The sequence below is a fragment of the Clarias gariepinus genome, chromosome 6 (genome assembly GCF_024256425.1).
Source record: "Clarias gariepinus isolate MV-2021 ecotype Netherlands chromosome 6, CGAR_prim_01v2, whole genome shotgun sequence".
Lineage (NCBI taxonomy): Eukaryota > Metazoa > Chordata > Actinopteri > Siluriformes > Clariidae > Clarias > Clarias gariepinus.
The window spans coordinates 33,856,903-33,994,408 of NC_071105.1; the positions used below are offsets into that span (position 1 = coordinate 33,856,903).

The 137,506-nt window shown below is 38.6% G+C and overlaps 8 protein-coding genes across 14 annotated transcripts in view; 2 read left to right on the forward strand and 6 right to left on the reverse strand.

Annotated features, from left to right (window-relative positions):
• Nucleotides 1-6,635, reverse strand: part of LOC128527055 (endoplasmic reticulum resident protein 27) — a 12,770-nt gene extending 6,135 nt beyond the window's left edge. For both annotated transcript variants that reach the window (XM_053499338.1, XM_053499337.1), the window contains exons 1-5: nt 6,487-6,635; nt 4,695-4,780; nt 2,490-2,627; nt 1,682-1,798; nt 1,455-1,580 (exon numbers count right to left, since the gene is read on the reverse strand). In XM_053499338.1, the coding sequence (XP_053355313.1) occupies nt 1,455-1,580; nt 1,682-1,798; nt 2,490-2,627; nt 4,695-4,780; nt 6,487-6,535 (516 nt within the window). In that variant the 5' untranslated portion in view covers nt 6,536-6,635. The remainder of the gene's footprint in view (nt 1-1,454; nt 1,581-1,681; nt 1,799-2,489; nt 2,628-4,694; nt 4,781-6,486) is intronic.
• A 5,934-nt stretch (nt 6,636-12,569) lies between these two features.
• Nucleotides 12,570-15,916, forward strand: LOC128526932 (retinal cone rhodopsin-sensitive cGMP 3',5'-cyclic phosphodiesterase subunit gamma-like). Its single transcript, XM_053499154.1, has 3 exons — nt 12,570-12,654; nt 14,457-14,621; nt 15,492-15,916. Exons 2-3 carry the CDS (start codon nt 14,471-14,473, stop codon nt 15,566-15,568), a joined length of 228 nt encoding a protein of 75 aa, XP_053355129.1. The 5' UTR covers nt 12,570-12,654; nt 14,457-14,470; the 3' UTR covers nt 15,569-15,916.
• A 417-nt stretch (nt 15,917-16,333) lies between these two features.
• Nucleotides 16,334-80,463, reverse strand: LOC128526272 (RNA binding protein fox-1 homolog 2-like). Of its 6 annotated transcripts, none has more exons than XM_053497958.1 (13): nt 79,363-80,463; nt 62,423-62,473; nt 44,916-45,122; nt 43,242-43,406; nt 41,820-41,873; nt 37,651-37,743; nt 28,515-28,602; nt 27,035-27,091; nt 26,024-26,174; nt 23,990-24,032; nt 20,126-20,220; nt 19,907-19,988; nt 16,334-19,039 (listed from the first exon to the last, which is right to left on the reverse strand). In XM_053497958.1, exons 1-13 carry the CDS (start codon nt 79,621-79,623, stop codon nt 18,995-18,997), a joined length of 1,392 nt encoding a protein of 463 aa, XP_053353933.1. In that variant the 5' UTR covers nt 79,624-80,463; the 3' UTR covers nt 16,334-18,994. The 6 variants fall into 6 exon arrangements, with proteins under 6 accessions (XP_053353933.1, XP_053353932.1, XP_053353931.1 ...); XM_053497957.1 differs by lacking the exon at nt 23,990-24,032 and adding an exon at nt 23,533-23,575 and having other exon boundaries at nt 27,035-27,094; XM_053497956.1 differs by having other exon boundaries at nt 27,035-27,094.
• A 4,733-nt stretch (nt 80,464-85,196) lies between these two features.
• LOC128526717 (hydroxycarboxylic acid receptor 2-like) lies at nt 85,197-86,102 on the forward strand. Its single transcript, XM_053498850.1, has one exon. It carries the CDS (start codon nt 85,212-85,214, stop codon nt 86,100-86,102), a length of 891 nt encoding a protein of 296 aa, XP_053354825.1. The 5' UTR covers nt 85,197-85,211.
• Nucleotides 86,103-91,999: 5,897 nt separating this feature from the next.
• On the reverse strand, nt 92,000-93,325 carry LOC128526275 (uncharacterized). Its single transcript, XM_053497964.1, has 2 exons — nt 93,211-93,325; nt 92,000-93,010 (listed from the first exon to the last, which is right to left on the reverse strand). The coding sequence occupies exons 1-2, from the start codon at nt 93,285-93,287 to the stop codon at nt 92,068-92,070; spliced, it is 1,020 nt and encodes a 339-aa protein (XP_053353939.1). The 5' UTR covers nt 93,288-93,325; the 3' UTR covers nt 92,000-92,067.
• Nucleotides 93,326-96,389: 3,064 nt separating this feature from the next.
• atf4a (activating transcription factor 4a) lies at nt 96,390-99,326 on the reverse strand. The gene is made up of 3 exons (XM_053497963.1): nt 99,143-99,326; nt 97,798-98,202; nt 96,390-97,681 (listed from the first exon to the last, which is right to left on the reverse strand). The coding sequence occupies exons 2-3, from the start codon at nt 98,090-98,092 to the stop codon at nt 96,792-96,794; spliced, it is 1,185 nt and encodes a 394-aa protein (XP_053353938.1). The 5' UTR covers nt 98,093-98,202; nt 99,143-99,326; the 3' UTR covers nt 96,390-96,791.
• A 2,489-nt stretch (nt 99,327-101,815) lies between these two features.
• Nucleotides 101,816-102,577, reverse strand: LOC128526718 (apolipoprotein L3-like). Its single transcript, XM_053498851.1, has one exon. The coding sequence runs from the start codon at nt 102,575-102,577 to the stop codon at nt 101,816-101,818; it is 762 nt and encodes a 253-aa protein (XP_053354826.1).
• A 16,238-nt stretch (nt 102,578-118,815) lies between these two features.
• LOC128526719 (hydroxycarboxylic acid receptor 2-like) lies at nt 118,816-119,862 on the reverse strand. The gene is made up of 2 exons (XM_053498852.1): nt 119,841-119,862; nt 118,816-119,723 (listed from the first exon to the last, which is right to left on the reverse strand). Exon 2 carries the CDS (start codon nt 119,704-119,706, stop codon nt 118,816-118,818), a length of 891 nt encoding a protein of 296 aa, XP_053354827.1. The 5' UTR covers nt 119,707-119,723; nt 119,841-119,862.
• Between the last annotated feature and the right edge of the window lie 17,644 nt (nt 119,863-137,506).

Here is a 137,506-nt window from a genome sequence, read left to right on the forward strand (position 1 = left end):
GCAGCCTGTCATAGTAAAAAAAAAATTACTTTCTTAACTTTAACATGCATAATTAAATATGGGTGGTTCGAGATGTTTGCACAGTACTGTACATCAGATAAACATTTAACATAGTAAGATGACCAAACATTTATATTAAGAATGGGTTAATATTCAGTAACCTCTGTATACTGTTCAGGGCACAAAACCCACACAGTTCCATTAAATAACATCTTGTACTACAATGTAAAACATAAGTAAATCCACTAAATGTACATTTAACCAAAGTAACAATTGCAAACACATGTATTATGTCTTTTAAAGTTTCACCTGCATTGACTAAAGTTTATTTATCCACATAGATTACAGCATGTTATAGCATTACAACCATTACAACATGTTCCTTATTGTTGATAATCTGGTCTTAGGTTGTAAATTTTACAACTTGGTTCACCTTCACTTCAGTTCCTTTTTTGCCAGTAAAAAGCGGCAACCCTGATTAATTTGCTTTATTATTCTTTTAAAAATCACTTATGTTATACTGCAGTTGTTAATGTTACTCATGTTGTACTGCATTAATGATGAGGTTCATATTTTGTCGAAGTGTTAAAGAATGTCAGGTAGTGCAAATGTAATGTCAGGTAACTGAAAATGAAAGCGTAAAGCAATAACAAATTAAGGAATTTCAACTGTATATGTAATGAAGATCGGTAAAATATTTAATTCAAAATCTATAGTGAAGTACAAGACAACTTTTTGTGATATACTGTATGTAATAAGCCTGATTTACACTTTTGCATCAAGTTGACGTGAAACCTACTGTAAATTTGTAGATTTTGTTGACCTTGGAGCTAATAGATGTTGAACAACAGTAACTTTTACTAAACTTACTGCTAAAGAGTAATGAGAAAATGTCAGAGGAAAATGGAAATGCGTTGCTACCAGGTGGACCAATTACAGTTGGTACAGTCTGTACAGAAAAGTAAGATCTGCCCGTAGTGTGTGAATGGGTGTGTGTGCCCTGCGATGGATTGGCACCCTGTCCAGGGTATACCCCGCCTCATGCCCTAAGCTTCCTGGGATAGGCTCCAGGTCCCGCGACCCTGAATACAGGATAAAGCGGTATAGAAGATGAGTGAGTGAGTGAGTTTTTGTTGGTTTAGGAATTAAAGGCTCAAAAAATGATTTAACAAATTTTTATAAAATCAATTAAATAAATGCATACTGATGGGGTCAGTGAGAAGAAATTTACACTTCAAAAAGTCTGGGATCTACTGGTATAATATTATATGTGTTTAATTACTATATTTATATACGTGATTTAAGGCTAAAGCAAAGGGATGCCAGGTCTCAGTAAAGATATTGTATATTTATCTTTTAGAGATGTCTAAAATGTTCGTGATACCATTCTTTTGTAGTTTTATGAACTGACTTAAGTTATTTCTGTGTTTATAATGACTGTACTAGTGTACAACCTTTCCAGTGTAGCGAGGAGCCAAAGCCCCAAGCCGCTCCTTCAGCTCGTTGTAATTATCACTCCCCCTGTTGACAAAGAGCACGACATGCACCTTCACTTTGGACTGAAACAGACCCACAGCAGACTGAGAAAGAGAGAGGAAAAAGTCAGTGTAAATCCTGAGGTTGACATAATAAATTGTCACATATTTACAAGTACATTGTGTGTGTGTTTATATCGCCGTACCACTTGATTGTACTCTGTGATATAGCGGATGTTGCTGATGGTGAAGAAACTAAAGATTTTGTCTTTGTCTAACGTTTCCACTTTTGCTGGGTTTAGGTTCTCCTGGTGCAAATCTGCCTGTGGGAACACACACACACACACACACAAAGTTAATACAATGGAAAAACATCGAAATCAGTTAGTTCCTGGTCTCATGTTACAGTATAACAGCTATAAATGATGATCATATTTTAATCTTCAATAGAAGTAAATTTTTAATTAGTTCTTTTTCAGCCTTAGGTTGTGGAAAGCATTACATTTTTAAATAGATGACAAAGGTACACAGAGTGCTTCATAATGTAGCAGTGTTGCGAATGCTAATTTAATTATTTAATTAATCATGATGCTATAAGAAGATGACAGAGTTTCATAGAAGACGTCTGGATGCAAAATGAGTTTTTAAAACAATTACAGACCAATAATGGTAATTGTTTTTTTTTTTTTTTTTCATTTTAATTTAATGACAATGTGCAATACATTTAAAAATCCTTTGGTGGTGATTTATGATAACCATGTGTTACTGGATTTTTTATTTTTCGTTATGCACTGAATTTTACTTCTAAATATACAGAAAAAGTATTTTACTGTCATTACTAATGGAGCATGCCTACTGTACCTACACAAAAAATAAACACACATTACAACTAGACCATTTTAAATATAACATATACTGTACATCACCTGTAGTACAAAATGACCAAATAAGCCATAATTCAAGGCCACATTACAGAACGTAAAAAGGAGTGCAAAAATAAAACCACACATCTACCTTTCTGAAGACGGAGATGGTGTCTGAGTCGATGTTGTATTTAGCCCACACCTCCTTCTCACTGCACAGGGCAGCTGGTAGGGACTTCATCTCTTCAACAGCAGCTAGGAACTCCTTATAGCCATGCCCTTCATCAGCCTGATACATGCATGAATATGTAAAATTATGTCAAATATTTCTGTAAGCTTCACATTTCCTAAAACTCATACATTTTAGTATATTGTACATTAAAGTTCTCTAACATGATTTATTTACTGTTGCAGTGTAAATTAAATAACAAGTTATACAAAAGTTAGTCCTGACCGAGTAATGTGATTGGATGAGATGAATAATATCATAGCACTGGAACGTTTATATATATATCACTCTACATTATAAATGATTTAACATTTATTAATTACACTAACTGGTGGTCACCAGCATGGGTGAAAGTAGGTGGGTACAGTAGTTGCATGCAAATTTTCAGTACAAAAGCACGACCTGAAGTGTAATATTGCTTTTGTACAACAAGTTCCAAAAACATAATTTATGATCAACAGGTTATGATTTGTTTCTTTATTTAACCAGTTATTTTTTTGTGCCAACACATGGTGGAACTAACTAACCGCGACTGGTGGAGCTGGCGACCGACAGTTACTGGAATTAACAGAGGTGGAAGTAGTTTTAAATTCTTACTGGTACTATGTATCCAAAAGGATGAAAATAAACATGGAGAAGGTGGACACTCCTGTATATCTTTTTTTGCTTTCCACTCTTTAGAACATTAGCTCCATTAATTTCCGGGTTTTGGGGTTAAATCCCAAATAGCATTAAATGGAAAGCCAGTGAGCTAGGGTGTAGAATCACTTGTTCAAAACACAAAGTAGCTCCCTTGATTTGGTTCAGGCTTATGTTAGAAGCTGGTTAGCTTTATAGTTTTCCTTAGGCGCAAATTAAACAAAATGGTGGCAATTTGGAATGACTTAGAAGCAATTACTAAAGAGGCAAAGTGTTGGTAATGAAGACGGAGATAACCTTATCAGATCTGTTTATTTGCTGAAAGTGCCTCCATGACTTGTTCTGAATGTGGTTTTTGGCATGTGGTTGTTCTCTCCTCAGTATGGGCGATCGTGCCGACCTACTTTTACCCATGCTGCAACTGATAGTTAGTGTAATAAAAAATGCCGTTCCCGTGCATTATCCCCTCTCAAGATAGAATTCTTGTCCAATCAGATTTCTTAATTGAGACCAACTGTTGTGTAATGCTCAATTACCCTGAATATTAATAAGCATAATGTTAACAATCTAACAATAAAAGCTGGCATCTGTATCATTTGCCTTTTTAATGTTCACTTGCATTGACAAAAATGTTTTCAATCACATAAATAAATAATAAAAAAGACTTTTTAGCATATTTGTTTTCAAATTTGCTTTTTAGCAAATTTGTTTTGTTTTAATTTTTTTATTTTATTTTTCCACACACAACAACCTGTTACTTGTAGTGTTTTACTACTGCACCATTGACTTTTTATTCTGTGCAAAAATTATTGTGTATATGGAAAGGACAATGCATAAACAATCTGCGTCATGCACAATATGCATATCATTTCATTATTCTCGAAATATGTTGATATAATTATTTCCTTCATTAATACCATATTTAATATTATTGCCATGTGCCTGACCTTTGGTCTTATTGAGATGGTACTTTGGGGTTATTCTGGTCAAGAAAAATATGGTAATGGGGTAAACATGTCTGCAAGAGAACAGCCAAACCCTCTACAGAGTTTTACATTATGTCCTCAACCAAAGTTTTAAATTTTACTTAAATTTGAGGCCTGTGTCCTCGGTCCCAGACAATGTTTAAGTTGATGTTAGGTTGTTGCCGTGTTTGTTTATAGAGACCAACGGCAGCCAATGCCACAATGTCTCAGATACACCCTTATTTCCGTCTTGATTTCCTCCTCTGCCTAGCGAGTTGGGCCAAAAAGCTCAGCATTCTGGGATCGCTACACACAGGCATTTCCTGCGGGCCAAGATCCCTTCCAGGAGCATACATCGAGGTTATGGCATCGAGAACAAAGTTTTCCCACAGGGAAATTTTCTTTTCGTAAGTCTGCATGCCAATGTGTCTATTCTGGTCACGTTTGCCTTTCTTTACCTCCTCATGCACTATACGTAATGCAAGCACTCCAGACATGCACACCCATACACACAGTCTCTGACCTCAAAGAACCCAATGATGACAACTTCAGCTGAGTCGATAAAGGTTTCTGCTGCAGAGATGTCAGTCAGTCTGGGGAGGCCAGTCTCTGCAGGGGGGCAAATGAGCTGTCAGTCAATTTTGCTAGATTTCTTTTATGTGTACTGGCACAAAGAATAACCAGCAAAACAGCAAAATTCTTTACTTTTTTATTACAATTACAAAATAAATTATATAAAAAAATTCAACACATAGTATCTGTATTATATTGACTTAAATGTAGTTATAAAGCATGAACAATGTTTGTTTGAGGAAACAAACAAAGATACAAAATAAAAGAAATCCTTTTTTCCTATCAGAAAAGAAGGGACTAGAAAACCACTGTTCCTTAACTATGAGGGTGTTCAAGTCACACTAGGATTTGTGATAAAAAAATTTTCATGAATGAAGGTTTAATACCGATTAACATTTTCAAAAGGTGCCAAGCACATCGATGATGAGACTCTTAGCCATAGTAAAACATTTGAATGGTGCAAATATTTTATAGAAGGACGTACGTCCTTGATCTGGAGCAAGGTGGCTAACATTTAGTAAGTGGAACACTCTCAAAAAAAGCCTAGGTGGATCACCAAAGGTATTCAGTTTTTTTGCAGGACAACGCACAACATCATAATGCCCACCGCAAAGTTTTTGCAAAGTTGTGCAAATCCTGGTTTGACTTAAATGCCCCTTGTATAAAAAAGAAACATTGAATCAAAGAGACATAAGTGAAGAAACACATGGCAGGGAAGATATCGTTGTGGAAAACTATTTAAAAAGGCCAAGATTTGGCACAACGTGAAGTTACTTTTACTCGGTTGAAGCAGAACCCCATACCAACACATTTTTATTATTTTTTGATTTATTTTCATTCATATCACAACAATTTACAAACAATTTAACTAACAGGCAATGTACAGTAGTTCCTGTTATCCTTTATGTTCAACAATGCTGTCTCTTGAAACAAAAAATTGCAACTTGTCAAGGTATGGAAAAACCCAAACACTCAAATACTGGTTTACCTCTGACATAATTAAATTACGTTTAATAGTGCTGACATTGGAGACTCTTTCCAAAAATATTCCAATGAGTTGAAAAAAATAAACATTTTAATTATTTATGATGTCATAATTTTATAAATAACCAAAATTGATTGTTCCGGTGGTGTAATGGTATGTATAAAATTGTTCCAGTGGTGTAATGGTATGTATAATAGGGACAAGAATCAAAGTCTTGTTCCGTGATAAACATTTCAGAACCACATAATGAACAAATTATTCAATGCAAGTTATTCAACACTGATCCAACACTGAGCGTTATGAAGTGACCCAGTAAGCACTGATGTTGCCACTAAAGTAAAAACTCCAGTAACTTACTTAAAAGTCTGTCATTGTAAGACTGCCCCATTTTAGAACATGCGCCTAAATCTTAATTGTTCCATAATAATGAATTCCCTCATTCTAGAACATTCTATATTCTAGACTAAACAGGCTATAACTATAGATTCCTCCTCTTTAGAATACCTGAGTGAATAGGATTCATTCTATAGGTCACCTGATTAAGCATTCTTTTCCAATGGATTCCCTCATTCAAGACACCAGAAGTACTGAACATTCTACTGAACATTATTGACTACATGTAGAATTGTCCATGCTGGAAATTCTAGGTAGTCAATCCAAATGAATATATATAAAGATTTACCCACATGATATGCTAATAATGCCCCGTTAAACATCTTAGTCATCACCTGAAAGACAGAAGAACAAGATAGCTGACCTGCTATGCTGCTGGTGACCAGTAAAGAAACCACAAGAAGGAGTAACATCTTGGCAGATCAATGACAGAGGACCAACACACAGCAAAGAAAGATTATAATGTCTTGTTTCTGTTCTTAGACCCCAGTAATGTGAATCATGTGGCCTGGTTGAACAGGAGTGATTGGGCTGATCTGTGAGAACAGGGCAGGTGTCTTTGATAATGTTAAGGTCAGAATGTGTTGGATTACGTGTCACAGCACGACTGAGGGTAACCAAAAAAAAAAAAAAACGTGTACAGAGACTATACGTGATATATGATATACCCCTTGTAGGACATAACATGTATTAAATAAATTTATGAAAAAAAAGTTAGTCACTTCATATCAGATGCTAAAACACTTCACATGAAGATATTTATATATGCTTCAATCAAATGATGAAATATTACATTTAGAATTTACCTGACTAGCAAGGCATTAGCATAAAAACATTTTTTTGAGGATTTCTAAGTTAATAACACTTAATGGAAACCCTTATATCTGTCTTTGTATTTGTTTTTATTGTTGTTGAGCAAAGTCCATTACCAATTTAAAATTTGTCACTGTATTCTCTGCTAATGCTAGCTGGCTCGCCTACCTGAGCTAACCTAAACACGTTTCTGACAGGAAATTACTTCAGTATCTGTACTGTAAATGTTCTTAATTAAGGCTATCCAGCTAGCTAATATGATTTAACCACACAGGATTTTCTGAAAACAGCATTTTACATCACATTAGTTTATGTTTAAAAATGTGCTAACAAATTTGGCAGCAGGATTTTAGCCACTTATTAAAATCCTAATAAAATTAGATGAAATACTCAGATATCTGAAAGTGTTTCAATAAATATATGTGTATATCATTAAGTGATTTGAGATTTTAATTAGCAAGATTTACCAATACAGAAAAAAACCCAAAGGAATTGTTTTATATTTTATATGGCTCATATGAGCAAACTTGACTATTCCTGAGAGTAGTTTTTCCATATCAATAAATGTTTGACACTAATGTTAACCAGCTAGCTAACATTGATATATTATTTAACCAAGCACAATGTCTGCAATTATTATCTAAGTGTACATTTTATATGTTTAGATATATTACTTATAACTCTAGCTAGTAACTTAAGAGACTGCTCAGACCTATGTTTGACTGCATTATCCTCATTTTTCACTTATACTGTACAGTATATGTTGTGATGTTTTGTGAGAAGGTTCTTTTTTGTTTATACATATTGTTGGGTTCCGTTCCATAGTTTTCAAGTGCTAGGAAAAAAGAATGAGTAAATGAAATTTCTAATGCACATATACTGTAGATACAGTCTGAAGAGAATTTGAGCACTCACAGGATTGCAGTGTTTATCTGCATGGTCCCCTCTAGTGGTGCTCCGAAGTTACTGCAGGATTAATGGTCCTTATGTTTGTGTGTGGTTTTGTGTACTTGAGAATGAGCTGTCAACTTTGTCTATGATGTGAAAACAGTGTTCTAGTTTGTTCCAGGTTCAGGCATTCGGTGCGATTACATACTGTAGCAGATGAGCAAGATATAAGATGACGTACTATTACTGAATTAAATTACAAGAATCTAACATAATAACAAGAACCATGTGGTTTGTCAACTTCATATACTCATTCAATAATTGTCTATATCACCTATTGTGTGTACAGGGTCGCAGGGAGCCTGAAGCCTATCCCAAGAGACTTAGGCAAGGTCTCCTGGGACAATCACAGGGCATACACATACAAACACACTATGGGCAATTTGGGAAAGCTAATTAGCATAGTCTGCATGTCTTCAGACTGCACACAGACTCGTGGTGAGAATCAAACCCTTGACCCTGGAGGTATAAGGTGACAGTGCTAACCACTACACCACCACTTCATATACTTATGTTATTTTTAATATATGTTATAATAAACAAATCTGACACTGGTCTTTTAATGGTAATGTTATCGTGAAAGTATATTATTTTTTCTTCTAGGAGATTAGTATAATTTCACTGATTGTGCACTTCGCTGATATATAATTTCGCTGATTGTTCCTAATTCTACAACTCAAAATACCAGCTTCTAGTAAAATTTATTCAGAAAATTAAAAGAAAATAAAGAAGCTAGTTAAAACCTTTTTGGCATCTAAAGTTTTATAATAATTGCATGTTTGGTAGCCCCACCCATCCTCTGAACTCCCATAATGGCTTAAAGTTTTAAACTGTGTCTGTTCGTATAGGGATTCTTTGAAGAATATAATGTTCCTCTGCATTTTGGACTCCTATCCAGAGATTTTTACCACCTGGTTTAAAACGGTTTATTTTTTCTGTGGCCATGTTGTTGTTGTTTTTTTCCAGCAATTAGCTTTTTCCACAATTCAATACACAGTTAAGTTATTTATAATCATTTTGCATAACAGCTTAAAAGCATAAAAGCTGTCGTGCGTATATCAGTGTTTTCAAATCATTTTTGCTTTTCATATAGTGGGAGGAGAAACTGCAATTTATGTCTTCTTTGAATGGTGGAAAACAATTTTCTTGAATTTTATCACTATGATATTTGCTCAAAATCTTAAACTGTATTCAAATGAAGAAAGAAGAAGTGATGAACAGACAATACAGTGAAAATTACATTAAAGTATAAGAAATATAAAGGCGGCACAGTTGAATAGCAGGTAACACTGTGGCCTCCCACCTCCAGGGTTAAAGGTTCGATTCCAGCTTCGGATCTGTTTATGCGCCCTGCAGTGAATTGGCAACCTGTCCAAAGTGTACCCTGCTTTGTGCCCTAAGGCTTCTGGGATAGGCTCCACCCCCCTTCCAACTGTCACCCTGGGCAGGATAAGCAGTATCAAACATGATGAATGAATGAATGAATGAATCAGAAATACAGTACACTGTTTAATATGTCATCTATAGTGATGTGTTATGGGATTAGTTCCCAACATGACTTGGCATAAAGTACATGCTCAGACAGATAGAAAATGGGCTTTGTTGAAATGCCTCTCTCAAGGTATCTTTTTTTTTTCATTCCTTATCTCCATAGGGCATCTAATTCTGAGAGGCTCTTCATTGTTTAGAAACATGCTTGCTATTATCTATTTTATATAAATAACCTTTACTTGATTTAACTTGCCGAATAGTTCAAGTGTGCTACCCTTAATATACAGCAATTACCCCATATTATCCCATCAACAAACAAACTCCTTCAATGCTGAGAGTGTGTTTTCATTCTAAGCACGTCTAGGATTTCAGGTTAATTAAGGTGCAGCGCACTTATGCAATCATGAGGTATAAATATAGACCAAAAAGCACAACACAAGCCCGAGTTAGCTGGCTAATCTTTCCACCGAAGATTATGAGAATTATATAAGGACATGACTGATCATGAACCACAACAGCGCAAAAGGCTGATGGGAACTCCAGGTGAAAACCTGATTTAAACTTAAAGACATTTACTTATGCGTTTAAATCGACCATGCTGCAAGTGCTGAAGCGAACCTAATACCAGGTGAAATCTAGCACCAGAGTAAATTATGACCCATACAGGCCACTGCTACACTGAATCTCTTATCACCAAAATAACTGAGGCTGGAGTTACACTACAAATCATAATAAATAAATAAATTAAATTTCTGAATAATTATTTTATCCTATTTTCAAATAGTGTACTAGTAATTCTTTGGAAGTCTGCCTAACTAGTGCAAGTCGATGGTACAACCCCTGACAGTTCCACAATTACTCTCTATCTAGTTACGGGTTTAAAATATACACTGATCGGTCATAACATTCACCCCACAAAATCTCAACATTGATTTATCAATAGTATACCAGTTAACTGGTTTCAGGATCATGGGCACCCAAGGCTCATTTAGCCTGTGGGGAGCAAAAGCTAGAGTGTTTGGTCAGATCCCTAAAGGCTGTTTGGCCAGTGCAGCACAACTTCCCAAAGAAGTCCATGCTGGCCATGACAGAAAAGCACCAGAACAACTCTGCCCCACTGCAAAGTTCACTGACCAGCTTCAAAACTGATTAAATACCCATAGGATACGCCAGACAAATGTCCGATTCATGGAGTCCCCCATCCCACAACCCATAGCACCCACAGGTTCCGCTGTCAATGGCCTAGAGCCAGACTCCACAGCACACCTACAGTACAGAGGTCCTGTAAGTGAGTCATGCCCTGAAGGGCCAGAGCAATGTTTTGCAGGTTTGTAATATTATTGCTGATCAGTGTACGTTCAATATTTATGCCTTACTATCCCATAGTGAGATTTTTTTTTTCATTACTAAGTGGATTCCATTGGAACCATTTGTAATGTTTTACATGAAACTTGAAGAGCTTGGGTGCTATTTGGAACATTTTTCACTGGTAGTGCCATCACACCATATGCCTATTTGAAAGATAACTTGCTGGTTCTGGTTCTGATTTTGGTGTGAAACCCAGTGCTGTAAAGAAAAGATGTGATTAAGATGCTTGATTAATGCTATTTTAACATCATTACGACAGCTGCAGGTCAATGATTTGTCATGAACGTGATTGAAAAAGATTTGTCCTTGTGGGAAGGATTTAGAATAATACCAAAATTGTTCTAATTGGTTTAAGGTATTTGGAACATTTCTATTTTCTAAAAGGAAAATCTTCTGCTGTTTTTACAATTCTAAATGAAACCTTTATCAAAAATTTTAGTCAAAAATTATCCGCACTTCAGTTATATAAAAAGATTCTATTGGTCTTATTAATGCTTTTTGTTCAAGGCTACTGTCTCCAGTCACTGCTGTGCAGGTGTGAGCGTATTACATCAGTACTTTTTATAACAAAAATGGATGTCCCACTTGTGAAATTATGCAGAAGTTAACTAAAATAAAATCTTAATTGAGCCACAGTATGGATAATTTTTGACTTACCATTGTAGTAAAAATTGGTAATTTAGTCCATATTTCTAAAACAAATTACTTGAAACAAATTGGCCATGTTACTTATTACATAGGGAAATGAAAGAAAATCTTTACATTTGAATATAGGCACCAATGGGGTCAACTAGTTTCCTCAAACGGCCGAGGATGGAATTGCACAATTTTTTTGATTGTCTCCAAATGTAGCATTGCTCCAATTCTCTGTCCCACACTATCTCTGCTCAAGGACAATGGAATTCTACACTTCATAGCATTTATATCATGACTCCAGTGATATCACAAGTTCTATAGCCATTAAATATTGCCTAGTTCATTTTCACCCACCCTGTAAAATAGTAAAACTAAAAGCTGAGCATTTCAGAATAAATACTCTCAAAGGTTTCTTGAAACTAACAGTTCTAGTTTACAAATGGGATTCCGGTGGTACATCTTTTTGACATGTAAACCTCATACTTTGGCAAGATGAATAGCTTGGATTAGGGTTCCAGTCTTGAAAGTGTGTCTCTTCTGATCACTAAGCTATGTATTAGCATTGACCTGAAAAGCTATCTGATTATGCAATGACTTGAAGCCAACTGATGGAAAGTGGATGAAAACCTCATCCGTTTTTTTAAGAAAGACATGATGGATCCACGTCTCAGCAATAGCTGTCTGGGGAAACAAGGTTCCAAAAAAAATGATCATTTAAAAAACAAAGAAACATATATGAGTGCATACATTGTGCATCCAAAATCAAGTCTATAGATGTATTTCAGAGATGTCTGAAAGAGTGTATTGTAAGGTTACCACTAGAGCATCATTAGATCATTGGCTTCCATTAAATCATGAGTCATGACAAGCTCTTGGCTGCTGAACCGTTGCTGATGCACTTAGCTCACATCAGACAAGTTGTGTACTCAGTCCCATGGAACCTCAGACAGCCTTTCGCTCCTGTAAGCTCTTCTAACAATACACCGCAATCTTTTCATCCCTCTGTCCAGGCTCTCTGAAGGATGAGACCTATGTGTGTGTGTGTGTGTGTATGTGGCAGGTAATGAAAGAGATCAGAAAACTTCTGGAAGAGTTTGGAGAAGTGGGTGGGTAGCTGCAGGGGATTAGAGAGATGAGTATAAAAGCGGATGGTGGGAGATGGAAAAAAGTAGAAAAGAGCCTGCAGAAATAAAAGGGTTGCGAATTTAAACTTACCTTTGTTTTGCATCCCTGCAAGAAATCAAATCTTCTGGAAGGCGCACTGCTGGGGAACGAGGTGAGCATCCAGGCTTTCTTTCAGAACTAAGTCCATGTCTTGTGATTTTTGTAAAAGAGGGAGGATTTTTTTCTTTATGAGATGATATTTTATCTGGCTGATGAAGACAGCTGAGAGGATGGAGACAGAAATAGAGTGAGAGAAAGAGTGACACACTGCAGGAAAACTGCATAAAGATTTTGAATGCAGTCTAATTTATCTAGTATTCTTTATTATGAGGTTACAACAAAAAAAGTATAAGTATACTATAAGTCTACCAAGTGAGGTTTAATAAAACCTGAGAAATTTTATGTCTCGGCAAAGAAAGAAGTTTAATTGAATAGGTTATTTTTTATTTAATCCAGTAAGTTGCATTACTGCCAACTGTAGGTCTCACTCTACCTCATCTTCTCAGCCTTTTAAAGCTGATTTTCCAGTCCAGCCTTACTTAAAAAAAAAAAAGAAAAAAAAGAAAAAAGATTAAACGCGTCCTTCCCTGATCTTGTCTTGTCTTGCTCTGTGTCTCAAACTGTTTGAGCTTGCAAATGCATACAAACTTACTATGTTATTGCTGGTGCAAAACCCTGAATGAGGAAGGAAGAGGGTTGGGCATCAGGCCAGCAACCTCGTCATGTAAAAACCACCATTGCTATAGAATTGACAGAACCTATTGCCCAATGTGCTTAATAGCATGGGAAGAAAAAAATTGAATCAAATCAAATCAAATCAAAAACAATACCAAAAACCCCACCAACACATATTACAAAAGAAAAATGGATTCATTCATCTTCTATACCGCTTATCCAGTACAGGGTCACGGGGCCTGGAACCTATCTCCGGAGACTTTGGGCATGAAGCGAGGTACACTATATTTCAGCATTTGCCACACACCATTATTCAGAGCGTCTTATATTTTTTATTTCATTATACAACTAAGCAGTCAAGGATTAAGGGCCTTGCTCAAATATCCAACAGGGGCAACTTAGTGGTGGTGGGGTTTGAACCTGGAACCCTCTAGGTCATAGTTAATCTGGGCTGAAGATGAACAAATTTAGTTTCTGTATTGTTTATTATTAATATCTTTGCGTACTTCACTTTTCAATACGTGTGGTTATAAAGGAGCATTACATGTCCTGTTGATTTACAGCAAAAGCCACCATTGCTTTGTCCTGAGATTGTGTAAACTTTTGCACTTCCCCAAATTACATTAACATTTCAGTTATTTCATGGCGTTAATACTCCTTCCAATCATGAAAGCATGCATTCACTTAATTGAAGCTTAGGGGTCAGATAGGAGACCATGACTCTCCTGAGAACTGAGAACTGAAGCTTATAACCTTAACTGCTAAGCTACCATTACCAGATCGCTTTCTAATAAGCGACCTACATTAGCTTATTGAGGTCAGGGGTTATGTAAACATGCTATAAATAGACCAGACTTTAAAAATAGCCAGGCTCATTTAAAATGGCAGTAACAGAGTCAGTTAAATGATTGCACTGTCTAATTTATCAGGAGTAGTAGCTGACCTGATAAAATGGTGTGATGGGAATTAGGAATCAGTGATATGGAAAAAAAAAGAACCAGACGAATATAAGTGGCATCAACGTTAATACATAACAGCTGAAATCACATGTTACCTTTTATTCTGCTAGACTCAGCCAAGATAATCACAAATGAAACAGAATCAAATCAATATCCATGCACACACAGCTGAGGACCAAATGTGGCATCCTGGCTTCCATAGCGCCGTACGCCAACCATTGGACTTACAATATTTATTTTCGTAGCTGACAGGGTAGTAATTTCTTGCGTTATTTTGTAGCATTCTTCGGAGCAATGAACACAATGGATGCTCCAGCATCCACAGACAAGAAGGCACCACCCAGGTTCAAGCAGAGGACAATCCGAACTTTCAAGAGCAAAGCACCAAAACCTGGACAGAAGGGTTTCGGAGATGACATCCCCGGGATGGGGGGTCTCGGCACTGGTAAGCCAGGACACCCTAAATATCGAACATCCCTCCCTTGTGCTACAAAAGCACCACTTTCTGTTTATTTTATCTCTAAAAGATATAGTTTATCATGCAAAGTTTAAAGATCAAATCTATATATTTATGAAGTGCAGTAGTAATGGTAAAAACCAGGCTAAAATTAAGTATATTGTACCTGAGCATTACATTTCATATTTACAGTGCAGTCTTTTTTGGCATATTCATCACACTTGAATGATTTAGATTATTAAAAAAATATATATATATTACACAAAAATACCTCAAATAAATATAAAATGAGATTTCATTTATTAAGGCGAAAAAAAAAAATCTGTCCAAACCTGTGAAAAAAGCAATTGCCCAAGCAAATTACAGTTTGTGATAACTGTCAACCGTCTTTCACTTTGCTGTGGAGGAATTTTGTCTCACTCTCCTTTGCATAATTTTTTCAATTCAGCCACATTGGAAGGTTTTCAAGCATTACAATTCAACTTTAAAATTAAAATTGGCCTAATCTCAATTATTTCAGTGTGACAAATATGCAAAAAAGAAGAAAACAACAACAACCACCACCAAAAGGGGCAAATACTTTTTTTTTTTTTTTTGAGCACTATAGTCCCTCGTTGTGATAAATAGCTAGTGGGTTCAAAGAAGGCTTCCGCTGCTTTAGTCTCAAGAGCACTAATGAAGTCAGGCACTCATGTTGGACGAGATGCTCAGCCTTTGTCACAATTCGTCGCAATCATAATCCCAAGGCAAAGTTTGCTCTATGTACATTGGCAGAGCTGGGTTTTTAATTCCAGTAAAGAGAAACTGTAGTCTTAGTACTATATGCATTTAATTTTTTATCATTTCTTTCTTCCACAGATTTTACCGTGATTTGTCCGTGGGAGGCTTACGGCAACATGGAACTAACCGATCTGGCTAAATATGGAATTTTGTAGTTTTCTGTTTCTCTCTCTCTCTCTCCTTTGACCTGCTGTAACATCACTGAATTGATCTTAAAGCATTTCTTGATTTTCTCAAGGCAATTTTAAGACATGATGTGTCTTAAAACATTGCATTGTTCAACTGATTTCCAGATCATGCTCTGAAGGATGTAAGGTGAGAGGAATTGGAGATGCTCGTCATGCTGCAACAGTGCAAATTTGCATACTGAATCACGATTGGTTCTTATATTTTATGATGCAATTACACAACATAAGACTGTGGTGATCCAATAAGCATCAGTTCTGAATTTCTTTACAGGAACTTTTATAAAAAAAATGTAACAACTTATTCTGTTGTAATAATAATAAAAAAATAAAAATAGTAAAGTTTTTCTTTCCTGTTTCATCTTGCAATCTCTTTTTCTAAAGATATTAAAAAAGATAGAATCAGCACAATGATGTGCTACAGTGATGTGGTCATGTGATTTTATTCTCCACTGTTATTTAAGGTGAACTAAAGTGAATTCACTTCAATGTAATTTAAATTAAGTATGCATATTAATGTTTTTTTGTTTTTTTTACTTAACGACCTGTTATAGATGGAGTTATAGTTAAGTGAAAGCCTGGATCCTAAAAATATGCTTTTCTTCTTTTTCTAGTATTTTAATAATATTTTTAAAAACTATTTTAAATGTTTTTCAGACTTTAATTCTTCTAATTTAAATGAAAACTTACTACAAATACTCATCAACTTTGCTCGTTAAAAGACAAAAACCCAAACTCATTTGTGCATATATTTAAAAAAAACAGTTTATATGGACATTCAGATACAAATTACATCACAAATGGCATCCGAGTATGCAGATAGGAAGAGTTCAAACCAAAAACACACTCACATTGTAAACTAAAGGATAATATGCACAACATGTATTATATAATAATGTGCAAAGAAGGAAAGGAGATATAGGACAGGACTGGGACGCTGCCCAGGGCGGCAGCTCGTTTCATTCCCATCCTGACTGTACAGCTGGACGTTATTGGAAACCTGTGCTCTATAAGACGATCTGACAAATCTAGACTCGCACACCCTTCGCCCGGTTTTTCGGAGGATCCCGACCCAAAATTTCAACAGATCCACAAATTATGATGCTACCTCAGTTTGAATAGCAGGATGGATTTTGTTAATAAATATCACTGGACTGAGATGAGTCTAGTCCTGTCTGGCTTTAAAGTACTGTTTTAACAGTAGTACTTAAGCCACTATACACAACAAGGCTACAGAAAAAAAAAAAAAAAAAAAAGGACAAATCCATCCTTATTTTATCTAACACAGATCTTGGAAGAGTCTAAAAAGGCGAAGGGAGAAGGGTGACCATAGCTAATCTTAATCTGCCTTAATTTTCTTGATAACACTGAGAAACGTAGTGCATAGGCTGCAAAGTACCTAATGGACAGTTAAAAAAAAAAAAAAAAAAAAAAAAATTAACACCATCTCAACGAGCTTTTAGAAAGAGGTCGGAAAAATTCCCTAAATCTTAATACACGTTCCACTTCCAGGCCTCAAAGCAGTGGAATATAATTCGACCCTTATATCAAAAAAACAAAACAAAAAAAACCTAAAAAAGCTTAATATGAAATGTTTTCTATCATTTACCTATAGTATGAGTGTTGAGTGTTGGCTGAAATCATGTGTTAACAATACGGCTGAAATCATTTTTAAACGAGTGAATCCGTACACACTTAATACCCGGTAGCTCAGGTTTCATGCTTTTCCAGCATTCCAGCACGGAAGTACTGATACACGACATCGGAACGAAGCACGTACACTGATAAATCCTGACCACAGAATAACCTGCTTATATTCCACTGATAGGTTTGTTAATAAATTATGGTGGAAACCGGATGTCGATGGCACAGCAGACACCGCAAAATCCATTTCATTTTAAACCATGTTTTTTTTTTGAAGTCACTTCAAAAGCAAAAAAACAGTAAAACCTATTGATACAAAAAATAAAACGAGGCAAACAACAAAAATTACCATAGGCTCATACATACAACCAAAAAAACAAAAACAAAAACAATGTGCTTCACGAAATCTTTGGAACCAAAATTCATAAGACATAATATCAATATTCAGAAGATAAGAGTAAATACATGTAGAGAAGCAAGAAAAAATACTATGTAGTTTAACGTTTTTTTTTGTTGTTGTAAAATATGCACACCCTGTTGTGAAATGACGCAAGTTGCATATTTGACAGCACGATTTTTGTTTTAACAAAAAAAAAAAGAAAAAAAAAAGCTTGAAGTCCCAATAAACCAATGAGGGTCTGGATAGGGTGAACGAAATTCTTAGTGTGCGTTGTTTTTTCCTCTAAACATGATTGATTGTGTTATATAGTGTTACATTTCATGACAGATAGTTTCATGATTTAACCTCCACGTTCAAATTGGAGTCACTAGGTCACAGGGACGGCATAAAGAAATTGGCTGCTGCTAATAATAATAATAATAATAATAATAATAATGAAGTTTGGAAACGTTTTTTGATCTAATCTAATTTAGTTGCATATTGTTACTATTCAATTTTAAAGGTACGCCTTTTTAAAAAAAGACCTCTAAAGCAGGAGGTAATGTTTAAGCGTGAAAAAAAACAACAACAAACGAACAAAAACAAAAAAAGATCTAAGCAAGGTTTTTCCGTAAGTTATTTTATGACACATCGGTCCCATATTCGTGCGGGAAATCCCGCCGATCTGTAACAGCTGTCAGTTTCTCGTTTTTTACATCCCAGTCCTTTCTTTCCTTATGATTAAAAAAAAATAAATCATCATCAAAAGAAGAAAACACCACTTTAAACAGTCGTCTTCTTTCACATCGCATTTTCTTGGTTCTTCTACTAAAGGACATGCGGGGTCTGTTTCATGGTGGCTCGGGTCTTTCGTGTCCTCTCAGTCAGTGTGGTGTGGTGGTATGATGGGCAGGCTTCTTGGACAGGGCTGGGTGTAATGTAGTGTGATGCGCTGAAGAACCATGTACAAACTATGTCCGTTGTACTCCAGACACTTTGTTGCACATGGAGTTTGTCGGCCGCTAGAACCGTTCTTCTAGAGCCGTTACTGCATGCATATGTGCAGAGAAACGTGCCAAAAAATAAACCAACCAAAAACAAACAAACAAAAAAAAAAAAGGTAAGATTTTCTTTTCTTAGCCGTGCAATTTCTCAGTCAGCTTCTTGCTCGTCTTGTAAAGTTACTTTTAGGTACGTAATTTATGATTTTTTTTTAAAAACCCACTTGTAGTGATGTACTTTCCTTTCTCAAGTATTTATTCTTAAGCGGTGTGTTTTCGTTTTTGTCCAGAAAAAAAGGACTTGTGTGCTCCTAAGAGACTGGCTGTTGGTAAAAGTTTGGGAGAGACGGTGGAGCTGAGAGGTTCTGTGTTTTAGTAGGGAGAAAACCTGCTGTATCCGCCCCTATAGAGGGTGGCCTGTGAAGCGAGAACAACAAAAACAACAGGTTAGCATAATGTCACAATTAGAGAAGGTCAAATTTTATATTCTTTTAGATGAGGTGAACAGACAACGTGTAAACTAGCAGGAAGTGGTATGAACAGAAATGCATGCCAGAACATAAATCCAATCACTTTACACATTTAATCGTAGAAGAATAATATATTTTTGGACGGGCATTCTGAAAATGTCAAATCGATTTTATGCCTTCATTTCTTTCCTCACACAGTGCCTGCAGTATGAACACACACGCGGGTCCATAAGTATTCAGACAAGGACGTGGCATTGATGAAAATAATCTTGCCTCTCTACACCTCCACGAACGATTTAAAATGAAGCAATCAAGACATGGTTCAGCTTTAATGACCGCTTACACTTTAATCACATCTTGATTGCTTCATCTTAAATCCATTGTGATGGTGTACAGTGGCAAAAAAAGCGTGGCAAGTGTCCTTGATCAGACCTTACTGTAGTACCCTAATAAAAATTAATTTTTGACTTACTTTAACTTTCATCTCTTTAATTAAAATAATCTATAGTGTTAGAAGGGAGGAAGATGTGACTTCCAAAATGTCGACTGGGAGAGATTTTTAATGTGGACTCATAGTAGTGCACTCCAACGTTACAGTAGTATACTAGTATAAAAACTACCAACAAAGGAAAAAAGCAGAACTTTTCCTAAGTACTGTATAATGAGCAAGGCTGATTGTCAAAATCAATGCTAAAGCAAATCCAGATGTTCAACAATGCACTGCTAATACGTCTGACATACTTGTCCAAATAAAAAAAATAAAAATATTAGTTATATCAATTCATCATTAAAGTCATGGAAGAGCTAGCCGTACCATTGCACCCACTCCGTATGCGGCAGCCGTGGGGGCTGCTAGCGCTGTAGCGTAAGGATCTGCCGCATATACGCGACCGTAACTGAAACACACAAAATAAAACATTGTTTTTTAAAACTCAAATCTCAGTATAATGGAAACAATTGTTTTTTTTTTATGCAGGCAAAGAGTCTAGGGCCAATTTGAGCTAATGCTCATAACAAATGTACAGATGCTAACCTGTCGCTATAGGCTGCTGCGGCAGCGGCTGCCGCCGCTGCTGTTGGACCTGCTACGGCGGTGGGCTGGGCATAGCGATACGCCGCATAACCACCCTAAGTGCAAAAAAGAAAAAAAGCCAGAGAGAGAGGGAGAGAAAGCGAGACAAAGAGAAAGTAGAATAAAGATCAGATAAATTCCAGGTAGCATTCAAAGTTTAATACTGAACTGGTGTAGTTTTTAGAAAGAACACACATTAGGCGTTAGGAATGATACAATATCAAATAACAAGCAAACTGGCATTAATGATCAGATGCAAACCACATTCTAAGAACAGAGCTGAATTTTGATGTTTGAGCGGTGAGTGTGTCTCTTCCTCACTGGCAAATCACGGCCATAGGATTACCTTAAAACTCGATTACGTCATGCCAAAAATAAAGAAATGAAATAAAGAAATAAAAGGAAACACCAAGTGGACTTTTTGTCGATGAGGAAGACACAAACTGAAAATCAGTCAGAATTACGTGTGCAGCCTTACGAGTGCCATGTCTCACCCTCCCCCAAACCCTCAATGCACGCTCCACATAACGAAGGGTGAGCAAGTCATTTTACTGGTGCCGGGACACGCAGACAGTCAGAAACAGTGAGATTAAGGGAAACGTTCATTCACACTCGTGGCACCACAACCACACGGACAGACAGACAGGTAGACAGACGGACAGACAGACACGCATACAGACAGCATGCACCCCAAACTGAACACAAAAACAAACAAAAACTATATATATATAAAAAAACAAGCGATTTCTGCCAATCACACCACTGCATTCTACCCTAGAGCCAATCAAGTAATACTCCCACATTCCACCACACACCTGCAGGGACGGTGGGGAGAGCAGGGGTACAGGGAGAAAGGGAGAGGAGAAAGAAAAATGTAAGGAGAGGGAATAAAAGGAAGAGGAACAAAGGAATGAAGCGAAGAGCAAGTTACACTGAAAAGAAGGAGAACGAAAAATTGAAATAAATCTATAAAATGGGATTGTGGGAAGAGAAAAGGATACAGAAAACAGAGTGAATAAAAAAATAGAAAGAAAAAGGAAAACAGAAATTAAAGGAAGAAATGTGCATATATAAAAGGAAGAAAGGGAAGAAAAAAGAAAATGAGAGAATTTGAAGCAGGCAGAGAAAGAAAAACAGACTGAAACAGATTTTTTTTAACAAATTAAAGAAGATAGAATAAGAGGATAAGAGAACATAAAAGGGGAAAGAAGCAATGAAAAAGTAAACTGAGTGAAAGGTATAAATAGAGAAAAGGGGAAGAAAAGCAAGAGCAGTAACTGGGAGAAAACGAGTGGTACAAATGAGAGAGAAAGCAAAAGACAGGTAAAAATAAAGCTAGGTAAAGGGGGGGGGGGGGGGGATTGGGGTAGGTGAGAGCAGGTATCTAAGGGCGGTAAGTGTGCCTGCATGCCAACACTGCTCCAGTCAGCATGCCACAGCGAGACAGAGATACGGGGAGATTCTGGGAAGGGGTCAGAATCACAAAATCGTTTCTCTACAGCTAATGAGCTAACAAGCGCCGTAGACCCAGATCTGATTTCTGCTGGAAGACTCCACACATCTGGAAAGATGTCGGTTTTGGAAATGGAGCTAGAATGGGATCCAGAGTGAAACATGGAATTAGGCATGTGCTGATAATCGCTCGTACGGCAGTGCCGCTCTGCTTCTTAGAGAAAACGCTGACATCTGAGACAAGCTGATTTCATGTCCGGTACATTTATTTATTTAAAATATAGTTGTTTAATGGATGTGTTTACAAAATGACAAAAAAAAAAAAAAAAAAACGTTATTGACCTTCACAAAAAAATTTTTTTTTTGTTTGCATTTTGCAACCATGATAAAATAAGGACCTACAAGAGGCATTCGAGTCAAACCGGGACTTTTAATTGTGCAGAATAACAGAACACCGGTGAAAGAGTATATAATCCTCTGCTACACTCATGCATTTAGCCCAGCGTTTCACTAGTGCTTTGATACCATCAAGGTAGAAGGTTTTCCCAGAACACCCAAGCCATGATCAGACCGCCTGCTTCATATCGGAAATGCTGGCCTCCCAGGAACTCCTTTAAAGGTCCAAACATGAGTAAATGGCTTGAAGCGAGGTCAGGACTGTATAGCAATAACTCCCAGTTGAAGTGCTATAATAGTTAAGTTGGCAGTATAAGATCATGTGTTGTCCTGCAATAACAAAACGTCTTTGGTGATTAAATCAGGCCAATTTTCCTATGAGGGTTCCAATACCAAATGTTCACATGAAGGTCTGCAGTAGGCTCAAAGCTGAGAGTCTCATCGCCGTACTGTTAGGGGTCTTCTGTAAATGTCAATAGATCTTTTACGCATTCATGCACAAAAACAAAAGTATTTATTTTCAAGTCCTGGTTTAACTTAAATGCTCCTCTAACACTCCACAAATTGAGTCAGAATGAAAAGTGAATAAAATTTGTGTCATTATTTAATAAAAGCCTTTTTTGCTAAACTTTTTGGTATAAGAGGAATACAGTTATTTGTAAATGCATGTGGTAACTAACACTAGCTCTGATTGGCATTTCAATTGTTGATTTATTTCCTATTAAAACAGAGTTATTGTTTATAGATTTCCAGAAGCTTGTTCACATGGCCAACTAGTGAATATTTAATGTGACCTGACAGGCAGCATGTGTAAGTTAGCATAACAAAGTAGTTGTGTTCATTTAAACATCATGCACTTAAAGGTAAAATAAGTTAGTAAATGATTATGAGTTAAAAATCTGTGAATGGTAAGCGTGATGTTTTGGCATATGTAAGGGTCATGAATAAGATTTAAATCAGTATATTTTCACGCTGCATACTAGGTTTTTTAAAAAAAAAAAAAATTTCATATATAATTAAGTTCAGCAGGACTGAAGTGGGAATCTCATTTGTTCGATGTGATTCAACCCAGTACGGTTCACTAAAACTCATATTATGGCCAATGTTTTTTTATGTATATAATAAATTAATAAGGTTAGCATTAAAAAAACATATATAATATCGGCACATGCCTACCTATAAAAGACTTGTCCTATAAAATAAGGTTTGACTTTTTTTTTTTTTTTTTTTTTTTTTTTAATAACACCACATTTGCTTTTTTTTAACCTTTAAACAGAACCATAATCTTTTTTTTTTAAATTCTTTTTCCTTCGCACGAGTGGAAAGGCAGGCTGAAATCAGTTCTTTTGTCGGATAATTTTCTCCCCCTTCCCTTCACCCATGTCAGATTTGCAGTGAGTTAGTAGGGAAACAGAAACGCATTAACAATCTCAAACAATCAATATGTCAAACAAATTTATTAATTGATAAATCAGTCAGTCAGAACGAGAGATGCACACTATCCGTCAGAGAAACCCTACCTGTGGCAATCTGCTACTAACCACAGAGTCCTGAAACACTATTCTACGGGGAGAACAGAAAGAGCTATCGTCAACCTGGACACACGCACTCATACACACACACACACACACAAACACACAGGCAGGCGCTCGCTCACGCACTCCCACAAATAAACATAGACGCTCAAGTTCATGCCACTCTCACACTCATGCACGGAGCCGTCTATTCGTCCACCTGCAGTCTGACCTCGCTTTGTGTGAGGATCGGATTTCTGTATTTAATAGTGGACATGGAGGAGATTACTAGTGTGGAATTCTTTGAGAGGAAAAACTGCTGATGTGGGGTGTAAATCCGAATTAGACGACTCCGTGCCGCTTGCCGTCACACATCCTGCAAACCACTCTGACTCGGAGTGAAGGAGAAAGAGAGGAGGATGAGGAGAAAGAGAGAAGGAGAGAGAGAGGGAACAATACTTACATAAAGGTCTGCGGGCCCATAGAAACCATCCTGGTACACCACACTGGGAGAAAAAGAGAGAGAGAGAGAGAGAGAGAGAGAGAGAGAAAAGACAAGAAAAAGAGACAGAGAGACAGATAGAAAGAGGAAGTGTAACAGTAAGAAGGGAGAAGGAAAGAAAGAGGGATGGAGGACATGAAGAAAAGAGAACAAGGAAAGGCAAGAAGATAAAAGGATGGAGAGCGGAAATAAAAGCGAATGCGAGAAAAGAGTGCCACCGAGTGGTAAGCAGAGGCAGGAGATGAGTGAATAATGGACAGAGGAAAAGAGGGGAAAAAAACAGTGTGGGAGAGAGAGAGAGAAAAAGACGTGAGGAAATTAGTCCACACACATGCAGTGCACAGTGAAAATGCCACTTTCATCAGTCTGGTTTATATTCGTTTAATCGATAATATCGCTGATAAACACTCAGCACTGAGCTGCGACTCAGGATAGCGAGAATGTCGATGAAACTGGCATTTTTGGTGTCATTTCAGTGATCAGCATTTGGTTTGAATTTGAAAAGCACAGCACCCCAAAAATAACACATGCAACATGCACAAATCATCAGAGTGCAAGTACGTGGAAAACTAAAACTTAAAAACCTGTTTTAATCTGTATTGCTAACAGATGAGGCAATACGTAGTCTGGTTTAAAATCCCTTTCATACAGTTTTCCACTTACCTCAAATGTGTGTGCGCTATGTTTATACTTCGGGTTTGGGCTAGAGCTCCAAGACTAATGTGCTCATAAAGGTTTTAAATGTAAATGCAAAATAGTAGTGATAGTCCGTTTTTAAGCTCAAAGTATGAAAGCAAAATTATTTCCTGAGGACTAGGAATGGATTAATCACTAACTGATTAACTGCTAGTAAGAATTTACCTGAATAAACATTTATTAACTAATAATGTTTGTTTTGCAGGATATTTCTCTGTACCATTAGTAGCCACATGAATAGAAAGAAACAAGAGCAGTGTTTTCAACAGCCCTATTGTTTTGTTTTTATTCTGTTAAAAAACTACCTATTTGGGCTTTGTTAATTTTTCGCACAAAAATCATTTGTTGGGATTTGGTCATTAAGCTGTTTAAATAAAACTTAAATGTCACAATGTTAAAGTCTAATGTCACCATGGATTATTGACTGGTTAAGGAAAATTAGCAAAATTTCAAACACTAAAAGAGAACATTATATTATTTCACTTTTGAATGTGCTTTAAAAAGATTATTATTATTTTTTTTAATACTAAGAGACCTGCCCTACTTTGCTTATAGCTACTTACTACTTGTAGCTACTACTGTTGCGGGAGTGTGGAATATTCAGCAAAGTACCGTAGCTATTTAATTATAACTAAAACTAAAGCTTAATCCTTTCACAAATTAAATAATGCAATAACTATTAGCAAACCAATCTAGCTGCACTAGCACCAAAGGCACCAAAAACGTCTTCCAGGATTTGTTTTTCTATGTAATATTGCTAAATAAATTTAATGACAGGGTAGTGTGAAAGAACAGGTTTATGAACATGAATTTCATGCGACTCGTCTCGAATCACCACTGCTAATCATTTGGATGCTACATGGCTAATTTTCAAACCACATAAAAAAAAAATCTTAAATCAGATATATAATATCCATCTAATAATAAATCATCTGTTTAATGGTTTTTACTACATTCATCTCAGAGCTCCAGCATAAAACCAAAGAAACTACTTACAGACTCAGCTACATCGGAGGTAAATGGGAAATTGCATATATTGGACTTTTTTTTTAAACCACTTTCTTTAATTATCTTTCATAAGTTTAAACGATTTAAAAAGTAGCACTCTGTGACTACTAGCGAGCTTGTGAATCAGGTTCGTGACCTGTCCAATGTAATTTGCTAGACTTTTCTGTACAGCACAATCTACATAACACAACCTCATCTAGGTATTTAAGGGCCTAGTGTTAAATCATTTAGAACTGTAAAAAAATTAAAGCTAATAATCCTACAGGGAACATGTGCGTCAGTCTGTCTTACCCTGGGTATGCTGGAATAGCGGGTTGCGGTATAGCTGCACGCACGGCGCCATAAACGGGCCGGCCGCGCCCCCGCAGGTGAGCACCCCTGAAGGTGGCGGCTGTAGTGGCCGCCGCCGCCGCTGCGGCTGTGGGGTAAGGAAAACCTGGAACTAAGAAACAGGAAGTTGATTTATTCGTATAAAAAAAATACATATATATAATACAATAAATAATAATAGACAACAGAACAATGTTTATGGATAAATCAGAGTCTGTTATTTTAATATTCATTTCAAAACTGTTGAACTGTCAGATAAAAGATCTATGATTAAAAATTCATCGAGCTCATCAAAAATTTTATTTCCACAATTCTCCCGTTGATTCTGCCAGATGATTTTTTTTTTTTCTGTTTGCAGGTGAATTTTATTTAAAACACTTAATTTGATAACACTTTAAGACATTTTTACAAAGCAGCTTTTGAGAAACACAGATATGGATTTAAATTCTTAAAGCAAGGCATAACCCATAGTGGTGCCAAGAAAAAAACTCCATGAGAAGACATGATGAAGAAGAAGACTTGAGAGAAGCCAGACTCAAAAGTCAACCTTTTCTGGTCTAAGATAGCTAGTAGATTAGAAATAATTTCTTTCTTCATTGTGTACTAGAATAGTAATCAATCCTAAATGCGACTAATGTGTCTTAGAATAAGGTGCAGAACATTCGGTATTATCACAGCAGCAGTTCCTAGGTACAAAAAATCCAATAAAGCAAACAGATTTTTGGTGTTATTCAACCCTATAATGTCTCTACGTGGGAACAGAAGATTGCTGCACTCTCTGCTAGCTTTATTAGACTAATAGCTCTAAGGCAAACATGGGATGCCAACCACATATTGGATGATGTAATACACTGGGGTAAAGGAGAACTGTAAATGCAAATGCGACTTTATTGCTTAAATAAGCACACAGTAAAACGCAGTAATGTCTGCACAGATTTGATGCAGTTAGACAACACATACTCGACACCTCACCTGCGTAGAGTTCCGGCCCATACATTGCACCCACCATTGGGCTCAGCTTCCAGCCAGCTACTAGGGACAAGGGAAAGACAAAAAAAAAAAGGGGGGGAGACAAAAAATTGCTTTAAATGTGTTTGAAAGTGTGTGAAAAATCTTTCACCCTAATGTCATATCAAGTGACCATGGGTATTCGTCTCCAGCAATCCCAGAACCATCCAGGGCAATCAATCAGAAGATCTAATGGGCTATGCTTTATTTGTGGAGGAGAGACATACAGTACATTCTCCCCCCTCAATAAGAGCAACAAAAACAATCACCGTTCCAAGCTGGTAGCTGTTGTGGGTGGCAAACAATCATAACTGGGTGAAAACAGGCATAATTCCCTAAAAGTAATTTTAAAAAAGCCAATGTGGGGCCCATATAATGTCCCTAGTCCTTTTTCTCCATCTGCAGAGGTCCTCCTTAATAAAAGCCTCTGCAGGGTGTAGAGTGCTAGCAGAATCTTCAGATTTAATAATCTTCAATATTATCAAAAGCAATAGGCTAGATGCTGACTAAATTACTTCTTTAAAAAGGTCCCATATTTTACTATTTCAAGTTAATACAGGGTTCAGAGCTCCTTTAAAGTGTGTGTTAATGCTCCTAAAATATCCCTAAAATAATGCATTTTAATACCTCAAACTCTCTCAAGTACACAAATACTGTATTTAAGTAAAAGTAGAGATTCGCTAGGAAAAATATTGCTCAGGTAAAAGTACAAGTCCTCCATTTACTTGTGCACCTGAGTAGAAGTATGTATCAAAAGTACAGGGCTTGTATTAGCTTACAGTAACCTTTTTTTTTTTCGTAGTGAACCATTCTCTCTTTTAGCAGGTGGCGAAACTCCCAAATTCAAATACTACACATCACAGCTGACATTTAAAACAATATCATGTAGAAATTAAGTTAATGTACCCAGTTACCTTCCACATTTGATGTAATCCTACCACTCCAGGTGCATATATGGGGACATGATTTACATGAAATCTGTTCAACTGACAAAGTAAGGTTAAAAGGATTCGGATTAAGCAATGCTCTCTAAACCAGGCTCAATTTCTCAAACCAAAAATAACTTTTACTAAATTGTAAATGGACTGGTGTACTGGAAGTGCAATCATCGTTCATGTACTACATAACGACAATGGTCCAGAAATCACACACTGTTTAATTTGAAGGCTTTAAGTACTGCAGCTACTAGGTGATTAGAGACACCAGCGTCACTATGATGAAAATCAGAACTGAACTACAAAACTTATGAAATGTCAGAGAAAGAGATTTCGTCAGGACAACAAGAAAACGGCAAGGCAAAAAGTTCCACCCAGTTGGTTTCTACTGACAAGCAGATGTGTTTTTTCTTTTTTTCGGCATGCCCTAAATATAATGTATGCTTTATTGGTGAAGTTTTTATTAATTTTTTTTTCTTGCATATTGTATGTGTATGTGTGTACTTTACCATAAGGCAGAGCGCTGAGTCCTTCTCCATTAGCATATGGACTAACCAGCTTCTTATTGGTCATCACTCGAGCTGTAGCGTTGTTCACCTGACCGCCGAGAGACAAACAGATGAACGGCTCAGTGTAACAGCTTCGGAGCCATCATCATAAGATTTAACAAACTGATCCTGCATACTTGCGTTACTGTTATGTACAACAATTATGCATTAATATTAATTTACTCATTTTACTTTCAGGTTATGGAGCTGATGGGAATTTTTTAGTACTTCGTTAAACAAACTATGAACTAAGCTCTGCACATGATGCATCAAAAATCAACTTTTTTGTCATTATCCTGTGACATTCATTTGGTTTAAGAAGGATATTTGGAGAAATTGTGAGCTCGATGATATTCCCTTATATTGCTTAAAGATTTTTTTTTCCCATCATGCATGGCATTCCCACTGATCAACCAACACAGAGTCAATGAACAAAACACACCCAAAAAAAACAAAAATAAATCGGCATTAAAGCAAAGGAACAAACAGTGCATTCCATTTTTAAAATATGGAGAAAGAAATAGAGGGAGAGCGTTAGAGAGAGAGAGGGACGAAGATTCAAACATGATGAGATTCAGAAAACGCACACCATTCAGCGCAATCACATTCAGCCAATTACGGTTCAGTAGACGACCGAGAATGAGCAAACGCCAGCCAATCAGCAAGCATCGGATGCAGCATATGGACCAATCAAAACACTTCGCAGCCCAGACCTCACCCCCCTTTTCATAACGCTTCAATACAGAGATAGAGAGAAAGAAAGAAAAGGAGAGAGAGAGAGGGAGAGAGAGAGAGAGAGGAGGGGGAGAAAGAGATGCAAGAACAGAAAAGAAAGACGCAGTGCACATTCAGAAAGAAGGGCGTACATGAAGTAAAAAAAAACTTAAGAATGCCATAGAAAAAAAAAAGAGCAACAGATTATTTAGAAATAAAGTTGAATGCCAAAGTGTGTCAGAAGGAAGCATGTGATTGGTTCCTGAGAGCTAGCGACAAAGGGGAAAAAAGGTGAGGAACAACCAAAAAAAAGAGAGTGTGAAAGGGAAAGACAAAGAAAGAGACAGAGAGAGAGAGATGCATATGCCACATGACACAACAAATCAAATCATGAAGGCCAAACACTGGCAGGCATTGACACTGATCCGTCACACACCAAAGACCAATATGCAAACACCGTCATCATACACCACACGCGCGCACACATCCACACATCCACACGAAAGATCAAAACACAAGCCAAAAATAAAAAATAAAAACAGAAATCACCCCTCTGTGAATATAAGGGGAGCAATATCGCCTGAGAGACAATTTCACTATGTGTGTGTTTGTGTGTGTGTATGAGAAAGAGAGAGAGAGAGAGAGAGAGAATCAGAGTGCGTTTGTGTGTATGTGTGCGCGCGTGTGTGTGTGTGTAGAGGGGGGTAGGGAGTACGCAACTCTCATCCTACACAATAATCAATATCTTCACCGGCTCCTCGGTTGGCAGAGTTGGGCAGATGGATGATGGGTAAAAACATCCCCAATGTCTCTTTGGGGAGAAATCGACTCGCTGATGTGTAGAGCTCATTAGAACATACAGGATGGACAGACGGACTGAGAGACGGAGGGAAGAAATGGACGGGGCGGGCGGGGGATGAAAGAATTTATTGGAAGAATCTCATCAGCCGTGTCAGTGCGGGGGTGGAGTGATTATGTGTTAATGTTGATGAGAGTGAGACAGAGAGAGAGAGAGAGAAAGAGAGAGAGAGATGGAAAGGGAGAGGGGGAAGGGGGGGAAGGAAAGGGAAATGGAGGAGGAGGTGGAGAGCACATCATTTCTGTCAGTAGCCTGTGGTCCTTGGCGGGTGGTCGAGACGTGAGGCTTGGCTGTAATTTAATAAAAGATTTCTCTTTTTGTTCGAGATCTAGCACTGTGTTGAATAAAACATCGCAGCAGGACTCGACTCAGAGAGGCGGCTAACGTGCGAATGTGGAAGACACGATGGCACGACGCCCACCGGGTTCATCGCAAATAGCTGCTGCAGCGGTTTCTAAAAACCGAACTGCGCTTTTGAAAAGCGACCCACGTTAAAGCTGGGCAGCTGAACAGTTACGTAACCGGATTTAAGACACATTAACAGGGTTCTTTATGGTTGTTTTTATGAATGAATTAATTCCTATTAGTAAAATACAATTAGTTCTTATTAATAAAATACAAAATTTGTCTATAAGATTATAAACAGTGCTTCAATGCAAAAAACAGAGTGATGCTAAATTCTTAGTTCTTAGTCAGAAGTTGAGGATTAACTTTTTATTACAGCTGCAAGATTTATATTATTGCGCTCCTTAACAATATAGTATTATTTTTATACTAACAATTAACAGAGACTAGTATAGTAAGCGTGCTACATAACCCATGTTTAATAATTAACTGTCAAAAAAAACCTTCTTTAAAGAAATATTTGACCTTTATAAAAGGAGTCTCCAGGCTTAGCCATAATCTGGAATTTATTTCGTACATTTAATATCTAGAATTTCCTTCAATAAAGTATCTATCTATCTAGTCATCAAAAGAAAGTGAGGGAGTGACTGTTTTATATAACTAGTATAGTGATTAGAACTAATTCACAGATATTACACACCATTAAATGTACCTAAAAAAATTACAATGTTTATTTCTTCAATAAATAAAATCACATTTACTATGGGCAAATCACTGTGGTATAAGAAGAATCAAACATTTCAACATGTTATGAAATTCTTCTTGGTGGTAATACCATCTGGGCACATCAATTTCCAATAATATTTATTCCTATTTTAAAATTTTATATACATCTGATATGTAGACATAATATGATGGGCGTCCGAGTCAAACTGGGACTTGTGATGACCTTTTCGGTAAACAAAGGCGTAAAAAAACAATTGAAATTGACAGAAGACATCGAGCACGGTATAGTGATGAGACTCTAAGTGGCAGTAAAAGATTTGAATGTTGCAAACATTTTTAAGAAGGCTGTACGTCTGTGAATGACGATCTCTGCCAAGGTGACACTGCACTTGTTCCCGTAAAAATTCAGTGAGATGAAAGCTTGATCCTTCAAAATCCACAGATAATTTGTCTGATCTGTCAGTAAGAAATTTACACACATTCATTCACTACTACCACTTGTATATTGCAGATTCCTCCTTATAGTCCTGACACCGCTACAAGACATTTCCACAAGTCTGGGTCATTAAAGGAGATCCTTGGAGGCTGGCATTTCAAACATGATCATGGCTTAGGTGTACTGAAAAAAACGTAAAAGCACTAGTGAAACACTGGGATAAGTGTATTAGCGTAGCAGGGGATTATAAAGAAAAATAAAGCTAATTTTGACGCTCATAACTGTTTTTTATTCTTCACAGTCAAAAGTTCCGGTTTGACTCGAACTCTCCTCATACATGTAAAAAATGTAAAACAGAAGGTTGCTTTGCTTTTGGGTAAATAATTGTGATTAATTATAGTTTATTATGCATTTTCATGCAATTCAAACCTTTCCACTATTTGCATGGGTAAAGCTGTGGTCGCCGTAATCTTGTCTTGCAAGCAGCATAGTTATGGATGTTCACTTGCAGTTAGCATTATTGCCCCCCAAAAAACGAAAGATTTAAAGATGGACCTTCGCATGATGAAAACTTGTGCAGCTTGCATCGCACTTTGTGTGAGTGGGAAAAAAAAAGAAACCAAATAGAGCAAAAGACCACAGAGAAGGTCAGGTGGGTTTTAGCAGGCGGTGAGGGAGAATGAGGGTGTGTGTAAGGGGAGGAAGTTGAGTTTGGAGTTTGTGGGGTGGTTCAGGAATGAAGCCGTACATACACACACTTACCATGTGCCAGGAAACGGCATGACGACACGCGAGCGGTTACCGTGGAGACTGACAACGATAACAATAACAACAACACAGAAGTCGTCAGGGAAACAGAAAGAAAAAAATTTTAGGATAAAAAAAAAAAATGTAATATGAACAGAGTAGTCTAATGGCCAAAGGAAAAAAATGCCTAATATAACAAATAATGAGAGTATATTTAGGTTTGAGAGAGAGTGAGAGAAAGAGAGCAAGAGAAAAATCAATGAATGAATTTTGGAAGAGGAAAGAAAACCCAGGGAAGCAAAAGAAGCACTTAAGGAATAAAATGACGGCAGGTGAGTAAACGTTTCAGAATGAATGCATTTCAGGTCACCGTCTGAGGTTTGAAATGTGGGGAGGATAAGAAACAAACAGGCAGTGTGTTAGTCTCGTTTACAGGATGAAGTGACTAAAGCGCTTGAAGTGCTTGCTTCACTGAATAATTCAGTGCTTTCACATAAATACATGATCAAAATGCATGAAGATAGCAGCCTTGAGTCAGAAAAGGAGGCGGAAGGAAGACTCTACAAATGACTGTGGGTGAATATAGTGATGAAAACAGAAAGATGAATGCAGCTAATGGACATTTACGAGCAGCGGGTGAAAGCAAAATGACATCATTCAATAGAGGAGTGCAGACGGTGACATGAAGGGCTGAAACAGGGGTATGGGTAAAATAGACAGGAAAAAGGCTTGATCAGGGTATGAGAGAAAGGGAGAGAGAGGAGTGCTAGACAGACAGAGATAGATAATGGATGAGTATATAGAGAGAGTGAGACTGACAAAGAAAAAGACTGTGTTGAGCTATTTTCACTGAAAAGGTGCCGTTGCCTTTGTAAGAACTAACACAATACCAAAAAGCATTTTCTAGAATCTAGAAATTCTTATCAGTCATAGTATGCTACCATTTTGGTAAGTGCTAGTCGGCTAGAAAATGCTAAAATTAGCTAGCAAACATGGTGCTCTCTCCAAATGTATTTACCACATGAAACCCATGCTAAATATTATGCTAACTAGTTAGCTAGTTTCCCCAGTTTTAGCCTAAAGTCTGTTATTTGCTAGCAGGATTCCCTTTAAAATCTTTTCTGTGGCAAATATTATCTGACTAGCTTGTTGTGTTTTCCTAACTATTAGGCATTTGCAGAGAAATGAAACTTGCTCAGGAGCTAGAAAATGTTTATCTCAGCATTTGCTTTCTGTGGTGAATGGCATTAAAAATTGAATGCTAGGCTAAATGTTGGGTAGGAAGACAGCTATTTTCAGTGACAAGAAATTAAGAAAACAGTAAAAAACAATTTAGTAACTATAACAATTCTCTACACAAAACATTTACCACAACAATTGATTATTTATTATTATTTCATTATTACATAGATTAAAAAAACAGGCAAGACAGTGTAAGAGTAATTAGATAATTTAAAACAACTTAATTGTACTATTAAATACACAGCCTGTATTTCCTGCTGATTCATGCTAGCAGGGCAGTTTCCACATTAACCATAACCTTTTTATTATCCAGGAAGTTAATTTCTTTTGTGTTTTTTTACCATCTGTTCCCATTTAAAAGTTTTTGATATGCCCTCTGAGGTGAGCTTAAGTGCTCAAAGGATAATTTGTTAGCATTAGCATAATATATGTAGCTCCTGTTTTTTTTTGTGTGCACAATTTGTTCTAAAATGGTTGTATCCTAGAACACTGATTAACAGTGGAAACAGAACGAAACGCTTCTAATTTTGGGTCGGCACCTTATCTGTGGAAAAAAGAGCGATGAATGAAAGAGGAGGGGAAAAAAGAAAGAGGGGGAAAAGAGAGAGAGAGAGAGAGAGAGAAAAAGAGCAGATATGAAGATTTCAGCTGTCTCTCTTGAACCCTCCCCCAAAACATTTATACAAATAAACAAGAAGTGGTGGAAAATGCTGTCACAAAATGCAATGTTCAATCAAAAAGAGGACATGCCATTGGTCATAAATTAAACCACAAACCCAAAGTTTAAGCCTGTTTATCCCCCCCAAAGAATTGATGATTTGTTCAGGAAAACATCTAGTAAAATAAAACTTCGACTCTACTACTTTCTACTAGAGCAATCAGCAGGAAGATTAAAAAAAAGTCATGCAGAAACAAAACCCAGCTTCGACGCGAGCATGGCCTCTCCCCATGAGCCGCGTGGGTAGGGTATGATGGATGGCTAAGGCAAGGGGGGGAAGGGGGAGTGTCTGAAACCCATGCCAGCTACAGCCAACACAAGCAGCCATGGACACTAGGGGGAGCTATAGAGAGTCCTCCAGGCATCATGCACTTAAAAAAAAAAAAAACACGTCTACACCACTTCTAAAAGACAAATGACAGATTCAGCCGCCATCACTAAAGTATCTCCCCCTCTCCCAGTGCCCCAAACACAAGACTACACACAGCCTCAGAAAAAATAATACACCATGCAAAACATTCTGGTGATCTCAAAAAGGGAAAAAAAAGGCCGATACGCTCCTAAGCGCTGACGTCTTGAGTGAACAACCTAAAATCATGAGAGTCTATGAAGAAGAGAGAAAAAGAATCCATTTCCACACACACACACACACACACACACACACGCACACACACACACAGTCCACATGCGTTTAAAGGTCACTAAGACGAAGAAGGTTTCACACACTTCAAGCAAGAGACGACCCTCTATTAAAAAAGTCCACAAAAAAAAAAAAAGAAGAGTCAAAACAGGCAAAATGAATAACCAACCAGCGTTATGGCACTGCCTGCGACAGTGAACAGGAATTATCATGTACATTCATGAGCTTTAAAAATCAGTGGCATATACCGCTAGTTTAGAAAATGATAAAAAAAAGGGGGGAGACAGACACCCACTCACGGTTTAAAAACGATAATCACGGACGCAGTGCTGTGACAAGCAAAGAGCAGGAAACGGGTCAAATCGAGGAACATGATTGACTAAAACACACATTCTTTCTGCATGCTTGAAAAAAAAAAAAAAAAAACACACAGACATAAAACATGCAAGCAGCCATGTGCTGATCGTTGTATCGTTTTTATCCTAAAGTGCCTAACTACATTTAAACACCTTAGCATCCGTTACATGCAGTCAATCATTGAAAAAAGCTATAGGTTTTGTAATAGACCAGGCGGAGTGAAGAACAACTTTGTGTGTGCTGTCTCACATTGTAGCTTGTTTGATGTTAGAAACTGTTTGAATGCTAATCGCCTGCTGTCGCAACACTAACTGCCTCAGGATATACATTATACAAGGGTGAGTCAAACATTACCCATACTCTGGCTGTAGAATTTATTTTAATTAACTTTAAGAGATGATAAATGCATAATTTTTCAACATAATCCACTTGCCTTTCAATACACTTTGCCCATCTGTCAATCTGATCATATTCCCTCATTAAAAAATTATTTAGGCTGAGCTGCAAGCCACGAATGCACCACTGTCCTCACTTCTTCATCAGATGTGATTCTAAGTCCTCATAGGTTTGCATTTAGGGGACCAAACAGGTGAAAGTCGGATAGAGCAAGATCGGGGCCCGTACTCACAAAGCTTCTTAGATTTCTCTAAGAGAGTTCATATATTAGCTTAAAAAGTCCTAGATGGGAGTCCTAGACTAAAAGTGACTTTGAAAACTTTTTAGAGCAACTCTGGGTAAGGAAAGTACAAAAACCTTTATCTTAATAAGGAGGTGCAGTTGACCCCGTCGCTAGGGATGATGCAGCAATTCAAGAACTGTAATTGGTTGATGAAAAATTAACTTCTGACCTCTGCATAATAAAACAGACAGTAAAATCATATAGTTGTATATGAAGAAAGTGTATAATCATGACCACAGACTACTTTGAGCAAAGTTTCTAGGCTAAATATCTTAAAGGTAATTTAAACAGCCTACTTTTAAAGCAACCAATTTCCACACAGTAGTTACTATATTAAAGTTCTTACATTTATTTACCAAACCGATTTTATTACTTGTAATCCATTTTAGATTGATGGGAGCAGAATAGCTTAACTTTTACCAATTTACATGATTGGAGGTGAGTCTATTTAAGTTGCACTTTCGGATGGGTATGTAGTCAACAATCCAAGAGAGATGGAAGGTAAAGTAAAACAACAAGAAAACCAAATTACACAGACGTTTTACGTTCAGTGTTTGGAGAATATTTCTTCTTTCCACCATTATGTCCTCTGCTATAGAAACTCTTAAGCCTCTTAAAAGTCCTCCTCTATGCTTTTAATAATTTTTACCTAAAGAGCTGTTTTTAGGGCTAAGATGTTTCATGAATCATTTTTATCTTTACTAAGAATTTTCTTAGAATTTCCTTACTAGGAGCAACTTTTAGGCTTAAGAAGCTTTGTGAAAACGGGCCCAGGATGATAGGGGGATGGTTATTGTCATTTAAGTTCACAATGCCCTTGTGTAGCAGTCCTCTGCATTTAATCAGAAGCTTAGGCTTCAGCTCCTTACTAAGCATCTCACTGTAACGGGAACTGTTGATTGTAGAACCCTTTTACCGTAACCGTAAGCATTAATTTTCCAGCTAATAGTTGACTTTTTGCACTTTTTCTTGGTTGGTGATTGAGGACATTTCTGTTACATATTGTGCCGTTTACTTTCAAGCTCGTAGTCATGAATCCGTGTCTCGTCACCAGTAATGATTCTCTATAAGAAACTGTCACCTTACTTAGAAAGTGATTCCCTGATCTTTTTAGCTTTGAGCCTTTTAGCTCAACTGCAAAAGTAAATGCTTTAGATATTAAATGTGTTTTGGCTGATCAATTGTAAAATGATACACTTCATTTCTGACTATACTGTTCCATTCAAAATTGGCCATAATAAGAGACAGCTACACTTAAGCTGTCGTTATTCTAGATAAAGCCCTTTTTTAGTGACTGATTATCAGCACGTGTCTGCGTGCGTGCTTCATAACGCAGATTGTTCCAGCCCAGCAGCAGTGGAGACCAAACCGAGCAGGCAGGACCCAACCCAACGCATTCCTAAAAACATGTCCGACTTAATCTGCCATGCAGCTGCTTTCTGAAGACAACATGCCAAACACTCTCCTCTCCAGGCATGCTAAACCCATCCATACAGACCAGGCACATTCTCACCCACCCACACGCACGCACGCACACAACCACACAAACACACACCCCAACACCCATGCAAACAGCTGGACTAGAGAAGCACAAACCGATTACAAAGACATGATCATCAAGACAAATAGCTCACCTCTATCTTCCTGCCCTCCACTATCGTCCCGTGCAGCCTCTCGCGGGCTTTTTCCGCATCCGAACTGTTCTCGAACGTCACGAAGCCGAAGCCCTGAGGGACAACAATGACAGCATCAATGAGAGAGGACAATCAGCAAGGGACGCTGTCTTCCAGAACGCTGTGTCCGAAACCCGTCAACAGGAGACAAGTGATGAAAAACAACTTGCAGAGCATCAAAGAGACAGACTGATGATAAAGCCAGGACAGAGAGGATCATGTAATTTATCATAAAGATCGTAAATGTACACATTTTAGTCTGTTTGTCAAAGAGAAGATATTTTAAACTGTTGAGCTACATGAAACATGAAAGTAAATGTTTATAATCAATAGTCAGGTATTATAACAAAGCTTTAAAATTCTTAGTAGTGAATTTTACATTTACGTTTGAACATTGCTCGCACATTACCATCTAATATAGATGCTGTACCTAAAAGGATTAAAAAGTGTGTACAATTCTTGATCAGTAGTTTTCTCTCATGGGGTGTTTTATACATTTACATTTTTGGAAGAAGGCTCTAGTGCTTTGTAACAGTTAGAAGTAAAGCTGTAACAGTTTTATTTTAAAACAAATTGACTCTCTCTGAAGCAGAACAAGCTGAATGTCATATTTAATTCAAGAGAAGCTGAAGTGACAGAACAGTGTTTAGAGCTGCTTTAACCTAAATGATAAAAGGGACTCATTTGGCAGGTGCTTCACAACATTTAGTGCAAATATATATTAGTGACAATCATATGCAAAAAAGAAATTTCACTCAAAGTATATATAATGAATTAATTACGTTTGTTTTAATAAAAATACTTTATACACTTACTTTTTATATTTTATACTTTTTAATAATAATAATTCAAAAAGAAGTCATCTGAAATTAAACAACCCCCCTGAGAAAATCTGTGCTTGCTACTAATGATACATTTTTGTGTTATGGACAAAAATGTTTGAGACAGTCCTTCACAGACTGCAGAGGTCACGCGGCCGGGTGGTAGCTGAACGATTTTTGTACTTGGGTGCTCACGGGTTATTAATTCAACTTCATTCCCTTCCCCCTGTAGGCTGTTTTTTACAAGGTTTGTCCACACTGATGGCATTGAAAAAAAAATATTCAAAGGTTAAAGTACTCGCGTTGTACCGAAAATGGTGCAAAGGTGTGCATAACTTTTTATTATTATTATTATTATGACACAGGTCATTCAAATTTCATATATTGGTAGAGTGACTTTTCCTCTGTACACAAGTACTACATAATAATTGCCAATTATGTCAATTAATTAACATGCTACGCCCACTTTTGCATTACTTTCCTTATAGCCCTTGTATTTTAAATCTATAAAATTACATCACTAAATATCATTGTTAACTCCTTGGAAATTTCATATCAGTCGTACGGTGACTCAAGAGCGATTTAAGGGATTTCATTTGCACTCTTCCAGCCAGCACACCAGCTTATTAATGCATCCGATATCCCTGTACAACAGAGCACTTAAACAGCCATTAGCACAAGTTGATCTTTAAAACACCCTTCTCTTTCTCCATCAGCAGGATGCACCGCGAACCGCACACACACACACACACCCGTGCAGGGTAAAGTTCGATACGCAGACTGAGTTCTTCGCTCTCAGTAAACTGGCTCAATCAGCACAACGGTTTTGCACAACAGAACCTGGACGACCGCTACATTTAGCTGGAGGAATTCTTCCGTAAGAGCCGGTCGATACATCTCATTCCGCTTCCTTGCGCGCAGTTGTACTAATCTAATGAAGCGATTTCTCCTGCCTCGTGTGCAGTAAGACAGCGCTGAAGCAGAAGTTACTGTAATCGGGTATCTATTGCATTACCGACGACTAGGGCTGATAATAGATTATGGTGTGTGAAAGATAACGCGGAACACAAACATCTCTGACACCAGGCGCAAATCAGAGTAATAGTCACGCTGTTGTGTTATTATGTTTTGCCCTATAATAACTGAATGACTTAGAAAAATCTAACTCAACATTAGTACCACATGTCAATACACTACTGTAATTTAATATATTAATTTACGTAAGGTTCTCACGCACTGCAGTCTGTAAATAGTAAGATTCGTAATAACATGAACTGCAGATTTTTTTTAAACATTGCGTGACTCGCAAGGGAATTTCTTTAACATATGACTGCTCAGAAACAAACACAGCAATGCCGTATAAAAAAAGACGTTCACAAAACGGATTTATATTAAAGTATCAAAAATATGATTAAACATAAAATAAAGGTCATATTTTAAATATCTAGAATATTTGATACAGGCTTTTATGTATATAAAAAAATAATAAAATAAAATAAAATAAAAAAATGCCGGCTGCTTCCTGCTTGGGGGGCGATGTGTTGTGGCATAATTTATCATGACATCAATACTCATATCATCTTATCACCCAGCCATATCAGCATTTTTTTTTATATACTAAAAGTAAAATTCAAGTGGCCTGGCATAAATTGTGGTTACATTTATACCATAAATATTAAAACTGATTATCCTACCTACTGCTTGACATAGTCACCATATGGAAACCTAAGAAATATGATATCATATCTTGATTGTTTATTTTGTCTAAAATTATATCGGCACCGTTATTCAGACTTGAAATTTCAGCAGGTGTGGGGGCACTTCCTTCGCTTTTTTCATATACATTTATAGTTTGATTCCATTCTTATTTAATTGTTTGTCTGTTTGTTTTTCTTTTCCCTTTTTTTGCATGCAGAAATAAAAAACCTCCAGCTCCATATATATATATATATATTTATATATATATATATATATATATATATATATATTTATATATATATATATATTGTGTGTGTGTATATATATATATATATATATATATATATATTTATATATATATATATATATATATATATATTTATATATATTTATATATATATATATATTTATATATTTATATATATTTATATATATATATATATTTTTTTTCTTCCTGTTTTTTAGATGCCTGGCGTCTAGCCTTTCTTATACATGTAAAGCTGGCTTGGAGTCAGGGAGGGGTGGGTGCTATAGGGTTTATAAGGGGGTCATAGAATCTACAGTATATTGTACCTTTACATGTTTACCCTGTTATATCCCTGTTTAAAATCAATAAAAATATTGTTGAGCAAAAAATAATTTTTATCAGCATGGCGCTAAATATGTTTAAGAAAGCATGTATAATCTTTCTGGATTGGGGGGAAAAGTGCTAGCTAAGCTGGGCTCAAGACAGCGGCTAAAATAGTCACCAACGCGCGTAAAGCTTTTATTTTGCGACTAGTTTTATTCAGTATATTCCCTCAAAAAAAAAAAAAAAAAAAAAAAAGCAGTGATCTTTTATATCTGGTCCTCTTATAGACTCGAGGCTCTGCTGCGTTTGTCTGTCTGGCATGAGATCACTGCAGCGCGCGAGATAGTACAGCAGGGCTGCGGTCAATAAGAGAGCGCTCGCTAACATAAGTCTGTTGATCAGACGGTCATACTACAGTGAATGTTCTTGGATACGCAAAACAAGAGTGAACTGCAAAACAACTAAAGACTAAACTTAACCCTTAAATTTTGTATCTTAAATTTGTTTTTATGATTTTTTTTTTATTCTTGATAACAGACATGCAGTAAAAGTTCTAAAGTGAACTCCCCCCAGTGTTCGGTCAGTATTCAGTCATTATTAAATAATGCTAACAAAGCTAAAAATGTTTGGTTTCCTAAAGATTTATGTTTGCCTGAAGCCCTGCTAAGTATTTACACATAAATGTATTTTTATAGATTATTACATAAACTTACATACACATCTATCTTTCCATCTATATGCACATATTTCCAAGCCAGATCACAATTATATTTCACAGACAGTTTGGGCAGCAATCATAATTTTATATGGATAGCAAAACTAACATTATACTAAGACTATTTGGGAAAAGATCTGTGAGAAAATGTGTGTGTGTGTGTGTATGTTAAAGAGAGTGGGAGTTCAGTCGTGCATTGCCTGTATATGACGTAAAAAAGCGAGCTGCAATTTTATAAAAAACTCTGGGGTCTTTTTATATAACACGCTCAGGCAATGAAAGAAAATTTATTTAATTAAATTAAATCACTGCGTAGGTCTCGTACCTTAGAGCCTCTCTCATTGAAAATGATCTCCACGTCCAGGATCTTCCCGAATTGCTGGAAGGAAGAAAGAAAAAGTGAAAGGATCAGAAACTGGGTCTCTGTGATTGTAAGTGAATGGAAGAATGATACATGGTTTGAGGTCAACTGCTAAGCACCAGCAGTGTCACTCAATTTGATACAGCATGAATAGCGCATTACAGGGATTTTTCCTTCACGCTCCAGGAGAACGAGTTAACCCCTTAAGGACTACTGTGGACATTATTAAGTACAGCGAGACATATAATATTTGAGAAGAATCAATAAATTTTAATAATAATAATTATTACTTTCTCTCGATAATATGCCTGTAAATGTACCTATATTCTTTAGACTGAAAGTGTGAGTTATCCTAAAGGGGTTGAAACGTTTGTTTTTTTAATACAAACATTTTCTATTATGAATTAGTTTTTATCATATGACTTTGTCTGTCTGTATTACCTGCCACATCAAATTTTTACACTGTATAATTTTGCAGAGTATTTTAGATTTCACAGATTAGCAAAACTTATTTTAGAGAGAGATTATATTACACTTTACTGATTACGGAGGAAATTTCCAACATCCAGTACCAAGACTAGTGATATAATAGACAATAAACATATAGTTTATGCATTTACTGATCGCCAATCATGTATAGTGTAGTTAAAAAAAGATCCTGGAAGACGACCATACTACCATAGTCATCATTACAATTTTTTTTTTCGTTATTTCAGTCAGTCAGTCACCCCCACCACCCACCCGACACTTCATATTGCATTTTTTTCTACCAGCAGGACAACTCGGCACAAGGGGGCAGTGTTGTTCTGGGCTCGCTGCATTAACCCCTTTTTCTTTGTCCTTTCGATTTCTGCTTACTGCGCCAGAAAACGTCCTATGCGGCCTGAAACAAAAGCCCTGTTAGGTGAACCTTTTTCTTTTTTTACCGGCATGGCCATGGTGATGTTTCAACGCTTTTTTGGAAATGACTCGCGTTTTCCTCTGGGTTGAACACCAGTGCATTACGTAATCGTTGTGGGAGTTGCTCACAATACAAGCCATAAAGAATTATAATAACCAAATATGATTTTATAAACAGTTTTTTCTGCTATCCAATGTTAAACTCAACATCACAGAGCGTGTTAAGATTTATTAGCAAAAAGGTCTAAAACAGAGCACTTGCACAGAGTGTTTGGATATTCATTTTGCTCGATTATTAACAATAATTCTTACACCTGTATTGTTTATGCCTCTCTGAACAGCAGTTCAAACTGTTGTCATGGCGATACTGCGACAAAACTCCATCGGCCACATTTTTTTGGGGGGGATAATACAGAGAACGCTTTAAAATCATGAGGGGGTCTAATCGTGAAGGGCTTCGATGGAGAGAAGAGAAGAAGGTCGTACCCCAAACATCTGGCGCAGGTCTGGGTCTCGGAAGCGGAAGGGGATGTTGGAGACGTGGAGACGTTTTGGGGTCACTTTGCCATCTGCAGAGTCTTCGGTCCCGGACACTCCTGAACCGCTGGCGGAGACGCACTGGCCCTCGGCCTGGGGGGACCCATCTGATAACTGCAGAGGGGGAGACGAGGAGGGAGAGAGAGAGATGAGGCATAATCATATTATTTTAACGCATCAAAATGATGCACTTGCCCAACATCATCGTTAACTTTCCTGTATTGTGTCCCTTTTGAAAAAAAACAGCAAAGGTTAAGCCTTACAATCCCATAATTCTCTTCAACCAAGGAAAGTGGGAAAAGGGAAAATCAATTGCAACATTCGCACCATGTTTCTTTTTAAAAAGATTCTGCACTGAAGCACAAAATGAGCTGCCTTAAATGCCCACAGCTGAAACAATCAAGACGTTAGGTGAAAATAATAGTACTGCGTTATAAAAGCAGAAAATGATTATGCATGAAGGAAAAAAAGTAATGTAGGCTGTATGAATTAAAAATCAAGAGGAATTGTTTCATAATTGCATCTTGGCAGCGTGAATTGAAAAGAAAGCTGGGACGCCGCCACATTGAGTTCACTTTAAGGTCACGGAACTGTTTCAGTACTACATCATGAGACGGCGAGCTAAGGAATAGAACGTGATGGAGCATGCCGAGCCAGGAAAATAATCACCAGTGAGCCGGTGTGTACGTGTGCGATGTGTCCGGACTTGCAGCTGCGTTACTGTTACTGCCTCAAAAGGTGATTATTTCCCAAAAAGCAGAACGTGCCAAGGTGTAGAATTACACTTACTTCACAGAAATTGAATTTTTATTATTAATTATGAAGCAACCTGTTGAACTTTTTGCCTATTTAGGTAAATTAAATGCAGTAGAAGGTCCGCTAGGCATTAAATTCCTTTATCGGCTGACATGAACGTATACACATACGCTCTCTCATCAGCCTTTCTTGGGACGTTAGTTCCCTGAAAATGTTCTTTTCAGCTGAAAGCATACAGAAGCGCTGACACTGGAGACTCCTTCCAAACATCTCGTTTTAAAAGAAACTCAAGATTCATACTTTTATTTTTTTATAACTATATGCTATAAAGCGTTGGAACTGGAGACTAAATAGTTGTATAAAGTTTATGCTGAACATTTGCAAGTCCAGATGAATTATTATAGAAATAATTAGAACTGAGATTTCATCGGCACTGTAATACTGTGAACAAGTACATCTAAAAGCAATTATAATTGTATATAACCTTTACTGGAACATTCCTACAACACTTAACATCCATTTCTTTCCCTTGATTGGATTTTTATTGAGTTTCTACTTTGCATTTGCACGAGACCTAGAACGCAAGCATGTGCGCATAACAAACGTCAATAAAGCATGAATAGATTATCTACTTCTATGATCAGGTTAAGGCACATTTGCTGTATTAGGGGGAAGAATGCTTATTGGGTCGAATGTTAAACCGTTGACGCTTCTGTCTACCAACCCTGATGTTCCCCAACAGGTGTAAAAGACCCAATCAACCCCAACACACCTCCCCACCCCCTCCAGAGCCGCTTGTGTAGGGGGCAGCTATCCAAACAGTCCCCAACTTCACCATATGCTCCGAGCTCGTGTGAGAACACTCACTTGTGTGTTGAGAGCGCTGGGGGCTGAGGGGGGGTTGGCGATCCCTGCCGGCGCCTCCACTTGCCCCTGGCCCCCTGCGGGGTAAATACCGCTGCCTCCGAAGTCCAGCGGCAAGCCGTTCTGGGGCGGCGGAGGAGGAGGAGGGGGGAAGGACGAGTACGGTGGGGGGACGAGGCCATCCTGAGCCCCCATAGCATCCTGAGAACCCTGACAGAGAGAAAGAGAGAAGAAAAGAAAAACATGAGAGATCGCGTGAAGTTAATTGACTGGCTGGCTGGACTCCACTCCAGAGAGTAGTGTAAAGAGGGGGGGCGAGGAAATGGACGAGACAACAAGCACGCTTAAACGAACTGATGGAAGAGTGCGAGAGACATCAAAAGCATGGAAAGTGATGTGTGTGTGTGAGAGTGAGAGACAGAATGCACTCAAGTGATCGCTTAATGATTGTAGAAAGCCTTCAGATGGAGGAAGTGTCTGAAAGCCAGGGCTATTGCATTTCTCCGTCCCGCCCTCGTGTGTCACTTCACCTCCATTCATTTAGCACTCGCATCGCACTCGCTTCCTTCACTTCAACCGGCTGAAAACCAAATGAGATTTAGAAAAGCAAACGGATCACGGACCTTTTCTTCTCTATTAAGATATAAACACTTTAACTCCTGCGCGATACACATTTAGTGCTTTTAATTTACTTTTTTTATTATTATTATTTAAACTAAATAGCAATATATGAGTTAAATGGACCAAAAACTCAAACCTATGAGCAGTTCCCATATTTTAGGTTTAAGGAGTGTTGAGGGGGGTGTAGTAATAATAAGCAATTCTGCAGTCGGGACGAGCGTCTACTGCAACATTTGCACTGACGGTTTTCGACATGCCTGCCTTTTTTTTGCTACAGGAGACCCAAAAAAAAGAAAAAAAAAAAGTATGCTTTATCTCATTCTAATTAACATAACCATTAACGTGCATCGCGGTCGTTTAGTCCTTGTAGGCCTATTTGACATTTTTAGGGTAAAGATCATCGAATTTTTTTTGTTTTTTTCTACTTTCTCACTGGCATTTCCAGCTTCACTATATACTCGTCTAATGTTAACATACGCTGGTACGTTATTTTTTTTTTTTACAATTTTTATTTAAAGCAAGGACTTCTGATAAGAGCTTATTCTGGATTAAATAAAATTAGATTTTAGGGCATTATGATTTTCACCAAAGTGATGTACTGTAAGCAGCTTTATTTCATGTACGTTATGAAATATTATAAAACAATGGCAAATTAAAAAGTACCCGAAAATCATTTACATGCTAAAACGTAACTTGTGTTGTTTATGTTTGAAGAGATATATTGGAGAATTTCATCTCCAATCTTCTGCTCCAGTCCAGGAGGTGGTGGTAATGCTTCCTTGCCACTGTCGCCCGCGGCTTGCTCACCAGGGACGATGCTGCTGCTCGCAACGATCTGTTAACGTATGGCTGTTCATTAGCACTACGACATAGGGCTGTAGTCGTATTTTTTATTATTTTAGCAGAAGTAGAACTAAACGAGCATGGTATCAGACCATCACAACCATGCACATTTAATCCTCTAAAACAGCAAACTAAACATGCTTTAATGAGCACAGCTGTCTCGCCCAAAGGAAGTATTTTACAATTGTGAAATCCAAGATTTTCCCCATCAATGTGTCAAACTACATTGCATGACTTCTTCTAATCCATGCTGGAAGTTATTTTCCTCAAATTTGAGCAGTGAGCTCAGCTCGGCTCAGCTCAGCTCAGACCAGACGTTCTTATAAGCCAAAAGGTGAGCAAGCTGAAATGGAATCAGCAGAAGAGTGAGTGCAGGCGTGCAGAACGAGTGCCGGCCCTGGGATTTAAACTCACAACCCTGTGATCGCCAAAACAAACTCTTAACCGCTGAGCTATTGAACGTGCTCCTATCAAGATCTTTACAGTCAGTGGAATTCCACTTCGAGCACTCGATCATAACACGTTCAAAGAAAACACAAAAAAATATAAACATTTTCACTTTGTCCTTTCCCTCTCTGTCTCTCTCTCTCTCTCCTTTCACTCCATCATCATCTCTCCGTCTCGCCCCAGACCTCTGTAGCGATGAGGCGATTTTCAGGCGTCTTTTAAATATTCATGAGGAGCTCATGCATAATTAAGAGCAAATGGCCTCAACACATGACGCTGAGAAGGAAAAGTCAGCAGTGCGACGGGTGCACACGGGCGGAACACACAACACACAACACCTGGCCCTTTCCTTTCACACACACACACAAAGCACACACCCTGACATATAAAACCTGCAGCTGGTCAAGTGTGCCATTGAATAGTGTCTTTATTCATGATGAACACACCGATACATGAAATCTGACGAAGAAGCTTAACTAACTAGCTTAACTAACTTAACTACAGGGAATCGGTGTGATCCATTTTCCGCCATTTTTAAATCCATTTATAGTATAGTCATAAAAACAATTATTATAATGTATACATTATTGCATCTATAAAAAGCTGTACACAAATGTTCCCACACAAGCCTCTCTATTTTCTTCACGTTAAGCTGCAAATTTTTCAAACTTAGCCTGGAAAAAAAAAAGGAAAGAAAGAAAGAACATCAACATGGCCGTTTACAGCATCTACAGTAAACACAGCTGTTGCTGAGAAAGTCATCCATCCTGAACACTTTCCTGCGTCACACATCATTAAATTTATCCTGGTCTTAAAATTGTAGAAAACTTAAGAGCCATTATTAGGATTAATAATTACCATCTAATATATAAAAAAAAATTTATAATAATAATTATTATTATTATTCCCAAAGGGAAAAAAATAAATTTTCAAGCACTCAGATTTGAAATGTAATCAAAGACTAAACAAACATTTGGGGAGATTATTTTTAGCTGTTTATTCAGGACCTACGATTTGCCACTTTTTGACCACAGATCTTCCCAAACCGTCACGATTTCAACTCATGATTAGACGAGACTTGCCACAGTTCTGCTAACAATCACTAGTACGCAAGTATAACCCTCACGGTCCAAACCAAACCAATGCCAAGACAGCCAAGGGATGGGAATCACCCGTCACCACCCCATACGATATCATCATGATACTCGGATCCTGATTCGATAAATATTTTGAATCTGCAATTATCGCGATTTTACAAATATCCTGATTTAAGATTACATTTTATGCTGATTTTGCTACAATTTTAAGATTTTATTTTTATATAAACATCATACTTATTAATCTTTAAATTAATACGCATGATGTTTATGAGCAAATAAAAATCTCTAAAAACGAGCTGCCTTTTATGTGGCGCGTGATCAAAAACGTCTTGAGAAACTGCAGCAGTTGGAACGTTTGTACGCAGTTTGTAATGGTGAAGTTTTGACCGTCTGTAGCAATACATTGTACCAAAAATTGTCAAGAACTTTGAAAGCTAGCAAAAATTCTCTCACCTTTTTTAATTTGCTACTAGGAAAATGACCCTGCATTAATATAAACCTTGCAGCCGTGATCAGCTGATGAATCTGCCATTAGGGTGCTTTCACACCTTGTGAAGGTGGCAGCGTTTCCCCGTTTCCAAGCGTAACAAAACGCGTCACTTCAAACCCCGTGAGAACGTTCTAGCCAAATATTGGTCAGATGTTTCCGTCATAGGAACAAAAAAGTAAATACAGAAAAAAGCATCTAGTGTGGTGTGAACCCCTGCATGTTTCTGTGACATAGGAGAGAGAATTTCATGATGGAGATTAACCTACACGGGTTGGTCGTCACTTAGGGGATTGTTTATTGCGTTGCTTGTGTTTACCACTTAAGGCAAATCATACAGCCTGAAAACTAAAAATGGGCAGTATGTTAATGCATTGGAACCTCTAAGATTATATCAATTCGATACATGCAATTTATTTTTGACACTCAAAACTACGAAATAACATACGGCATTAGGTAATTAATTAACAACAACAGTCGGTTGTTATGATTAAGATTCAGTATTGTTATTGGTCACGTCTACCTTACAGCACGGTGAAATTAACTTTTTTCCGCATATCCCAGGAAGCTTCAACCACCCAACCTTCCGATCATTAATCCAGAGCTGTAACCTTTCTGCCACCACTGTCCCAAAACTTAATTTTGACAACAGCAGCAGCAGAAAGTTATTATTATAAGAGACAAACGTCAGCCTTTCTGGAGCATTTCTTACAAGAACCGTATCGTCAAGTTCATTTGCAAAAACCCATCAAGCACCATGTTGAAACGAAGACCAAAAAGTACCGCTCTTGCAGAGGCGAAGGTCATTTAGGGTTACCATCCACAGAAATCACCAATTAACAAACAGCACCTTAGATAAGAGCCGTTATGAAGGACTTACAGATCATAAGTAGCAGATACTCTACATCTCAATGTCAACTGTTCAAAAGCGTATTTTGGACACCTTGAGTAATCTTGTACTGTATATAAAGAAATAAAAATAAGGAAAGAGCATCGATCAGAAAATGTGTTCCTACGTTATATGGTAGATCCATCAGGTACATACATTGGTCAAGTGGCCCACACCAGAGTTTGGGAGATGATTCGAATCGAGACCACCTTGATTTCTGGAGGTGTAGTTTTGCTTGTTTTGGTCCTAAACGTGATAAACGTGTTCAGGGCAGACGAACCGAACTGCACCGAGAGGAAAAACAAATGAGAGCTTGATCTTAACTGACTAAAGGCTGTAGATGTGAAGGCACCCTTGGCTAAATTCTCCATTCTGATTGGTCAGGAAGTGCGAATTTACTCTCTCTACAGACATACAAGGCTTGCACTGACTTTAAAACGTTCATCTGATCTTAGCAATACGGTCACGAATAAACATTAGATTTGCTACAAGTACCTAAAAACAAACTGCTGCTGCAAATGTTCCAAACTTTAACGAATCTCTTAATCAGTGAATCATTTGAAATGCTGCACACACTCCAGATACTACACAAGACGGATTTAAATTTAGATTTTCTGCAAGTTCTCTAGAAGTTCTGTACACACCTGGGTGCTGTGATGAAAAATTCTCATTTCATTCTGTTTTGGTGATCTGCGTCTGAATAAACAGCTACTATAAAAGGAGCTCAACATCTGTACACACTCATGCACTGTATCCAAGTGCATGACTCAGAAGGAGAGAGAGAGGGAGAGAGAGAGAGAGAGAGAGAGAGAGAGAGAGAGGGAGAGAGAACACATGAGAGCAGAGAGAAATGAGGAATAATGTGATTTGTAACCTTCAGGCCAATAAAACATTGCTGACACAAAGACACTTAAGAGAAGAGACGAAGAAGAAGGGAAAAAAAGATCCAGTGTAGAAAAACAGAAGAAAGGAAAGCAATAATAGACTAACATGCATTCAGAGTATGTCTTTTTAAAAGAAGGAGAGAAAAAATGATTATGGTAGGCTAGGAGAGTTAGAATGAGCGAGATCATAAGAGGGGAAAAAATGAGCAAAAGAAAGACAAAAAACAGAAATTGAATTGAGGTGACAGAAAAAAAGAGAACGTAGAGAAAGAGGAGATGAGCAAAGAAAAAAGAGGAGGACAGGACAGGATTTGTGATTGCACAATGAAAACTTAAATGGCAAGAGATGTTTGAGTAGGACAGGAAAGCGAGGATGCTTAAGAAGAGAAAAGATTAAGAAAAGGAGAGCTAAGGAGGGAAGAAGAGAGAAGAGAGGAAATCTGTGCTGTCAAGTGCACATTCTTTCTGGATGGTGAAACAGGCTGCATCGCTTCCCTACATGGCAGCGCTGTGTGGACAGTGAAAAAGAAAGACAGAGAGAGAGAGAGAGAGAGAGAGAGAGAATAAGGGAGGTCTAGTGAGAGCGAGAGAGAGAGAGAGAGAGAGAGAGAGAGGGGGAGAGAAAAGACAGAACCTGGTAATAATAGCACTGCTATCTGCTCTGCCTGCGCTGGTATGAACGGGTGATTTATCACCTGCTGTCACACTGCAGCAAACACACAACTCGCCTGTGTGTGCATGTGCGTGTGTGTCTGCGCGCTCAGCTCTGTACACTCTCTCAAACACACCATTTATGACATTATCATAATTTTCATAAAATGTAAAACGAAACTATCTTTAAATGATTTATTTATCCAATCATACAACAAATAACTAAGAAGATCCCGTTTTTTTTTTTTTTTTTTTAAAAAAAGAAAACTCTGAGTGAGCAAGAAAAAATAAAAGTGAAAAAGATAAAGTACGAGTGCACTTTAAAAAGTTTTTTTTTTCTTTCTGCAGTGGGTGGAATCTGACAATATTACATCTTAAAAAAATGCTAAATAAATGGTTAAAAGCAGGCTTTATTAATTATTTACCGTCTTTAAAAAAAATTACTTTCGAGAAATTTTGGGTTTTAACTGCTATTCTTATTAAATTTTTTATTTAAAAATGTATTAACTAAATCAATGAATACATAATTTAAATAGATATATGAATTAATATTGAAAATAAAAATATTTAAATAGCACTTTAATAAAAGAAAAAGCCTAAAATATGTGGGTGTCAATTTAAAATGTTAAATATTTAACATCATTTAATTATTTACTTCCACTTTTTAAGTTTTTTTTTTTTTTTTTAACTGCTACGTTCCACCCACCATACAGGTCACTTCAAAACATTAATTATATACAATTTTCTAAAAATAATTATAAACATTTAAAAACAACTAATTAGTAACACATTTTATATAATTAAAATCTGTACATTTTACAATACAGTTAAAAATGCCTGCAATAATGACTATTATAATAAATGAATTGATACGAGACCAAACGAGCTGCGTTTCGGATGTTAGTCACGACTGCGACTATAACCACAACTACAACCACCTCAAGAAAATCCAATATAAACCATCCACCTCCGCGTTGCCTCGACTGAGAATGTTTTTTGATTTATTGTGTCCAGGATAATGATATTGTGATCCTGCACATGATATATTGCACGCATCAATCACCAGCACTGCATGTGTACACACTCAGACAGCAACTCTCTCACTGTTCCAGTGCTAGCATCTAATTCCAGCTTTCATTTCCTCTCTTACAGGAAGTCTTCTGATCTCGGGGGTCAGGTTTGACTGTATTAATGAACGGCGTGGTGCCGGAGAGCGTACGGCGAGCAAAGCGCCGTCGAAAGCTGCAATAAAGATGGAAAGGGATGGCAGGAGACGAGAAAATGAACTGTGCAAATGAGATTTGTGCGGGAAACTCAATTGTGTTTATTGCGAGATGCTCGGGGAGGGTGCAGTGAGAAAGCAGCCTCTTAACACGGTTAACATGTCTGTGCGCGCGCGTCTGTGCGTGATCCTGCCGTGCTCTCGAGCAGTGCAAGTGCACAAGTGCGGTGAAGCGAGAGAAGCGAAAATGCGCCGGTTATTTACAGGTCAGCTGGCGAGCGACTGTCATAGCGCGGTCATAAAAACTGCACGGCATTGTGGGACGGCCGGGCTGTGAGTGATGGAGCTCTATGCTAACGTGACAGCTGCGCTGATTGCCTTCCTCACCCGCAAACGCTAAACGTTCTCCAAGGCCGATTTGGAGCTAAAATATCATAAATGCTGGAGTTTGACGTCGCAAAAGAAAAGTCCGGCTGTCAGCTTTAACGATTACGTATGAAACGCTGAGCATTTTTCATTTCACTGAGCATGCCAACAGGTCAGACTTACCTTGGACTATAAAACTGCAGACTCTCTACTTCAGTACGCAACATCAAAATACCAACAGCTATCAAAAGCGAATTAATTAAAACCAGGTCTTTTGATCAATGTGGAAAGTCCTCTCAGTACGCCGCAGCCAGGATCGGACTGCCTGCTAGATCCTTACAGTGGGTTATCAGCTTACCAAGTACCAGTCAACCCAGTTTTTTCTTTAAATTAACCAAATACAAAAATATTGAAGAAACCGACAGGTCTTTAGTTGTCGTTTAAGGGTGGCCACTGCCAAGCCACCTCGGGATCAGCAACCACGGATGTACAGCCTTCCACAAAAACGTTTGCAACACGTTTGTCTTACTGCGACTTGGGAGTCTCATGTGCTTGAAGTCTTCTGTAAACGTTGATCGTTTTTATATCTTCATTCAATTAAAATTTCGTCACAGGTCCTGGTTTGGCTTGACTTAAACGCTCCTCGTACATTACATTTTAAAATCATTCAAGAAATGACATTTCACTCACCTTAAAGCTGCACTACCTTTTGAGCTGTTCGCTTATGAACACCTTCTGACCAATCAGAAATGAGTATCAAAAGCATTGCTGTATACCATCAAGTTATATCCCTAAGTCACTTTCTTAAATCGCGTAGCAAAAGTCGGAAGCTGAAGTCTTGTGCGCAGCGTCATTCTACTAAACAGACTAGGGCTGAAACCCTCGAAATTCCTCGAGTAATTCGATTACAAAAAATGATCGAGGCAAAATCTTCTGCCTCGAAGCTTCGTTTAATTAATTTTAAACACAGCGCGCTTCCGGATGCAAGCAAACACCGATGAAGAAGCGCTTACGTCACCCACAAAGCGAAAGGAGACGCAAACAGTTAGCTGTGTATTGATTTAAGGGAGCATTTTGTTGTGGGATGCAAAATGAAAGGGAGCAATAAAATTATCAACAAACCAAGAGAAGAAGAAACCAGCAAGAGAAAACGACAGAAATTCTCAGTAAAGGCTTATGTCATGCTTAAGCTGTAAATTTAGAACCTTTTAGTCCTGTAAGTTAAGTTGCACAACTTAGTGTTTTTGTATAATTATCTAATTTAGTGTAAGCCTTATGTTTTTTTTAATACTTGAAATACCTTTTAAGTTTTTGCATCTGAGAAAAGGCTTTAAAATAAGAATGTATGGCACTGTAATGCACTCAATTCATCTTAGTCAACTTTAAACTATTCCTTCTATTGTGAATAATGTTTATTTTTGATAAAATGCTGTATGCATTTAAAAAAGTAAAAGTAGATTTTTCTAAAAAGAAAACCAATCAATCTGTTTCTTTTATATATTTTCACATTACTGTTTAATTAAGCAAAATTACATTTTATCCGATTACTCGATCGATTAAATTTTTTGATAGAATACTCGATTACGAAAATATAAGGTAGCTACAGCCCTAAAACAGACACACGATCATTACTGGCTTGCTTTTAAAACATGGCGGCCTTGAACCAATCAGCTTTCAGCAGGCATGTCGCATAATAAGCATTGAGCTTTCAACATAAAACTTGATAAGTATGTTTTTATCTATGGCCTCTATTGTTCTGTGGCTCTAACTGTGAAGAGTGCGTGCCGATTGTAGCTTGTTTTTACACTTTCTTAAACAAAAGTTTTTATTAACTATGCATGCTCTCTTATTTGGCTACATCACAATTCTATTACCTACATTTTTCTACTCACATGGCAAAAAATTCGGACAATTTCCGACATCACTGATACAGTATACTTCATACTGCTATGTAAAGTGTTAAATGTTAAGATAAAGATGTATTCGGGACAGCTTGAAGGTGAGGAAACACCTCGGCGTGTCCAGTGAGTGCGGTGTTAATCGCTCTACACTGCTCTGCTTTTCTTCCTCGTCCTCGCTCCTCCTTTCTCGCTCTGGAAAAGCCCAGATGGGACCCTCTGGTGTGCAAGCTGCTGTTTTGGCTGTACATCGAAACAAGCAGCCTCGCTGACAGACTGACTAGCGGCTAGACGCGCCTGTCCATATAGGGTCTGATTCCTTCTGCAGGTTCTGACCGGTCATGTCGCGAACGTGCAAGCTTCTGCCATAAATCCATAAATCGCTGCAGGGAGTTTTTGGATGTTGGCCATGTGCTTCAAAAGGGAAGGTACACGTGCGAGGTGCTGGTGCATAAACACAGGTGTGCGCACGCGCTCACACGTTGTATGCAGTGTGCTGCATGTTTGCGTAAGTCCTGACACACTCACTCCGCAGCTGACTGAGAAACGAGTTGATCTAGTTTGGGTTGAGTTCAGAAGATTGGTGCACAAGAGAGAACTTGATTATTATGATTATTAGGAGGAGGAGGAGTTTTAGTCGCAGCAGTAGTGTTTTACAATCAATCAATCAATCACATACTTCATCGTTTTAGTTAATTGAATCTGATAACAGAACACACATAACCTTAATAAAAGACCCCAAAAAAAGAACAAAAGTAAGAGCACACTTTGAAAAAAAAAAAATTTACTTTAAAAGTTCACTGATTAAGGTCATGTGAAATAAAACGTTTTTTTCCCGTGCTCATTTTAGTGTCTAATTTTTGTGCCGCAGAAATGAAGCCAATTTGTAATCAAGAAAAACGCTGCCTTCACTGCCCACAAAGCAGTTTTTTTTCCCCCCCAGCTCAGATCAGGTAACCATTACGAGAACAGTCAGAGCTTTACAAAACCCGCCTCTAATCCCAAACCTTAATCCTGCTCTGGATTCTGACATGATGAGCTCACGTGAAGTCATTTCCTGTTATTATGTAACTCTTATCAGTTTCGAGATGGAAAAGAACGTGGATGAATTGTGCTCCTACTGTACATGGTCCAATACATCCCCGGCCATTATAATCAGCTGCGTGAGTAAAGTGACTAGACTGCGATCTAAAACACTGACGCATGGGTGCTTATGGGAAACACGGAGAGATGCTTTGGACTGCAACATGGCGGGAATTTGCGGAAATAGATTGTTGCAATTTGAAGGATACCGTTCAATTTGCGATCTGTAATATGAAATCGTGTATTAGGTCACATTTTGAGTAATACGAGTTGTTTATATTTTCAGATTCCTGGTTTCATACGTTCCAGTTTGATATCAGGATTACTACTGTATCAGGTACGCTTCCTGAGATATGGGCACTGCGAGCTTGTTTACGTGTAGGGAAAAAAAAAACTCGGTGAAAATCAGAAGATTTAAATGAGGATTGTGACATGGAGTAAGAAAGAGGGAACACTCGGCCTCATTTTGACACCAGAATTTTTCTTCTAACTCCAAAAAGTACTTCGTCAGCAGTGCAGATTTTTTGGGAAAAGAATACGATTTGTTTTTTCTTAAAACAACTAAAGTAACCAGAATAATGGATAGTGTTCATTAAAGTGTTTAGAATAAAAATGTTCTCAATTTTGTTGAAGAATCATGAAGATATTAATATGTAATAAAATTATAAAATATAACTATAGCTTTTGTATGCAGAAGAGGACAGATAGCGTTTTCCTACGATTAAGTTGGACTGTATTGTTAAACTGAAGCATGAGTAGGACACTAGAACCATAAGCTAAAGCTACGTGCAAGAAATATCAAAGCTACATTGCATACGCGTCCCAGTTTAAGTCAGCCGCACCACATGCTGTACATTACGGTGACCTTAAATTTACTAAAAACAGTGGGGATTTTTTAGGTTTGTTAAACATTCTGCTAAAATCCCAGTCAATTCACTGGTGTAGATTTTGTAGGAGGGCTCTGAGTGGTGAGAGGAAGATCCATGTGGCCCTCTCTTCTTGCAGGCTGCAACTTTCTGCTCTTAAATTTAGTCCATGCACGTTCAAGTGTTTAATCAAATTTGTCATTTTGCCGTTCTTGGCAATATATCGCACTGTGCGCCGTTGGCACAGGCCCACACTTTTGATCTCTCTCACATTTTTACACTTACTATGCGACATACACGGTAGCCAAATCTCTCCAAATACAACACACACACACACACACACACACACACACACACACACACACACACACACACACACAAGCCGTGTCTCTGGGCGTTGTAATAAGCATGCTGCTGCATGTCGCAATAAGCATGGAGTAAACTTTCTGGCTCGCTGACACTCCTGGGGTTTACTCCTCATATACTGAAATTTGGTACTGATGCATTACAGTATCACTCAGACAAACTTCGAGCGGTGTTAGTTTTGTTAGGAAGACGGCAGCCGTATCAAAAATCCTGATTCGTCAAGGGGATTTAGTGGGACCAGGTCGTTTCATCCACACCCCTCGACTAGGTTTAACAGGCAAAGAAAACCAGAACGGAAGGAGGAATATGATTTTAAGTGAAAAAACAGAACAAAAACTTGCTGTCCTGCTATGCCTGACACTCACCTCACACCTGTGTTGTCCCCGCCCTCTTCACTATGTCTCAGTCTACACTTATGAACTTACCCAGCCAAGTACTTATACACCGGTTATCTACATGATATCACGCTTGTTTAGGTTTTTAAAGCAACAAGGTGGATAAATGTATTACTTGTGTTCACTTTTTTATTTTAAATCTTTACAACCACTTTTAAAAGCATCGACATTACTATTCATGATTTGCACACACACCTCGCTTCTCAGGAGGTGCTTTGGTTGGCAAATTAGACGAGCTTGACGAGCTAAACTGTGCTTCTCAGACCCTTTCCTGAACCATTCTCAGTGATCAGACTTTAATCACGGTGCATTTTAATTTGCATAATCTCCATCTGGATATAACCGTGAAGCGGTTTTGAATGCATCAGACAAACCCAGTATATGTTTTACCTGTGCTCGTGGGCAGAAACACGGAAATGTCGGTTAGGTTATTAGATGTTTTGTATGCATTTACAGTGAGGATCCCTAGTGAGCTTTTTTACGCAAGCCAGACGCGTCCTTTTAAGCCTTTTTTTGCTTTGCAAGGAGTGAGAATTCATGTGTGTATATGTGTGTGTGTGTGTGTGTGTGTGTGTGTATATAAAAGCCATAAATGGCAGGTAGGCGTCTCTCCCTCCCCTTAGGGCACACGCTCGGGTGGGGCTCTGCAAATATTTCAACAACCCTCTACTTCTCTCATAACACTTTCTGCCCTGGCGCATGAGAAGCCGGATAATCTTTCCAATGCGCCACCGGCGCTCTGAAGCTTTCTCTCCGTGGACTTTGCGCTGCATTATGCCGCTATAACTCGATAAGGGAAAAGTTTTATCCGTCCGTTTTTTTTCCCCCGAAACCAGATGGGATAAACATTTCTCTGTTCTCATCCTGGATCTATTTTTAACTTGCATTGTGTCTGCCTATAATTTTGCCGTTTGCAAAAAAAAAAAAAAATAAATAAATAAAAACAAAAAACAAAAAGGATGGTCAATTTGAAAAATCAATTCCAGTGCGTTCTGGCAGTGCCCTCCCCCCCAGCCTTGGCTTTTAAACGAAAACAGAGAGATAACAGCTGCTTGAGCCTGAGGGGGAGAAAAAAAACGAGGGAAGGAGGGAGGGAGGGAGAGAGAGAGTTAGGGAGGGAAGGAGGAAAAAAAGAGGTCAAAACTGTAAAGGGAACAGGATTTCAAGGTACGAGATGCGGTGTGTATGTATGTGTGTGTGTGAGCGGCCGCGCTGTAAACAAGGTAAAGTGCAATCGAGCAAGATGTTTGATCAAAACTATACCGAGTGTGTCGCTGATGGACGGGCAGACCGAAAAACAGACAGATTGACAAGAGGCACAGTGTTGGTGGAACAACTGTTTCCCTAGCACCTGCCCCCTTCGCTCAAAAGCCAGGGGTGAGTTATGGGGGACAGCTGGAGGGGAGGACAACAAAGCACTTTCTTTCTTTCTCCAGCCTCTCCTCCCCTTCCCTTTATACCCCTCTTTCCTCCCTCGTTCATCACCGTAAGCCGCTTGGAGTGGAGGCCTGTCTGTCAACGTGGCCCGAACGTGCTCACGCGGACGTGCACGACCCGATACTGGTGTCAGTCGCTTTGTCACCTTTAAAACTCTCCACTGTTGCGAGCTAATGTTACAGACAGACACACACGTGGATGTTTTTAGTTCTCCGTTTCGAATTAGACTAATGCGATTTAACAAGCGACGAGACGTACGAGCTGTCAAAGTAACGACTGAAACTGGTGCACCGTCTACTTACCGGCAACACGGCAGGGTAATACAGTCCCATCATCGTATTCGGACCAGGACCCTGTCGCTTCTTATCCGCTCTCTCTCGCGCTGTCCTACTGTCTCCGTGTCCCGCACATTCAAAATCTCCCTCGCTCCGTCCCCTCCTCTCACTATTTCCGTCTAGCGCCCCCTCCCCACCTCACTCTCCTCTGCAGCTCAGAATTGCTCTCCGTCACTCTCTCTCGCACGCTGTCGTTTGCGGTGCTGCGTCCTTGCCTGCTCATCTCTCCCTCTCTGTCTCTCTCTCTCTCCCTCTTCCTGCTTGTCTCTTCCTTCTCTCCTCCCCTTGCCCAGATACCATTTGCTTATTCACTCCCTCCCTCCCTCCTGCTTTCATCCACCTCCTCCCTCTGTCCTGGGTCACACCTGCAAAACTTTTTTTTTCTTTCTTTCTCTTCTCCCTCCTAACGTTCCTCCTCTCTTCATGTAGGTGAGTAAACTGGGGCTGTTTGCACCTCTGGGAGGCAGGGGGAAAAAAAAGAAAAGAAAAGCATGCTTCGCGAGCTCTTTGATGCCGTAGAACAATAATCCTGCCGTGTTTCTGTTGACAATATCTACGTTCCTCTCTCGCCGGCTAATGGAAAGTCAGGCTGATGGAATTGTGTGACGAGTCTGTTAATGGAACAGCACAAAGCTCCGGCCTGCTCCAAACATATCCTGATGCCTGGATGATTTTAGATCAGAGTTTGACTGTGTTTGCTTTCAGTCGTGTCTGTATTCCTGTGTTGTTCTAATACCCAAAAGTGGCCGGCTGAACTGCGCAGAATGACCCCGGACTCAGAGTTAAACAGATGGTGATAAATGGATAAAGACAGGGATGGAGGGATTACAAAAGGAGAGAAAGCAGGATAAACCCGGGATGATATGAGGATTAACTTCAGCGACTAAACAATCTGATAATGCCGCCAAATACGACTGAAAATGCGAGTAAATGCTTAAAGTGGCATTCGTCACGCACGCCCAAAATATCACTCACACACTAAATCACTGATATGGATTACGAATAAGTAAATTATTATAATGCCTAGATTTTAAACAACTATACTGTACTTATATTATAAGTACTTGTATTATAAATATTATGGACTTGGTACACTACATTTAAAATATTATGTTTTGGTAAATTATGAACTAAATTAATAAACAAAGACTATCTTTTAAGGATTGGATATTCTACATTTAAAAAAAATATACATTCAGCATGCTGTAAAAAATAAACAAACAAACTTATCTAAATGTTATGCTTATATTTCTAACTAAATGTTTCTACATTAAAAAATGTAAAATCTGTTATTTCTAAAAAAAAATACATAGTTAATATTTAAAAATAATAAATCTATACATTTAAATATTATAAAATGAATGTGTTATGAACAAAAATAAATAATCAATTAAAGAAATAAAATGTATATAAAAACAATAATATTAATAAAATATACACCCTACATTGAAACATATTATAGACTTGATATGGCATAAACTAATTACATAAATATTGCTTAAATGATGTTTGGGTTCATATAAAAAAAAAAAAACGAACAAATGTATACAAACATCTGGCTGGCCAGTTTAATGGGCACAGTAGCACCTGTGCTAATTCATCAGCCAATCATGTTATAGAAACACTATATATAAAATCAAGCAGATAACACCATTTAGTCTTGGTGACTATAACCTGGTTGCTGGTACCAGATGGACGGATTTGAGTATTTAAAAAAACGTGATGTTATTTTTACACACCACCATCCATGGGGTTTACAAAACGTGGTGCAAAAAACAAAAAATGTTCAGTAAGCGGAATTTCTGAGGAAGGTCGAGGCGTATCCATGCTGATAGGAAGCCTACACTAACTCAACTAACCACTCTCTACAATCCTGTTGGGCTGAAAAGCATCTCAGAGCCCACATCAGAGATATAAATTATGCTGCTAAGACATTATTTTCTGAGTGGCTAATTGCAGTTTCTGGCGCAGAATACACTGAAGTGGGAGAAATGAATACACAACATTGTCATTATTGTTACGTGTAATAAAAACGAAGCATGTCTGAGTCCTAATAAACTAAATGGCTTAAAGCATAACTTACACTTCTTTAACCAAATGTTATTCATCACATGGTTTAAAGCTCAATAAAATCTTCCCAAACAAAGTAAAATATTCAGATTTGTGTTTTTATACACTGTACACAGAATCAGAAGTTGACAGAAGCGTGTCAGCGTGTCAACAGTGTTCAAGCCCTGCTCTAATGAAGCTGACCTATTGCATGCTACTGCAGGTTCAAACAAGTGCTCTGAGAATGTTACAAAAGCCAACCAGTAACCTTCTAGCTGCTGTTTTATACTCGCAGAAGATAAAAAGGCGAGTAATTTCATCAATGACGATACTCCTGCATGGGAATATCTCAACCTCTAAACCTACTGCAATGCTTTCAGACATGTGATGATTTCATACTATAGAAATACACGTGGCTCAGGAGACTTACTGGAAAAGTAAGCTGGGAGATTTTATCTGCCCTTTCGCACGAAAAATAATTGTGCCTGTTAGACACTGTAAAAGGCATGGTTAGCAATCTGTTAGAGTCTGGACTGTGTAAAACAAACACCTAAATCTGAGACTTTAAACACATGCACGCGCGTGTACACAGACCTCCATTAAGGGAGTGTGCGGCTTTTAGCACTTCTGACTAACAGGTGGCGCAATTACACACCAACAGAAATCAGAATCAGCTTACATGGACTATATATATATACACACACACACACACGTAATGATATTATCAAATTATATAAGTGTGTAAATATTTGAATACTAAATTTATACAAGTTTTTCTTTTCTGTAAATATATACACTTATATACATACACACATGCCACATGTACACACACCACACATAGCAAATTGCCTTTTTTTAGAGGCTCTGTGCTCTGACAAACAGTGCCATCTCTGTACACCAAAAACATTTTTTAGTTCTTGATTTTATTTTATTTTTAGTACTTTTTATTGCTCTGTACATATGGGTAGGTGGAGGGGAGGGTTAGTAGGTTAGACCTCTGAAATATAATTCATAGGGACATCAAATAAGTCAAAATATTGTGTTAAAGGTTGCAGATAATGCCGACCTGTTTTCTAAATACTGACATTCAGGATAATAAGAATGCGATGGACTGTTACCCGGTCCAGGGTTCACCCTGCGCCTAGTCTCCTGGTATAGGCTCCAGGCCTCCTGTGACCCTTTACAGGATTAATGGTATATACAATTACTAAGATAATAAGAATAGTGTGTTATTTTATGTAATGAAATTGATATAGAACAATCAATATTTAGTATGAAGTCCTTTCAAAATCTGCTGTATCCGGCTCGTGACACTCACTCAGTCCATGCCTGCTTGATCACTTAATTTCGGGGTTTTAGGCGTTTGTGATACATCGGCTTCAGAAAGTAAACATATTTGTTCCCCTATTAACTAAACTCTTTAACCAGATAGACGAGATCTAGTTACTGACATCAATAATCGATGTTTTGATTTGTTAATAGATGGCATACAGGGTTGTCTGAATACTTTTGGCCACCACCGTGTGTGTATGCCAGTGCATATGGCTCAGTGCCTTAGGAACTTGTCTTACCTGACTGCCTGAGGGGTATCCGTGGAAGCCCATGTTGAGTGGATCATTGTTCTGGGAAAAAAAAAAAAAAAAAAGGACATAAACACACACACACAAACAAGCTCACAAATCAGTTACACACTTTCTTAGACCTCTAAACATCACCTGCTTTGAACATCTATAACACCGGACGAGGGGTGTGTGTGTGTTATGGGACGGGTTTTCCCATTCGCGCCATGCATTTATGAGACGAGCAGAATTAGTGTGTTCGATTGTGTGTAATCACAGCTTTTTGTTTAATGGCTCATTAGATCCTTTTCCCCCAAAAAAATTACGCCGATTGTTCGGATACAATATCGAGCGCTCAGAGTCTGAGAAAGTAATCGGTTATTGCGGAGGAAAAGCACGAGTCATCTTACACACAGGGAGGGAGAGGATGACACAGAGAGAGAGAAAGAGAGAGAGAGAGAGAGAGAGACTTACACTCTTTCTTTTTATAATAAACATCATAAACACCACGGACATTACTTCTACTCTTTTTAATGGGCCTGACCCAAACCCTCACCCCACTCCCTCATCCTGACCTCCATCTATTCCCAACAATCACCCTCACCCCACACACACACACACACACACACACATCCATATGTCAGGGTGGGTGTCAGAGCAGGAAGCTCCCTCCATTTCAGGAAGCCTTTCAGCTGAATCACTGAGCTGACAAAAACACAGACTCACACACATCATCCAGAAGCAGCGACAAAAATACAGTTTTTTTTTTTTTAACACAGTTACTATAGAAACACAATCTAACACGGAGTACAACAATATAATCCGCAGATTTTAATTTTTTTAATCTAGTGTTCCTGCAATAGTGAGGATTTTCTCCAACGCTGATTTGTGTGACGTGCGCAGGCTCTCGGCCTGACGGGATCAGGCAGGCGGCCACGAGAGCCTGGCTCATTTCCAAAAAAGCCATTTCGCAAAAAGTTCAGAACAGACGGTACTTTCAACGGCTCTCTCATTGGCTTAGAAATGACCTTAAAAACAATAATAAAAAAAAAAGTCTTCGAAAACTGAAACCTGTGATTTCAGGCCTCGTAAAGACTCAAAACAAGCACACGGGTTACGCTGGAGCAGTTCAGAGGCTCTCTGTGTGTCCGTGTGTGTGTGTGTGTGTGCGTGGCTCTTACAGGCCTTACGTAGTTAATTGTTCTATAATGGGCTCTAATCAGATTATTGCTGCCCCAGACACTAAACTGTGGCAGCGTCGCTGCATTCTCTCACTCCAGTGAAGCTATTGTTTAGGGCATTAAAACAAGAGGATGCTCTAAAGGGAAGAAGAGATGGCTCAAGCAGGCATGAGAAGAGTCAAGATCAAGAGTCACGCCGATGGCGTCCAGCTATAAAAGACTGAAACAGTAACAACTGTAATAAATGATGAAGTGATGCACTTCTCTGATTGGTCAAAATTCCTTGTTATGCATTTTTGATCCTTGCGGTCCTTTTTGTAGGCAAATTATTGTTTTGTACACTCTTAGTAAATGCATTATAATTTATTTTGGCTCTTGATTGGTATGATGGCAAAGTGTTCGATTCCTGGAGACGCTACAGCAGTAGCGGTAGTCAGGAACCTTGAGAGTGGATTGGCCCTGATCTCCAACATTAATCATAGAGGCTCTGGCAAATCACGGACATCAAGCGGAAGGGGCGGATAGCGCTTTACACAGAGGGTGCTTCGTCTGTCCCCGAGCAGCAGTTCGAAAGCATGCAGTCGTCTGGCCTCACGCGTCTCGCATACCCCTTTTCCCACCCTTTTCTTAGTTTTCAGACAGAAATACTGGTTCTATAACAGCACCAACACTTTTCTGGGCTAGAACCGCTTACATCAGAGATTATCACAGCCACCTTAAAAAAATTGTGATCCTTAAACCCTGTAGTGTAGCGTTTGTACTGTACCACAAAACATCTATTTTTCAAATGGATTTAAAATGCAATGGGCAGCGCAAATGCTTTATGCTTTCTAATGATCCCAGAGTAGACTAGAAAGGTTATGTTAAAGTTCGCCATTGTTGTGCTAGCTGCTAGCAATTTAACAAGATGAATGAGGTCATTGCTGATGCGGGCTCAATGTATCAATGTATGGGGAAACAGGATTTTCTTTCTAGAACTTTTTAAATAAACCTCACGCTGAAAGGGAAATGGTGCACCGGTTTATCATTATTAATTATTAACCGATTATTGATTGATAACGTGTTCAAATTTCGGTAAGGAAAAAAAGTGTTAATTTTCAACCCTATGCGTTTGTTCATTCAGTTAGTGACACGATGCTCTGCTGCACCAACCTGGACACGTTGCTTTAACTTCTAAAGGCGTACAAAAGCAACGTTTCAAATGACTGCAGGATACACGAGGCAGCCATCTTGTGCATGCGTACACCCTTTATACCACAGCATAATCATAAACACAAATGTCCATCAAATCAGTTCCTGTTATCACTCGAGTTATAGCAGCTATAAACGATTACTCAATCACCAGTTTCCTTCAGGTTACAGAGAAACTGAAAAGTCCAAAACCGTCGGTTAAATATCCTCCCGAGGTGGAAACCTAAGTAAAACCGACTGTTACAAAGCAGCGACTCTGGAGGCTCTACAGTTGGAATTATATCTTTAACATGGACACAAATCAATCGAGTCCAAGTTATTAACCCTGGAAATAACAAATGATTGGATCGTGTCTCTAAGCTGCATTTATAGAAAGATCAACCAATCGGTTAAGAGCCAACGATAGCTAGGTTCGCCTTTAGCGGTGGCTAAACTAGCCTTCAACTCTTAGCTGTTTTTTACCTTTTAGATCAAACTGCATCATCAGAGACTCCCTTCCAACTAAGTCACAAACTCCTTCTGTCCGTGAGAAGGTTACAGGAACATTCGCAACCAGAACAGCAGATTCAGATCCAGATTCTAGACCTTTTACGAATAGACCTCCAGAGCTTCACAACATCATTAAACCACTTCCACCTTATTACCTCTAATAAATCTAACAACTGTATTACTCTGCACTTTTCCCCCCCTATAGATCTGTAGATATCCCTAGACTCTCTTATTATATACACAATGCATCTCTACATACGCTGTACAAATAATCCAGTGCTGGTCCTTTGCTGTACATTTTTGTGTATGTTTAATGTATACACACACATACACACACCCTGCTCATTTAAGGCACATTGCCTTATCTATTCTTTAGTTACTGCATATACTCACTGCATAGCCATGTGATTAAGGGTATATAAATAAACTCCACTGATAAATTGCCCTTTTGTTGCTGAGTACCTGCAGTATGCAACTGCAATTGAGCTGTATAATGAATGAAATAAATAAATATTTATTAGAAGTGCTCCGATCTAGATTTTTGGGGCCGATCACTAGAAGCTGCATATCGTCCGTCTGATACCGTTACTGATTACGGGCTCTACTTAAAGTCTTATCATGGAGGCTAACAGCATGTTGCACTTCTCATCTATAATATTTCCTGCTGTTGTTCTTAAAAGTCGCTCGCCATCAACACTTGTGCATGGGGAACAGGGATTGTTCATGCTGCTTGTGCGAGAGCAGGAATGCGGCTTTTATTGTTCTGCCAGAAAACGAGAGGCTGTCCATTTTGTTGGATTTGCTTGTTACACAGGTTGCAGATTGCTTGCAGATGTATTGTCTTTCACACACCACGTAGAATTTCCAGGCCAGTTAAGCTATTTTAGCCGTGCGGGGAAAAAAAAAAAGTCTCGCGAGTTTTGCGTCATCTGGACGATGTTTTTGGATCGGCCATTATAGAGGGTGCAGATCAAACTTCCCAAAGCGATTATCGTCCGATTATGATCAGCGGCCGATCAGTTGGAGCTCCTATATGAGAGAGAGAGAGAGGGAGAGAGAGAGAGAGAGAGAGAGAGGGAAAGAGCGTGTAATAGTGAAGTAACGCTCGTGTTTTCCCCCCTTATTTTGTTCGTCAGAAATGCGGATGGGAAAAGCCCGATTATGGATGGGAAATGCTTGATAAGGTCCAGGACATAGACTTTTCCGGCCCCTGTGTTCTGATCGGCTGGAATGATGTGTGACCTTTAAAAATATGTTGCTGAAAACTATTATGTTCACACTTGTCAAATGTTACAGTATATACACACTGTGTGTATATAACATTTGTGTGTGTGTGTGTGTGTGTGTGTGTGTGTATATATTTATATATATATACACATACACACACACATACACATACAATAATAATAATATCATACTACTATAAGCTTAATATTATCCCATATTGCACACACAAATGCGTGGAAAGAAGTTTGGGTTTATTAAGTAGATTTCGATTGTTTAGGTATTTTATAATACCTAAAACAACTGTAAGGTGACATATTTCATCACAATAAAAGTCTAATCATCAATCTTTACCACCATGGTGAGCAGAAAAGCATTTAAATCTTTTTAAATCCGATTTTTTTTTGCGCCTTTGGGTCAAGGAAAATGTCTGCATGAACAAAAAAGCACTTGTATATGTAAGTGTGTGTGTTTTCTTTTTGTGTGTGTGTATGTGTTTACCCGAGAAACAATGCACAGCATTGTGTTTAACAGTTACCTATTAGCAACCAAAAGATCAGGTTAATGTTTGTTGTAGATAATCGAACGTGGCCGTTAGATTGCTCCGAAACAATCTCAGTCTGCTTCATTCACAAGAAACATCAACCTTTGTACTTTTACAGAGATAAGTAAAATCTTAAATCGTTTACAGATGGAGCGATCGCGGCGGATGATTTTAGATCCGACTAGTTAGGCAGGTTTGTGGTTTTACGGGAGAAAGTCCAGAGGCGCATAGCGATACATTCTTTTTTCCTCGGCGGGACTCTGACGGGAGAGGAAAAGCAACTGCAGGGATTGCCGTTCTGTCCTTTTGCGTTGCATAAGCCAATTAAAATAGCGAGGAGGGGCTACGAGGCAAAAAAAGGGGAAAAAAAAGAACGAAAAAGAAAATGGCGTCACTTTTTCCTCTGCTGTATGTTTTCTATCACTCACTTCTGTATTATAAACAGCTGTTCTTGTGCTCCCCCCCACCCCTTGTGCTCACAAACCCCCCACCACCCCCCACCCCACCCCTTGTGCTCTCTCTGCAGGAACCCATGTCCCTCTGTATGCATCCCCTGTGCACGACACCCACAGCGCGGTCCAGACAGAGAGGGGACAGAGACGAAGTACATACGGATGCTTCAAACAGCGCGGCCCAGAATAAAAAAAAAGAAAAGAAAAAAAATACATATACACTGGCCACTTTAATAGGAACACCTATCCCTGGCAATCCCTTGAAAATAGAACAAGGAGCAAATTTACATAGAGTTCATAGCCGAATGACTAAATGACCACTCTTAACCGTGTTGAGCAGAAAAGCATCATGGTACGATGAGCTAAAACGCCAAAAGACCATATCACGTTCCACTCTTGTCATCCAAGAACATGAATCTGAAGTTACAACGGGGCAACTGGACAACACAAGCTAGGGGAAAAAAAAAAAACATTACTCGCTCTCTATTTATTTATTTATTTTTACAACACGCAATCAAGAAATGGAAGGCTACGGCTAGCATAATCCATTATCGCGATGTGAAATTTTATAGCGGTGCCGAGTGAACCCTGACCTTGTAAACATTAATAGAGGAATGGAGAATGCATATCCGTGTCAGCGGAACGAGAGACAAGGAAGAGGCAGCGGCGCACATCTGCTCGCCATGTGTTTGCAAAGCAGGAGGAGAAGAAAAAGGGATGGAGAGATTCGAGACGTGGAATGTCTTGGAGGAAAACCAGACCTAAGAGAAGAGGTGGGGGTTGACGAGGAGAGGAAGGGGGGGGGGGAGCAAGCAATCCACAGAGAGAGAGAGCAAGAGAGGGAGAGATAGAGAGAGAGAGTGGGGGAGGGAACACGACGAAGAGCAGCAAAAAGACGCAGACCAGAGACTGTGAGTCATGCAGAAGCAGAGGCTTGCACTAAATTTCCTTCAGGATCTGAGAACTGCATGGCCAGTCTCTCTCTCTCTCTTTCTCTCTCTCTCTCACACACACACATTTTCCAATACTTACCATCTATACATATTCACGTTGAAAAAAAAACACACTTTACTTCTAATTGCCTAAAATATTAATCACTCAAATGAATATTAATGAGCTTATAATGTTACACTGCAGCAGACAGAGCAAGCATTAGCAGTAACGCTACACTATAAGTTTGTGTTACATCAAGCATGCAGGGTGACCAGTTGGAACATCATAACTTCATCGAGAACTTTACAGCCTCGCATCCGGGGGTTATTTATTCAGTTTTGGGCGTTTTTCATATTCATATCAGGGTCAGGGGGAGTCAGTGGTTAAGGCGTTGGGTCTACGGTTCGGAAGGTCCCAGACTTAAATCCCATGCCCACTAAGTTGCCCCTGTTGGGCCCTTGAGCAAGGCACATAACCCTCAACTGCTTAAATGTATAATAAGACAAAAATTTCAGTCACTCTAGATAACGAAATCTACCAATTGCCAAAATGTAAATATTACTCATATTTAAATTCCAGATGAAACGCCTACTTAGCTGCAATTAAATCATGCTGTGGTTTTTCTTTTTTGGTTTAAGTCATGTTCAGCCTTTTATTCATCACATATACATTACTGCATAGTAAAATTCTTTATTCTTCGTATATATCTTGTTAGTAGGCGCAGATGGGGGTTAGAGCCTTGCTCGAGGGCCCACACGAGGGCCTTGCATGCCGACCTATCGATCAGTAACTCAGAGCCTTAACGTACTGAGCGACCACTGCCCCATAGAAAAAAAAAACAAGCAAACAAGCTCTGTAGGTTGAACTGCTTGAGCATCTTCGAGAACAGCCAATAAACGTTTGAGACAAACCACGTCTCTGATGAATCTAAACAAACTACTAGTATACTTAGTGAGCTAGTTAACTTCAGTGTGCAGAAGATCCAAAAAAACATATACACACACACACACATATATATATATATATATATGAGAGAGAGAGAGAAAGATTTTAAAGTTAAAAGAAAATGATAAAGTATTAGCCTTAAATATAAAGGTTTTATTTCGATTACTAGCAGTCGTGACTCCTTTAACATTACGGCAGCGAGAAGATTTCCAAGAACACGTGTTCCCAAAGTCTGGGTCATTTTGATCAGCGAGAATACAATCGTTCCATGCTTGAAAACGGATCAGATTATATCCAACTAAACACAGAAGTAAATCGGAAGCAGATCACGGTTAGTCCCCTACGAAATCTCTGTGTGCAAGCGTACCCGAGTACAAAGTGCAACGGTGAAGTGCGGAGGGGGAGAGATCGTTTCTGGGAACGGTACAAATACCGTTCCCAGAACGGTCCGTTAGCCCAAATACCGTTTGAGCTAACAGTCATAATCGAGTGAACCGAGGGCGGATTCTACAAGGTGAATGCAGGTACGGCGGGGTGTGATTAACAGCGGTTTATTCATGCTTGTCGTGCCAGTCGTGGAAAGAGCTGCAGCAGAGCAGAATTTTTTTTAAGTTTCTGTTGTTCTTTGACTTGGTAAGCCAAGAGCTGAAGAAAGAAAAAAAGGGAAGGGAGAAAAAAAGAAATCCAAGTCCTAATAGCTTCTTATTCGCTAAACATGCTTACTACATAAGTTAGAACGATCCCTCTGTGACCTACGTCCTTAACGTTTTCAAACTTGGACGTGTTCCAACAGCCCCAGTGCACGTTTCAATATCTATGTGTGCATGTTATTAGATCCTGTGCATGCATGCAGCTGTTCAGCATGGACTGGAGGCCCCAGTTTCCCCGTTTCCCGCTCTCCTTCTGTCGCACCAGTCTTAAAGGTTCCAGGTAGCGAGAGGGGGGGGATGGGCTGAGGGAGAGAGACAGATTGAAAGAAAGACTCAGGAAAGACTGCAAGTCACCAGATGGTGAAAGGGAGTTAGGAAGGGAGGACAGAGGAAGGGGAAGGAGGTAGGATAAGGTAGGAATAAGATAGGACCTGACGGAGGTACGCGGTTAAGAGGTACGAGTTGAGAAGGGCAAGGCACTTGAGAGAACAAGGCGCGAGTGTTTGAGGGAACGATGTGTGGCGCTTTGACATGTTTTCCAGTATCGCACTTTTACTTCGTGCCTTTTCGTGTCCAAAGTTTAAGGCTGCGCTTTGCAGGAGATGCCGCGTCTGGATGATCACGGCTCCGCTGTGATGTTGCGTAAGAACTCTACTCTATGGCTTGCGTTAGCTGTGTGTATGCGCGTGTGAGATGGTGTTATACTTTCTCCCTGCCTATCCGTCATATTAATGTCCCTAGCCGAGGTGAAAAGAAGCGCTTTGTCAAACTTTACAGAAAAGCTACAGAGTTTGAGGAATGTAAACACACACACACACACACACACACACACACACACACATACACCACTCGGGGGTCCTTTCCAGATAGGGGGCTTTCTCGAAAACATGAGCGATATAGATCGGACACGCTGTCGCCTTGTGGTTAAACATCCTGAGACAAAACAGTCAGGCTACAACAATATCTTTGATGTGCGACACAATGACAACACCACCACTACCGAATCTTTCGCCGCTGACTTGCTGATACTGTGTCGGTGTGTTCATTGAGAAAACTTCCCTAGACTTTAATACTGACTAATCGTTGAATCGATAAGTCAGTTTCTTATTCAGAATCCATTTACACTTATCTGCAAGTACACCATGTAAATGATAAATTGTTTAAAAATCATAATTTTTAAAAAATGTTAAGAATTATACCCCATACACACACTCTCTTCCCTGTCGATCCTGTTCACATTATTTTTGCTCTCCGTACTCGGGGACACTTGCGTATTTACACTCTCCGATACAGCAGGTGGCAGTATGCACCTACTTGGTTTGTGAGCTGCCATTAAACACAAGAGAAAAAGAGAACAAGCATGTTAACTTTTGTGCTACGCATAATAGCGACATTTCAGAAAGAAAAAAAAAGTCAAGAGCAAAGCTCTCGCGTGCCTTCCTACTTTATCAGCTATGGCTGTGAAAGTCTCGAAGAATGAGATCTGAGCCCAAGCCTGCAACTACTGTGTTCTCACTGATCAAATGGACCAGGCTTTAGGGTTGAGTTTTACCAAGCAAAAACCCCAACGACCCAGGTAACTCGGTTTCTGTTGACTCAAAACACCAAAGCTTATAAACATACAGGCCAAAGGTAACTTAGATCAAGTTGCTGTGAGGGGAAATAAACCACTACCAGAAGCTAAGGCGCATTTTTACTTCCATATATTACCAATCTGTTTCTTAAGATATATGGAGATTGCTAAGTAGGTAGGCAGATCACTTTATTAAACCCAGAAAGAAATCCACAAGTACAAATAGTAAAAAAGTATTAGGGATGGGGATCACAAGGGATCACCTGATACAATATCATCATGATACCTAGGTACTGATTCAATTTGTATTGCGATTCTGTATAGATTCTAAACAAACTTTGCTCGTTTTACCATTTCAAAATGCAATATATAAACGTAAAAAAAATATATACATTTTAAAATAAATTAAATTTTGGCGATACATGAATTGACCCACAAAAGAATCATGACATAACTAAATTTCTTTTCTTCCCCTCATCTCTGCTAACAGTTACTATGCAAACATTATATCTACTCCACAAAAGACTTGACAAGTGTACGATTCTGTCTCAAAATTTTACGATGATGAAATTCTCTGATATCATCTCAATCTACACTGCATTCATATTAAAATAAACATTATATGTGAAAAAACTGCCATTATCACACTAGCGGCAGTAATGGGTTACACGGTTTGAGATAGATTGATGTGGTCCAGAGTGACTAGATATGGTTTCCAAAGTATGATCTAAACCGCCTGAAGCAGAACAGCTTTGCAAAATAGCTACGGCACTACGTCTTTACAGAAAATCCGTCCTAAAGTGTGTGGTTTTGCTGTCAATAAATATAAAATGAACATTTTAAATGCTTGCAAATAGCCTTTGTATTTTTTCGCCCTAAGGAACCGAGCCAACCGATGAGGATGATGAGCGCTGACATGCGAGGCTTAGCAAATCTTGGCTTTGATGTGGACTTTTAATGCAATTAACTAAACTTTCCACCTCAGGAAAGCTATGATCCCTAATAGCAACCACTGTCTCAAATTTTTTTTTTTACAGCCAAAAAAAAAAAATAATTCTCAACACTGTAACAAGCTCAAGTTTCCATAGGCAAGCTTCCAATTAATAAATTTCTGGGGGAAAGAATGCCTCATTTTGTGTGTGCACACGTGTGCAAGAGAAAGAGAAAGAGAGAGAGAGAACATGAGTAACTGAGTGACCTCACTCCAGTCTGTCGCAATCCTTATTCGCTACCACACCCCGATTTATTGCACAAACCATAAAGGTTAAAGGTCAAGGTTGTCATGGTTACACACATGCAAGCAATTGCATAAAGCCAATTAAAGGAGGCCAGGGGCTAAAACACAACACGTTATTAGCCTGATCGGGTCGATAATCAAGATTGCAGCACTATCCCTCGAGTTAAAAGTGAGCCACGCTGGTTTAAAAGGGATAATCTGTCTACGCCCTCATACAGTTGGTGATTAGGCTTATTTTTCACAATCAGTTATATTTAAAGGTGTATTATCAGGCCTGGATCTGTGGCGACCTTATATGGTTTAGCGTCACTGTTGGGAGATAACGCTAGTGTACACAGTGCGGAATGTGTACACGCTAGTGTGACTTTATCCGCGAATCGGCGACGTGCGTGTGTGTGAGAGAGAGAGCAAGGCACAAATCCACCCCCCACCCATCTGGCCGGCTTCATGAGGGATCAGAGTGCTTAACGCAGAGACCTAAATAAGCGCAGATCTCGTTAGTGCAACAAAAAGCCGCTTTACAGTTAGCGATAGGGCAAATCAGCTTGGCAGACCAAACCGCCGCGATCGTTGATGTGAAAAGGCAGCAGTTTTTTTTCTCTTCTTAATGTCCAACAGTTAACGGTATAATTGATAAGAGAAGATGCTGTGGGTAAACATTAGCGCAGACTGCAGCTGGGTGCGTGTGTCTAGCTAGCATCTAACTCTGAATCACTGATGTGTTCAATCAGACTTACCCAGTACTATCATTACTGTATTTAATGAGTTCACACGAAACACTCTTTTCAATTATATTCCCACAAGCTGACAAAAAAAAGCTGCTCTGTCAATTCAGCTACTTTAGATTTGCGATATGAGTGCTAGCCGAGTTGTAAAATTATCTACTTATCTTTCTGCTAAAGCTTTTCTTTAAAAGTTTCCACAGCGTGACGATGAACGAGTATGACAATTCAATATGAGAGGAAAATGTGAACTGATTAAAATGATATTGTTCTGGTACATCTGTATCTATTAAGGATACAACGCAAGGCTTGGTTAAGCTAAAGCAAAAAAGAAAAAAAAGAGAAGAGAAGAACTAAAACAAATGAACTGGATCTATTAACACAACATGAAATTAATGTTTGAAAAGATGAATACTAAAACTAATTATCACGGTCATTAAAAATTTCACTTAGCGCTAGTTTACCTGAGGTAAATAATGCAGCGACATATGCTATTATTTTTAAAGCAGTTCTGAAAATACTGAATCCTGCTTATAATAAGTAAATACATTTAATAAGTATTTATTACACATAATAATTTTGTTAATCATTATGTTCGAAATGAAAAATCTCACAACCGTTCGAGTCAAACTGGGACTTTTGGTTGTACAGAGCACCGTAATGAGAATGAAACTCCCTTTATTTCTCTATATGAGTCCTTCCTACACTAATGCACTTCTCAACATTTCAATGATTCTTGGATTCCATCAGGTTGGAGAAAGTTGTCGGACCCATGATCGTACTGCCTGCATCACGTCAGAAACCCCGGCCTCCCAGGAACTCCTGTAATTTCCTCAAACACGTGGAAATGGCTTGGTGCGAAGTCAGGACTATGCGGGGGATGTGGTAATAACTCCCAGCCCAATTCTATTCATGAGTCTGTGTTCAGTTGTTCCCGTTTGTACAGCCTTTTTTTAGAATGTTTGCAACATTCACGCATTTTACTGGAGTGAACAATCTCATCACTATACTGAGATTGAAGTCTTCTGGAAACGTCGATCAGCTGATGCCTTCTTTCATGAGAAATTTCATCACAAGTCCTGGCTTGACTTGAACGCCCCTTGTAGTAAAATAAACAATGCAGATGCCGCCCAAGGTTTATTGCTTTATTCTAAACAGTACATCCCAAAATGTCTCAACCACTGTCATGTAAGATGATTAACAGCAAACGTATGACTTCTTGTACACCACAAACGTTTGTGTAATGTTAAGGAATATCTATTAATTTAAAAATAAAAAAATAAACAACTAAATAAATAAATAAATAAATAAGCATTTTTGCCCAATTAGAATACAAAATACTTGATTACCTATTTTTATGTTGTGTCCTGCGAGCAATATTAATTGTTCTAAATAAAATTGTCGATGTTGTGGAATAAAACAATACCTGGATAACATAATCCTCTTTAACCAGTCAATCTCTAACCAGGATGTCTAACTTGACTTACCATACAGTACTTCTCGTCATTCATTTTTTTTAAATGAGCAATGATTGTCAAATCACTGTCAAAATGTCTGACTGGACTCTTACCTCACTGCTGACTCAAAAACGCATTTCCTTACTGCAGGAGCCACTAGCCCTCTTGTGGCTTTAAAGCTTTCACAACCCTGTCCCTCTGGATTCTCCTGAAATCACACTGCAGTAACCTTCATTTCTCGAGCCATACAACATCACTGAAAACCTTTTACTCCAGTACTGTTGTAAACATGTTACGCTGCTACCCTTTGCTGTCACTCTTTGCATCATACATGACAGCTCTCAGGGGTACAGAACCCTAAAGAGCGTGGCTGACCTGAACTGAACCAAATTCTATTTATCTCTTGCAAGCAGCGCCCTCCGTCTTCGCCTCCATACTCCAACCTTAAGGTTTTTTTAAGCTTATAAAAACAACGTAATAATTACTGACCGTGCAAGAGAGTTTATGCAAAGCCATTCCAAAGCAAAAAAAAAAAGGTATAAAAATAAAAAATCAACTTTTTTTCCTTTAGGCCTGCAAGTACATACGGATTCCATAGGAGATCTTTTCTTAAATGTTCTCCAAAACAATGTTCACAACCGCTTGATTATTACTGTGCGTTGAAGCTATCCATCCATTAAAAAAAGCACCACCTTGCTCTAAAAATGTGCTTCTGTTACATATTGTAATGTGTTAATAAAACTGGGACAGCGCATTAACCGAGTTGGATTGCCATCAGTATGAATTATTTAAGATGTGACACATGCTGTGCACCGTTTGTTTCACGGCCCTGTTTATTTAACGCAAGTCATATGTCCAAAAGGAACAAAACAGAGTTGCCACAACAAATTAAGCAAATAAATAAAAAACATAATAATAAACAAATAATAGAAATATATATATTAATGCATATAACAAAACAGGATCTTCAATGGTTTATTTCTGAAAGACAAAAAAGGCTATTTATTTGGATAACACCAATTTTTTTTTTTAATTATAAAAAATTAAAAAATCATATATTTGTAACAGTTCCGATATTTTTTATTTGTTTCCACTGGCAGTTCTAAACACTGGACATAATACAAGCTTCATTATATAATACTCTTTCCATATTGCCAGTCCTTCCACTTTTGGACTGCAGGGTTCTTTGACCTGGTAACATTTCTGGATTTCTAGATTTCCTGTTCAAATTTAACCCGTGCCTTGTAGCGTTTAAATTGTTATCCGTAAAAAAAAAAAAAAAAAAAACGTGACACAAAAAAGTGAAATTGTGGTTGTGGGCATTATTTTTCAGTGATTTTATTCAGCATATTTCACTCGGGAGGATTTACTGGATGTAAGTGATGTCAGGGTAAAAGGCCCTGACATCTGTGTGGAGTAAGAGGTTTCATGACGAGCAATCATTCTCCACTTCACCAGCTCTCTCTCTATCTCTCTCCCTCTTCTAATGCGTAAAATGACTCATTCGCAGACTCCCAGTTTTTTTTTCTTCCTATCTAGCAGTAATTCACCTCCTCTCTCTTTCTCTCCTCTACAGGCAGGTTTCCAGACGGCCATCTCAGTGCAGATCAATACCATTTTTGGGCTGCTGAGCCACGGCACCCTCCCTCCCCCACGGCCCCTTTCCACCCTAACACACCATCACACATACACCCGCACCACCCCTCCCCGTCCATCTGCCCTGCGCTGAGTGTATTACAACTGGCAGTGTGTCTCACTACAGTTTGGAGAACCTTTAGCGCCATTAAGCCAGGACAACGAGCCATTAGATAGCGCAGCTCACACTCACTCGCTCACTCACACACACCCACTCGGGCTCAATTACCCAGAGGCCCTGGCCTGGAGGAGGAGGGGACGAGAGAAGCGTTTGAAGTCAGACAGATGAGGGGAAGGCAAACTAAATAATGCATAGGCAGAGGAGCACTTTGGCGAGAGACGTCCTCTAATGCGTATGCAGATGGAAGGCGTAGAGGTAGAGCCGAAGGGGAAAACGGTGCGGCCGAGGCTATCTAAGGTTGCAGGAATGGCTTACTGTTTTTGTCCGCTCGAGTTTGAAGCTCGAGAGCAGACGACGTGATGACACTAGATGAAATATCACATGTGGCAAGGTGGCGTTGAGATGCCGGACAGCCACGCTGGTCTCACAACATCCGGCCTTGGGTCTCCCAGCTCAAAACAACCCCCTCCACCCCCTGCCTCCTTTCTTCCTTCATTCCTTGCCAGTCCCCTCCCCCTACTCCTCTGCTCACACACACACTAACACATACAGATGTGTAACAGATTTGAAGGTTCTTTCATGCTCATATGTAACTGGCAGCAGGGTAGAGAAAACCTCACTCACTCTCTCTCACTCTGTGTATAAATAGGTTGTGCTGCATTTTTTTTTTTTAAATCCAATCACACAGGGCACACGGGGCAGAATGCTGAGAAGGCAAAGGCAGCCACAAGGAATGATAATATACGAGGAGGTTTAATCCTCAGGAGTGCTGGTGCAGAATTCAGGTTGCTTATTTAAAACGAGCATGCATGCTATGTGCTGTTTGTTTTCCTGACACTGTTTATTTAACATGAGCAAGTCCACATGGAACAAAAGGGGGTGGGCGGAAAGACAACGCGATCTCGATATGGTGACAAATGATGCCGGAATATAACGGCCTGCGTACGATGGAATATAACCTGCGCTGTGACTGACAGCGAGAAATACATGACTGGATGTATAATTAGTAAAAACCTAAGTGATGTGATGCTTCATCAATATCAATAGATATCTCTGATCGGGTGACAAGGTTAAAAAAACTAATTATAATGCTTAAAGGATTAATTTCCTCACCTGCTTTGAAGAAAATAAATTTTAAGTGATTAAAAAAAAACTCAAGATCACTATAGTATAAAGTTAACTTTTTTTTATTCAATACTATAAACCTAAATATCCTGACATCTACTATATTTTGTTTTATAAAAATATTTTTTGTACATTTATACATTTTAAATCTGGACATGTGCTTAAAGTGAAAAACAAAATAAGCATCCTTTTCGGTATAAAACACACACACACACACATATATATAGAAAGTGTATTAAAAGAGGTCCCCTTAATGATACTCCTCTCCAGTGACACCGAAATCCCATTTTAACACTCAACCCCAGTGCGTGTTTGTGAACCTTGAATATGCCATGCTTACATATCCTTTCAGATTACATGGAGCACGTGACAAAGAACCACATAGCACACATATGTTGATATATTATTTAATAAACATCAGGCTATGTCTAACATGACCACGCAACATTGAAGAAACAGGGGTACTAAACTGTGATAATCCTGCGGTATCTTTAACCTATTAAAATGCGTGGGATTATTTTCATCAGGCACAGTATATGCATGGTCATATGTCTAATACAGAACGGAAAATGCACCCTTGAAAGGACAACACCAGCAACAAGGAAAATCCTTTTGTTGGGTTTGAGAACTTACACATGTTTACGTAAAAAAAAAAGGGTACACTCTGTAGTTTCCAAATGAAAGCAACATTTAATAGTTAGGCAAAAAGAGTACATTATTTCCTCTTAGGTTTGCATTAGACCCCAAAACTAAGGTACAAGATTTCTTCATATTTCTGTATAAGAACACAACGTAAAGTGCCTCCATTTCTTGTGAGACTGTATTTAAATCTATAATCCAAGATTCCTTTAGATCATACGATAGACATTTCATCCCAGATTTGCAGTAGAACCTATAAACTAAGGTACTGCATTTTCTACCAGATTTTTATTAAACCTTAGGTACTCTATTTCCTACCAGTTTTGTTTTTTGTTAAACTTCATAATTTAAGGTATGCACTGTATTTCTTCCCAGTTTATACTATTATATTATTGAATAAGGTCCTGTATTTCTAACCAATTTACTACCAAATTTGTATTATAGCCTGTAATCTATGACATCCCTTTTCCTACCAGATTCGTATTAAAATCCATAATCCAAGTTATCTGGAAGTACAATTCCTTCTAGATTTGAATAAGAACAAATAAACTAAGGTACTGTATTTCCCTTTTCAGACTTGCATTAGAAATCATCATGCAGGGTATCCTATCCCCTACCAGATTGGTATTATAAACTAAGGTCCTGTATTTTCTCCTAGATTCGCATTATATAATAGCAGCCCAGATTTGTATTACAACCCATCATTTAAAATACTGTACTTCCATCCAGATTTTCTTTAAATCCCATAATCTAAGGTACTGTATGTCCTACCAGATTTGCTTTAGAACCCATGCTCTATGGCAGTGGGAGTGTGTGAGGTCTTTGTGCTCTTACCTGGCTCATGTCCCCTCCGCCCTCCATGCGGGGTCTTTTACACTCGGCCCCTACCGAGTCCCCAAGGGGTGCTGCGGCGGCTCCGTGCGCGTCGGGCTCCGGGTCTCCACGCTTCATCCCGCGCACCGGGTTGGGGCTCGCGCTCTGGTTCTGCGCCTGCGGGTTCTGGCTGGCGTTCGCCTCCAAGTCCCTGCTGTCCCGCTCCATCAGTCCCCGACTAACGGGCAGCATGATGGACGCAACGTCGGTCGACATTAACATTGAAAACGCGCCGACGTCCTTTACCCCTCTTGTGCTTCTTCTCCTTTATATTATTAAGTCTTATTATAACCGACTCACGCAGTGCGCCTTTAATCGCCGAACGGTAATTATGCTTATTTTTTAATAATCCGATCGTAGCCAATGTGTGTGTGTGTTGTGCTTTAAACACCCAGTAGATGATTTAAAACGCTTGTTTCCAGTCTGATCGGGTTTATGTGGCGATAATCAGAGCTTCCATGAGAATCAATCCTACATCCGAGTCCAGTTCGCTACACAAGGCCTAAAACGCACCGGAGTGCATGAGACAGATTGCAAAATATATTGTGTAGCATGCGCCACGAGAAGGGAAAAAACACCCTCTGCGGATAAAAGGAGCAACGCGCCGCGAAAATATTATGGACAAAAAAAAAAAACAGACACACACACAAAGGTTAGTAAAAACACGCGTGAAGGAAAAGAGCGCGTCTCAGGCTTTACACTGACTCACGGAGGCTAAATGCTATGCTCCATATCCTACCTCAAAGGAAGGGCGATTTTTTTTTCCTCCCCTCACCGTCCTCCTCCTAATCCTACAAAAAAAAATTAGCCTGCGAGCACACACACACTCTCACACACAAAAAAAACACTCCGTTCTTAAAGATGGCTGTCACGAGGACGCGTCCGCGCGCGCTGGTTCATCGTTTAGAGCTCCGGCCGCAGACAAAAGGAGTCGGAGTGTCGCTCGCGCTGCTCGGGTTCCTTTCTTTCCGTCCGTCCGCTCGCGCTTTCCCTCCCAGTCGGTTCGCTGTGTTCCTGCGGCGCGTGCGGAGAGGAAACCGCGTCGTCCTCCTCCCCCTCCTCTCTCTCTCTCTCACTCGCTCACCCGCGCGCGCTCTCGTTACAGTGGAAACCCCCCTCCCGCTCTCTCTCTGCTCTCTCTCTCTCTGCCCCCCGCTATGCCACACAGTGCTGCCGCTGCTCTCCCCTCTGCAGTGCTTCTCCTCCGGACTGCGTCAGATTTTTGCCCTGAAACAAATCAATGGGACGAGCAACCTTCAAATGTATACTCTCTCACACACACACACACATACATACATACATACATGCGTGCGCGCACACACAACCTTGCATGGGTTGTGTAATGTTGTGTACTAGGCTGTATAATTGTATTCTTGTATTTACACATGTTCAATTTCTTCTCACTTGGGCAGGCTATATACTTTCCCTGCATTAATAAAATGTAATGTTATATATATATATATATATATATATATATATATATATATATATATATTACATTTTATTAAAATTAAGAAAGTCTGCATTTAAGACATTTAGGAGATAGATAGATAGATAGATAGATAGATAGATAGATAATCCATAATTAATTAAAGAGTATGCAATAACATTTATTCAGAAAAGGTACAGAATAATACAAACATAGATAGATGGATAAAATAATAAACACATATATGGATAGATAGGGTAACAGATAGATATGCTATATTATATTTGTTTATTTTACATTTGCCTTAGTGCACTAATTTATGCAGGAACCATAATGCAGCAGCAGTAAAACACATAACAGTAGGAAATAAAGACATTTGCTATCATTATATATATTATTTTTGATATCAGATAGATAGATAGATAGATAGATAGATAGAAAGTACTCTATTGTACTTTGTCTTGATTAAATCAGAATCTATTTCATATGTAAATAAATTTCCATTAGGAATTAAATTTCTATATATACCTTCTAGCTATATATGACTACTGTATATATAAACAAAGACAGCTTACCATATAAGCCCAAGATTGATATAATTTCCAAAACAAGCACCAAGGCATACTGTACAAATGTCATACTAGTTCATTAGGCCTAGATATGAAACCTGACCTCTTACATTTTCAGCACATGACATTTTGCTGTGTATAGCCTTGCCTTAGGAAATAAGAAGATAAATACTGTTTACTCTGTTTCCAATTACATTTTTGTGCATAATAATAGGCTACAATGTCTAAGCTGCGTAGTGTGTGTGTGTGTGTGTGTGTGTGTGTAAATCAGTTACAGATTGCAGTAGTTTGGAAAACTCTGCCTCTGCTGCAGGTTTTGCTCGCCCCCTGGTGGTCATTGCTAAATCTTCCCAAACCTTAAGAAAATCACACAATGGACGTCATGTGTTTTACTTTAGGGCTGTTTTACAGTTCAGAGCTAAAATAAGAACCGACTCACTTCCTGTTTCTGTGTCCACTTTGGGGAAAAGCAGTGGCGCAACAGTCATTAAATGTTCCATCTGAGAGGAGAGTAGTGTACACAGCTTTTCTCAATAAGTCAGGGTACAGTTCAGACCTATTAACAACGACAGTAATAATAACTGGATGAAAACAACTTAGAATTAAATTAGTCTCAACTGCATTTATAGCTGCAATAAAACTGTGTTTGTAATATTGTGAGTCATCAGCTTGTTTAGCAGGACATTTCCAAACGCCAAAAGGAAAGAAGCTCAGACTATATTTAGAGAGAGAGGCTTCACTTGCCTCAATTAAGGTCAGTGTTTACGATACAGCAATAAGAAAGAGTCTGGGCAAAAAGGGGAGAGTTCCAAGGTGAAAGCGACTGCTGACCAAAGAAAACACAAAGGCTGAAAAAAAACATTCGCCAAAAACCATCTTGACTAGCCCGAGGAATTCTGTGCAAATATTCTCTGGACTGATGGGATGAAAATTAAACGTTTGGGAGGTGTGTGTCTTCTTACATCTGGCATAAAACTAGCACAGCATTTCATAAAAAGAACATCATACCAAGAGTCAAACATGGTGGTGGTAGTGTGATGGACTGGGGCTGCTTTGCCTGAATCCTGCACTCTACAAGTAAATCTTGAAGGATAGATGTCCAGCCATCAGTTTATGACCTCAAGCTTAAGTGTACTTGAGTTATGCAGCAGGACAATAATCAGAGACACACCAGCAATTCTACCCCCTGAAGGTTTTGGAGTAGTCAAAGTATGGGCTGACTGAGATCCTTAAACAGGTCGTTCATGTTTGAAAAGCCTCCAATGTGGCTGAATTAAAACAATTCTGCAAAGGAGAGAAGGCCAAAATTCCTCAACAGTAATGTGAAAGACTCATTGCCAGTTATTGCAAACTTTCGCCAAGGATTTGGACTTTTTTTTTATTCACCTTAATAAATGGATTCATGGTTGAAAAAAATAATGATTTGTATTTACTCTTTTTATCTTTGTCTAATGTTAAAATTTGTTTGATCTAAATTATTTAAGTGTGACAAATATGCAAATCAGTAAGGGGCAAATACTTTTTCACCGCACTGTATGCACAGATCAGTATGTTTTTGTGAACCCTAAGCCTTGAAAGCCTGGATAGTCTTGAAAGGCAGAATGACTGTGTGGGTGGGCTGGGACACTGCAGTGCATTTTATCCATGTGGAATCATAGCTCTTAAAGTTTTTAATCAAGCAGAGACTGAACATTGCACCCCAGGTGGCCACACACAGTACTTGCTGAAATTTAATATGGGGAAATGATAGCCACAAAGGACTCATGTAGCAATGCAGGCACAAGCACTGTTGGGAAGAAGGAGGCCTGAAAACTGCAGAAATGTACTGATGCACAAAACACAAAGAATCAGTTAAAATTTTGTAAATGATTCTTAAGTGGTGGAAGTATTCAAGGTTTTGCCTGAACACTGGGAGGACATGAGTTTCAATCATAATGACAATGTCCACCACCTTGCATGGAGAGTGTAACAGATCCTAATTCATTGATGGGATAGACAGCCATACTATCTTCCTTAATCAATTGCAAGCATCTGTTAGCTTGTGTAAATAATGACACAGGAAAGTCCTTGGGAATTTGCAATTACTTGGTAAAATGATGCTTAATGCCTTTAAAACGTCAAGAGAAAAAAAAAATTCTGTTAAGGAACTGTGTATAGCTGCTAAAATATAGGTCATTATAGGAACAAATTTGTTTAATAGAAAATGTAAAATAAAATAATAATGTTTTCAGTTTTGTTTTTCATTAATTAATTTATTCAATTTTTAAATATTTTGTTAAAAATATTTTTTTTGTTTTTCATAAATTAATTTATAAAATTGCTGTGGTATAAGAGGCATAAAGCACTTTGAGACCTGCTGTATAGGAAAGCATATACGTAATGTAGAGCCTAAAGGGTTGAGACAATCTACACTATGAAAAAAAAAGGGCTTCCTTAAGTGTAATTTGTACATTGATCAGCTGTAACATTAAAACCAAATAGGTTTTGGGTTCCTTTTGTGCTACTGCCATTGACCTAGCCCCTCGGGGCATGACTCCATAGAGACTCTGAAGGTTTGCTGTGGTATCTAGCACCAGGAAGTTGGCAGCAGATCTTCAAGTGCTGTGGGCTTGCTTTGGGCCTCTGTGGACTTGTCATTTACCTCCAATTACGCTCAATTATTATAAGACCGGATCAGTGGCCTTAGGCTCTTGCACAGTAGCCTGTAGTGCACTGGGTGTTCTGGTGCCTTTCTTTCATGATTAGCACTAACTTATCCAGCAATTTTCAAAAGTTTGGACAGGTTTGGACTAGACTGCTTAGCTTTTCGTCCCCGTAGGCATGGGTGTCCATGATCCTGTCACCAGTTGACGGGTTATTGATGTTGTTTGGGTCACCTGACAGTTGTGTTAATGAAATGGCTGATTACTGTATATTTATTGCTTCTGGGCAGGGTTGGAATACCCAAACCTAAAAGGAAAGGAGATTATTTCATTTTACAGTTATACTGTATATTAGGCAGACAAACAAAAAACATCTAGAACAACATGTTCTAAATGGAACTTAGTGTGACTTGATGCAATGAATCCACTTTTTGCATTACTTTAAATTTCTTTTTTGTAATTACATTTCTCAGTGCCCAGACTTTGGCACCCTATTGTATGCATCCACATTTACCTTTATTAGACTGACTGTTTACAGTCCATTTTTAAAGAACGAAAAAAAAGGAATTTTAGTCCCATGCCCCTCCTTCTGGTCAGCTACTCTTATTCAGGAACAGCTTGGAACCTGCTGACTGCCAGAAATATGCATTTGTAACATGTTACATTAGATTTTCTCATTTCGGCCTTGCATCACTTGTTTACTTAAAGTTTTGCAGTCTCTCTACAGTTGCATCACCGGTACTGAACGTTCCCTCCCGTCAAGGGGCATTGTCTACCTAAAGGCCATCCAAATGACACGTCCTTTCCCGACTTTGACCAATCAGGCTGGCGTACCATCGTTGGCTTTGGGTTAGAAAACGCTGCACTGATTGGTCCTGGCTAAAATGCCGTGACTTTGGTGTGCTTATACCTGGGTGCAACAGATGAAAAGATGCTAAACGGAGACAGCGTCAAAGTGTGGTGTGAAAAGAATATAATACAACAAGTCAAGCTTTTGAAGCAAGAGCAGTTTGGTGATTGACAGTGGTAAGTGATTCAAAGGTATTTTCATTGGGAAGTTTACGGTATAAAAGCTTGATGATTAAGTATGTAGATAAATATGAGGGAAAGGGAAAAAAAAACATCCAAACCAAAATCTGTGCTGCCCTTTTAGGTTCTAATAACGGTGAGATGAGTAATACCTCTGAACTACCCCATAACATTACAGCTTCTGGTTGGCGTCAACCTCTGTGGTACCATTACGAGCAGTGTGCTGAGGCTCCGTATGCTTTTGCCTTTTACTTCTTTGGCAAAGTTTTCAATTTGGTCTTTGGCTCCCCCTCCAACATGCTGGTGATATGGAGCATCTCAACTCGCAAAAGCGAAGGCTCCACATCCGACATCTTCATGTTAAACCTTGCCGTAATGGACACCTTCTTCTGCCTGATGACGCCCGTAGAACTGCTAAACCGTCTATACCTGGACCACTGGGGTATCTGGTTCTTGCAACGTTTTGCTTATGGCGTGAAAGACATGGCACCGTTGTTTCTTACCTGCATCTGCTTGGACAGGTACATCGCCGTTGTGCACCCTATCTTTTTCACAAACTTTATCAACAACCGCATACGAATGGGCCTCTCAGCTTTCTTATGGCCGCTGATCCTGGCCTACTCACTCACCGATAGCATTCTTGGAGTAATGAGTGTGACCGAGGCGTTCAGCGCCCTCATCTTGTCATCCTTCTTTATCATGATCTTTTGCAACATTTCTATCATCTGGGTGTTGCGCAGGAGTGTCCTGGGCAAAGAGGTCATGAATCCGGTGAAGAAGAAAGCCCTTAAAATGGTGCTCATCCTGCTGGCTATCATCGTGTTTAATTATTTGCCACCAGTGGTACTCATGCCGTTCATTCCTACCTACACGTTTGTCCAGTTTCATTGCAAAATCAGCGTCACCATCTATACCATCATGGACTTGAGTAGCACCATTGAGCCGATACTTTACATCTCCAAGATGGACAGGCTGAACTTTTGCTCCTGTCTGAATAGACTCTCAAAAAAATCAGGCAACCTCAGTAAATAAAGAACTCTGTAGAATTTGTAATAAATTAGATTATAATTATTATTGTAATCCATGTGCCTAATGTTTTAATACTGGAGTTTTTGATTCATCTTATAGTAAATCTGATGCTTTCATCTTTGTGTAATTAAAAAAAATAAGTAAACAGAAAGAAAACAAGAAGAGAATATCTTTTTTTTGCTTTAATATAGTTTCTTTTTTGAAAAGTTAAAAAGCCTGTTTTTACAACGTACAGCATATATTTAGACACAGAAACTTACAGAGGCAATGATTAGTTTCAGCTTTGTTTGCATTTTAGAACAAGCATATGTAATATCTCATGTTTTCTCATAATGCATGGCTCCTGGCTCTGTTTGACATTTAGCATAAAGGGTGTCAAGGAACATTTTGTGGTTTTTAGAATAAAAAATTGTATATTTATTCTACCATTGGTATAAATCATTTAGCGGAATTTGTTAACAAGCATCCTTAGAATAGAATTGAACAAATACATTCTGCTTAAACATTACTTCCTGAATTTATCATCTTTAAACTTTGTTAGAAGAGCTAATATCTCCTATGAATGATAAGAATAACTATACTGTACATTATGGATAAGAAAGAACTAAAGATGACTAAAATATAAAATACTCAAACATCCTTGACGTATAAGATTAATATTTTATACTAGATGAAATATATACAAGACAACATACCTTAGTTTAAATTCTATTTTTTTCCATACTGATAGATCCTTTTGTTACCTTTCCATCCTTCACACTGACATTTTCCTCGTTTCTCTGCGATGACGCCATATATTCAGTAACATAAAACCTGCTCTAATTAAGCTGTTAATGAAAGCGTCTAGGGATTAATTAGGAGGTGGTCGAGACGCAACACAGGTGGAAAAACCTGGTGATCGTGTAAATCCCTGGCACTGCCTTCTTAATTAAGGTTGAAAAATAATCATGTGTGTCTTGGCAATATCAATGAGCCAAATGACAGCAGCGAGCAGGATTATTTATTATCTATACTTTCGATGGTATTATGTTTAATCATGGAGAACACGGAAGGACATAAAAGGTTTTTCAAAAAATAAACACCACAGGTTTTTTCTTTTGCAGTGTATAGTATTTTTAAGATTTCCTAATGCAGTTTTATAAACGATTACTGTGTATCTAATTGTTCCTGACATATTGTGTAGTGTTTGTATACCTAGAATACAAATTCTTTCAAATATCAGAACTGATCGCTTATCCTTAACTTGTGCAATAGCCGTATTGGGTAGTTATAATAAAAAAAACTAAATATATTGTTGAATTTTTTAATTTCATTTATCCCCATCACCTGTTATTTTCTTACATGCATGTACAGATGTGTGTAATCGTGTAATCATGTCCTGTGGGAACAGCGGTAAAAGTTGCATTATATTTGGTCCCAAATGAAGGGCAGCTGACGCTAATTCTTGCATTACTGTTAGGTAAAGCAAGGACAGGTGTATTAGAAGATGCGTGAAAGCAAGTATTATGAAATAAAGCCAGGATTTTTAATTACGGCATCACGATCGAGGACTTCCAAAAAACTCTCCTGTCTACATCAAAGGGACCAAAGTAGAATGTGTTCCCAGCTTGAACTTCCTCTGTGCGCACATCTCTGAGGATCGTTAGGAAAGCACAATAACTTCTTGCAGGGGGGACTGAGGAAAGTTAATCTCTCATCCTAGATCCTAACAAGCTTTTATTGTCAAATCATTACCTGCATTCTGACAGCTCAGACACAATATGTTTTGGCATCTCTGAGGAGTCCAAAAGCGTCAATGAGTGGGGAAAACGATCAACAACAACAACAACAAAAAAAAAACAGACCATCGGCATTCAGCTACCAGCCACCAAACATCATAATCACAGTAAAAGTCTGTGCAGAGCATGTAGTATCATAAGAGATTAGTCCTTTAAAGGTGGGGGTACAGGAGCATTCGCACCAAAACTGGCAGGTTTAGAGCCAGCTTCTTTCCCACAGGACTCCACACTGAGCTTTTTTTTTTTTTTTTTTTTTACTTATGATGACTCTGTTATTCTGTATATTTTCAACTATCCATGTAAGTCTGTCTCTCTCTCTCTCTCTCTCATATATATATATATATATATATATATATATATATATATATATATATATATATATATGTGTATGTATATGTATGTATATGTTATATACATATGGATGTATAGATACTACCAGTAGTAAAACTATGTGCCAGATTACGTCACAGCATCTAGATGTATATAGCGCTTTTTCTCTCGAGGCGTGGTTAAACGTGTCAATCACGTGTAGTTTACTGTATATAGACAGAGTATGTGGAAGACACATAAACGACCAAAACGGACCTAAAGTACAAGCCGCCACAATCCTCACAAAACACAAACAAAAGCGCGACACAGAATGACTTTCTCCAAAAAAGGAACGTAGACTATGAAAACTGAACCTTTAAAGTGGAATGAACAGATCAATGTATGTCTATCCTTCCTGCAGGAAGTTTAAAACCAGTTTGTCTAATACATATTGAAACCGTGGCATTAATACAAAGCAGTAATGTGAAGTACACGGGTGGCAAACATATCTGCATCAGTCCGAGGTGAAGGCGTGTATAATCTTGGAACTGAGATCCCAGTGGAAATTAAATGATGTATGTCACAGCATCACGCAAAACCGGCTGGACAGAATTTTTAATGAAACTTTCGCAATACTTAGATATGTTCCTTGAAGTTTAACCTGCACCATAAGTGACATTAAAAAGTCTTAGTAAAAGCGATGTTATGAACAGTGTATGTGACTATGTGGGAGTTAATAATCCACTTAAAAATAGATTTTAGTCAGCCAAGTTCACCCACTTAAAAAAATAAGTGAGGCCTGTAATTTTCATCATAGGTATACCTTAATTATGAGAGACAAAATAAGGAAAGAAAAAAAAAATCACATTGTAGGATTTTTAAAGAATATATTTGCTAATTATGGTGGAAAATAAGGATTTGGTCAATAACAAAATTTCATCTCAATACTTTGTTATATAGCCTTTGTTGGCAATGACAGAGGTCAAACATTTTCTGTAAGTCTTTACAAGGTTTTCACACACTGTTGTTGGTATTTTGGCCCATTCCTCCATGCAGATCTCCTCTAGAGCAGTGATGTTTTGGGGCTGTCGCTGGTCAACACAGACTTTCAACTCCCTCCAAAGAGTTTCTATGGGGTTGAGATCCGGAGACTGGCTAGGCCACTCCAGGACCTTGAAATGCTTCTTATGAAGCCACTCCTTCGTTGCCCGGGCAGTGTGTTTGGGATCATTGTTATGCTGAAAGATCCAGCCACGGCTTATCTACAATGCCCTTGCTGCTGTAAGGAGGTTTCCACTCAAAATCTCACGATACATGGCCCCATTTATTCTTTTCTTTACACGATCAGTCGTCCTGGTCCCTTTGCAGAAAAACAGCCCCAAAGCATGATGTTTCCACCCCCATGCTTCACAGTAGGTATGGTGTTCTTTGGATGTAACTCTGATGCAAATTTATTTTCTCTGATTATATGACATTCTCCAAATACTCTTCTGGATCATCCAAATGCTCTTTAGCAAACTTCGGACGGGCCTGGACATGTACTGGCTTAAGCAAGGGGCACTGCAGGATTTGAGTTCCTGGCGGCGAAGTGTGTTACTGATTTTTGCTCACAGTTCTTGTGATCTTTTTGACTCCACGGGGTGAGATCTTGCGTGGAGCCCCAGATTGAGGGAGATTATCTTCCATTTTCTAATAATTGCTCCCACAGTTGATTTGTTTACACCAAGCTGCTTACCTATTGCAGATTCAGTCTTTCCAGCCTGGTGCAGGTCTACAATTTTGTTATTGGTGTACTTTGACAGCTCTTTGGTCTTGGCCATAGTGGAGTTTGGAGTGTGACTGTTTGAGGTTGTGGACAGGTGTCTTTTATACTGATAACAGATGCCATTAATACAGGTAACGAGTGGAGGACAGATGAGCCTCTTAAAGAAAAAGTTACAGGTCTGTGAGAGCCAGAAATCCTGCATGTTTGTAGGTGACCAAATACTTATTTTCCACCATAATTTGCAAATAAATCTTTTAAAAATCCTATAATGTAATTTTTTTGGATTTTTCCCCCTTATTTTGTTTCTCATAGTTGAGGTATACCCATGATGAAAATCACAGGCCTCTCTCATCTTTTTTAAGTGGGATAACTTGCACAATTGGTGGCTGACTAAATATTTTTTTGCCCCACTGTATATAAAGTAAATATTTTCAAGTAAGAATATCAAAATCGAAAAAGGATTGATTAATCAAAAAAGGAGAAGAAGAAGAAGAAGATTAATCAAAAAAGTTTGATATCCAACTTTGGAAAAGCACTCAGGACTTGGTGCATACCTTTAGCACAATTTACTGCATCAAGACATGGAGGTGATCATCCTGTGGCAATGCTGCGGCATTATGGAAGACCAGATTGTTTTGAATGCAACCTTCAGCTTGTATGTATTGTTGTTTCTCAACTGGTTCATGTCATGGATTCATGAGTTGGCTGGCCAATCAAGCAGGTGGGCAGGCACTGCTACATACACACACACACCTATTTACCCATCTAGTTGTTATTCTGTTTCAGATGGATCAAATTATTGTCCTGAATCAAGCAAAAAATAAATAAATACGAGATAGCTAAAACCAGTAATACTGGGTTAAGAACTGTAAAACACATTATCATAGCTAGGAAGGATAGTGGTGAACCATCATCTTCAAAGAAGGAATGTTAGAATTTTTTTTTTATTATCAGGGATCATTTGAATGTTTGAATGTTTTAAGCGCATTAAGAGCATTTTTACACACATAACATGAAAATGAGGCTTATCGGAAAAAAGGCTTTAATTTGCTTGAAAGCATAAAGAATGGATTGTGGAGTATTGGAAAAATGTCATGTGATCTGATGAGTCCAGAATTACCCTGTTCCAGAGTGATGAGTGCATCAGGGTATGAGGCGGATGCAGTGATGCACCCATCATTTTTGAAGTAGGTAAATGTTGTGATATCGCATAAGCTTATTGAAACCATGCCACTGCAGATGCGTGCTGTAATCAAAGCAAAAGCGTTGTTTTTAGCCAGGCAATGTGTATATACAGTACTTGTATATTTGTTTGGTGGTGATTAGAAGGATGTTCTTAATATCAATAATATTAGATCAGGAGTACATTTAAATTGCACTGACATTTATTAGTGACGCTATTAAATATACAATTTTAAATTAGTGCAAATCAAAAATCAAAAATATTTTAATATCCAAACAGGGATAACTGTTTTTATCCAAAAATTAATAATCACTGAATTGTCCAATGAAAGCAATGATCTGAGCAGATGTTCAATAATGTGCAGAAACCTGAATAACGGTTAAAAAAATGTGTGTACTATATATACACACACACACCTAAAGGATTATTAGGAACACCCATTCAATGGCAGTTGCTTCAATGCATTTAGGGGTGTGGTCCTGGTCAAGACAATCTCCTGAACTTCAAACTGAATGTCAGAATGGAAAAGAAAGATGATTTAAGCAATTTTGAGCATGGCATGGTTGTTGAGACAGGCCAGTTTGAGTATTTTACAATCTGCTCAGTTACTGGGATTTTCACGCACAACCATTTCTAGGGTTAACAAAGAATGGTGTGAAAAGTGAAAAACATCCAGTATGTGGCAGTCCTGTGGGCGAAAATGCCTTGTTGATGCTAGAGGTCACGAATGGGTTGACTGATTCAAGCTGATAGAAGAGCAACTTTGAAATAACCACTCGTTACAACCGAGGTATGCAGCAAAGCACAACCTTGAGGTGGATGGGCTACAACAGCAGAAGACCCCACCAGGTACCACTCATCTCCACTACAAATATTTTTTAAAAATAAAAACACACACATATATATATATATATATGAAATTTAACATCAGTTCTATAATGTTTTAGTAATTTTGTTATGGATCTGTCGTAATTGTTCGAAACTGGCCGGAGGTCCTTTAGCTGAGCTTACAAACCCGGGATACACGTCAAAAAACTCTGGTACTGAACACACAGCGCTCTGTGTCCCATTGCCTGGTGAGGAAACCAGGGGAATCAGCTTAGTGTGAGCATAGTCAATCTCAAACCCCTCAAATATAACCCCTACTCCCCACGCTCCCAGCGCATCCTCCAAGAGCCTTGAGACCTTTCGGGTTGCCAGCACCAGGTCAGTGTAATCCCCTTCCTCTAGGCGGAGGATGTCGCTTGTGAGCGGTTTGCGTGGGATCACCACAGTTAGACCTGGAGTGTTAGGGAACGGTGTGAGAAAGGCAACGTGGCCTTCGTCCTCCCAGACCCTCCACTGCTTCTCCTCTCCTCGAACGATGCGAGAAAACAATCCTGGGTGTGACGCTTCTCCAAGGAATGTGTAGTTAAAAGGGGTGTCTGGAAAAGGCAGCTTTGCACGGATTTTGTCCTTAACAGCTTCCAGATTGACATCAGCCCAGCGTGGGCCGCTTTTGGAAGTGATATAACCAGGATCGTAGGGTTGAAAGTCTTCCTCAGGAGCGAGATGCGCCTTCCACACGTCCTCCAAACCATGAAGGGGGAGAAGCAGCAGATTTGCAGGCGTGCTGTCATCACAAGTGGGTCTGTGGACGAGGGCGCAGCGCTGGACGCTGAGGCGTTTGCAGAGGAGATGGCTGACCGCCCGTGCTCCCAGGAGAAGGCTTAGGAAGGAGGAGTCGGACAGGTGGAAAAGGCTGCTTGGTGTTTTAGGCGGGTTGTGGGTGACAACAGTGACCCCTGGTGTCCATGGAGAAGGATGCAGGTACGCCTCCACGTGACCTGACTTCCAAATCATGTAATGTTCTGTGCAGGGCATGCTGGACGTTGCTCTGTGTTTTTTTTTTTTTTACAGAGAAATGAATTGATGTGAAAGCATTTAATTAATAGAAAAACGAATACAAAACATACTAAGCTAAATACTAGAAATTCGAACATTATACTGAGGTACGGAAATAAACAGAAATATGCCCAACTATCTCTTATTTAAAACATTATTATCATAACTAATATTATAAATAACATCGCTTACCTCCGTAAAACACTGCTAAATATGATACACCAAATCGCAGAGCTTTTAAATGAACTTTTCAAGCCGAAAGTCTTCATTTATATGAGTCCAACCAAAATGATGAAACTAAACTCAGTAGTAGTTTGTGCAGAATACTGATAAATCATTTATTGATAATCTAGGACACTACGTAGTGTGCATAGTAACGATTCAATTTCCCTTTATATAGAACGGATGTGTAGCAACTAATCAGTTGATTGGAACACAGTCTTTTCACTTCTTCGCTTATTCGCGTTTGACTCGGATGTCTGGCAAAGCAAAACCAACAGCGCCACCAGTTGTTTTGCAGAGTTAAGTATAGTACGGTACAGTAATGTACACGTGGGAAAGGAAATGAAGGACTTAGAGATGGTTGTGCGAATAAACCAAACTAACAGAGTCGTATATCTAACCATGGTTAAAAAATTTTATTTTTAAAATCTTTTGAAACCTTTATAATTTATGAAGTGCAAATGCTACTGATATTTACACCGTCTACAACTAATATTTTATAGATTATTCCATCTATTAACATTTAAAATTTAATTGTATGTTAACATTTAGACGTTGCAAAAACTCGATGTAAAAAAAAATGCCGCTGTTGTGTATGATCCACCAGAGGGCGCCAAAAATCTGTAATAGACGCTCCATGATCGTCTGCTGTGTTCTATGTGGTTGTTATGGTAAAGTGAATGACACTTAAGTTGCCCAATCAGGAGGCAGCGTGCGTTCTCGTGTCCTATTAAAACACATCTATATGGAAGAACTAACACGAAACCGCCAATAAACGATACAAGAAGAAGAAGAAGAACTAACACGAACCGGAAACATTATGGAGGGAAACGACGCTTGACTTAAACATTAAAGGAGTTTAAATTAGTGGTAAACAATGCTTGTTTGTGATTAGTATTTTGCTTATATAGCGATTTTAAAGTCTTATCTGAGATTACCACGCCAAAACAATTCCACCAGTCGTGCACTATTAGTTTATTTGTTCAATGAGTTACTGGTAAGTGAAGGGCGTGAGTAACTCTAGTTGTTTTAGTTTGGAGTTTCCTGCTTGATAAAACCGGTGTAATCCGGTTTGAGCCGGACCGCCCTTGCAGCTCCCAGTTTTATAACCATGTAAATCCCTCAGGATCCTCGAAACTCTTAGACATTGTTATATCTCTATACATAATCATAAGAGAAGGCAGTTAGCCTGGTCGTTTTTTGAACTCCCTATGCCTTTGTTTATAAAATAATTAGCCCCAGTTATATAATTACACATTAAATGGCGTCTTGTAGGTGTAGGCTGTCAGTCAAACAAAAGACAAATATGCATTATTTCCCCATGTACTTATTTTTTATGGTGTACAATGGGACACCTTGACTTTTTGCAATGAAAGGTTAGCACTAACAGTTGTCTAGCTGTTTGTTAGATTCCAAATTCTTACTATAGCAAGGATACTGATTACATGTTTAGTTTGGCTTTCCCCAACTGTACTTTACCAGATACAATAAATGTTTGCAAATGTTGGGGGAAAAAAACTTAAATGTCCCACACACAACCTTAACCCCAATAAACACCTTTGGAATAAACATGAATGCTGACTATGGAAAGATATTAGGGCCTGATTTCACCAATGCCCCTTTTGCTGAAATAGCGTACTGCATGGAAGAGGTCATTATAAGAATTATTAAAATGTCTATTGTCTATATGAAATGAAATTACACATTCTTGTTGGTGAATACTCTGAGAATGAGTTCTGAGGTGCAGCTCAAAAGCCTATGGTTTATACAGACTGTTTAAAACATCCCTGAAGAATGACAGGGACTGTGAGACTCATCATTCCCAGCTGTCTCGGCTCAAATTTCAAAAGGCGCTTCTTTGTTTGGCGCACCTTCTCCTTATACCACAGAAGTAATTACGTGTGCCTCCAGTCAAAGCTGCTTTAATGGCTAAATATAATCCTCCCCCCATCTGTAGCTGCCAAAGACCTGTCTCTTTCTTTTCACCCCTAGGCATAAAAAGATGTCTCTTGCATAGTGCGCTGTTCTTTGTTTCGTACTTGTCAAAAATCTAGGAAAAGCATTATTTTTAATAATACTAAATAGCACTTTATTTTATAATATTTAATAAGTTCTTACCATATGTTTTTTAACACAGAAGTTTGTTGAAGATTTGTTCTTTTAAGAGTGTATACAGGAAGGAGATTAGTTATTAGGATGAACAGAAAGAAACTTTTTTTTTTTTTTAACACAGCAGAGTTAAGCGACATTATTTTACAGATTTAAATTATTATTTTTTTTTTTCATGTAGTGGGCAATATGCAGCAATTAGCACCAAAACCTCAACATGTATGCTAATGCTAAGTGTCTTATGGCAGTTGTGAATTAAACTGTGGGATTTAACCATCAATAAGCAATGTTATACAGTTATATTCATTATGCAATAGCAGACATGCTGGATCCATTTTGGGCACCATATGTTAGCGCAAGCATTAACCCACTAACGCAACAAGTGCATGTCCTGATCAAAATCAGTGTAAATAATAAGGCTATTGTTCACATTAATGCTGAACAAGTTCCATTCAGTTTGTTGCAACACACAAAAAAAAAAAGACTCAAAGACTTCAATTTATACGAGAAATACATATTAAGTGGAAAAGTCTTAGTTGATGAATTACAGTATTAATGCTGATCTGGATGTCTGTTAATGAATATAAAAGTTTATCTTTAGTACAAATGTAAAGGCTCTGTTAAGCCATCAAGTTCACCCTTATTCTAGAAGCCTTGTGATCTCGCCCACATATTTGACAAGTTCTTGTCCCAACTACAACCCATATGGTAAGACTTACAATTTAACTGAAGTCAGCAGGGTGTGGAGTGGGTTGGTAGTAATCAGACAAAGAAGGCATTTCAGGCAACATTCTTCTGTTCCAGCTACACAGCTGGAATTACAACCTTACGCATATCTTGTGCTTTCGAACCTGAAACTTCAGTTTGCTTGTCCTTATGGTAATGACTTTCTAAACGCACCCTTTTAATTGGAAATACCAGCTTGCCTCCATTTCCTCATTCTCTTCCCCTTGAGGCTGGCGATTTGTCAGCAGAACAAGCAACATTCATTTTTATGCCCTAGCTTTAAAAACCTCACTCAGAAAAAATACAAACCACAATAAAGTTTAAAAGCTTTATTAAAAAACAAGAAATCGCACAATAGCAAACTACACCATGACACTCACCAAACACCAGAGTTTTAAATAAAGCTGAAGAATGCAGCTGAAGCTATGTACATGCAACAAGAGCAATTTTCAGTGTAACAAAAATATCCACTGTGATACGAGGCCCCTTACTGGACGATGTTAAGAATTGAGAAAGATGGGAAGTGACTGGGCTTTAGGTATGTAATGAGTTTGTGCATAATCTATTTTTAACTACAGTAAGTACTATAATGGTGCAAGTACACGATCATAAAGGACTCATGGTGAGGGTGTGGGGGAAACACTAGCACAGATACTTGTACTAAATCCTCCTGTACCTTTCTTATGAAACTGTGCCTATAGTATGGGCACATTATCTTAAGAGCTGGCCTTAGACTTTTTTCGGTTCTTTGCCGACCGGACTTCCTCGATGAGATCCTTAAGGTACTGGATCTCCCGGCTGATCGAGTCTGCCTTTTCTGCCAGCTCTGCGTTTTTTCTCTCTAGCTCAGTACACTCTGCATTCAAGTTGTCCTGCTCCACCCTCTTTTTCTGCCTGTAACGCGTAGCTGCCGTCTTATTCTGCTCCATTTTCTTCAATTTCTTGTCTGGCGTTTTGGTCGTTCCCGATACAGATTTGACTTTACCAGAGACATCTATAGCTGCATCAGGGTCAGGTTTTGAGTAGGGTTTGGTTCTGGAGACACCAGCAGGTTTGGGAGATGGAACAGGACTCTGTACACGTGGAGGTGAACCAGATACAGATTCAACACCACTGTCGGATTGGTCTGAGGAAGAGCTGAAAATGCTCAGCTCTTCTTTTGGAGTAAGAACCACCACTATGTGGGCAGGAGAGAGGGAAAACACGATACTCTGGGTCTGATTTTCAGCACTGGCCTTGGGTACTGTTTTCTCCAGGTCTGAGATGGAGATGTCCACTTCACTGCCCAACTCTAGCGTAAATGCAGGAGATGGAGGAGCAGGAGGTGGAGAGACTGGCTCAGATTTAATCTCAACAGAAACAGGCTCAGGTTGGATCTCTGCTTCAACTGGTAAATCTAGAGGGAAAGAAGGCAGGTTGAGCTCTTCCGGAACGGGTGTGGATGCTGATGGGAACTCAAGATCCATTTGGGACTCCAGTGATGCCAGCAGCTCCTCTGGAGAGCTGGGTGGCTCATCCAAGTCGCAGGACCCGATAAGCGAGTCCAGGTCAAAATCACTGAGGTCGATCTTCTCAGTCATCCATTCCATGCCTGAAAACGCATCCCCTGTAACATAAAAAGATTTGTTTATTGGCCTTCTTTACTCATTGTTAAGACCATTAGACATACAAAACTGTCCAACCCTATTAAACATGTGCGAGATTATTAGTAATGGTCATTACCTTGTTTCTTGTCTGCCTCAATGTGAGCATCAATCTGCTCACTGGCAGACAGCCAGGGGAGCGGCACATCATACCCGCCTTTACATCCTAGAGGATCGAGGGCTGAAGGGGAAGAAAACGGGGAGGAGTAAGAATCAGAGTATGAAGAGAAGGAGAGGGGCGATGAAGACCCCTCAGACAGAGCTCTCTCTTCATCTTCGTCCAGAAGGGGCCCAAAGGGGTCAGCCATCGGAATCGAGGACTCCAAGAACAGGGTCCCCAATTCTTCCATGTACACCTGTGAGCTCAGAGTCATGGTGCTTGGTCAGAGATAGACTCTCAAAGAACAGAAGTTCTGACAACGAGTCAGGAAGGGTTGATATGCTGTCAAAAGCAGCAGTGCTGAGGGTGGTTGCCTCGAGGGACCTGGGAGAAAAAAAAAAAACAAACATTTTTTTTAACAAAATAGAACTATTCACAAACATATGTATAAAAATATTCAACAATAGTTCTGCTTAAATTATGTTGTGTAATGAAAGTAAATTTGAGCAGGAAGTGTAACTAGGAACCAATATCTCCCACATTTAAGCTACACAAAATGGTGGAGTGGCATTTGTCAAAAGGTGTTCATCTGTTCAGTAGTGCCTGGGGCACTTTATTTAAAAAAATCCTTAAATTTGAATGGCAATCACGCTTGTGTATGGAAAACTAGTGGGACTTCTTATGAGATACTATTCAAGAGGAACGTTTATTTAAGGCGGTGCTTTTTGGGAAATCATACATGGGAAGTATTTAGAAAACTCCATGACGTGATCGGCCACCCCCCACCCTTTCACAATGACATTACTTCTTAATATGGTCACGAGCAACCAGTAGCCCCGCCTTCACTTCCGCTTGGCGGGAGCAGTAGCAGTGTCCTTGGCGCTCGCGCCATTTTCATAACAAAAGCACACGATGTCACTAACAGGGAAGCACGCGCCATTTTGAACGTGCCACGTTGCCTAGTTGACGGAAACAAAACCGTCGAATGTTTGTTTAACTATTAATTATAGACATTAATCCTAGCAATAAACACATTTATTAAATGTTTGTTTTGTCAAGGAAAATTATAAAAATGAAATGAACAGGGGAAGTGGAGAAAAAATGGTTAACACAACTAAGGTTAGCGTATTTGCTAACTACCGGGAGTTTCTTTAGTCTAAACATAACTTTTTTTGTTGGTTTGAGATTGATATTTTTAACAAACTCAACATATATTATACAACTAGCTAAATAAATACCCCCTCGTCATGTGATACAGCTAACCGCCATATTGATCGATTATACAACAATAATTTCTGTAACCAAATGAAGAAATTGTACTTACGCCATTTTGATAAATAGAGCCAGTGCAAAACGCCGTTGCACTGCAGGTGTTGCCGCTGCGAGTTTTCCGCTGCAAGCCGCTACACTGCCATTTTGAGCAGAGAGTGGTAGGCCCAAAACGATTCAACAAATTGTGTGACAGGAAAAGAACAGACCGCGGCTGTCACATGACTTTATATAATGACGCAGCACACCCAGAAGTGTCTTTCCGCCTGTCGCGGCATGTCCGTATCCCTCCGCGTGCTCGTACTCACGCTTACCGGCTCTGTGAGCCTCAGGGTGTGGTTTGTTGCGCAAAATAAAATAGTTCCTCAGTCTGTCTCTCGACAAGGAGAGTCTACAGCAAGTCACGTGATCGAAATCCGGTATTTTAAGGTCGTGTTGAAAATAGGACACAAAAATATAGCGGCAAAACTTCATTTACATAAAGCTGCGTTTATATATAACTTTCAATTAATGTTATTTAATGTAATCCATTGAACAGGGTTACTTCTCAAATGTTATTTTTCACAAATTAGAAAGTTTTGATTTTTGTTTAACTGGTCCCGACTTTTAAACGAGACCATTAAATACGTTTTACTGGATTATTTATTATGTGTCATATTTAAATTGTTCATCTTCAACTTTTGAATTTTTGTAGCGTTATATGGAGTTACACAGTAAATAGTACAATGCTGCCCCCTGGATACTTTCACTAGAATGACAGCAACATTACTGAAGTCATTACAGCAAAGTTGAAATCTAATTAAATGCAAGACGATTTAAAAATTCAGTATTTATAATTCAGTATTATTTTTCATCTAGAGAAGTGACTGGTTCTGTTTCAAAAACAGTGCAATTGCTGTCTGCAAACATCAAAAAATATATTAAAATATATACTAGCTAAGTATTATTATTAGTATTATTATACATTTTAGATTCATTCAGCTTCTATACCACTTATCTTGTGTAAAGGGTTGTGGGGGGCCTGGAGACTATCCCAGAAGACTTAGGGCATAAAGAGGGGAATCACTCAGACACACACACACACACACACACACACACACACAAACACACACACATTAAGCAATTTTGGAAAGCAAATTAACCTAATCCGCATGTCTTTGATCTGTGGAGTAATCCCACCAAACATGGGAGGAACATGCAAATTTTTACGCGCACATACCCGATATGGGAATCAAACTGTATATATATTATTTGGGGCTTTTTAGGGGTCGTAACATGCTCAAAAACTAAAAACAAATTGATTGGAATCTGCTGCCATTACTACGCCTGAGAGTCTGGGCCCTAGGCGTGGCTTGGGGCTTTTACATCAGATACTGCATAGCTCATACACACTTGCACATGAACTCATCTTTCACATGTGTTGATGCCTTAAACCTATGCTGAAAGGTGGTAAATAACATTCTGCGGGGCATCATATTGAGTGACATCATGTTCAATGACATCATGTTTAGTGTCATCAAAGTGGGATGCTTTTTTTAGCATCTGGGCCTTTTTGGTGGTCTAAACATAAAAATCCCCCCCTTTTCTAAAATTATGTCATAACGGTATTGGGATACCCTTTAAATGCATGTGCCCATTGCGTATATAGCGTAGTATATATGTAGTATAGGGTAGAAGTATTTTTAAACACCCCTCATATTTGTCTCATGAGAAATGAGAAACCTGTTGCCTTAAACAGTAGGGGTCACAAAGATCTTATCAGATTAAAACAGATTAGAGGCAAACACAGTTTTTTTTTTATTTGACTCATCACTGATGAAACAAGTAGAAAATCCTGGCTTGGGTAAAAATCAAACATAGTTAGGAGTCATCAATAGTAAACAAGTGTTCTGGTGGGGAAAAAAACTACATGAGAAATAAATGTTTATTTGTATGTACATATAATCTGAAAAATGTTGTATATCTCTTAGATAATGTAGAAAGTTATATAGTAGTTGATGGCTTTCCACCCTATGACATGGAGCATGTCAAAAGTTTTTTAAGTTATTCAAGGTGTATATCTGTTTAAGGTGTTAGATATCAGCCACATGTTTAAAGAGCTATGTTTATTGATTTTATCATTCAGTGAAAAAAGCATGTTTTTAGACTTTACACCACTCAAAACATTCAAAAGTAATTTACAGAGTTTACTATAAAAAATATATTTTTTAAAGTGTAAATTCAAATTTACAATATGCTGTATACACAAAGCATGTTGTGAATTTGTGTAGATCCTAAAACACAGTGTAAAGGTTAGCCTTTTGTCAGTTTACAGATTTGCTTGGAAAATTTGCTGTCTGAAAGCTTTTTCTAAACAAGAGATTTCACAATCCAATTAGTACAGATACACGGTACCAACATAAAAGATTAGGCTTATTAATTAAAAGTTTACAATATTATTTTTTGCAACATTTGCTTAATTTGTATTTAAAATTTTCAACCCATAGAATACATTGTTTTTAAAACAATTAGTCATTAGAATCCAGTTGACCATGATAATCAGGAAGCCATATTTCCCCCACTATAACAAAAATAACACACATATCCCAAGATTCTACGAACTATCGATATGAAGAAATGCAATTCAGAATGCTAAAATTACATTGCTCTTCAATTTTCAACAAGAAAATATGTATGTTAAGAAATATAAATTTCCAAATAATCCAAATCTCCACTATATACATATATATTATATGTCTTCAGACCCCAGCATATTTTTAAATTTCATTAGCTCATCAAGGTTGGTCTGCATCTGCTTTGCTACTTTGCGGATTTGCTTGGCAAATTTGGCTTCTGATCCCTTCTTCGGTTGCTCAGAATCTCCTTTGCTGAAGTACATGTCCAAGCCCAGCGCAAAACCTTTTATCAGACCTGAGGACTTGCTGAGTGCTCCCATTGCTCCTACACTGTCTCCAAGGTTATGTGCCATTCGAGCCACCTTCACTGCTTGCCAATCCACCCCCCTCATTGTGGAAAGGTTGTATTTCTTTAGGTATTCTACATAAGAACCGATGACCTTTACACACCTTTCAATTTCCTCTATGTGTGTAGAGTGATCTTTTAGGATTGTTTCCACCTTCTTCCTGTCCATATTGGTGTGGACTTTGTTGGTGATGGCAGCTGAGGCTCCAGTGATCCCTCCGGCTGCTGCAACTCCGACTCCAACTGCAGTCACTGCCAATGAAGCCCCTAAGGTCACTGGGGCAAGTATGACACCTCCAACAGCGGCTGCAACTCCTACTGCCCCTGCAGCTCCCCCGGTAATGCCTGCTATCCTCACCCCCTTATTGACCTTGTCAATGCCATTGGCCAAATCCTGTAGTTCATTAATGTGACCCTGCAGATTCACTCCATGCTCAGATAGGAGGTAATCATACACATTAAGAACTCTTTTTAGATTTTCAGCCTTTTGTACAAATGCTCTAAGGAGAAAATGAGAGGATGAAAGCATAATGGTCAAACAGTGATCTGGGTAAAAAAGAAGAACTTTGCCACAGAATTCAAAATTGTCCACAGAATTCGAGAGCCCTGCTTCTGTAATCATAAGACAATAAAGGCACAAGATTGTGATAACAGATAAAGTCTTGGCATCCTTGTCATAGTGCAGATGTTAACCAGGAGAAAAGTGGACAATTATAGAAGGTTACAGTAAAAACATTATCAAGATGTGTGATCAGCTGTGATTTCTAATTAAATCATCAAAGTTACTGGTGTTTATAGCAGAAGGCGTATAGTTGAGCCAGGGAGTGTATTTTTCATGTAGATGGCGAGAAGTAGGTTAAACTGGCAGGAAACATGTAATTGTTTCCATGCGTTTGTGATTTTGATTCCAGTAGACACTGTGTGCCAGATAGAGATGGACCTGATGAAGGCAGAACAACACACAACACACTTGACCTGATCATGTCTTCTTCTGTTTAGTGTTTTGGGCTCTTTTTTATTAAGTGGAAGAGAAAGAGGTTTGTGTAATAAATCAAAGAAAATGAAAGAGACAGAAAGCTTCACACAATTTTACATATTCTACGGTGCATTCTAACAGTGGTGTCAAAGTGTGTCACTCTTTGTGTGTTTTCTTTGTTTGGAGAAAGCATGTTTCAATGCATCAGAGTCAAAATTATTTGATCAATCAGAACTCTTTGGGTAACCCAAAGAAATTGAATAATAGAAGTATGCCATATTAGCTTTTATTGGGCTATGGGCAGATGCGTTCCCTACTCACCAAAACAGCATTGATTGAAGCCTGCCCAAGACCCAAGGTCAAAAGGAGTGTAAGAGAGTTCATGAGGCTGGCTGGCTAAAGGTTTGTACCTACATCTTTATATGGCTGCAGGCCAAACAGCACCAAGCCTCTATTGAGCCCTGGGTGTATGTCAGAGGTGGCATTGTTGAGCTCCTTTCTATTTTCCCTATTACATCTTCTCTATTACACCCTTTATTGCAATTTACCAGGACAGAGGGGGATAACTCATATAAATTCAGGTCTCACCACTAAGAGAGTTACATTACAAAATTCTACAAAGTAAACCCAAGTTAATTGCTAATACTGTGAACATATCAATTATTTCTTAATAAAAGAAACCTGAATCTTACAGCGAGAACATGCAAACTCCATGCACACAGAGCCTGGCCGGGAATCTACACCTAAAGATGTTCAGAAATGTAGAATTACATTTTGACACTTACTTTGTATCATCTTTCTTTACGTCATCTTCATTCCAGGCTGAAAAAAAAAGAACATTCATATGTTGTTTTAGACAGATATTTTAGTGAATCAGGGCCCTTTTAGAAGTTGTTGACTTAATTCCAGGAGACAAGGCACACAGCTGCTTCTGTTAAGTAAACTCCAGCCTGTGTCTGTGTGCAGTTATAGCCGAAGTCTGAATACAAATGTGGGAATTTTTCTGCATTGCATTCTTATTACGCGCACTTAACTCTAAATGGCCCATTACATGTTGTAACAAAACACAAAACAGCTTCTGAATATTTTACACTGATCTGATCCGAGTTCAGTGTTGGAGATTTTGTGCTAGCAACTAGAATGTTGCAAAAAAAAATTTAATTGAATAGTAAGTCAGTAAATCAATATAATATTATCAAACTTACAGTCCTCTAAGTTCCACAATTCCATGAAGTCTTTATTGCCCTAATATTGAAAAAAAAAAAACGGAAGTGAAAGGTTGTTAAAAATCTTCATGCCAAGACTGCTGGGACATCATCACCTAGATTATCATGAAAAGGAAACACTCAACAACATTTGGAATTTGGAAGTTTCTCTTTTTACATTGCATTACTCTTCAAAAGCGCAAGGGGGAGCTAAAATCCTATGGTCAGTGGATAATTAAGGACATGTTGCATGGAGTTAATAATCAAGTCTTTCAGTCGCATATTAACTGGATTTAAATGTGTGGGAAAAATACACAGCAGTAAACGATACTAAACTGCTTCCACATGCCATGTTGCACTGACCTTAAACATTTGGTACAGCTTTCACTGCATGCTGGAATGTGGAATTTCTTTTTTATTTTTGGACACTGGAATATTTATGGTGTGTATTCGCATTATGTGTGTGGAAATATTCTTACTTTCATTATTAAAACATTCAAACAAGTGATCCTTGATTCAAAATTAAAGAAAAAATTCCTCGAAGATGATGGTTCATCACTTTCCTTTCCTGGCTATGATAATGTGTTTTACAGTTCTTAACCTAGTATTAGTGGTTTCAGCAATCTTGTATTTTTTTTATTTATTTTTTTTGCTTAATGCAGGACAATAATTTATTCCATCTGAAACAGAGTAACAACTAGATAGATAGATAGGTGTGTGTGTGTGTAGCACCTCCATGTCTTGATGCAGTAAATTGTGCTAAAGGTGTGCACCAAGTGCTGAGTGCAATAATTAACATGCTTTTCCAAAGTTGGATATTTCTGTATGGTAAATCCTTTTTTGATTAATCTTAATAATCAAGTATTCTTACTTGAAAAATTTAACTTTGCATACAGTGGGGCAAAAAAGTATTTAGTCAGCCATGGATTGGGCAGTTTCTCCCACTTAAAAAGATGAGAGAGGCCTGTAATTTTCATCATAGCTCAACTATGAGAGACAAAATAGGAAAAAAAAATCCAGAAAATTGTAGGATATTTAAAGAATTTATTTGCAAATTATGGTGGAAAATAAGTATTTGGTCACCTGCAAACAAGCAGGATTTCTGGCTCTCACAGACCTGTAACAACTTCTTTAGGAGGCTCCTCTGTCCTTCACTCGTAACCTGTATTAATGGCATCTGTTATCAGTATAAAAGGCACCTGTCCACAACCTCAAACAGTCACACTCCAAACTCCACTATGGCCAAGACCAAAGAGCTGTCAAAGGACACCAGAAACAAAACCTGCACCAGGCTGGGAAGACTGAATCTGCAATAGGTAAGCAGCTTGGTGTGAAGAAATCAACTGTGGGAGCAATTATTAGAAAACAGAAAACATACAAGACCACTGATAATCTCCCTTGATCTGGGGCTCCACGCAAGATCTCACCCCGTGGGGTCAAAAAGATCTCAAGAACTGTGAGCAAAAATCCCAGAACCACACGGAGGGACCTAGTGAATGACCTGTAGAGAGCTGGGACCAAAGTAAGAAAAGCTACCATCAGTAACACACTGCGCCGCCAGGGGCTCAAATCCTGCAGTGCCAGACGTGTCCCCCTGCTTAAGCCAGTACATGTCCAGGCCCGTGTGAAGTTTGCTAGAGAGCATTTGGATGATCCAGAAGAGGATTGGGAGAATGTCATATGGTCGGATGAAACCAAATTTGCATCAGAGTTGCATCCAAAGAACACCATATGTGAAGCATGGGGGTGGAAACATCATGCTTTGGGGCTGTTTTTCTGCAAAGGGTTAGGGTTAGCGTTACCAGGACGACTGATCCGTGTAAAGGAAAGAATGAATGGGGCCATGCATTTTGAGTGAAAACCTCCTTCCATCAGCAAGGGCATTGAAGATTCAATAAAATTTTATTTGTATAGCGCTTTTAACAATTGGCATTGTCCCAAAGCAGCTTAAGTTTGTATGGAATTTAAATGTGTATAAATTAAAATGGTCAGAAAGTCCCTGGTGAGCCATCCGAGGGCGACAGTGGCAAGGAAAAACTCCCTGAGATGGTAGTAGGAAGAAACCTTGAGAGGAACTAGAATCAACAGGGAACCCATCCTCATTTGGGTGAAACAGAAAGCAGGAATTGATCTGCATTCATACTGTGTGTAAGTTGGCAGGCAGTTCAGCATAACAGTTGATGTTAATATGGAGTCCAGTTAGTTATTGAAAACTCAGGTAGACTTGTATAAAGTTCCAGTCCTAAACTATTAAATAGTCAAGTCCTCAGAGAAACAGTAAAAGAAAAAACAGAGAAACAGAGAACTGTCTTCTAGGTAGAGAGAACCATCCCCGGACACGAGACGCATCCCAAAGAGACACACGGGGCATCCATGTGACGAGATCTCCAACCATAAGCAGGGCACCAGGATGGTTCAGACAGGTCCGGAGGGCAGAGGGAGTCTGGATCGCTGGCAGCGCAGGAACAACATGTGTAGCTCGACAGAAAGAGAGGGAAGGAGAGAGAGGGGGAGAGAGGGAAGGGAAAGAGCAGGAGAGAGAGCAGAAGAGAAGAGATAACAGTTAGGTCTGGTCACAGTCATATAGTCGTTTCACAGATGAAACGTGGCTGGTCTTTCAGCATGACAATGATCCCAAACACACCGCCCGGGCAATGAAGAAGTGGCTTTGTAAGAAGCATTTCAAGGTCCTGGAGTGGCTTAGCCAGTCTCCAGATCTCAACCCCATAGAAAATCTTTGGAGGGAGTTGAAAGTTCATGTTGCTCAACGACAGCCTCAAAACATCACTGCTCTAGAGGAGATCTGCATGGAGGAATAGGACAAAATACCAACAACAGTGTGTGAAAACCTTGTGAAGACTTACAGAAAACGTTTGGCACCTCTGTCATTGCCAACAAAGGGTATATAACAAAGTATTTAGATGAAATTTTGTTATTGACCAAATACTTATTTTCCACCATAATTTGCAAATATATTCTTTAAAAATCCTACAATGTGATTTTCTGGATTTTTTTTTTCCTTTTCTGAAAATTACAGGCCTCACTCATCTTTGTAAGTGGGTGAACTTGCACAATTGGTGGCTGACTAAAATCAATTTTTAAGTGGATTATTAACTCCCACATAGTCGCATACACTGTTCATAACATCGCTTTTACTAAAACTTTTTTATGTCACTCATGGTGCAGGTTAAACTTTTAGGAACATATCTAAGTATTGCGAAAGTTTCATTAAAAATTCTGTCCAGCCAGTTTTGCGTGATGCTGTGACATACATCATTTCATTTCCACTGGGATCTCAGTTCCAAGATTTCACACGCCTTCACCTCGGACTGATGCAGATATGTTTGCTATAACCACCCGTGTACTTCACATTACTGCTTTGTATTAACGCCACAGTTTCAGTATGTATTGGACAAACTGGTTTTAAACTTCCTGCAGGAAGGATAGACATACATTGATCTGTCCATTCAACTTTAAAGGTTCAGTTTTCATAGTCTACGTTCCTTTTTTGGAGTAAGTCATTCTGTGTCGCGCTTTTGTTTGTGTTTCGTGAGGATTGTGGCGGCTTGTACTTATGGTCTGTTTTGGTCGTTTATGTGTCTTCCACATACTCTGTCTATATACAGTAAACTACACGTGATTGACGCGTATAACCACGCCTCGAGAGAAAAAGCGCTATATACATGTAGATGCTGTGACATAATCTGGCACATAGTTTTACTACTGGTAGTATCTATACATCTATATCTATATACAGTGGCTTGCAAAAGTATTCGGCCCCCTTGAACTTTTCCACATTACAGCCACAAACATGAATCAATTTCATTGGAATTCCACGTGAAAGACCAATACAAGGTGTTGTACACTTGAGAAGTGGAACGAAAATCATACATGATTCTAAACATTTTTTACAAATAAATAACTGCAAAGTGGGGTGTGCGTAATTATTCAGCCTCCTTTGGTCTGAGTGCAGTCAGTTGCCCATAGACATTGCCTTATGAGTGCTAATGACTAAATAGAGTGCACCTTTGTGAAATCTAATGTCAGTACAAATACGGCTGCTCTGTGACGGCCTCAGAGGTTGTCTAAGAGAATATTGGGAGCAACAACACCATGAAGTCCAAAGAACACACCAGACAGGTCAGGGGTAAAGTTATTGATAAATTTAAAGCAGGCTTAGGCTACAAAATGATTTCCAAAGCCTTAAACATCCCAAGGAGCACTGTTCAAGCGATCATTCAGAAATGAAAGGAGTATGGCACAACTGTAAACCTACCAAGACAAGGCCGTCCACCTAAACTCATAGGCCGAACAAGGAGAGCGCTGATCAGAAATGCAGCCAAGAAGCCCATGGTGACTCTGGACGAGCTGCAGAGATCTACAGCTCAGGTGGGGGAATCTGTCCATAGGACAACTATTAGTCGTGCACTGAAAAAGTTGGCCTTTATGGAAGAGTGGCAAGAAGAAAGCCATTGTTAACAGAAAACCATAAGAAGTTCCGTTTGCAGTTTGCCACAAGCCATGTGGGGGACACAGTAAACATGTGGAAGAAGGTGCTCTGGTCAGATGAGACCAAAATGGAACTTTTGGGCCAAAATGCAAAACGCTATGTGTGGCGGAAAACTAACACTGCACATCACTCTGAACACACCATCTCCACTGTCAAATATGATGGTGGCAGCATCATGCTCTGGGAATGCTTCTCTTCAGCAGGGACAGGGAAGCTGGTCAGAGTTGATGGGAAGATGGATGGAGCCAAATACAGAGCAATCTTGGAAGAAAACCTCTTGGAGTCTGCAAAAGACTTGAAACTGAGGCAGAGGTTCACCTTCCAGCAGGATAACGACACTAAACATAAAGCCAGGGCAACAATGTAATGGTTTAAAACAAAACATATCCATGTGTTAGAATGGCCCAGTCAAAGTCCAGATCTAAATCCAATCGAGAATCTGTGGCAAGATCTGAAAACTGTTGTTCACAAACGCTGTCCATCTAATTTGACTGAGCTGGAGCTGTTTTGCAAAGAAGAATGAGCAAGGATTTCAGTCTCTAGATGTGCAAAGCTGGTAGAGACATACCCTAAAAGACTGGCAGCTGTAATTGCAGCAAAAGGTGGTTCTACAAAGTACCCAGATAGCAGAACAACATTGAATCATCATTGAATCAACATTAAAGCATCAAGCAACTTGTCATTGAATCAATGTTGAAATTTAGCATTGATTTTTTATCAGGTTTGCACCCTGAAATAATGTTATTTCAATGATGAAAAATAGATCAAAATGGGCATAAAATCAATGTTTGTTCAACTTAAATTAAACCACTTATTTTACATTAAATCAACATTAAAGCAATTATAGTTTAGTCTTGCTTTATGTACAGCAAGATTCTATGACAGTAAATCATGTCTGTTTTGATTAATTTCTTTAAATCAGAGACAATGTAGGGCTGAAAAGCTTTTTTTTTTAAAACAAAAAGTTAGTAACTCAACATCCTTCAGTTTACATGTAAACGTATTTATTTATTTATGCTCCATACCCATTTAAACAGGAAGTAACATCAAAATGAAAAATAAAACAACTATGTAATAAAACACACTACAACTTATATACAAATTATTATAAACTGGATGACAAAATGACTTTAACTATTAGAAGAGATTGTTTATTCTGAATCTAACTGCCAAGAGAAGAGACTGGAAAACCATAACAGCATATAAAAATTGCAACCTGCCTCAGCAAAATTCAGTCAAAGACAAATAGAAACAATCAAGAGACAGAAAACCAATAGATGACTGAAACATTATTAGTACAGTTAAAATGTATTTACTTACAGTAAAAGCAAAACAGATAAGACATACAGTAAGTCTGAACTTATGGTTTTCCACCACGAGCAATTCCCCCCAGCCGTTCTGGGGCATAACGAAGCCATTTCTGAATTGTTGAAGCAAAGACAAACTCTGATGCCTCCTTTTTTCAGCTTTCAGCTGTTGTTGTAGGGCATCTAAAGAATGAAAAAACAAACCAAAAGTTAGAACTGCAGAATGCTCTAAAACTTGGAGTGGTAGTTGCTTATGAATGACAGGAGGTGGGTCCTAAATTTTTTGAAATGTGACTTTTAAAAATGTACAGATATACAACATATGTTTTGAAATTTCCTACAATCTTCCATAGATACAATGCACACATTTTATTTTCTTTTTTATATAAGTGTCATTTCACAAATGTTGTCCTACAATGTACATATTCAATGCTATGAAAACAAATATACTTAATGTAACAATGTAGTCTGTTATATTATGTGCAAAAAAAAAAATCTGTAGGACAAAAAAAAATAAAATAAAAAAAAATCAATCTGTGGCGACGGTTTTGCAATTTGTCCCCTTAGATATAGACCGCACTCACCAATACTTTAACTGTTCCCTCAGTTTAACAAATCGTGGCCACGGATTAACAAACCGCACCCACGAATTTCCGATCCGTATGCTCAGATACCGTACTGTTTGCGTATTTATTCTTAACATGAGGACTTATTTTGATGATTTTATTATAAGCTTTTTACCCAGAGTTGGATGCATGCTGCACTGTTAATGTTATTATTAAATAAGGCCTATTATTGCATTTAGTTTGAGAGCAAAGGAATGACAACATAAACTGTAAATTATTTGTTTGGTATTGCTTTTTACCTTTTCCTCTCCAAACTCACACTGCATGATTTACAAAGTCATCGGATCTGTGGTGCACTAACTGTCCGTTTTGGAGCTCCAGGACACTCTAGGGGAAAAAAGGGAGACTTATTCACATAAAAACATATTCATCACCTGAACAAAATACTTTTAAAAAACTTTTTTAAACAACACTCATATAAATTTGTAAAATATGAATTAACTACATAAATTAAAGAATAAATAAGTGCAAACATGAGCAATTATAAATTATGTGCATTATAAATCAGAATAGGTGTGAAATTTTTGCACCGTCTAACATACAGTAAAGGGCACATAAAGGTGGTGGCTTTGCTAATGATTGCGTTCAACGTTAATAATATACCCATTACACTTGAAGCCATGACCACTAAAATATGACACGGTTTTTCTCTAAAACCCCTCTGTCTCTGACCTTATGCCAATCCTCTCAGTTCCTGTTCTCCTTGTTTGTTCTGTCCATCAAAACCTTGTGTTTGAAGGCTAATTCCATTTTGGAGCTCCAGGACACTGTAGGAGAAAAAAAAGGAGAATCATTCAAATGAAAACATATTCATCACCTGAACACAATATATCTTTGGGAAAACCAACATCAAAAAGGAATAAATATATACAGTGGTGTGAAAAACTATTTGCCCCCTTCCTGATTTCTTATTCTTTCTGATCATTTTCTGGTAGTCTAAATTTTCAGTTTCTGATCATAAAACACATTTAACTATTAGTCAAAGATAACACAAGTAAACACAAAATGCAGTTTTTAAATTATGGTTTTTATTATTTAGGGAAAAAAAAAATCCAAACCTACATGGCCCTGTGTGAAAAAGTAATTTCCCCCTGAACCTAATAACTGGTTGGGCCACCCTTAGCAGCAATAACTGCAATCAAGCGTTTGCGATAACTTGCAACGAGTCTTTTACAGCGCTCTGGAGGAATTTTGTCCCACTCATCTTTGCAGAATTGTTGTAATTCAGCTTTATTTAAGGGTTTTCTAGCATGAACCGCCTTTTTAAGGTCATGCCACAACATCTCAATAGGAATCAGGTCAGGACTTTGACTAGGCCACTCCAAAGTCTTCATTTTGTTTTTCTTCAGCCATTCTGAGGTGGATTTGATGGTGTGTTTTGGGTCATTGTCCTGCTGCAGCACCCAAGATCGCTTCAGCTTGAGTTGACGAACAGATGGCCGGACATTCTCCTTCAGGATTTTTTGGTAGACAGTAGAATTCATGGTTCCATCTATCACAGCAAGCCTTCCAGGTCCTAAAGCAGCAAAACAACCCCAGACCATCACACTACCACCACCATATTTTACTGTTGGTATGATGTTCTTTTTCTGAAATGCTGTGTTACTTTTACGCCAGATGTAACGGGACACGCACCTTCCAAAAAGTTCAACTTTTGTCTCGTCGGTCCACAAGGTATTTTCCAAAAAGTCTTGGCAATCATTGAGATGTTTTTTAGCAAAATTGAGGCGAGCCTTAATGGTTTTTTTTGCTTAAAAGTGGTTTGCGCCTTGGAAATCTGCCATGCAGGCCGTTTTTGCCCAGTCTCTTTCTTATGGTGGAGTCATGAACACTGATCTTAATTGAGGCAAGTGAGGCCTGCAGTTCTTTAGATGTTGTCCTGGGGTCTTTTGTGGCCTCTCGGATGAGTTGTCTCTGCGCTCTTGGGGTAATTTTGGTCGGCCGGCCACTCCTGGGAAGGTTCACCACTGTTCCATGTTTTTTGCCATTTGTGGATAATGGCTCTCACTGTGGTTCGCTGGAGTCCCAAAGCTTTAGAAATGGCTTTATAACCTTTACCAGACTGATAGATCTTAATTACTTTTGTTCTCATTTGTTCCTGAATTTCTTCGGATTTTGGCATGATGTCTAGCTTTTGAGGTGCTTTTGGTCTACTTCTCTGTGTCAGGTAGCTCCTATTTAAGTGATTTTTTGATTGAAACAGGTGTGGCAGTAATCAGGCCTGGGGGTGACTACAGAAATTGAACTCAGGTGTGATAAACCACAGTTAAGTTATTTTTTAACAAGGGGGGCAATCACTTTTTCACACAGGGCCATGTAGATTTGGAGTTTTTTTCTCCCTTAATAACGTAAACCTTCATTTAAAAACTGCATTTTGTGTTCAATTATGTTATCTTTGACTAATAGTTAACGGTTTTTGGTGAGCAGATACATTTAAGTGTGACAAACATGCAAAAGAATAAGAAATCAGGAAGGGGCAAATAGTTTTTCATACCACTGTAATAATAAAATAAGTAAATTTAAAAAAAGACCAATATGACAGCCAAAAACAAAAATCTAAAGCTAAAATATATACTGTTTTGCTTTTGATGCCAGCTGCTATTTCCATTTCAAATAGCACTGAAAATAGTAAGCACTGAAGACATTTTAAATAAAACACATTTTTCCCTTGAGGTTTAAGAACTAGGCTACTTCACAATTATACCAATCTTGTATCAATAAAAAATTAGCATATTCATCAAGTCTGGTAAATTAAATTATTTTTTTAAACAACACCCATATAAATTTGTGAAATATGAATTAACCGTGCGACGAATCCCTACCAAAATTCATAGCGGTATAACATACGTGGGGGTTGTCTTAAAGCTTTGGGGCGTGGAACGGTCCAAACTTTTTTGTTGAAGAATAATAAGTATGCCTGTGCAATTGCATAGGCACACCTAATAATAATAATAATAATAATAAGAAGAAGAAGAAATACAGATGAATTTTGAAAAATTCATTTTTGGGGAATTTTGGGAAAACCGTGCAACGAATCCCTAAAATTTATTCCATAGCAGTCCTGATCGAGCCACACGAAACGGTGTAGGAGCAGCTAAAAATAGTAACTAATTCTATTCACCTCAGGCAGCAGCTCAAAAAATGAACCAATGCTACTCACCTCAGGTAGCAGTTAAAAATATACACGAATTCTACTCACCTCATGTAGCAGTTAAAAATATACACTAATTCTACTCACCTCATGTAGCAGTTAAAAATATACACTAATTCTACTCACTTCAGGTAGCAGTTAAAAATAGTAACTAATTCCATTCACCTCAGGCAGGAGTTAAAATAGTAAATAATCTATACACCTTAGGCAGCAGCTAAAAATATGAATTAACGCTACTCACCTCAGGGAGCATTTAAAAATAGTAATTAACGCTACTCACCTCAGGTAGCAGTTAAAAATTTAAACTAATGCCACTCACCTCAGGAGAATTCTGGAAAGTGCAGACTTCTGGGCAGGGTCACACTATTGCTCAGCCAATCAGAAGTCCAAGTGCAGGCCGTCTCTGGGCAGCGTCACAATAAGGCCTTGTTCACACAGGCGTTAAGTTTTTGGATGAACGAACGTGCTCTGAACGTCCTAGACGTTTACGTTGCGTTTTGTAGTGGCGCTTAATTGACTTCTACACCGGCGTTCGTTTGTCTCTGTCTAACGTCAGCCTGCAGCCCCAACGGTAGTTTGTGTGTTAACCTGTGGGGGCAGTGTGTCGGGAACTGAATATGAAAGCCCGCCGCTACCGGGTTCACTTTCTGACTGCTCAACGTCGGATTAAAGGAAGGTTTTTTTTGTGGTTTAAAAAACATGCAAAAATTTCCGCGTAAGTTTTTTAACAATTATTTTATTTTATTTAGCCCCTTTCCGCATTTCCCTATGTATAGCATGTAGGATCATGGGATATATCCGGTCCTCCGAAGCATAAAATGAGCGCGCAGAAAACGAACTAGAAGCGGTTTCCTTGCGTTCGTTGGGTTTTGAACGCCAAGAAAAAGCTGCATGCAACGTTTTTTTAATGCCATATAAACGCGCAGCCGGACAAACGCACGTCACCAAAGCCCGTGTGAACACTCTCATTGACTCCTATGTGTAGAAAACACTCTGCGCTTGATCCGCGCTCACCGGACACTACGAACGGAAAAAAAACGCTCGATTTTAACACCCGTGTGAACAAGGCCTAATGCTGAGGTAATCAGAAGCACAATAACATAGTTATGCAGCCGTATTTTTTTGTCTTTTGTTGATATATGGGAAGGGTAGTCTACAGAGTTTTGCACATTACAATTAATGTTAAAAATTTTGTTTTTACATGTAGCAAGTAAAAATATTAACCAATGTTACTCACCTAAGGAGAATTCTGGAAAGTGCAGGCCATCTCCAGGCTGTGTCACAATATTGCTCAGTGCAATCTTCAGTTACACAACCAATAGTCACGCAGCCTTTCTCTTTTGTCGATAATTGTGAAGGGTGCTCTAAATGGTTGCTAAGGGCGTGGCTTATTAGCATCATGATAAACGCAGTAAAGTGCTGAGTTTTAAACTTTAAGTGAGAAAAAGAGAGACTGTTTATCAATAAACGGCTGTGAAGACTTGTTACTATAGTAAATCCTGTCAGTGGTGGAGGGGGGTAGGGGGGGCACGCACACTGCTCTGGGTCAGACACAGACAACGGCAAACAGGAACTAAGCTCTTAAACAAATGCTTCCCAACAGAATACCGTAGGTCCGATCACCAAAAATCTTTTACCGTGAGTGGCAGGAACTTCCGGACTACAACATATTGAATTCTCATGCCTGTAGAGTGTATTATACTGACGTGGTGACAGTGTAAAAACACCCTAAGACACCCTCTGATGTTAAATGCGAGCCAAAATTTGAGTACTTTTGAACAGCAAACAGGAATTAAGCTCTCAAGTGAGTAAACTGGACAGCAAGATAAATACACAAAACTAACTGTCTTTTCAACACAGAAAAGCAATGAATTATCAACATTGATTCAACATTACTTAGCATTGAATAATCAACCTCAACCAAAATGATGATTCTGATGAAATTTTAACATTGAATCAATGTCACCTTGCTACCTGGGTATTGACTCAGGGGGCTGAATAATTACGCACACCCCACTTTTCAGTTATTTATTTGTAAAAAATGTTTGGAATCATGTATGATTTTTGTTCCACTTCTCACGTGTACACCACTTTGTATTGGTCTTTTACATGAAATATATATATATATATATATATATATATATATATATATATATATATATATATATATATATACATATATAAGGGCTACACGATAACAGAAAAAATTATCACGATTATTTTGCTCCAAATTTTTATCACGATTAATAGTAACGATTATTCCTTTGGTAATGAACTTTTATTCACTTGTGTTTTCCTTATTGTATTTTACAGCCACAAATAAAGAAAAATAAACAAACCGAACATGTTGAGAATGAAAAGTTTTTCATAGCTGTGGTAAATATATAAAATTAAACTGCCTCTTTTACATCAACTTGTAATAAAATCAAATAAGAATAAAAAAAATTACATGTTACAGAATAGTATTTGACTAATGAAATATTTTTTTACTTTTAAATGTATCTAATTTGATAGATTAGCAGAATAAAAATGATTATTATACTGTAGACATATGACTCATTGTCATTATAATATCACTAAAACAACAACGACAATTAATATTTTTAAGTTGTCAAATTGTTTCAATATATCTGGGAAAAAAACATACAACTTACCGAGGGCTAAATGAAGTCTGTGACCAAAGCAGTGTAGCCTCGGCCAGTTATTCACAAATGCTGCCCTAATCATATTAGCTGCGTTGTCCGTTGTGATACACACAAGTCTTTCTTCCACCAAGCCCCAAAAAAAAGCTCAGTGTGGAGTCCTGTGGGGAAGAAGCTGGCTCTAAACCTGCCAGTTTTGGTGCGAATGCTCCTGTACCCTCACCTGGAAAGGACTTATCTCTTATGATACTGCATGCTCTGCACAGACATTTACTGTGATTATGATGTTTGGTGGCTGGTAGCTGAATGCCAGTGGTCTGTTTTTTTTTTTTTTTTGTTGTTGTTCGTTTTTCCCACTCATTGACGCTTTTGGACTCCTCAGAGATGCCACAACATATTGTGTCTGAGCTGTCAGAATTCAGGTAATGTTTTGACAATAAAAGCTTGTTAGGATCTAGGATGAGAGATTAACTTTCCTCAGTCTCCCCTGCAAGAAGTTGTTGTGCTTTCCTAACGATCCTCAGAGATGTGCGCACAGAGGAAGTTCAAGCTGGGAACACATTCTACTTTGGTCCCTTTGATGTAGACCGTAGAGTTTTTGCTGTATTTTGGAAGTCCTTAATCAAAATGCCGTAATTTAAAATCCTGGCTTTATTTCATAATACTTGCTTTTACGCATCTTCTAATACACCTGTCCTTGCTTTACCTAACAGTAATGCAAGAATTAGCGTCAGCTGCCTGCATTTGGGACCAAATATAATGCAACTTTTACTGCTGTTCCCACAGGACATGATTACATGATTACACACATCTGTATGCATGCATGTAAGAAAATAATAGGTGATGGGGATAAATGTAATAAAAAATGTAACTATACATTTCGTTTTTGTTTGGATTATAACTACCCAATACGGCTATTGCACAAGTTAAGGATAAGCGATCAGTTATGATATTTGAAAAGATTTGTATTCTAGGTATACAAACACTACACAATATGTCAAGAACAATTAGATACCCAGTAATCGTTTATGAAATTGCATCATTGCTAATAAAATCTAAAAAATATTGTACACTGCAAAAGAAAAAAACCTGTGGTGTTTATTTTTTTAAAAACCTTTTATGTCCTTCCCTGTTCTCCATGATTAAACATCTTACCACCGTTCAGAAAAGATAGATAATAAATAATCCTGCTAGCTGCTGTCATTTGGCTCATTGATATTGCCAAGACACAACTAATTATTTTTCAACCTTAATTAAGAAGGCAGTGCCAGGGATTTACACGATCACCAGGTTTTTCCACCTGTGTTGCGTCTCGACCACCTCCTAATTAATCCCTAGACATTTTCATTAACAGCTTAATTAGAGCAGGTTTTATGTTACCGAATATATGGCGTCATCGTAGAGAAACGAGGAAAATGTCAGCGTGAAGGATGGAAAGGTAACGAAAGGATCTATCAGCATGGAAAAAAAAATAGAATTTAAACTAAGGTATGTTGTCTTGTATATATTTTATCCAGTATAAAACATTAATCTTTCACATCAAGGGGTCTTCAAAGCCATACCTGGAGGGCCAGTGACCAGCACAGTTTGTAATTCACCAACACCTAAACACACCCACTGAACCTTGTAATTAACAGATTAGTTAAATCAGCTGTGCTTGAGAAGAAGAATCACCAAACTTTATTCAGAGTAATATTTCAGTCATTTTTATATTTTAGTCATCTTTAGTTCTTGCCTATCTATAATGTACAGTATAATCAATATTCTTATTATGCATAAGAGATATGGGCTCTTCTAACAAAGTTTGAAGATGATAAATACAGGAAGTAATGTTTAAGCAGAATGTATTTGTTCAATTCTACTCTAAGGATGCTTGGTAACAAATTCTGCTAAATGATTTATACCAATGGTAGAATAAAAAACATTACAATTTTTTATTCTAAAAAAACACAGAGTGTTCCTTGTCACCCTCTATGCTAAATGTCAAACAGAGCCAGGATCCATGCATTATGAGAAAACATGAGATATTATATATGCTTGTTCCAAAATGCAAACAAAGCTGAAACAAATCATTGCCTCTGTGAGTTTCTGTGTCTAAATATATGCTGTAAGTTGTTTAAAATAGGCTTTTTAACTTTTCAAAAAAGAAACTATATTAAAGCAAAAAAAAGATATTCTGTTCTTTTTTCTTTCTGTTAACTTATTTTTGTTAATTACACAAAGATGAAAGCATCAGATTTACAATAAGATAAATCAAAAACTCCAGTATTAAAACATTAGGCACATGGATTACAATAATTATTATAATCTAATGTATTACAAATTCTATCAAGTAAAAAAATAGAGTTCTTTATTCACTGACGTTTCCTGATTTTTTTGAAAGTCCCTTCAGACAGGAGCAAAAGTTTAGCCTGACCACCCTGGAGATGTAAAGTATCGGCTCAATGGTGCTACTCAAGTCCATGATGGTATAGATGGTGACGCTGATTTTGCAATGAAACTGGACAAACGTGTAGGTAGGAATGAACGGCATGAGTACCACTGGTGGCAAATAATTAAACACGATGATAGCCAGCAGGATGAGCACCATTTTAAGGGCTTTCTTCTTCACCGGATTTATGACCTCTTTGCCCAGGACACTCCTGCGCAACACCCAGATTATAGAGATGTTGCAAAAGATCATGATAAAGAAGGCTGACAGGATGAGGGCGCTGAACGCCTCGGTTACACTCATTATTCCCAGAATGCTTTTGGTGAGTGAATAGGCCAGGAGCAGCGGCCATAAGAAAGCTGAGAGGCCCATTCGTATGCGGTTGTTGATAAAGTTTGTGAAAAAGATAGGGTGCACAACGGCAATGTACCTGTCCAAGCAGATGCAGGTAAGGAACAACGGTGCCATGTCTTTCACGCCATAAGCAAAACGTTGCAAGAACCAGATACCCCAGTGGTCCAGGTATAGACGGTTTAGCAGTTCTACGGGCGTCATCAGGCAGAAGAAGGTGTCCATTACGGCAAGGTTTAACATGAAGATGTCGGATGTGGAGCCTTCGCTTTTGCGAGTTGAGATGCTCCATATCACCAGCATGTTGGAGGGGAAGCCAAAGACTAAGTTGAAAACTTTGCCAAAAAAGTAAAATACGAAAGCGTACGGAGCCTCGGCACACTGCTCGTAATTGTACCACAGAGGTTGACGCCAACCAGAAGCTGTAATGTTTTGGGGTAGTTCAGAGGTATTACTCATCTCACCGTTATTGAGACCTAAAAGGGAAGCACAGATTTTGGTTTTTCTTCCCTTTTCCTCATACTTATCTACATACTTAATCATCAAGCTTTTATACTATCACCTTCCAAAAAAAATACTTTTGGATCACTTACCACTCTCAATCACCAAACTGCTCTTGCTTCGAAAGCTTGACTTGCTGTATTATATTATTTTCACACCACACTTTGACGGTGTCTCCCTTTAGCATCTTTTCATCTGTTGCACCCAGGTATAAGCACACCAAAGTCACTGCATTTTAGCCAGGACCAATCAGTGCAGCCTTTCTAACCTAAAGCCAACGATGGTACGCCAGCCTGATTGGTCAAAGTCGGGAAAGGATGTGATCGTTTGGATGGCCTTTAGGTAGACAATGCCCCTTGATGGGAGGGAACGATCGGTACCGGTGATGCAACTGTAGAGAGACTGCAAAACTTTAAGTAAACAAGTGATGCAAGGCCGAAATGAGAAAATCTAATGTAACATGTTACAAATGCATATTTCTGGCAGTCAGCAGGTTCCAAGCTGTTTCCGAATAAGAGAGTAGCTGACCAGAAGGAGGGGCATGGGACTAAAATTCCTTTTTTTTGTTCTTTAAAAATGGACTGTAAACAGTCAGTCTAATAAAGGTAAATATGGATGCATACAGTAGGCTGCCAAAGTCTGGGCACTGAGAAATGTAATTACAAAAAAGAAATTTTATGTAATGCAAAAAGTGGATTCATTGCATCAAGTCACACTAAGTTCCATTTAGAACATGTTGTTCTAGATGTTTTTTGTTTGTCTGCCTAATATACAGTTTGGGTGCTCCAACCCTGCCCAGAAGCAATAAATATAGAGTAATCAGCCATTACATTAACACAACTGTCAGGTGACCTAAACAACATCAATAACCCGTCAACTGGTGACAGGATCATGGACACCCATGCCTACGGGGATGAAAAGCTAGGCAGTCTAGTCCAAATCTGTCCAAACTTTTGAAAATTGCTGGGTAAGTTAGTGCTAATCATGAAAGAAAGGCACCAGAACACCCAGTGCACTACAGGCTACTGTGCAAGAGCCTAAGGCCACTGATCCGGTCTTATAATAATTGAGCACCGATTGGAGGTAAATGACAAACAAGTCCACAGAGGCCCCCAGCGAGCCCACAGCACTTGAAGATCTGCTGCCAACTTCCTGGTGCTAGATACCACAGCAAACCTTCAGAGTCTCTATGGAGTCATGCCCCGAGGGGCTAGGTCAATAGCAGTAGCACAAAAGGAACCCAAAACCTATTTGGTTTTAATGTTACAGCTGATCAATGTACAAATTACACTTGAGGAACCCTTTTTTTTTCATAGTGCAGATTGTCTCAACCCTTTAGGCTCTACATTACATATATGCTTTCCTATACAGCCGGTCCCAAAGTGCTTTATGCCTCTTATACCACAGCAATTTTATAAATTAATTTATGAAAAACAAAAAATATATTTTTTTTAACAAAATATTTAAAAAATGAATAAATGAATTAATGAAAAACAAAAATGAAAACATCATTATTTCATTTTACATTTTCTATTAAACAAATTAGTTCCTATAATGACCTATATCATAGCAGCTATACACAGTTCCTTAACAGAAACATATTTTTTTTTCTTTCTCTTGACATTTTAAAGGCATCAAGCATCATTTTACCAATAATTGCAATGTCCCAAGGACTTTCCTGTGTCATTATTTACACAAGCTAACAGATGCTTGCAATTGATTAAGGAAGATAGTATGGCTGTCTATCCCATCAATGAATTAGGATCTGTTACACTCTCCATGCAAGGTGGTGGACATTGTCATTATGATTGAAACTCATGTCCTCCCAGTGTTAAGGCAAAACCTTGAATACTTCCACCACTTAAGAATCATTTACAAAATTTTAACTGATTCTTTGTGTTTTGTGCATCAGTACATTTCTGCAGTTTTCAGGCCTTTTTCTTCCCAACAGTGCTTGTGCCTGCATTGCTACATGAGTCCTTTGTGGCTATCATTTCCCCATATTAAATTTCAGCAAGTACTGAGTGTGGCCACCTGGGGTGCAATGTTCAGTCTCTGCTTGATTAAAAACTTTAAGAGCTATGATTCCACATGGATAAAATGCACTGCAGTGTCCCAGCCCACCCACACAGTCATTCTGCCTTTCAAGACTATCCAGGCTTTCAAGGCTTGGGGTTCACAAAAACATACTGATCTGTGCATACAGTGCGGTGAAAAAGTATTTGCCCCTTACTGATTTGCATATTTGTCACACTTAAATAATTTAGATCAAACAAATTTTAACATTAGACAAAGATAAAAAGAGTAAATACAAATCATAAATTTTTTCAACCATGAATTCATTTATTAAGGTGAATAATATATATTAAAAAAAAAAAGTCCAAATCCTTGGCAAAAGTTTGCAATAACTGGCAATGAGTCTTTCACATCACTGTTGAGGAATTTTGGCCCTCTCTCCTTTGCAGAATTGTTTTAATTCAGCCACATTGGAGGCTTTTCAAACATGAACGACCTGTTTAAGGATCTCAGTCAGCCCATACTTTGACTACTCCAAAACCTTCAGGGGTAGAATTGCTGGTGTGTTTCTGATTATTGTCCTGCTGCATACCTCAAGTACACTTAAGCTTGAGGTCATAAACTGATGGCTGGACATCTATCCTTCAAGATTTACTTGTAGAGTGCAGGATTCAGGCAAAGCAGCCCCAGTCCATCACACTACCACCACCATGTTTGACTCTTGGTATGATGTTCTTTTTATGAAATGCTGTGCTAGTTTTATGCCAGATGTAAGAAGACACACACTTCCCAAACGTTTAATTTTCATCCCATCAGTCCGGAGAATATTTGCACAAAATTCCTCGGGCTAGTCAAGATGGTTTTTGGCGAATGTTAGACCAGCCTTTGTGTTTTCTTTGGTCAGCAGTCGCTTTCACCTTGGAACTCTCCCCTTTTTGCCCAGACTCTTTCTTATTGCTGTATCGTAAACACTGAGGCATTGAGGCAAGTGAGGCCTCTCTCTCTATATATAGTCTGAGCTTCTGTCCTTTTGGCGTTTGGAAATGTCCTGCTAAACAAGCTGATGACTCACAATATTACAAACACAGTTTTATTGCAGCTATAAATGCAGTTGAGACTAATTTAATTCTAAGTTGTTTTCATCCAGTTATTATTACTGTCGTTGTTAATAGGTCTGAACTGTACCCTGACTTATTGAGAAAAGCTGTGTACACTACTCTCCTCTCAGATGGAACATTTAATGACCTGTGCGCCACTGCTTTTCCCCAAAGTGGACACAGAAACAGGAAGTGAGTCGGTTCTTATTTTAGCTCTGAACTGTAAAACAGCCCTAAAGTAAAACACATGACGTCCATTGTGTGATTTTCTTAAGGTTTGGGAAGATTTAGTAATGACCACCAGGGGGCGAGCAAAACCTGCAGCAGAGGCAGAGTTTTCCAAACTACTGCAATCTGTAACTGATTTACACACACACACACACACACACACTACGCAGCTTAGACATTGTAGCCTATTATTATGCACAAAAATGTAATTGGAAACAGAGTAAACAGTATTTATCTTCTTATTTCCTAAGGCAAGGCTATACACAGAAAAATGTCATGTGCTGAAAATGTAAGAGGTCAGGTTTCATATCTAGGCCTAATGAACTGGTATGACATTTGTACAGTATGCCTTGGTGCTTGTTTTGGAAATTATATCAATCTTGGGCTTATATGGTAAGCTGTCTTTGTTTATATATACAGTAGTCATATATAGCTAGAAGGTATATATGGAAATTTAATTCCTAATGGAAATTTATTTACATATGAAATAGATTCTGATTTAATCAAGACAAAGTACAATAGAGTGTTACTGTTTTCTATCTATCTATCTATCTATCTATCTATCTATCTATCTATCTATCTATTATCAAAAATAATATATATAATGATAGCAAATGTCTTTATTTCCTACTGTTATGTGTTTTACTGCTGCTGCATTATATATGGTTCCTGTATAAATTAGTGCACTAAGGCAAATGTAAAATAAACAAATATAATATAGCATATCTATCTGTTACCCTGTCGATCCGTACATGTGTTTATTATTGTCTCCATCTATCTATGTTTATATTATTCTGTACCTTTTCTGAATAAATGTTATTGCATACTCTTTAATTAATTATGGATTATCTATCTATTTATCTATCTATCTATCTATCTATCTATCTATTTCCTAAATGTCTTAAATGCAGACTTTTCCTGCATTAATAAAATTTAATATAACATTTTATTAATGCAGGGAAAGTATATAGCCTGCCCAAGTGAGAAGAAATTGAACATATGTAAATACAAAAATACAATTATACAGCCTAGTACACAACATTACACAACCCATGCAAGGTTGTGTGTGCGCGCACGCATGTATGTATGTATGTGTGTGAGAGAGAGTATACATTTGAAGGTTCCTCGTCCCATTGATTTGTTCCAGGGCAAAAATCTGACGCAGTCCGGAGGAGAAGCACTGCAGAGGGGAGAGCAGCGGCAGCACTGTGTGGCATAGCGGGGGGCAGAGAGAGAGAGAGAGCGCGGAGAGAGAGAACGGGAGGGGGGTTTCCACTGTAACGAGAGCGCGCGCGGGTGAGCGAGTGAGAGAGAGAGAGAGGAGGGGGAGGAGGACGACGCGGTTTCCTCTCCGCACGCGCCGCAGGAACACAGCGAACCGACTGGGAGGGAAAGCGCGAGCGGGCGGACGGACGGAAAGAAAGGAACCCGAGCAGCGCGAGCGACACTCCGACTCCTTTTGTCTGCGGCCGGAGCTCTAAACGATGAACCAGCGCGCGCGGACGCGTCCTCGTGACAGCCATCTTTAAGAACGGAGTGTTTTTGTGTGTGTGAGAGTGTGTGTGTGCTCGCAGGCTAATTTTTTTTTGTAGGATTAAGAGGAGGACGGTGAGGGGAGGAAAAAAAAATCGCCCTTCCTTTGAGGTAGGATATGGAGCATAGCATTTAGCCTCCGTCAGTCAGTGTAAAGCCTGAGACGCGCTCTTTTCCTTCACGCGTGTTTTTACTAACCTTTGTGTGTGTCTGTTTTTTTTGTCCATTATATTTTTGCGGCGCGTTGCTCCTTTTATCCGCAGAGGGTGTTTTTTCCCTTCTCGTGGCGCATGCTACACAATATATTTTGCAATCTGTCTCATGCACTCCGGTGCGTTTTAGGCCTTGTGTAGCGAACTGGACTCGGATGTAGGATTGATTCTCATGGAAGCTCTGATTATCGCCACATAAACCCGATCAGACTGGAAACAAGCGTTTTAAATAATCTTCTGGGTGTTTAAAGCACAACACACACACACATTGGCTACGATCGGATTATTAAAAATAAGCATAAATACCGTTCGGCGATAAAAAGGTTTAAAGGCGCACTGCGTGACTCGGTTATAATAAGACTTAATAATATAAAGGAGAAGAAGCACAAGAGGGGGAAAGGACGTCGGCGCGTTTTCAATGTTAATGTCGACCGACGTTGCGTCCATCATGCTGCCCGTTAGTCGGGGACTGATGGAGCGGGACAGCAGGGACTTGGAGGCGAACGCCAGCCAGAACCCGCAGGCGCAGAACCAGAGCGCGAGCCCCAACCCGGTGCGCGGGATGAAGCGTGGAGACCCGGAGCCCGACGCGCACGGAGCCGCCGCAGCACCCCTCGGGGACTCGGTAGGGGCCGAGTGTAAAAGACCCCGCATGGAGGGCGGAGGGGACATGAGCCAGGTAAGAGCACAAAGACCTCACACACTCCCACTGCCATAGAGCATGGGTTCTTAAGCAAATCTGGTAGGACATACAGTACCTTAGATTATGGGATTTAAAGAAAATCTGGATGGAAGTACAGTATTTTAAATGATGGGTTGTAATACAAATCTGGGCTGCTATTATATAATGCGAATCTAGGAGAAAATACAGGACCTTAGTTTATAATACCAATCTGGTAGGGGATAGGATACCCTGCATGATGATTTCTAATGCAAGTCTGAAAAGGGAAATACAGTACCTTAGTTTATTTGTTCTTATTCAAATCTAGAAGGAATTGTACTTCCAGATAACTTGGATTATGGATTTTAATACGAATCTGGTAGGAAAAGGGATGTCATAGATTACAGGCTATAATACAAATTTGGTAGTAAATTGGTTAGAAATACAGGACCTTATTCAATAATATAATAGTATAAACTGGGAAGAAATACAGTGCATACCTTAAATTATGAAGTTTAACAAAAAACAAAACTGGTAGGAAATAGAGTACCTAAGGTTATTATAAGGTTTAATAAAAATCTGGTAGAAAATGCAGTACCTTAGTTTATAGGTTCTACTGCAAATCTGGGATGAAATGTCTATCGTATAATCTAAAGGAATCTTGGATTATAGATTTAAATACAGTCTCACAAGAAATGGAGGCACTTTACGTTGTGTTCTTATACAGATATATGAAGAAATCTTGTACCTTAGTTTTGGGGTCTAATGCAAACCTAAGAGGAAATAATGTACTCTTTTTGCCTAACTATTAAATGTTGCTTTCATTTGGAAACTACAGAGTGTACCCTTTTTTTTTACGTAAACATGTGTAGGTTCTCAAACCCAACAAAAGGATTCTCCTTGTTGCTGGTGTTGTCCTTTCAAGGGTGCATTTTCCGTTCTGTATTAGACATATGACCATGCATATACTGTGCCTGATGAAAATAATCCCACGCATTTTAATAGGTTAAAGATACCGCAGGATTATCACAGTTTAGTACCCCTGTTTCTTCAATGTTGCGTGGTCATGTTAGACATAGCCTGATGTTTATTAAATAATATATCAACATATGTGTGCTATGTGGTTCTTTGTCACGTGCTCCATGTAATCTGAAAGGATATGTAAGCATGGCATGTTCAAGGTTCACAAACACGCACTGGGGTTGTGTGTTAAAATGGGATTTCGGTGTCACTGGAGAGGAGTATCATTAAGGGGACCTCTTTTAATACACTTTCTATATATATGTGTGTGTGTGTGTGTTTTATACCGAAAAGGATGCTTATTTTGTTTTTCACTTTAAGCACATGTCCAGATTTAAAATGTATAAATGTACAAAAAATATTTTTATAAAACAAAATATAGTAGATGTCAGGATATTTAGGTTTATAGTATTGAATAAAAAAAGTTAACTTTATACTATAGTGATCTTGAGTTTTTTTTTTAATCACTTAAAATTTATTTTCTTTAAAGCAGGTGAGGAAATTAATCCTTTAAGCATTATAATTAGTTTTTTTAACCTTGTCACCCAATCAGAGATATCTATTGATATTGATGAAGCATCACATCACTTAGGTTTTTACTAATTATACATCCAGTCATGTATTTCTCGCTGTCAGTCACAGCGCAGGTTATATTCCATCGTACGCAGGCCGTTATATTCCGGCATCATTTGTCACCATATCGAGATCGCGTTGTCTTTCCGCCCACCCCCTTTTGTTCCATGTGGACTTGCTCATGTTAAATAAACAGTGTCAGGAAAACAAACAGCACATAGCATGCATGCTCGTTTTAAATAAGCAACCTGAATTCTGCACCAGCACTCCTGAGGATTAAACCTCCTCGTATATTATCATTCCTTGTGGCTGCCTTTGCCTTCTCAGCATTCTGCCCCGTGTGCCCTGTGTGATTGGATTTAAAAAAAAAAATGCAGCACAACCTATTTATACACAGAGTGAGAGAGAGTGAGTGAGGTTTTCTCTACCCTGCTGCCAGTTACATATGAGCATGAAAGAACCTTCAAATCTGTTACACATCTGTATGTGTTAGTGTGTGTGTGAGCAGAGGAGTAGGGGGAGGGGACTGGCAAAGAATGAAGGAAGAAAGGAGGCAGGGGGTGGGGGGGGGGTTGTTTTGAGCTGGGAGACCCAAGGCCGGATGTTGTGAGACCAGCGTGGCTGTCCGGCATCTCAACGCCACCTTGGCACATGTGATATTTCATCTAGTGTCATCACGTCGTCTGCTCTCAAGCTTTAAACTCGAGCGGACAAAAACAGTTAGCCATTCCTGCAACCTTAGATAGCCTCGGCCGCACCGTTTTCCCCTTCGGCTCTACCTCTACGCCTTCCATCTGCATACGCATTAGAGGACGTCTCTCGCCAAAGTGCTCTTCTGCCTATGCATTATTTAGTTTGCCTTCCCCTCATCTGTCTGACTTCAAACGCTTCTCTCGTCCCCTCCTCCTCCAGGCCAGGGCCTCTGGGTAATTGAGCCCGAGTGGGTGTGTGTGAGTGAGCGAGTGAGTGTGAGCTGCGCTATCTAATGGCTCGTTGTCCTGGCTTAATGGCGCTAAAGGTTCTCCAAACTGTAGTGAGACACACTGCCAGTTGTAATACACTCAGAGCAGGGCAGATGGACTGGGAGGGGGGTGCGGGTGTATGTGTGATGGTGTGTTAGGGTGGAAAGGGGCCGTGGGGGAGGGAGGGTGCCGTGGCTCAGCAGCCCAAAAATGGTATTGATCTGCACTGAGATGGCCGTCTGGAAACCTGCCTGTAGAGGAGAGAAAGAGAGAGGAGGTGAATTACTGCTAGATAGGAAGAAAAAAAAACTGGGAGTCTGCGAATGAGTCATTTTACGCATTAGAAGAGGAGAGGGAGAGAGGGAGATAGAGAGAGAGAGCTGGTGAAGTGGAGAATGATTGCTCGTCATGAAACCTCTTACTCCACACAGATGTCAGGGCCTTTTACCCTGACATCACTTACATCCAGTAAATCCTCCCGAGTGAAATATGCTGAATAAAATCACTGAAAAATAATGCCCACAACCACAATTTTTTTTTTTTTACGGATAACAATTTAAACGCTACAAGGCACGGGTTAAATTTGAACAGGAAATCTAGAAATCCAGAAACGTTACCAGGTCAAAGAACCCTGCAGTCCAAAAGTGGAAGGACTGGCAATATGGAAAGAGTATTATATAATGAAGCTTGTATTATGTCCAGTGTTTAGAACTGCCAGTGGAAACAAATAAAAAATATCGGAACTGTTACAAATATATGATTTTTTTATTTTTTATAATTCTTTTAAGAAATTGGTGTTATCCAAATAAATAGCTTTTTTGTCTTTCAGAAATAAACCATTAAAGATCCTGTTTTGTTATATGCATTAAAGTATATATATTTCTATTATTTGTTTATTATTATGTTTTTTATTTATTTGCTTAATTTATTATGGGAACTCTGTTTTGTTTCTTTTGGACATATGACTTGCGTTAAATAAACAGGGCCGTGAAACAAACGGTGCACAGCATGTGTCACATCTTAAATAATTCATACTGATGGCAATCCAACTCGGTTAATGCGCTGTCCCAGTTTTATTAACACATTACAATATGTAACAGAAGCACATTTTTAGAGCAAGGTGGTGCTTTTTTTTAATGGATGGATAGCTTCAACGCGCAGTAATAATCAAGCGGTTGTGAACATTGTTTTGGAGAACATTTAAGAAAAGATCTCCTATGGAATCCCTATGTACTTGCAGGCCTAAAGGAAAAAAAGTAGATTTTTTATTTTTATACCTTTTTTTCAGCTTTGGAATGGCTTTGCATAAAGTCTCTTGCACTGTCAGTAATTATTACATTGTTTTTATAAGCTTAAAAAAACCTTAAGGTTAGAGTATGGAGGCGAAGACGGAGGGCGCTGCTTGCAAGAGATAAATAGAATTTGGTTCAGTTCAGGTCAGCCACGCTCTTTAGGGTTCTGTACCCCTGAGAGCTGTCATGTATGATGCAAAGAGTGACAGCAAAGGGTAGCAGCGTAACATGTTTACAACAGTACTGGAGTAAAAGGTTTTCAGTGATGTTGTATGGCTCGGGTCGAGAAATGAAGGTTACTGCAGTGCTCACACACACACACACACACACACACACACACACACACACACACACACACACACAGAAGAAGCTATCACAAGTTGCATTTTATTTATATCATAAAAAATAACTATGCAGCTTTTTCACTACATTAAATATAACTACTGTGTAACATACAGGTAATAATAGCATTTAACAAATGAAGTTGACAAAAGGTGTTGAAAAAGTTTGTTGACAAATTAATCTTGACATATTTTGTTGTATAAGATGAATGGAATGTTGGCATTAAAAAGAATCACCTTTACACCACCCTGTCATTACCTACATACTGTATTTTCCTATATCAGCATGCCTCATGGCATTTTATCACTTATTTGTTTCATTATCCCATTGTGCTTTGTAATATTGATGCTAACATATGTGTCACTTTTTGTGTGTCTTTATGAATATTTTAAAATGAAAAGGAAAACAAGAATTTCATGCAAGCCTTTGTTACCTGTGTTTCTTTCACTCCTCTGCTCAATCGGACAGAATCAGAAAAAGAGTTGGGATTAACCAATCCAGGTAGAGGTTGCCCAACAAATTTAATAATCTTGTAAACTTTAGGTGCAATTGGAGGTGGTGGTTTCTTATGCAGATCTGTGGGCTATTATAGCAATAAGTAAAGAAACGGCCCATAAAACAGCCATAACACGCAGGTTCAAGCTCTTAATTATAATGGTAACACAAGTCATATATTATTGTTATTAAAATATTTTTTTAACCATATCTGTAAAATTTGAAATAAAATGTAAGTAAACAATTTATTAGTATTGAATTTATTGCAAAAATTATCAAAACATGTAACATTATTTCTTGCAATAATATTAATTAAAATTAAAACCATTTACAATTTATTTTACTAGCGCCATAAGTAAAGTCAGCAGTCATATAGAGAATTAGACATATGCATAAATATAATCTCAACATTTGACAACAAAAAAATTCTCACTCATCTTCTATACCACTTCATCCTATATTCAGGGTCACGGGGACCTGGAGCCTATTCTACGAGACTTAAGGCACGAGGCAGGGTACACCCTGGACTGGGTGCCAATCCATCGCAGGGCACACACACATACACACAGTCACATCCACACACTATGGGCAATTTGTGAACGCCAATTAGCCCAACCTGCATATCTTTGGACTGTGGGAGGAAACCGGAGTACCTAGAGGAAACCCACCAAGCACGGGGAGAACATGCAAACTCCATGCACACAGAGACGGGAATCGAAACCCGGACCCTGGAGGTGCAAGACGACAGTGCTATATAATATTATATATATAAATGTTATATAATACTTATTTTATTTCAGAAAGCCAAGAACATTCTAAGTATATAAAAAAAGATAATTTAGAAGGTAATTTAGTCCCCCAACAGGAAATAAAGTTTTGTTAAAGCAATAATTATTTAATATTTGTTTAGAAAGTACAATGCTTTGCAGCAATGCAAACAATGACAATGCGACTATGACAAAAAACACTTTAAAAAAGTAAGAAAGAGTATGTAATCTGGTATTATAATTGATTTATATAAAGAATTGAGCAATTAGGGAAATAACTTAATATTGTATGATGAACATTCAAAATAAAATTACATTTTATTCTTACCTTAGACATTTTAGTATATTGGTGTTACTGGATTTAAAGACCTGCTACACTAGATTCTGTCTAGTCCGAATGATCGGAATAAACGTACCTTCTTATGATAAGCTACAGTTATGCCTAGCCTCAAAACAAAATGGGTTTATACAAATACTGGAATGTCGAATTTCTTGTCAGCTGTCACTACAACAGCTAAAAATGGCAAAGCGCTGTAATGGTGCTCAAAGCATCATTGATTTTCATAACACAAGCATTTATGTACATAATACCACTGCATATCGAGTTCATGTAGTATCATTGGACAAATAAGGAATCCTTCTCTTCTATGCTTGCTTTATTTTTAAGAAACTGTCTGGAAAGCTTTGATGTGTTAAATAAAACAAAGTGTTAGTGTGTGTGTGTGTGTGTGAGAGAGAGTGTGTGTGTGCATGTATGTTTGTGTGTGCATGCGTGTGTGTGTGTTTACACCTGTGTGTTATTTGAGCATGCTAAGACATAAAAAACTATTGTGTGTGTGTGATGGTGTGTGAGAGAGAGATGTGAGTGTGTGTGTGTTCTATACTGTATGTGTGTGTGTGCATGTGTGTATGTGTATGTGTGTATGTCTGTATGACTGTAATGGCATGCGTGCGTGTAAGAGTTTTAACGTTTGTGATGTGTACATGTGTAGAATAGGCCACAGATGCTGGTAAAAAAAAAAGCATCACACTATGATGCTACTGAAAGTAATGTCACTGAACAAGATGTGACTTAATATAATGCCACACAGAAAGTTATTAACCCCTTTTCAGCGTAAGTTTAAGGCATTATCACGGCTGACCCGTTTGATCATCAAAAATCACTCCACAATTTTGCATCCTCAATGTCTTTAGATCACATAGGCCTGGTTTGGTGGCAATCGTATAAATTCCCTAGGAGAAGTATATCAAAGTCCATCGGGTGCGTTTTAGCAAATGACACAAAATAACTGACTTCCTGTTGAGTTGAGCTCAGGTCATGCAGTGTGTGACATGCATTTGTTCAGTTTCGTGTTTGTACGTGCAAGGTTTGTATGAGCTAGGCAGCAAAATCTTATGTGAGGGCCCCTGAGGGCCCCGGGTGACATGACTTTCAGGCATCCTAATGGCAGCAGATTCCAACCTGTCTGCCAATTTTCAAGAATTATTATTTTTTTTTAGCATGTTAAGAACCTCAAAGCTTTGGTACGAGCAAAAATGAGAGCCCCATTTGTGATTTGCATAAAAGAAGATCCTCGTGCAGTGATTTGTTTAAGTGGTCTGAGGGTACACCTGGTGCTCAAACAACTCACTGAAGAGCTTAAACAGCTTAAGCGTTTAGATATCTGCAAATAAAATTTGGACCGATATGCTAAGGAAAGTAAAAGTTTCTTAAAGAGAATCATTGAAAACGTCAGAGTTAAAAGTCACCCATCAACTGTAAAAATTATTTTAACAGTTTTTTTTGGACTCTCCAGTTTTTTCTGAACTTCTGATTAAACACAGAGGACTGCTATACAAAGGCGCGAAAAGGTGATCTTTCATGACAGTGTATGTCTGCACACCCGTGCCCACACTGTTGACACTCTGCAGAAATTTTGTATTGAGGGGTTAAAGCATACTCCCTATTGTCCTGATCTCACTCCATCAGACTTCCTCCTGTTCGGGCCCCTGAAAGCAGCCCTACGAGAACAAAGATTCACTTCTGATGAAAAAGTGTTGTTTAGCATAAAATACATTAAAAATATCATCATTGGTGGACAGAGTAGCAAATACTGCCATGTGTAAAAGTGATGGTACTGCTGTAATGGTGTAAAGAAAGTGAAACTATTTTGGAAAAACAAAATATATTTTTTTATCAGATAATTAAAACCATCTGGTGATGATAAATGTCCCTTAAAATGTTTTTCTGAGCATTACTCATAGGGTGTGGTTGTACCTACTGTAAATAGTCAAAACGAATTGTAGTCAAAACAAAAACCCTGTTGTGTTCCTTAAAAATGTTTTTGTAAAACTAAATCAATCTAAAACTATCTTTTGACTATGGCTTGCCTGTACATTCTTTTACAGGTTTGCCGTGCTTTGAAATGCCATTATTTCCATGGTTTAGGCTCAGATAATTGCAAAGAATTTTCCTTCTGTTCCCATCTGACCTATCCCCTCCCCCACATACCCATCCACCCCCCCATCCCCCGTCCCCCGTCCCGTCACTGAGGTTTGTCTGCTGACCAGGGATCAAAGACACACCATGACAGGGTTGTTCCGTCTATAATGTGGTGTTTGTCTGTACAAGGGTCTTGAGGGGTTTTATAGCCAGAAAAACACAAAACCACAAGCTTGCTATTACATAGATTGGTGCACAATTCAAAACACTATGTTAGGTATCATTATTAATGTTAGGGAACGCTACCATACTTGTGAAATATATCAACAGTCTCTTGCCAGGAAATCAAATACTCACCCTTAAAGCGTTTGGTGCCATTTAAAGTTATTTTTTTATATACATATATAAAACCTGTTATTTCTACTCTCTTCTCTTTGGATCGGATATTGAGGTGTTAAATCTTCTATGTTGCTATACCTCGCAGTCTGCTCTGGATCTGATATTAATGTGTTCATTTTCCCATGCTTTCTCTCTCTCTCCATTGAACTAACACTTCCTGGTTCGTCTCTGGACAGACATCTGTACAACTTCAAGTATTTGTTCTCCAGGATTTCACCAGGACATGTTAAAATAGTTTATGTTCTTTGAAGTAACAGGTGTAAATGACTTCAGGCGTTTGGCCAAACATATAAAGTCTCTGTCTTTTGCTGTTAATGAATAGGGACCTTTCTGACAGACAATAGCTTTGCCTGTCTGACTGTCTCTCTTGGCTTCAGTAAGTTATCAAAGCACAGCAGTCAGAACAAAAGACTTTATTATGCTTCATTATGATTGATTGCTGAAATTAAGTTCTTTTTAATTTACACTTAATTGCTTTCTTCTGTAAGATACCTACTGAAGCCCTCCCTGTATACAGAAGAAAAAATTATTTTAATTGCTTTTAACAAAGGACAAAACGTAGATCATTTGCACCAATATTGTCAGTTAACATACATGGAAGAGCAGCTAAATGTTACTTCTTTCTATTTCTGATGGAAGGCGGGGCAGGGGTGGCACAAAATTCTTTGCCCTCCCATGCAACATTGTGACCAGCGCTTTTGGTTCTAGACAAGAAGTTTAACAGCAAAACCATCAATTTTGCAATATTAATGAACATAAATATCACAACTTGTCCTATACAGAAATCCAATACCAGTCTTGGATAAAAGTAAGTCTAAGGGTGCTAATTCTTAGGTTATTTTTAAAATATATACAGGGTAAAAAATCTACATACACCTACTTCGATTTTCTAATTCAGTGATGCAAGAATTTGTAAGACGAAGGTCTCTTAACTTCCTGTGCAAAACTAAAAAGGGTTTGCTTGACAGATTTTACAACTGGCCACAACCTAAATGTAAATGTTCCATATACAGTAATTCACTTTTCCTAGGTTGAAGTTGCAGGAAAATAGAGCCCCAAGTGTCTTGGTTCAGATGGCCAGGATTCACTTTTTTTTTACACCTACTATAAACTTCCTTTGGCCCTAAGCAAAATTCTTCTAAGAGGTGCTCCTATCTGCCATTTTCTACTGACACACAGTAACACCTGACACACCACATTGTGAAAACTTTAACTAGTTTAATGTTGAATGAATTAACTTCTTACAGTGGAATTTGTTAAGACAGCAGGTAACATTGAGGGCTACTTAAAGATTTTGAAGACACGTATTAAATTAACTAATAGATTTAAGTTAAGCCAGCAATTTATCTTCAGTGCGATGCAATCAAATGATTTTATAAACAAATTCAAATTTCAAATTCAAATTTTATGTGTCACATACACAGTCATACACAGTACGATATGCAGTGAAATGCTTATACGACCGCCAGTGATCTTAAAAAGAGAATTAAAACTTATAATAAGAAATAAATATAAATAAAAGAAATACGATAGAAAATTAAATTTAAATAGGATAAAAATAGAGATTAAAATAGACATATACTGTACATAAAAATAAAAATATACTATACATGAACATTTTTTTTTATTGAAATTTGGTGAAAGAAAATGGTGTGCAAATGTGCATAAAAAGTGACTTATTAAGGTGCCTTATTAAAGTGTCTTTGTGCAATGGTCCAGAATGTAAACATAAACATGTAAGTGTAGATGTGTGTGAATGTGTCCATAGTGTCCATGGATGTTAAAGGATTGTACTAGATCTGCACGGTGATGTGGTTGAGAGACCTTATCACCTGCGGGAAGAAGCTCCTCCTCAGTCTCTCTGTGTTGGTCTTCAGGGAGCGGAACAGAGAGAACAGTCCATTGGTGGGATGGCTGAGGTCCTTCACGATCTTCCTGGCCTTGGTCCAGCACTGCTTGGTCTAGATTGAATGCAGGTCATTGAGCTCGGTGCGGATGATGCGCTCAGCTGATCGCACAACCCTCTGTAGAGCTCGTCTGTCCTGCATGGTGCTCTTCCCGAACCAGGTTGTGATGTTTCCCGTCAGGATGCTCTCTATGGTGCAGGAGTAGAAATTCCTGAGCACCTTGAAGGGCAGTCTAAAGTCTCTCAAACGTCTGAGGTGGTAGAGACGCTGCCGGGCCTTTTTTACCACGGTGTTGATGTGACAGGACCATGACGGGTCCTGCGTGATGTGATCACCGAGGTATCGAAAGCTGTCCACTCTGGGCTTCTGTTGATGACTGGGGTCTGGTAGTTCCTCTCCTGCTTTGTACTGAAGTCCACTATCAGCTCCTTTGTCTTGTGAACACTATAGGTAATGGTGATTTTTTTGTGGTCTAATAAAATATGTAGAAATGTTTTAATTGGAACAAAAAAAGATTTATTGTAGTGACCCACTTCAGCCGCTGGGGGGCAACGCCGCTGCCTCCTCCCGGCAAACTCCCCCCTGTGGGAAGTAACCGTTGGGTTCTAAAGCACAAGAAGTCCTGGAGGCTTTGCTCAACACATAGCACTATTGTAAAATGCAATTGCTAATGAAAAAAAGAACTCCCCTGTAGCCAGGCTATTTAACTGATGGCCCTCAGGCCAGTTCCAACTGAATTACAAGGTCAATTTAATTGCCCCCCTTGAGAAGTGTAAAAAAGTCATCCCTAGCTGATGCATAGTGTGCTGTCCCCGCGCATGTTTCTAAGGACTCTTTTTAATGCCTGAGGTTTTGTTCTAGCTAGCACGTTAACTCGGATATTACATTTATAAAAACGTCTCTTTCTATTTAAAAACATCTTTTTCCTAATGAAGGTTCTGTGAATGTTTGGTCGAATGGTTGACAGCAGAGGTTTTCAAAGTATCTGATTCCTGTTTAAAGTCAAAGGCCAAGAACGATTAGCAAATGACTTTGAATTAAGCTTGCTTATAACTCACAAGTAATGTACATTCATGTTTAAGAAGGTCAGAGACAAAATACATTTAAGCCTAGTGAAAAAATGACACTTAAACCAAAGCAACTCTAACTTTAAAGCAACTTACACTGCAGTGTGAGAAACATTCAAAAGATGTTCCATGTTGGTGTGAAAGTAATTGTACTATTTGCCTGCAAATTGTTGTGTGTGAACAGCTCCGGCTTTTAACATTACTAAGTTTACAGGAGGTTTCAAAGAAATTTGAACTTAAAAAGAGGTCTTCTTTGACTGATTTTCACGTAAATAAGCAAAGTGTATTTGTTTTAATGCCTGAATAAATCAATTAAACAAACTGTACAATATGATAATGTAATAATAAAATAATCCTGAAGTAAAAGTTACATGGTGCCCCTTAACGTTAGGCTTCATGTCTAAAAAAGTGTATTAAACTTTGGCTGTGCTGCTTTATACTTCTTTCGTGCGAGATCTTGCGCTCGTGTGGGATCTACCAATACTAAGGACTCTAAGCAGAGTGCCACATGACGACATGCATGCATATATAACATGTGAGTGTCGTGACAGTCCCTAAGACAGTCAAAACACACAGCAGCATAGTCTAAGGAATGGCACTGTCTGTCTTCAGTCAGCTGCCTAAACCTTGTAAAAATGATCTGGTCGCTAGTGAGAGATAAGGCAAGTAATGTACACTTATATAAAACACAGAAGGCTTGTTTTTCCATGCTCACAGGACAGAACATGAAAGCCTGTTAGCTCTTAGCTAACTTGTAATTTCTTG

Coding starts and splice junctions, on each gene's coding strand:
- LOC128526719 (XM_053498852.1), bottom strand. CDS start 119,706: ATGAGTAATACCTCTGAACTACCCCAAAACATTACAGCTTCTGGTTGG.
- LOC128526275 (XM_053497964.1), bottom strand. CDS start 93,287: ATGAAGACTTTCGGCTTGAAAAGTTCATTTAAAAGCTCTGCGATTTGG. Junction 93,011..93,210: donor TTTAGCAGTGTTTTACGGAG/GTAAGCGATGTT, acceptor AAAAAAACACAG/AGCAACGTCCAGCATGCCCT.
- atf4a (XM_053497963.1), bottom strand. CDS start 98,092: ATGACTCTGAGCTCACAGGTGTACATGGAAGAATTGGGGACCCTGTTC. Junction 97,682..97,797: donor TGAGGCAGACAAGAAACAAG/GTAATGACCATT, acceptor TTTATGTTACAG/GGGATGCGTTTTCAGGCATG.
- LOC128526718 (XM_053498851.1), bottom strand. CDS start 102,577: ATGCTTTCATCCTCTCATTTTCTCCTTAGAGCATTTGTACAAAAGGCT.
- LOC128526932 (XM_053499154.1), top strand. CDS start 14,471: ATGAACACAATGGATGCTCCAGCATCCACAGACAAGAAGGCACCACCC. Junction 14,622..15,491: donor GATGGGGGGTCTCGGCACTG/GTAAGCCAGGAC, acceptor TTTCTTCCACAG/ATTTTACCGTGATTTGTCCG.
- LOC128526272 (XM_053497957.1), bottom strand. CDS start 79,623: ATGTTAATGTCGACCGACGTTGCGTCCATCATGCTGCCCGTTAGTCGG. Junction 45,123..62,422: donor GATACCCCTCAGGCAGTCAG/GTAAGACAAGTT, acceptor TCTCTCTGTCAG/GGTTCTCAGGATGCTATGGG. Junction 28,603..37,650: donor TGGAGGGCAGGAAGATAGAG/GTGAGCTATTTG, acceptor CTCGGCGGTCAG/GTGAACAACGCTACAGCTCG.
- LOC128526717 (XM_053498850.1), top strand. CDS start 85,212: ATGAGTAATACCTCTGAACTACCCCATAACATTACAGCTTCTGGTTGG.